Source organism: Motacilla alba, chromosome 3 (assembly GCF_015832195.1).
Source record: "Motacilla alba alba isolate MOTALB_02 chromosome 3, Motacilla_alba_V1.0_pri, whole genome shotgun sequence".
Taxonomy (NCBI): domain Eukaryota; kingdom Metazoa; phylum Chordata; class Aves; order Passeriformes; family Motacillidae; genus Motacilla; species Motacilla alba.
This window is the reverse complement of record NC_052018.1, coordinates 55,569,513-55,713,691: the sequence shown is the minus strand read 5'-3', so window position 1 is coordinate 55,713,691 and position 144,179 is coordinate 55,569,513. Positions and strand designations below refer to the sequence as shown.

Here is a 144,179-nt window from a genome sequence, read left to right as displayed (position 1 = left end):
CACTGATTCAACTTCCCAGCATTCTTGTGCAAATTGCTTAAATGGCACATGCTGTAGCCTCCCATGCAGGAGCTCAGAAAAGTACATTACTCCCCAGGAGCACTCAAGAACATGTAACCTCACCAGGAAAAGATTTAAACAAAGGGGTCTACACAGACATGATTCCACAGGATGGAAAAGGGAGGTGGGGAACACAATTAAATAGCAGTTTGGAAGGGACAAATTCTCCATAGGAGAGGAGATCAGCACCTCCTGAGGCAGTGTTCCCATGGCTGGCTGGTGATGTCATCATCACAGCCTCTTCTTGTCCCTGTTGGTGTCCCAGACAGAGGCAGTGTTAGGTGGCCATGGCCAGGAAAGGAAACCTCACTCAGCTTCTCGGGACTACCCAGCAGCCTGCATGAAAAATGGGGCCATGCCCTGCCCAAACAGCTCTGAGGTGGCCCAGGTGTCGCTTCTTATCACCAGTGCTCAGCATTTGGGTGTGTTTGGATGCTCAGCCACGTTGACTGTCTCTTGACAGCTTCCCTAAGTGTGCTTTGGCTCCCTGTGAGGAATGGGTGACCCTGAGCACTCGCAGACAATCTTCACATCATAAAAGGAAGGTCATCCCTGATCAGTTCCTTTTTCCTTTTTTCCACAATTTTTCATTTCTTCCAGGTCTTACAGTTTGGATCTTGTACTTCAGTCCCAAAAGCTGCACTTTCTGCCTAGAGGCACCATCCATCCCATGCATGGGTGAAGCAGATGGTGGACACAGATGGTAATTTTGCCCCATTATTTAGCAGCTGTAAAAGGAAAAATTACCTCAGCCGATTCCCTGGACACAAATGTCCCCAGCTTACCCATGCAGTTCCTTTTATTTACTAAAGATATTGGCAAAGAGCCGCTTACCCATCCAGCAAGTCTCCATCCATCTGGAGGTCTGGGCTGTCTGTACACCTAGTGTCGACAGCAAGTGTCTCAGTCTTTCAAGATTTCGAGCCATTAAGGACTCCAAAGATGCAGAAACTACTTTCAGGGCAGGCTCACTTGTGTCTGTCCAAGAACAGCACAAATGAGGTGTGGATCCGATCAGCTACATGCATTCCTGTAGTGGTGGTGTCATATGTAAACAGCTTTCCCAAATCTACTCACTGACTGCAGACTTCTGTCATGTTTGTGGAGGAGGCCGGAGAACGTGAACAAATGTCCAGCAGCAGTGCCTTGTGGAACAGGATAACTGAGACACCAGCCCACTTGGATCCCTGTGCAGAAAGCCTTTGTTGTCAAGAGCCAACATCTCTCATTTTGCTTCAGACTCAAATTTAATATGCAGACATTCAACTCAGAAGAAACCTTTTAACAGCAGCTGGCTGTTTTAATTATAGAAAGAGTATAAACAATAAATTTCTAATATTAGATACATTTCTCACAGTCCTTGTTTCTGAAAATAATGTCTTAGGACCATATCCAAGCCCCACTGAATCAGTGGAAAGTGTCCCACTGACCTCATTGTGATTGGATCAGGGCCTTAGTTGCTTAAAATAAAATTTTACAAGGTACAGGCTAATCCTATTTCACATATTTTTAGTTAAATGGCTGAAAGAGTTTTTTTCTCTCCATCAAGTTCCATAGAAAACCAAGACACAGCCACAATCTTGGCAGCAAATATTCTATAAGGAATTCAAACACAAATAAGGCGTGGGGTTGAAATTGTGTTACACTTGGGCTTCAAAATGGTGAGTTCAGAGAACAGGTCCTGGGAGCAGCTGTGAGGGCTCAGGTCACTGGAAAGGGGTGGCTCTCCTTCCCCTGGAAAAGCAGCAGTAAGCCAAGCACAGAGCTGCAGGCTGTGCTCCAGAGTGCTTACCAAATTCCACCAATATTTCATTTGTTTAATTTTTCATATGTAGCCAGGCTCTAGGCAGCTGTAAGGAGCTAGAGCTACCAAAACACTGCGTGACAAGCTGTGCCTGTGGTATGTCCACCCACACCGAGCCTAGAAAGCAGTAAAGCACTCCCAAGAACATCTCATTTTGTGACTTTCCAGCCCATAAAGATTCAGATAAGCTTTAGATAAGTAAATGGGGGTGGCAGGAGGAAGTTATCCAAACAAAAGTATCAACCTACTCCTTTTATTCTATCCCCATCCACTGGTGTAAACTGAAAAGGAAACATCTTGGAAAAAGCAGTGAGGTTGCTAGGAGCAAGCAGAGTCAGTCACATGCAAGCACAGGTTATCCCTCCTGAGCCCAGAGGAAATCCCCATCTTCATCACTGCAGCAGCAGCCAGGCCAGCAGTCAGAGACCCCCTGCACTAATATCTACAGCATGGCAAAAGGTGTCATTTTCAGAAGGTGTAAAAACCATAAGGGAAAGAGAAGAGAAAGCAAACCACATGAAAAAGAAAATCATGAAAGTGAAAAAATACAGGGGACACAAATGGAAAGTTAATGTTCCCAACACACCCAGTTACTGTCACAATATTTCTGGTTTGCCTTGGTTTGGTTTAGTTTTAACTCTGTGAGCTCATGCTGCCTCTTGTGAAGTTTAAGGACTCTGTTCCTGGCTGTATGAAAACTCTGTACCACGCTCCTGACAATGCTGGTCAGCCCTGCACACTCAAAGGCAGAGTAAAAGCTGGGCAACAGTGGTACCATGCCCCAAAGCAGACCTGCCCCAGTCAATGCCATCTTTAGAAGGCCTGGTACGACCCTCCAAAGTGCACAGCTTTTAATGGTATCTGGATGTGGAGTTCAGATAAAATGCATGCAGCCTGGGTTGCAATTAAAGTGCACTCAAATCTGACACATTCAAAGAATATTTTGACACACTGGCATGCAGATATGAATGCCAGAGGTCAGATGAAAGAGAAGGGGCTAGAAAAACACCAGGAAGACAAAATGAATCCATGACAGCACCATCTAATTTCACCATCAGGAATAATGTATTTATTTTATGCCTGAGCCAAGATTTAAATTGCCAACAGCTTTGTCATTATACCCTTTCACCCCTGGCTCACTTTTGCCTACAGCATATCACAAGACACAACAATTCATTTTCTCCTGTCTCACTTCCTGTCAAACCCTCCTGCACGTTGTGTAGGGATTTCTTGCCCCATAACAGGATTAAAGAGCCAAGTGATCCAACAACGCAGGCTAATGCACACTCTGATGTTTTCAGCTTGTGTTAGCCCGATCTTGCCTTGGCTCCCTTGGCTTTCTGAACACATGTTCATATTTTAAAATCAATTTTAAGTTTAAAAAAGTATTCTTCCCTAAGCTGAAGAAGATCTGAATGGCTGATCCTAAACCAGGACCTGTTCAAAAGTAGGCAAGTCTGCCTGGGGAGCCCTCCAAGCACAGAATGCTCATGGGCTTTTTCTTATGCAGTATCTGCTTAAACCCTCTAGAGCCTAACAGAGGTGTAAAGAGCCCATCCTGACAGCTTGGTCCCCCAGGTTCTTTGAGGCAGCCCCTGCACCTCATCCTATTATCTGCCTCTCCTAAGTAATTTAGGAAAGGAGTCATATAAACAGCAGAAGGGCTAAAAAAATATCCTTTAAAATAAGATACACAAAGAACAGATTCTATTGTCATCAAAAAGAATATTAAGGGTGAATCCTGTAAGATCATACACTGATGTGGGGGTTGAAGACAGAACAGATTTTTAGATGAGCTTGCCTGGCAGCCCTGAGATTAGCTCCGTTGGTTAGGGCATGGTGGTAATAATGCCGAGGTTGTTGGCTCAACCCCCTGTATGAGCCCTTCACTCAGGAATTAGACCTAGGGATCCTTGTGGGTCCCTTCCAACTTAGAATATTCCACAATTTTTTGGTGATAATTCTGCTGAACCAAATGACCTCTCAAATGAATCCTGACTTTGTGTAGATCAAATGTTACTATTTCCAAGCTTGTTTGTGTGATTGGTATTGAACAGCTTGGCCAAAAAATTTAATAAGATTTATTCTTGGCACACATTCAAAGGTTTATTCAGTGATCATGAACTTGTGATTTCAGGAGAACAACTGGTCACTCCAGTTCCACTGTGCTGCCCCAGTTCTTGGATTAGGTACTTAACCATTCTTTTTTTCCATGAAATATTTTCATTTAGGTGACAAATATATGTTGCTTTGCAAAAGAAACTGATTTGCAACTCTTGTACAACTAACCTTCCAGAAGATTTGTGCAACTACAACTTACATTTTTGGAAAAAAGTGCACAGTAAGCAAATGAAGATGCTTGGAAATGCAGCCACGGGAAAAGGTTTTCAGATGTCGCTGAAATGTCTATAAATAAGTTTTCTCCCACTTATCCTAGTGGTTTAGCAATCCAGACTGCGGGTAACATTTTATGTCCATGCAAACTATACCATTTCCATTGGTTTCACAGGGGATCTGACACTGAAACCAATGCTTAATTTTGCATTTTTGTGTTTAGAATTTGCAGACAGGACAACAGACATCTATTTGTAGTTGTACTCTAGTCATTTTTAACAACAATGTGCAGAAAAGTTAAACTATCCATATTCATCAGCAAGAGGAAATGCCTCATAAACTCAAAATGCTACACTAAGGACCCTTTCAGTTTTATTTCTCTCTTTATTTCCTTAAAGAATGCTTTGTTTCTACTGCTGTCTTGTTACCATTCAACCCTGAGAAATACAACCTGCATGCTTTACCAGTCTGCCCACCCCTAGATACGGTTACAGCCAAATACTGCTTCCTCTTCCGTTTTCAAAGCAAACATCCTCTCACTGCTCCCCACTTGCTGCTCAGAAGACCCTACAAAAGAGGCCATGACACTTTGCAGATATTTGACAGCCAGCACAGCAGAGTAATTTTTTTTATTTTTCCAGAGGAGAATCTACAGAAGGCTGAAAAGTGCTTGTAACTGGCATACCTGGCAGGATAAGGCCCCCAGTCCCAAGGGCCACCCCTAGGGGAAGGGTCTCCTGGGATCATAGACGCCAGAGTTCTCTTGAGAACTCTTCTGACCGGCAATAAGAGAAGCAGTGGGCAGCAGGGAAGGACAGAGATTCCAAGGGTGCTTTGATGCTGCAGCTGGTAGCAGTTTCTGCTGGGAAGGGGTGAGACAGACAGGACTGATAGCCACCAGGCTGTGGATAGGCAGTCTGGGTCACCAGGGTTAGGCTCACAACTAACTAATGAGCTTCCTGCCCCTCTTAAAAATATCTTGGTTTTCTGCTGTTTACTTTCCATGACCACACAAGCTCCTAGTTCTGTGAAATAAGGACTTCACACCCTTTTGTCTAGCTCAGCAAGCAAGAACAGCAGCCAGTCCACTCGTAACGATCATCAAAACTATTCTCTTGGGTTTTATGCTTCTTGAGGTATTTCAGGTCTGCATATCACAACTGCCATCCATACCAAGATGCCATTTTCAGCCCAAGAACTGAGTTGCTCGTGTGTCCATTTAATTATCAGTCTTAGAAGTGCTTTGAAGTGTAAAGGCTAATTACAGAAACAGCAAACATCAAACCAAACTACATTCCTAGAGTCACAAGTTAAAACTAAAGGGTACCCAAAAGTCAGTGTTTGGCCAAAAAAGGCCAATGGAGTTTATAAAGGCCATACTTTTATTCATGGGTTGGGATTTCTACACTGTGAGGTCTTGCAGCTAAATTTTTATCATAAGGACTTCCTTCTCTGAGGTCCCATTCCAACGATACCTAAAAACATTGACTCTGAAGACAGGCAAGGGGCAAAGCTGCATAACTACTGGAATTTAAAAAGCAACAATACATGCTTGATCACATTACTTTTGACACAGTCTTGAGCTCCTGAGACTCCTTGTGCTCCTGAGACTTTGCTCTTGAAAAGACTATCCAAAAAACTTTTGTCTCAGAGTTCATAACTAAAATACATTTTTCTATCAGTGCTGCGTTTAGAGTTGGATGGCTTCTACTTGTTCAGGACATGTAAATCATTCACTTTGATTGCATCACTGATGTAAGTGTTAATCTGCTGCTTTCTAATTTGCCTCCAGGTTCTCCATAATCACCTCTCCAAATGACAGGAGGAACAAGAATGATAGGCACCTGACACTGTTGGAAACCCCAGCCCATATCAGATCACACAGGGCACATACCACTTAACAGTGTAAATACAGCCAGGGTCTCACAGCTTTAGAGAAGTAACTAAGTGCATGTGGTAGCTAGCAATAAATGTTAGCTCCCTTGTAAATAGCGCCTGTTATATTTAAAACTGAATATATACAGCATTTTTTTCTTCCTTTCAAACTAAGCAGAAGGCTTTTTTTAAAATTTAAATAGTTATTGCAATAATACTTAGAGCTAATGCTTTCTCTGATCTACCTCTAAAGAATCACAGAATGGTTTGGGTTGGAAAGGGCCTAAAAACCATCTAATTCCAACTTCCCTACCATGGGTAGGGACACCTTCCACTAGACCAGGTTGTTCAAAGCCCTCCAGCCTGGCCTTGAACACCTCCAGTAACGTGGAACCACTGCTTCTTTGGGCAACCTGTTCCAATTACTCACCACCCACATAGGGAAGAGAACAGAGCAACTAAAAAAGAATTTAAAATGAGAATTTTTTCAGGGGACTACCTATAAAGTCTTTGACAGACTAGATGATGCCTATTTTAATGAGACTTAGCACTGCATTTTCAAAATCTGTCCACATTAGTATTAATAAAATGCATGCCCATAAGGAGGACTCCTTTGCTGGCCCACTCTGATATGAGGAAGCAGTGTCCAGGTTAAACACCAGCAGATGATATACCTACAGAAATGATCCACAGATCCATAAAACCTATAAGCCCTGAGTTTCCTTCCTGGGAATTGGTGGAAATTGATGCACAGTGTATGTATATTATGTCCTCTATAGGGACACAACAGAGTGTTCACACCCCACCCCTGAGTGAGGAAATTTACAGCAAATTATATAGGATATCAGCAATAGACCTTCCACTGAAAAATTCACACAATTATCACCTACAGTGGTGTCGTGTGTCCAGCTCTGGGCTCCCAAGTACAAGAAAGACACAAATGTACTGCAGTAAGGCCAGTGAAGAGCAGGTGGGATGGTCCAGGCTGGAGCCCCTGGAGTGAGAGGAAGATCAGGGAGCTGGGCTAGTTCAGCCTGGAAATGGGGCATTTACTGCTGCAGCCACCTAATGGGAGGGGGTAGAGAGGACAAAGCCACGCTATCCCCAGAGCTGTTGCTCATCAGTAAGGCAGGGGACAAACATCACGAGTCATAATATGAAAAAAATTCTGATTAGATATTAGGAAAATACTTTTGCCATGAGGGTGATTAAACACTGAAACAGAGGCCCATAGAAAATATGGGATTTTTGATCCTGGAGATACCAAAGTTTGGCTGGATAAAATTCTGAGCAAGACAAACTAAGTTAGCCTTGCTTTGAGACGGGGATCTGAACTAGATCTCTAGAGGTCCCTTCCAACATAAATTATTCAGAGATTCAATGAGAATGTGTCTAAGTTATATCAGCAGATCTGTGCCTTCTCTATTAATTGTCAGGAATTTTAACTGTTACATGAGAATTTGGAATTAACTGGATATATAATCGGCACAGGAAATTAGATTTTCCCCTTTAAATTAAATTGTCATGGTAGGGAGGAAAATAAGCAGGAATTGATAGTGCTCTGTAGTGTATTGTAAAAAAGCAACTGCTATTGTTGCTTTTTCATTTCTGGGTAGAACTTTACCTTCCCAAGAGCAACAAAAAAAGTATTTTGAAGCAATGTAAAACCAGACAGGTAAGTCCTTTTTATTTTCCTTTTATGCCTCATAGCTCTGCCTTCTTCTATGCGTTATTTGGTTTTGGATCATACGGACCTAAGAGCTGTTGTCACTGCTCCACTCCCACAAGCTGCTGTATCTTCTTGTTGTCTTTTCCTTCACTGCCCTGGTTTTTGTATCTCCCTTTCCCACTCTTTTGCAAATTACAGTAGCTGCCTTCAGCTGTACCTCATCCACAGATAGCAGAAGAGCCAGAGGGTAATCTGACTTCTTTCATGTCCAGGGAATTAAACTCATTTTCTATAAGAGTTGCTGGAAATAATGGCAGTCACTGTTTAAGAGATCATCACCAGGACCTGTCCAAAACCAAAGCATTACCCCAGGAGGGGCCTGGGACTTGGACTCAAACTTGGGCTCAGACTTGAAGCCAGATCATATTTGGGAACCAGGAGTTCCCCTATTTTGCAGCGAAATGGCTTTTTGGGAGGCAGAAGAGCATTTGTGACAGTCAAACACTTGGGATCCAGTAGAAAGAGTCCTACAAACTCTCTGCAAGAAAACTGTTGCCATTTGTTTTCTTTACCCTCCTCAAAGCAGGGCTTGCATGCATTCCTTGTTAACATGCTGGATTGCCGCATCAGTTCCTTCTCCCCACAGAAAAAGCCCATGGATGTTAGCAGCTAAACCCCTGCATTAGCATGGCGACAGAGCAAGCAACCAACACAGCAAGCGTGTTTGACCTCTGAGAGAAACCTCTCCTGCAGGCAAGGATGAAATTAACGAAACGTCAGTGTTTAATACCTAGCAGGTGTAAATGGGGTAATTCTGAACCTCAGTGTGATAAATATGTCCTCAGATTATTCTCTATATGCTTTTGAACTTCAGTGCTGCTATGGCTCTTAGAAAACTACATTAAGCTCAATGCATAATTCAAAGTACTTAGGTATGTACTAGAATTAAAAGTTTGGGTTTTTTTAATGAAACTGGTAACTGCAGCATCACATTTAGACTGAAAAGGCATCTCTACTTTTTAAAGTACAGAAATCAACAAACAATATAACAAAAATAGGAAAATTCAACTGTTAGGAATGCTTGCGTTACCTCTTAGATCACAGTGAAATCACTTTCTATGGATATGATCCATAGAAATCTAACTAAGACATGGTTCACATACATGTAATTCTAACTAAGACAAGGTTCACATATATGTGATTCTAACTAAGACAAGGTTCACATATATGTGATTCCACCTGTGTGTATAGGCACGTACAGAATACACCTATGCAGCTTCACTTTTTTGAACTATCTGTATTTAAGTGAAACAGAGATAAAGTTTACAGGTCTTAAGGGACTCACTCATTAAACTTAATCAATGAGCTAATCTGAGATTTACTTTTGAAATTTCAAATAAATAATTCATAAAAAGGGAAAGATTCTGAGCACTAAATGGCTATGATTTGTGTGCAACTTCTATGAAAGATAAATTTAGATCAGCTTTCATTGCAGTGTATTTTGCAGCAGTTGCAACAGACCTCAGGTAAGGGTGAAAGCCAAGATCCTTCACAGACCTTTGCACTTAAACAGGTATTTATAATTTGGTGGTATGTACAGGAATAAGGATTTTTTTTTAATTGGAATTTTTATAATTTCCCACTACAAAATTTGGATTAATTGGGGGGGGGGGGGGGGGGGGAAGACTCATTTTTGGCTACTGTAAAGCAGTGTAGTAAATAAGTGATGGAAAGCTTTGGCTCCTCATCTGAGATACTAAATTAATATCGGCAGTTCCCAAGCTATTGTAATGCAGATTAAACATGTTAGCTAGAGCTGTCAGTGCCTGACATGCTGATAGGAATGCTGCCTTTCCTTGGAATTACAAGAGAGGAGTAGGAAAGTTGTAGGAGTTGCATCACCTCAGCTAGATGATACAGGACACTCCTCAAATGCACTGTCATGTGGAATTGAATATGCAGGGCCTAAATTCAAAAAGCTTTCAAAGAAAACTCAGAGTGGCAAATAAATCTGGAACAAAAGTTAATTTTCAAAAGGAAAAATTCACCTCAAGAAAACAGAGTAAGTGAAGGATCCTTGCTTTTACAAAACTCATGCATGTGTGTGGTTCCTGTGGTTATGGTATAGGAGGCTGTTGAATTATCAAACCAGTAATTTTGCCATTAGTTTTTCAGTTTTCTTCTTGCATGCATATTCTGTGGTCAAATCCATTAGTAAGTTAGAGTGATAAACACCTGGAGTCTATCAAAAACAAAGAGAGTCTTATTCTATATGTACAACCAGCCTGGTGAACATAACGAGCAAGGACTAACTGCATAATATAGAATTCAAACAGGAATATGTTTTTTATGATGTGCCAGCATAAGGGAGATCAAAGACTAAAGCCAAATAAATAGCAACTGGGTACCAACAAAGGAAACATATTTAGAACTTAAAGTAATCAGAAACAAACCCAGTGTATGCCAACACCCTCTGAATTCAAAAATAACATTTTCCTCATTTTCATTAAAGGTTTGAAGCCTGGCAGATTTTATTTTGGTTTTCAATCTACTGTTTTTACGACTGGAAGGGAACTTTCATTTCTCTCAGACAAAGGAATATGAAGAATCATCTCCCCACCCCATCATCTACTTCCATAGGGTGTTTTTTGGGAGTTACCCCACCACCACCTCCCTGCTGCAGTCTGATTGGATTTTCCTTGGATGCTTTGTGGAATTTGCCAGCTTACATTAAGCATTTATCGAGCTCGGCTCCTTATCTGGATCATTGCTGGGCAAACTGCAACAATCTGTCTGGCACCTGGGGATTGACAGAGCAAATTTTTCCAGGTGTTAAAAACAGACACCCAGAATTACAGGCCAACACTATTTTGTGAGACAGTTTCATCTAAAGGGAGAAGCCCAAATGACTAATTTCCAGTGTCCTGTTTAGTACCTGCTATGTATCTACATAAACAGCTCTAAATTACTACTAGTATTAAAAAAGCCACTTGCAGGGTGGGGAGAATTGTTGAGGGATTGGAAGAAGGAGCAGGGAAAAGATACAAGGGTGGCAGTGAATCGACAGGCTGAGCCTGAGGGCAAACAGCTACATCTGTGCTTGATTTGTCAGGGATTTACATTAGTGAAACTTTAACTCTTCAGATGATAAGTAAGATTACACTTACAGAACAAGTTTACGCAAATAAAGCTTAGTCTATGGAGTGTGTGGGTCCAGACACAGTGGATTTGGCAGGTTTCACTGAGCCTGGTGGCTGGCTTTAATAAGTGCATTTACATAAAGAATTAGGACATCTGGAAAAGTAGCATGGTAGTTTACTGAGATATAAATAACGTTAATTGAGAGGTCACAGTATGCAAAACACTCCATACATGTAAATGAAAATCATGGAAAACGACGGGGCAGAGGCTTGCATCTTGCTCTTAGTTACATCAAGCTAAGCATTATGTACTAGCTCATTCATGCCTTTCTTAGTCCTGATTTTAGTTCCCATCACAGAACCCCATTTCATGATCAATACGACCAAAACCAGTGCCTTTCTCTTTAAAATCCAAAACCAAAATCAGTGGTTCACATAAACTAGCATCAGGAGATACCTAGAATTCAAAGGACCTGTAGGAAGTTACTTAAAAACTAAATAAGAAGTGTGCTAGATAACTCATTTTCACCCCAAAGCCCAAAAACATGCTCCCATAGCAACAAAAACCAGCTCTTTTGAGCAACAGAACACTGAGAAGTCTCTTTACACCTTATTCCCACTTGCTTGAGAAGTTCTGTGATACATACTAGAATTTTGGCTTTGCAAACTAGCATACTTGTGAACTGGTGAGAATGAGATAACAAGTTGTTTGCAAGAGCTATACTGTACCTCTGCATTAATTTATAGCTTGGTAGGCAATTTTAACTCATTTTCATTACTCTTAAAAGTATACAATTGTTGTTCCCCAGCTTATCCAACAGTTCAGCAGAGCACAGGCAGACCTTTTGCAAAATACTGTGGTGTCCATATGTTTATATTTCAAGCTCATTCCAATAAATATTTTTTTAGAACAATTGAAATGTTGCTTACACAGAGCTAAAAATGGTTTGCTTTGGCGTTTTTTCCTTTCTCCAGGTTTTTAATAAGCTTTGCTTTTTTTTCCAAGCTATTGACTACATGCAAACAAAATATTTGTCCCCATGCCTGCCCATTGAGACATTGCACTGCGCACACACCGCACTGAGGTGTACAGGGGAACAATGGTAAACTTGTCTGCAGTAATGTACTGCTCTTCTGGTCAGGCAAAAGCCCTCTGTGAAGAGACTTGGCCTGAAACCTGTTTAGAATTGCTGCAAAATACACTGAATAAATATACATTCACAAAGCAAATTATGTCTATTCTCTGACCTCAAAATGATCAGTTTTGCTCCTGTGCAATCCAATTATATCATTGCTATATTTAGATGGAGTGGGAAGCTGGTTGAAATATGGGGCAGGAGCAGCTGGGCTTGTGTAGTCAGAGGGAATGTTACTGCTGTATGCATTGACCTTATCCAAACAATTCAATACATAAAATGAAAAGCCAAGACATATAACCATGAGGTATGAACATATCAGCAGCCATGTTCAAAAGGGATTAGGTTATGGAAGGGCCAGTTCAGCTGTGTGCTGCTGCTGGCATCTGTTAAGAGCACGGGAAAACACTCCTCATGTTTTGGTCAGTGAGCCAGATGTATCACTTCATTCATCCTTGCAGTTGGATGCTGATAACATCTGAAAGCAAACAAAGGTGATGATTTGGAGTGGCTGCTAGTAGGCACGCAGTTCTCTTTCCACTTATCATGCTCTGCTTTGGTTGGATGTTTCCCAGCAGACAAGATTATAACTTGCCTTAGAAAAGTGGTCGTGTTCACTAAGAATTACAAATTGTGGTCACAGTCCAAATGTAGATGAGGCTACAACACCCCAAGAAATACAGCCTAGCGTGGTTCTGTTTGTAGACTTCTCACCTGACAAAACACATGCCTAAGTAATTTCTTTTCCTCCAGGTTTATGATAGACAAATGCCAGCAGCCTTCAGCAATTTGATTCTCTGTGTCTGGACTAGCGAGCTCCAGCCCATCACTGGCACAGTCTGAGGAGCTTCTGGCCTCCTCTGCTCCTCTTTGGCATTCAAGCCATGGCCCACTCCTGAGTCAGCTAGCTTTCCAAACTCAGAGTTCAATTCCATGATTTTTGAGAAACATTATAAAAAATTATCTGCAATTTACTGCAAACCACTCCATCAAATTCCAATTATTGTCAACCTATTAAATCTATTTTTAGTCCTTACTGCAGAATATTTATGTCCAAAGGAATTATTTAAATATACTGCACACTAACTGTGCAGTAGGTTACAGGGAAAGTTGCCCAAGAACAGCAGCAGATGTGGGCTAGAGAGGTTTTGTTGCATAGGGCAGAGTATCTCACACCACTGTGAGTAATTTTGGTTAGGGCTGCCTGCTGTACAAACTTTCTCTTTTTCACATCTCAGGATGTTTGTTGCTGAGGACACTTGGTGAAAAGAGTCCCATTTCCCTTGAAGTGATGATACAGCATTTTCCTAACACAGTATAAAATGTACAGAAAAGCAGCTTATTATTCCCTGTCTCTGACCAAGTTAATTGGATATTAGCATTAGAATCATGTTAAGTAATCTCTGTCAAATCCTATTAACTCCCTTGCTCTCTTCCAGAGTATCTGCTGAATGATACAAAGCTTGCAGAAAAAGCTAATCCCTATATACCTTATGAGTGTAGCCAAAGTATTTTGTTTGTCAAAGTAAAAGAGACCTTCAGGCTTCCCATCATCCACACCACAGGGAGAGCTTACCATTATCCCACGGCAGCCTCAGCAGTAACCAAGAACAGCAAAATGGAGAAACTAACCTGTGCTGCAACCATAATTTTCCCAATTGCTCATAACCTGGGTTAAGAATTTAAATGCAAAGAATATACTGAAATCCAAAGCTATAGTTCCCACAGCAGCTATAACTCAGTCACGGTATTTGGACATACATTGTGGGGTATAGACATAGCAATGCAAAACACTAAAGCTACCTCTGGTTATGGTTGGCTGGGGGAACCATAACTCTGCGTTTCCTGACTTTTGTGTTAAGATCTCAACCATAAATATTGCTTTAATGTAGCTTTGTGCAGTGGGTTTACATTGGCATTGGGAGATGCTCATAAGGAAACAGCAGAGAGTTAGTGTGATATGCTTATTAAATGAGTAATGCCTTTAGAATAATTGCTGGGGTGAAATCATGGTCTCAGTGAAGTCAAGAGACACAGGGTTTTAGCTCAAAAACATCTTATTCAGGGAAGAAAGCAGCAAATAAGTGTCCAAGTGGTTTTGATCTTTATTAAAAAGGAAAGAATTTCAGACCAGTTCCTTTTCTCCAAATCAGGGTTCTAGAGGAATAATCAGTTTATTCTAAAGCGTGATATGAATCTCAAATAGCAAATGGTTGGGGGGCACATAGTCTACACAGAAAAAAAATAGAGGTTATTTGTTTTGTTTTGTTTTCCTTTGCTGTTTTCCACATTAAATACCCCAAAGTGGCTATTTTTTTCATAATTATTTGTCAGCTAAAAGAATGTCTTACTTATTATGACATTTTGCAGTTTATCAGTTAATGACAGTAGAGTTAATGACCTCAGAGATTATCCAGCAATTGAGAAAGGGTCATCACTGAAAAAATTTCAGCAGAAAAGTTTCAGCTAATCTATGTAATTCAGTCGCTAGTTTTTGAGTGCTTATTTTGAAGGAGAGTGTGCAATACTATTATTTTGCCTGCTAGGATGCTAGAGAATATTTTTTCCTAGAGGATTGGTTTTTAGCTTATCATTGTTTACTTGAACAAACCAGCCTATTTCATTATGGGAAAAAAAAACAATAGAGAGAGAGATGGGCTAGTCACAAGAGGAAAAAAAAAAATTGTATCTTTTACTGTGTGACCAACCAGAGGAATTCTCCTTTTGTGCCAAACTGCCTTGTGTTTTCAGCTGGGAAAGACATTCCACAAACCAATAGCAGATGGTGGAGCTGAAAATAGGTGCTTTACATGTTTGATTCAGAGCCAGCATTTTGTTGTCTAGTTGTTTCACATTTTTGCTCTGTGTTATGTTGTGCAATCACATGTGACACACTGAAATCAGCCTTACTACCCCAGTGTTTCCTGAAACGGGATTCTTGATGCCATGGGCAAGAACTTAGTATGTTTACTGTTCTTGGAAAGGCTTCCTTCATTGGAAGACACCCTTTGAGGAAAATTTCAGCCAACTTATCCTTATGGGAAGGGCCAGTGGTGCCACTAGAAGAAATCTCTGCTCAAAGACTCTCTGGGGAAGAAATCCAGATTCCTTGGCAAAGGCAAGTGTAGAGAGGGAGTCTGTGGAGAGAAAGAAAGGGTGGTCTCTGCAAAGTGGTTTTGAGCCATGTAAATACAGTGCCACCAGCTTGCCTTGCAAAATAATATTTTCCAGCTCCCTGCCAAAAAATATCATGCGACAGCGCAGTATTTTAGCTGCATGAGTTGAGTTTTCTCTCTCTTTGCTGAAGCAAGGCTCTTAGATTGCTCTGCCATGAGCACGAAATGGTGTGTGTTGGTGAAGACTGAAGTCTGATAATTGAGTGACAAAATCTCAGAGTTAGTGCATAATAACCCTATTTAAAGATGAAGGGGTTTATTCATTAATTTTAAATCTATCCCTTTCCGTGCCGGCCAGGCAATAACTCGATTACAACTCCTCATCTGAGGGAAGAAAAGGAAGTGGGGGGAAAAGGGCAGAAGACAAAGATCACTGCATGTCAATCTCTGGTAACATTTTTCCATGGTGCTGCAGTTGCCTCTTTCTAGACTTTTTAGAATGTTCCCTGCATGGGAGAAAAAGCCCAACAAAACAAAACCACAATAGAGCTAAAAACAGGAAAACAGGCCTCAAAAACTTCCAGATAGAAGCTAAAAATTGCAGGTCATTAGCTTCATTACATTTTCCAATTTAGGCCTGCTGGACTTGTCTCTACCTAGGAACCTCTTTCCTCGGTGATGTTTTATTGAAGCATGATCTCTCCATATTCTGCTTTCCAAACTTTCTGCAGTCAGTGGGTGCCATTCCCATAATTCCACATTTAATGGCTCTCCCAACACACATTAAATATACCCCCCCTTTATTGTTGAAATCTGTGTTATAAATGTAAAAGTATGAAGTTGAGACTATAACACAAGTCAGGATAACAAGCCTGACCACAGTGCTTCAAACGTCTTCCATGAGTTACTTTTGTAAGTACACTTTTACCCTCTAAGGTAAAAGTCAGTGGGAAAAATATCCATCAGTTCCAATATTGTCAAGTGTTGGGACAACATGACACAAGAAAGTTCTTGTATTCAGTGCTTTAGATTCAGTAATCAGTGACACTACTAGCTCAGTCCTCATACAACTCCTGCTTCATTTTTCCTAGCTGCTTAATACAACTAGTTAGAGGAGTAGCTGGCTGGCATATCCCCTTTGTGCCACATTTACATTAATAAATGTAAATATTTTGTTGTGATTAATATTTTCAGTGAAAATATTGACAAAAATTTCAGGGAAGTATGGCAACTCAAAGCAGCTGTGGAGGTTCCCCCAAAATAGTCAGTAGAAGCACATATGTACTGGTAGACATGCTTAAAAGAATAAACAAAACATATTTCATAGATTTTGCTTTGAAGAATAAATATATTCATGGCCATTTTACTCCTAAAATAGGGAAAATTATGTCTGCTGCAATGCAATATAATATTCTCTAGAAACAAAGACCTGCTATGTTTTCTTAAATGCATATTAAAATAACAAAGAAGTCTAACAAACAAGATATGGTGATTTAAATTTCCCAGCTCAAATTTTTTGCATATGTATCTTTAGTAGATGCTTTGGCTAATTAAAGAAATAGAACCAAATGAACCTTAACATAAACCCTTAAGAATATCACAATTGCAAAAGTTGACAGGAAAGGAACCTTGTTTAAAACACTGCAGTCTTCTTTGACATAGGCATTTTTAAAGAGGTTTTTTCTTTGCATTTGACACAGCTTTATGTTTATAATTTGCTACGCAGTTTTAATTCTGCGTTTTGTCGTACTTAAGGTCTGGGTATGGGTTTTGTTTTATTTTTAAAGTACTCTGCTTATTTATTGATCTCTGGTAGAATGTTGGAAAAAAATTTTAAAAAATATTAGGGAAGTTTTAAAGACTTGTTTAAAATATTTGTCATATTTTTAGCTTAGCAAATTACACACATCTTGCACAAATGTTAAACAAAACACATAAATTACCTATGACACAAAAACATAAATCCTTCTATATAGTTCCAAATGGATTTTCCTTGAGATTTGCATCCAAAGTGCCAATCAGCTTCAGAGGACATTAGGAGGGGAAACTTAGGGCACCATCATTCCTTCCTGCTACTGGTTTCTGCCTGACATGCCATTAATGGAGAGGCAGGACCAGCTCAGTCCCTCCAGGTAGCTCATCCTCCACTCCTGGAAAGGAGCTCAAAGTCCGTGTGTGAGAGGGGCCTTTTCTGGCACTCTTCTTCTAAGAGCTCTTTAGGCCTGGTCTGTTGGGCTCCAAAGACCTTAAAATCAAGAACCAAGATATGCAAAATTGTTGAATATGTTGAAAGCTAGGCCTTCCATGGCCATGTGAAAGCAGACCTTTCTCACAGCATGAATCTTCCTGCAGTAGTTTCACTTTAATGGGAGTGCATTTAGCCATTACAGTTTAGTCCTTTTCTAACCTTTTGCATTGACATACTAATAATATGTCCAATACCTGTAGCTCCCATGGAACAAAGAACTGATACAGGTCTGTGGAAACTACTGGAATCAATAGAGCTGCTTCAGACCTGGACAGGTTTATGTGGAAAAGAAATCTTGCCTGTACTTTATACAAGGAATCTTTGTTGCTGAAAACTGTGACATAATTGCAGGTTTGTTTGGTTTTTCAGCTTTCTTATTGGGGCAAGTGCAACATCCTGACCTTTCTCATTCTTTCTTTTGGAGGCTTTGTGCGTGATAGAGAAGTATTTGGCGGAGGTCTGCTTTCTTTCTTCTTATCTTTTTAAGATCAGTGATCTTTCTTAGGGTACTTTTGGATGCTGACGCAAATGTGATTTGGAAATGCAACTTTTTTTTCTTTTTTAAGGATATTTACAAGTTCAATCACAGACAGGTTTTTATTTAAGAGGATAATTATCAAATGCTGAGCTGGAATGGCAAATACATTATTTATTATTCTACAAAAAAAGAGAATTTTTGTTCTATAAAAATGCAGCGTAAAACCCCATGCTGCTTCAAACAAAACAAAACATGCACCTGATGAAGGAAAAAAATACAGTTAACATATTGTCAAGAGTAGTATTTTTACCTCAGCACAGAGCTAATAGTGTTCACAAACCTGCCTTCTCTCCTGTTTGCTCCAGTAGTAAAAAATGGGAGATTTCAATAATATCCCAGAGGTCATCCAAAATTTGAAGGCCAAACCATTGGTGTAAAGGAAAATGAATGATACCATTGTTTTGGAGATGTGGCGGTTGAGCTATGGTTCATGATACAGTTCAGCTACACTGCACCTGCAAAAAAAACTTTCAAATCATTTATTTTTATTTCTCTGCCATGCACAAGTTCGTAAATTCACAAGCTAGAGTTTGAGGAAGATGTGAAAAGGATTCAGACTGTTTCCTATAGTGTACAAATCAGAACCAAAAATTTTAATCCTTGCAAAATCTGAGGGAATGGTTCAATAGGCTTCAACAGCACTCTAAGACAGGTGGTACCAACACTCCAAAAATGTAGCTCATTTTGAGCACAGTTTCTGGTGGCTGCAATCAAGATCCCAGGTATGCACAAAAGCCCTTTTCAATGGACAACATAGAAGGCTTGGCTTCTATGCAAGCAACATCACTGCTTTGGTCTGAGTTGGGATCTCAGCTCAGGCTTATCCTGACTACTTGGTAGGTGGCCTTGTGCAAAGCTCATGCACCTGAACAGCAACAGGTATAGTACAAAGCAAAGCAAGAATTGTTTCTTTTGTTCAAAATCACAAAAGAAAAATGTTAACAGTGCTAATCCGTGCCTAGAATTTTAAAATATTGTAGAAACTGTCATTTCAAAGCACCCTCAGGTTCCAGTCAGTGCTCAGTATCAGTGGGGAATATCAGTCCAATATCAGTCCAATATCAGAACAGTCCAAGATAACCACTGGCAAAAAAAAGGCTCTCAAAATCAGGACACTCAGAGAGAATAACTAGATCTATACCTTCTGTTGCCTCCAGAAGAGTTTCAAAGCAAAAAGGATCGAAGACAGAGCAACAGGCAAGCTCAAGGGATGCCCCATCTTCCCCACCATAGGTATGGTGGATATTCCACCAGAAGGATGGAAGCAAGCTCCAGCAGGCAGTGCCAATGGTGAGAATACCAGCAAATATGTTGCTGTGACACAAAAATTCTAATGTTTATTTCTAGTATTTGAGCTATCTCTTCAAAGAAACTTTCATACTCTCTGGTGTGAAAGTGAAATTAAATTCTGGTGGAGAGAATCTAAACCCAGGAGGAAGCATGGGGGGAATGTCAATTCAGACCTGAGGAGACAGTGATGAAGAAATTTTACAAGCAACCCAACATAAAGATTCTCTTCATTGTTTTAAGGAGATTGCAGGGAAGTCAGAACGAGCTGAGCCAAATGCAATTCCCAAATTTCTTGAATTTCACCTGCTGCTATTAATAACATCCAGGATAGAAAAAAAAATGTCTTGTAACTCATTAGGTACTTGTTTTCACCCTATTATCTTCCTCCAGTATATGTGTTACTATATTTCATTATTTTCACACCGACATTTGTATTTTCATTTGCCTCCTTCACAGAGTACACCAAGAAACAGATATATTTCTCTAAAATGTAAGGATATGAGAATGCAAAAGCATTGATTCAGACTAATACCTACCTTTCCACTCATATGCTAAAGGAGGGAACTGAACATCATGTTCTCCTTGTGCTCCCTGCAAGATCACATCGTCCTAACACAATGTCAAAGTCTGGAAATTTCATGTAATCAAACATTTGTAATGTAACAGTTTCCTTTTACAGCAACACAAAAAACCTAGTGAAAGAGCAAAACACAGCTATGATGAGGTCTTTTTCAGCATTTAAACTGGTGTTCATGACTCTTGGGAAAGAAGGAAAACTTTGCTTGTGACATTTTGGAAAGGTGGTAATTTTAAATCAACTCTGCTAGTTTTGTCTAAAAGCTGGCATGGATTTACTCAGATAACTTCATCCAAGTTGTTTTTTGGCCAAGGAGATCTTAAAGTTAAAAACCAGATAATCTAGTAAAACAAAATAAAAGGCCTAATTAGTGATGGTAGCTCTGGCCTCCAAAGAAAATAATGTGATGGATTTGGAACACAGATGAGAGCAATAGCTCCACAGAAGTGTTATTCCAGCCACAGAAGGTCTTAAATACACCTTTTAAAATGTATAATATAATGCCAGATGGTTGAGCCACATCTGATATTTTCAGGGCATTCAGTATGCGATCAAAGTTAAGCAATTACTGAAAGAGAATAAAATTGCTAAGAACCTGCCATTATAGTTAATGTGTGCACTGAAAAATTGGTTCTTGATCTTGTTCAGTAAAACTCTTGGTGGGTGGCATTTCTGTGAAATAGGTGTTAACTGGATTAGCTCAGTTTCAGGTCATGTTTTTCAACTGAAAATGTAGTTCTTTCTAGTACTTTAAAAAAATAAAATTAATATAAAGCAATAGTTTGTCTAACTAATAGCCAGACTTCTGTATTCTCTGGTTATAGTCAAAATTACATTCAGCCCCTAATCTAAATCTGGGTAGTTTCACTCCTGAACATGACTAATTCCTGCCTGGACCACTCTGCAGGATCTGACAAACTAGAAGATCTCAGAGCATACCTCAAGTTAGTCCCTGCACAGCACAGATAACCTGGTGCACAGATAACCTCACCTCTCATCACTTCTGGTTAAAAAGTGTGTGGTATGAGAAAGTTGTTTTAGCTCTGTTTCTACCAGGCTCTACATTATCCAGGCTTATGGTCCTTCCTGTCTGCCCTCCTCGAGCTGCAGTTGACATTTTCATTGCACGAAGTAATTCACTGGCCATAATAAAAAGGGACCATCAGAGCCCTAGCTTCAAGGTCAGGTGTTGGGACAAACAGGAAAGGGGAGACCTCTAGTGACTTGATCTGACTGATGATCACCATCACTAGTGGTGTAATTGTTGCATTACAAACACAACAGCTTCAATGGGAGCAATTAAAAGAGATTCCAATCAAAATGCCATTGAGGTTTAGAATTTGGAGAATTTGACAAGGAGAAGGGAAATTCATGTTTACACGTACTCCTCTGCCAACTGAGGGCTAGAATGGAGGGGATTCTCCTTGCCTTTGCTGTCATTACATCCCAGTGACCAGCTGATACCTTCAAGCCAGGAGAGGAGGCAGATATATGATCCACACACAGCAGAGGGGACAAAAGCCCTTGAAAGGCAAGTCTCTTCAGAAAGACCACATTTCACTCATTCTCTCCTGGTGGAGCCCCAGCCCCACACACTGTGCAGTGAGGCTGCTCTCACTACACACAATCACTTCATTTTGCCAGATCCAGCAGGTTTATCTACTGATAAACAGTTCTCCTTCTTTTCATGACCTTCTGCAAGCAGGAGAGTGAACCAAGAGCACCATGCTGCAGCTCCTTCAGCCACACTCCTGACAGCTCTGGGTCTTGGTCCATGCAGCTGTGTGCTACCTTCTCTGCCCACCCTGACATACCATTCTACAGTCCAGTGGTCCAAGGATGCAGGACGGTCTGCATCTAGATAATTTGCAGATTTCCCTCAAGATTTTTCTTCCTTGGGGCATTGCGACATGTTTAATGAAGTCTGCAAACTCGCCAGCTTCCCAAGACTCTATATTTAGGAACTCGTGATATGACAAGCTTCTTAACAACACTATTTACTTTTCCTGAGACATAGCAAGGGAAGGTTATGTTTCTCTCCCTGCAGAAACAAGTAGCATGATGGGTGAAACTTCAGGAAATACTATACCGGCTGGTTGCTTAAGTTTTAATGTAAAACTTCCTTGCATCTGAGCTGGACCTGACTTTTTCAGCAACCTGAATTCCTGTAAGGATATTTTAATTTTTATCCTTTGATGCAATAAGGCTTTGAAATATTTCAACTCTGTTGTTTTGCTAGTAGGAAACCATCAATCAAATTCACACAGCTCCTTTTGATATCACACAAGATGTAAGAAGGGAGCCCTTACTCCCACTGGTGGCATTTCCTCCAACAGAATGAAAAAATCCAAACCAATTCAACTAGCTTGTCAGGCACAGAGGTAAATGTGCACACAAAAAGAAGAGGACACATACCAAGATGAGGAGAAAAGCATCCTCAAGGATGATACCAGAAATCCACTACTCCTCCTTCTGCCCCCAGCAAGAGCATGGTGCTGCCTTGGGGTGCTGGGATCTGCCTTGGTGGCCCTTCCCTCAGCAGCTTAAATTTAGGACAAAGTGATGTTTTCTTCAAACTGAGAGAAACAACTCTCTTTCCTTCAGAAAAGAAAAATGAAACCCAGCAGTGTTTGGGGATTTCCTGAGCTGGAACCAATCAATCTTCAGCATCCAGTCCCAGAAATGGCAATAAACAGCCACAGCATCTGAACCACAACTCTTCAGGGAAGTCCAGGAGTAATGTAGAGCTGCTGCCTGCTTACCAGACTGGGAATCTCCACCAGTACCAAGGAAATTAGCAATTCTCTGCCAGTCACCTCTGCTACAGGACTTCAAGCATTTGAGTATCACCTTTACCGTGCTACTGAGCTGCAGTATGACTAACATAATTTTCCAACAGTATTTTAAGCTCTATCAAAGTAGTAGCCCTAAAGGAATAAAACCCAACCAACCAACAAACCTCACAAAGTTTGTCACATTTCTCAAACCTAAACAAAAACATATTCTTCAGATTATTTTATTTTACACCTCTGGATCAACCTTAAAATCAGAAGGCACTGAGAGATGGTTTCTCTTACATTATTTTGGGAGTGAAGAAATATACCCCAACCAAACTTTTAGATAGATAGATAGATAAGATAGGAATTGCAGAGATAGATCCTAACACTTTTCAATGCACTGTAATGAATCACCAGCCAAGCCAGTTTAGTCATGCAACAATACTTGGTTTCTCTCCTCTGCAGCACCTCATGTCAAGAAAAGATTATAGCAACAGCAATTTGTTTCAGATTTACTCTGTCAGATCAGCTGCTGATAGCTTCAGACCACCCTAATCTGGGAGAGAAAATGAAGCTCTCTGTTGACAGAAGAGCCACTGGTGATTTTCTTGAGGCACTTCATTGTTTATGTAAAACCATTAAGGAGGCTGGGGTGATATGAGTTCAAACTCTTTTTCAAAAACAAAACCGAAACAACTTTAGATTTATGATTCTGTCTCAGTTCTCCTCATGAGATACGATATTCTTCTTAACTCAGATTAAACACCAGTTGGGACTACTACAAAATATTTGGTTTCCTCTCATAGAATACTAAACAGTGGCTTAGCTTAGGGAGCTGTAAATAAATGAACTGCATTTTGAAACAAACTCTAGAGTTTACATCATCTTACCTATAAATTGTAAATTAGGTGCAATGGAAGTTACAGTAGATCTTTATATGCTACTTAGAGGTAAGGCTTTCAAAGACATCTAAGGAATTTAAATATCCAGTTTCAATTAATTTGAGTAGAAAACTATACTCAGCTCCCTCAGGTAGTTTCAAAAACTTCATCTTAAAAGACCATGTTGTAAACTCTAAACCTATTAGATCTTTGGAGAGATTCCCACTGAGTTTGGGAGAGTTAGATCATGCTCTTCTTGCCTTTCCAGAACATGGTTCTCCTCCTTGGGCAGGCATCAGGGTCTGCAGCACTGTGACAGGGCCCCAAATGCCTCCCTTCAATCCCCTAATTGGTCACTGGAACTTTTTCTTCCTGGAAAGTGAATGAAACAGGTCACTGTAGTGCACAAGCAAACTTAGAGAGACTCCAGCACCTACCTAAAGGGTCTGTAAATTTCCCGATTTCCTGGATTGATGAAGCCAGCAGATGCTGCAGTCTCTTCACATACCTAGAGAGTGCAAAACAGGAGATTTTGCCAGATATCTTCAATTCTGGAAGACAGACTCAGGAGAGGGTATTGCATTATTTTATACTGAGGTCAACAAGACTGCCAAACTGCTTACATCAATGGCAAAACTCCCATTGTCTGCCATGATGCTGGATTGTCCTGAGCCAGCATATCTGAGTGCTGTGGGGAGCTGCAAACCCCCAGGCACCAAAGGCACCCTCGGGGCTGGGACCAACCATAAACTCTGACCAGCACAGGGAAGGCACCTCCTCACCCCTGAGCTGTGCTGACATACTGTAGATGTGCCAGCTCAGGACCTTCACTCCAGGAGCAAGCCCTGGCTGAGAAGTGTGTCCAATACCTACAGCCTCATTTGAGGGAACTTGTTAATTCTCCCTCTTTGCAGGAATGGGCTCTTTTCACACAGTATTCATTGGAAGCAGAAGTTAAACTCAAGCTTCATTCATACATGAGATTTAGGTTCACTTTTTCTCCATAGGAACAATGCTATTTGAGAGGTCAGATGGCATAATGCTGAATATTGCAAAAATGAGAAAATAACCACAGGTAGTTTTAAACCAAACACAAAATTATATTAGTTGCACTTGAATTGAAAGCCAAATTTTTGATTAGGGCTCCATTTATTGGCAATTCTGGGAAAAGGTTTCAGTATAATCCCCAGTTAATGAAACCTTTGCTAGTGAATATCCTTTGTCAACACTACATTTAATGTGAGAAGTGCTTATACCTGCTAGATCATCAAAACCTGAAAAGCTAATAGACTCAACTGGAATGTAAAAAACAGGGAGGATTTTCATAAAACTTTAATAAAGGGGTTTGGCCTAGAGTGGTGTAGGGTGATTCCTTTAAAAACAACTCTACTATTATTATTCTCCAGTTTCCAAAAACTTTTTTGCTATGAAAATTGACAGACAGCTATGCTAAATATATATATATATATATATATATATATATATATATTCATATATACATAGTAAAGTATTTCTTGGAAATGTTGCACAAGTAAAACAAAAAAAAAAAATCAGTTGTAAAATCCCTAGAAACCTAGCCAAGCTGGGCCTGCACTTTAGATCCTTTTGGTCTAGTTCATCACTTACAGAGTCACACAGATGCCAAGATCCAAATAAACTGGTCCAAGAGAAAGGCAATCTTGACCACTGCTAGGGACCACATCTAGGGGAGTTGCTGGTTTAGTTCACTGAAGTGCTGGACTCACCTGCTGCAGGTTTCTTTCAGTTTCAGGATACACAGTGACTGACAGGAGCATGACAGAGAGTTGATCTAATCTGCTCTGCATCCAGCATACCCACTCTGTTCTGCTGCAGGGGCAGTTGGGATTTACCTGGGTGGGGGTATCTGTGTCAGAGGCATTTTAGAAAAACTATCTTTCATGTAAGATCATGTGGGATGGTGTTTTCCTACATATTTTTAAGAGATTCCTGAGAACAAAGGTGAAGTTGTTGGTCCTTTTATGTCATTCAGAAATGTTTAGGGGCTATCTCTTGCTGGTAGTGTTATTTATGGTTTAGGAAAGGTGTTTCCATTTTGAGAAATTTGACAACTGCTACGTAGTTCTTCTTCCCACAACTTGAAAAACTGCAATTTTGTAGTCAGCCCCAACACTGCTTTGTTTCCTCTAGTCTGACGAAATTATTCTTGCACCACAGTGTAAGTGCTGCTGCTTATCCACCTGAAATTTAGGTACTCCCTTTTCCTACAATGAGTCTTGACATGAAGCCACAAGGACCAGGGATCCAAGAGTGAGAGAGACTTTTAAAGAATTTTTCCCACTGCATGTAGCATGTGCTGAGACAGGACTTTGGAAATTCACTTAATGCTTCCATGAACACAAGTAATGTGTGAACGTGCCTGTGGCTGTGTACTTCCCTATGAAACCTTAGAACTAGGATTAAAGTGACTTTCAGGTCAAGCTGGATGATTGCACTAAAAGAGAAGCGCTTTATTTTTCCTTTAAAATTTTAAACTCTTCATTTCAACCATGTTGACTTTGTGTTCACAGAAACAGGAATGCTCATGGAAACAGTATTAAAAATATTTTTAGATACTCAGGAAAAGCAAATTTTGAAGCCCTACAAAAAATATTTGCAGTGGAAATCTCATTCCTCTCATTCAGTCAGGAAACAGAAATACACTATATGCATTGCAAAGCCATTACATCTGTTTGAAGTGTGCCAAGAACTACCCATAAATTAACTACAGACATAGAATACTGTAAATAAGTTTGATGACAAACTAATCAAAATGTTCTCAATGGCAACTCAAATTAAAAAAAAAAAAAAGTGAAAACACTTGTTAGAAAACAAGGTATCACAGACTGCATCTCTAACTTGACTGCCCAGTTAGTAGAACAACCGTGTTACTTTCTGTCAAGCCTATCCCTTGAAAAGCTGACTGGTAAGAACAATTTTTGCATTATGTTTCTTCCCTTTTGCTTGCCACATTCCTACTTGACTTTCTCATGATGATGCTGCCTGAGTGGTATCTATGGGACTGCACAGTGAAAATCCTAGGAAAACAAGGTAAGTGCCCTTCACCAAGACATATCCTGGGTACACTCCTACACCAGCACACAGATTTTTTTTTCCCAATTTCTTGCAAAAACCCCCTCTCATATTTATGTTTGAAGTCCCCATTTTTAAAAACACCTATGGCCATGTGTAATTTTTTTCTTTGAAATGTGCCTTAATGTGGTGCAGACCTGTGACTGACATTAAGCATGCTGTAAGCTTGCTTTTCCATAGAAATTCTTTCCTGAATTTGAGCTTAAGCACCCAGTTACCAGACAGAAAAACAAATTCATAACCTCTTCTGCTCCTAGTTTATTAAAGTTATATTCATCACCATGCCATATTGTTTAATACTGTACAGCTAATCATATCCTAAAAAACCCATATTTGATTGGTATCAAATGTTAGGAGTGTAGAAGCCAAGGGCATGACATCTGCAGTTGGGATTTGACATGAGCATAACATCACCCTTGTCTTCATTCTTTCAGCAATGGGTAGAAGAAATGTGAGCAAAACAATGGATTTCAGTGACAGAAGATGTGCTCATCAATCTTCATATGCATTCCTTGAAATATGGATTCATCCAAACCCACACCAAAGCCTGCTAAATGTCAGTGAATTAGAGGTTTGAATTCCTCTCCAGAGGCATCACTTTCTTGGTTGGTGAGTAGAAGGAACCATTGCATCAGCTAACAGACCTAAAAAGGAAAATCAGTATCTATCTAAATTGTTCTGGAATCCCAAAGTGCAAAATTTTTCTTTCTTTCCCATGTAAGAAAATTTTTCTGTGAAGCAATAGCATTATTTAAAAGTTTTTCTACAGCCCTAAAGTTCAGCAATAGCGTAAACCTCAATTTTAAGTTGTGTTCTGGTGAATAAATTGGTTACCGAACTAAAATCCAGAAGTTGTCTTAAAATGAGTTTGCATTTCACAAATAGGGTTGATCAATCATAAAAAAATAGTTTTCACAAGTAAGGAATGCTGTAAGAAAATTTGTGAGGAAAAGATTTGACCATAAAACCTGGAAGTGCTTCTTATAAATAATTTATTTTAGTATAAGAAAAAGGCTCAAGACACTGTTATGCAACCAAGGATGACAACAACAAGGCTGCAAATGCATTTTTGACTCCATAGCAAAGAGGAAAAACACAGAAATAGAGTCACAAGTAACAAGTCCAAGACAGAGATAAGGAATACTATGAAGTGCAGAAAAGGGATAAAGCCAAAGATGTTCACTTGATTTGGCTAGCAGAAAAAAAAATAAAATCATAATAACCACAATGCAGAACTAAATGACAGAGCTTAGAATATACAAAAAAAAAAAAGTCCTAAAAAAGCAAAATAAATAATTTTCTTCTGTATTTTAAAAAGATGTTATTCTTTCCAAAGCAATTTTAAGTCTGAACACAACTCTGAGGGGCCCTTGGAGACACAGCATGAGAGCTCAGGCTGATTTTATAGCAAAAGGGGTGAATATGGGGGTGAAGTATAACATGGCAATTGAAAAAGCAAATGAGAGTGTGAAGCCACCAAGGCAGGAGGTACAAGGGAACGGGGAGCAGAAGACAGTCCCAAACTGTGACCATGTCTCACCAGGACAAGAGGCTAGTGTGGGCTTATGCGTGTGGGCTAGCTTGTGCTCATGTGCCCTCAGCACTGGAAATGTTTAAGACATTTTAAAAATTAAGAAATATAATAGTCACGAGTATAACATAAATAAATTTAAATATAACAGACTCCTCCTGCTTCCAGCCAACACAAACTATGAAAAGAGAAACTCGAGGACAGTCTGCCTGTGGAAAAAAAGACTATAAACACTTAGACAAAATGGAAGGTAAGGGATCTTTCCATTCTGGGGAGTATCTTGACGCTTAACCCCTTACACCAGGAAAAGCTTTTTGCTATTGTTTCAAAGCAATCATTCTTTGGACCCTTGTTCAGAAGCCCATCACAGATGACCAAGTGAAGGAAAGCATCCCCTCAGACAACCCAGAAAACTCCTGCTCAACGCTTGACCCAGGAAGGGCCTTTCCTAAGCCCTCAGCTTTCAAGCCCTGAGAGCTGACCAGTATTCCTCCTGCTCTTGAGATAATCCCTCCATTAGTGCCTGTCTCACCATTTTGTGCTCCATCTGCAAAGTCTCCACAGACGTTGGTTTACGCTGGCATCGCACCGGTGCTTCAGGAGCACCACCTGTGACCATGCTCTCCAGATACTGTCTTAAGATTGGAAAGTAAACTCTGCAGGTGTAGCATTGTTATCACCGCATTTAGCCAAGGAACATAAAGAACAAAATCAGTACAACTCGACTATTTCAGAGGAAAACATAATTTATAAGCATTTAAAAGATCTGCCATGCCTGCAAAAGAAAGAAATTACATAAAAGATACACAACATTATACCAGTGGATCAGAAAGTGAAACACTGAGAGTTAAAATTGGAGAAAAAATACACCTCAAGAGGCTGAGATATTACTGTAAAAATTATTTTCTATGGAAATAATATTGCCTTAACAAACAATTTTGTACTGTCAAAAAAAAAAAAAAAAAAAAAAAGGTGATGCAGAATTTTCCTCCTCAGGACTTCTTAAGTGTAAACAGCTACATCTTTTTCCTTTTACATATAACATGCTATGAACCTCACCCTCCTTTGAATGTACTAATTATTCAGAAATACTGTTTAAAGAGTCCAGATATATTTTCAGCATTAAAGTTGCCATGTTAATCGCTCACATTGATTACGAAAAAAGAAATTTCTTTGTCTCTACTTCTATTTGAGGTAAATATTTTGCATTTAGGTAAAAAAAACAAATAATATTTATTCTTTAATAAGAAATAATTATTCTTGGTTACCTAAACAGTCCACCAGATGTTTTACCGTTATATCCAGGAAACTTGTGAAAATCACTAACATTTACATTCATTCTCTTAAGGCATAATTTGGCCCAAGGAAAGGAGCAAAAGACCTGTCTTTTCTTAGGACATCATTCAGACCTACATTTATTTTAAGTTCTATTTTCTATAAACATGATCATTTTCATCACAGAGAAGTTAAAAGAAAACATCTCAATAACTGCAGTCACAACAGATCACAGAAAACAGGGCGCAGGAAAATACATTGAATCATGTATTTTCTGACTTGAATACTGACTTTTGATTCCTCAGAATTACATTTGCATGGTGCACACCTCAAAGCAGTTAAGTCATTATTAAGCTCTTTTTAAAATCTAGTTTCGATGTTTAGTGTGAAAAAATTCACCATTAGACTAGATAGCATTAAGCTTGCCTGTAAGCACAGGACTAGCACAGGGCATAAATCCTTTACAGGCTCTGAAACACTCTGAAAGGGCTACACATCTGCACTGCAAGCTGTGTACCACAGAATTTTGTTGTATCTGAGTATTTTTAAATTTGCTGACTTATTTAAAAGAAAACAACAAAAAAACCACAACAAAAACCCCTAAAGCCCCACAAACAACAACCCTTTATTACTGAGAAAAAAATGAAAGCTTTTACTAGTAAATACCTTCTTGCAGTGCTCAAGTCCTTGAGTTCAAGTCCAACAACCTGAACTAACACTCAAAGCAAAGAATGTTCTTGCAAATGCCCAAAGAAGAGTTTTGTGTCTGGCTGAAAAGAACCTATTTATTAGAGTGAAACCTTAGCCAGATTTGTTTTCTTCTCCAGCAAGGACAAGAAAAAAATAATTCTGGCATTCATTTTTCCCAGTGTATAAAAGTGTGTAAATAAGTTCTCATCTCTTTATTTTGGAGAAGTACAAATACAAATAAGAATACAAGCACTTCTTAGGTGAGTTTCCCATTTATGTTCAGAACTGTATAGAAACCTGTCCAGGTTCATGCCAGAACAGGAGTAATTTTATGCAGTAGGCAGGAGGGGACATGGCTGGGACTCAGAAGTTATTCTTTACTACTTCATGTCATTTTTTGGGGGTGGAAGAAGAGCTCTCTTCCAAGCTGGCATAGCATGGTGGAGGGAGCAGCCAAGTATTGTCAGGGGTTTCCTGTGTGAATCATTCTTCTCCTTCTTGTACCCTCTGTCAGTAGTTTTGTTGCTGTTACAGTTCATTTTCTTATCTCATCGTTGTTTCCAGTAAATTGTTCTTATCTCAGCCAGTGATCTTCAGGTTTTGTACCTCCAATTCTTCTCTCCATCCTGCTGCAGGGGAAGGAGGGGGCACATGGTTTGGGGACAATTAGTAGGAGCATGAAACTGGAAGTACCATTCCCAAACCACAACATGGCTCCATTCTGTTTCGTGCAGCTATTACAATATTACAATATTGAATCAGGTCACTGTTCACTCATTGTCAGTCCAGAAAGACCATGAAGTACTGCTCAGTTCTTCTAAAATCAAACTATTTGGCCTGGTAAAATTAAAATCAAAAAGAAACACAAACAAACCCTGGAAAATATCTTTGTGAAACTTTCAGGATTTCAAGGAGACATCACAACAAAATTATTTTCTTTCTATTGCAGATTTTTTGACAAGAAAAAACTGGAGAGCTTCTAATCTAGAAGTACATTTTCAACAAAAATGACTTCACATTACAAAAATAAATCTATTAAAATATTGATCAAAAATATATTAATAATTGCTACATAAAACTTCATCTCTGTGAAGTAGGGATTTTCAAAAGAAAATAACTTGCATTTGAAATTTTTTTTACCTAGCTGAAATAGAAGGAAAAAATGAAGACATGCTGCACCACAGCTGCTTGCTTATTAGGAGCCAGCCTCCCTGCCACTTTGGTTCCATCAGGTAGTACCTGAATTCCTTAAGTAATCCCACAGATTCCAATAGGAAACCTCAAGGAGTAAGGTACAACTCTTCTGATTAACAGTGGCAGAATCTGACCTTAAGGTCATTTTAATAAGCATACTGGTGACTTGCCATTTCCTAAGTATCCCTTTTCATAATACATTCCATAAAAATAAGCTCTAGAAAGATATGGTTTCTCCTGCTCCAATATTCCAGACATTTAGAAACCCTGAAGAGAACAAAACACTGCCTGCTTGTCGCAGACACGTAAGTGATAATGTCATAACATGGATCAGGTACCCACAATGAAGGAAGGACACCCACAAGGAGTTAAAGTCCCTGTCCCACAAGTTAAAGACCCACAAGTCCCAAACACAACCATTCCCCTTCAGTATCTTTATAGGTGTGTCTAAGCACAGATGTTGAAGTGTGAAGTTGCTCCTCTTTGACCAGAGTCATGAGCAAGTTTATATTCTGAGATAAAGAGAGATAAAAATATCAAGCTATTCCTTAAGTACCAATTTCAAGTTCTGCCATATCAACAAGAAGTATCTTCCAAAGTGTAGAAATATCTTATGCAAATTGAATTTGTTGACAGTATTTAAAAAGTAGAAAATAAAAATGTGATTTTTTTCTCCCTCTGCATTATCATCGTTACTGTCTTTGTACAATAAGAAAATAGCACGTGGCTTATGCATAGACCTGTCTAGCATAGAAAAAAATGGAAAAGATACAAACCAACCAATGCTGTCACAGAAAAAATGCTTCAGGTCTTGAGTGCAAACTGCAATATCCTATAGAGATTAATATAAGCATGCCAGGTTTATGGTTATTCATTATTACACTTCTGGGAAAATAGAACAATATATCTTGATAGTTTTAAATACATATTAGATCCTCTGAGTCTCTTCTGATTATTTAGCCCATATTTCTGTCACTGTATTTCAAAATTACCTTAGAGGGAGCATTCTGAATTTGTGAAGTTAGGGGGAAAAAATGGCAAAAATAACTTTCTTAGCCTTTAAAAGGTTACTTAAATGCTGACTGAAGCAGTCTCTCATCAGGAGACCAGGCAGAAAAGGGAAAGCAGGAGCAGGAGACAGCTAGCAATAACTTTGAACTGACCCTCAAGCCTCAGCTACCAAATGATGCTCTCAGGATCTCAGAGATTGTATTTCCCATAATGGGAAATAAAAGTCCATTGTATTCTCCTCAAATGAACAATTTGCTTTGGTCACAAGACTCAGAAGCTCAGTATTTCTAGCAAACACAGGTACTTACAAAGTCTTCTTTTGAAGTCTGTTCTTATTTTGGCCTTGGGAGGGCAAGAGCAACTTGGCCTACCCCATTTAAAGTGTAAACAGATCTCTCAGCAGGTAGAGAGGAAAGTGAAAATTAATTACCCAGCTTTTCTTTTGTCTTACAAAGTTGGTGGGGAGGAGGAAATGTCTTGAGAAACAAAACTCCACTTGCATAAGATCCTTTAGGAATATACCTGAATAAGAAAAGATGCCAGATTAATTCAGAGATGTAGTCTGCACATAAACACTGAGCAGAATTAGAGAGCAATTCATGTTAACTGAGATAATTTTTAATGCATTTCAGAGGAGCATGTCATGGCCTGGCTTAAAACATGGAACAAGCATTATCCCGGTAGGCATGGAAACCACTGCTGAGGAGGTCAGAGTTTCAGTAGAAAGCGTGTGAGGAGGGAAATGAGTGTATAAGATGAATTTTGCAATGAGAAATAGAGTATTAGGTAGAACAGAGATTGATGCTTCAGAGGATGATGAGGAATCCCCCACCTGCGCAGGTGGTTTCCCAGCACATTCCCCTCTTGCACTGTTTGGGCACAATGGGGTCACCCAGGGTAGCCCAGAGTTGGTCCCTTCTACAGACCCTGTTCCAGTCACTGGTGAAACCCCTTGGGCACCTCTGAAAACCTGAGCCTGGGCTGTCTGCAGATTCACCTGTGGAGAAAAGAGAGGTACAGCCTGGTAACAGCAGCAGTGAAAAGCTAAACATTTCTTACCTATTGCCTTCTTTTTGAACTCACTCCAGCTAAATGACCTTCCCTGGCTCTTGAGGAAGATTTATATGGATAGCTAAAAAACTGATGATTATTTTGTTTACCACACACAGCAGCTCTCATTGCAGGGTTATAACCAGCATCTCTTGACTCCAGTTCTCTGGGGATTTTTGCTGCTTTTACAGCCCTGGAGCTCTCCTCTTTCAGAAGGCAGGACTCCCAAGAACTGCGTGTTTTATTCACAACATCAACTTTGATAAAGCAGTCCACCATCAATTTCCTCCTGCATGTAAGCAAGCTCATTGACCACAACAGCTTTATTTCTATAATTCAGAAATTCTACTGAAAAAAACCAAAATACCAACCTAACCCAAAACCTATATTAAGTAGAAGGTCACACTTTGAACTCAGCACTCAGCTGGTTTTACGTAGGTGTGTCCAAGGTCAAACTGTGACCCCAATATTACCACGAGCACAACAAAACCTTGAGGTGGGACCTGCCAGTAACAAGAGGGCTGAGAAGAATAGAACTCACTGAGAGATCTGCTGAAAATCTCCCTGCAGCATACGCAGCATCCTTGGTAGCTCCTACAGGCAACAATGTGTTCAGCTGTCCATCAACAAACACTCCAGTTTTCTGAACTCTTGGTGTGCTAGCCACCAAAAAAAAAAAAGAAGAGGAAGAAGAGGAAAAGAAATAGGAACAAGGAAAAGAAGAAAGAAGGGGAAGCAGAAGAAGAAAGAAAAGAAAGAAGAAAGAAGAAAAGAAAGAAGAAAGAAGAAAGAAGAAAGAAGAAAGAAGAAAGAAGAAAGAAGAAAGAAGAAAGAAGAAAGAAGAAAGAAGAAAGAAGAAAGAAGAAAGAAGAAAGAAGAAAGAAGAAAGAAGGGGAGAGAAGGGGGAAAAAGAAGGAAAAGAAGGAAAACAAGGCTGGGTTTAAATTTCTTAGCATTTCAGCCTGGAAATTGCACAGAGGCTAATGAATCAGCCCAGGTTCCCCTCCATCCTCAGCTATATCTGCATCCAGCATTCCTCTCTATGTTTACAGTTGGGAAGAAATTGAATTAACTACATAGTATTATTTTAGCATAAACGAACAGGAAGACTGCACCAAAATTGATGACCCAGTGCGTGTTGCCCCTCCCTGACTGTACTGTATATGCAGAGCTTTCTAGACTCAAATTTATTGGTTTGTCAGAAACTTTAGTTATTTTCATCAAGTTGAGTTTTACATTAAACATTCCTCAACTTAATTGGAACCATGCGGACACATTTGGGCAGCATCCATATTCCTGCTCAAATAAAAGGGGTACTTTGTTACAAATTCAGCATACTTTGCTGTTAAATTATATTTTTCTAGCAATTACAATTAAATATGAAGTTCACACTTAATAGTAGACCTTGTAATCGTGTGGGAGTAGTTCTCCTTCTGTGAACATCATGCGTGGGTGGGAGAAGGGAGAGCCCTGTAGCCTAATTTTAATAATGAAATAAACAGTTGTGCTGGTGAGTAATTCAGGGATTTTAAGACAGAGCATTGGCAGGATTGAAATAGTTTAAGGAGCTTATTTAACCCTCTCACCTGCTACTTCTTGCTCACTCAGGAATCTCCACCAACCAATTTCAGACAGAGAGGAACAGCACCGAGAGGTATGGGAAGGAGCCAGGGGGTAATGTCATGCCTGGTTTTTCTTGCTTTTAGTCTCCTTGTGAAAGTTGTTGAGAATAGCAAAATGAAGTTTGCACAAAGATTTTAAGGTTCTCTTTTTTCAACCAATTGGTTTCTGAATTTAATGACAACAATTTTGTAAAAATGCTCTGCTTTTCTGGCATTTGTCTTGAAAAAGAGGTAATGTTGTTCAGAAAATTGAGACATTTTAAATTTCGTTTGTGGTTTTATATTTTCATGCTTGTTCCTGTAAAAAGCAGGGTCTTTCTACTATAAAAACAGAGTGTGAAATATTCCAACAATTACATATTATGGTGGTATTTCTACTATCTTGAAACATGTTACTACTGACATCTCATGGAATTACAGAATACAAACAACAGTGAAAAATACAAAACATAAATCTTGCAGGAAAACTTTCTCATTTCTAATTTTTTTTTCTGAAAACAAAGCTTTGAATTTGGATTGGTAAATGAGGAAAACATGAAAGATAGAGGGGTCTAGGCCTGAGAAGACACTGGGAGGAAATCTGCTTTCCTAAAACAAAGAAAACCCAAGATTAACCTAAAGAAAATATGTCTGCCCAGCTTAATCTAATTTCCTAGTCTTCGCCCTTAAAATTTCTTGCTGTCTTGAAAATTAACTTCATTTCCACCCTGTCCATTTATAGGCAACTGGAGCTTGTCCTTCATGCAGTTGATGCTGCCCAGCTACTGTCACCCATCAGTGACAACCCAAGGCATTCCCTGCTTTCTCTCTGCTAAGCTAGGTTCAATATGTTTGAAAGAAATCTCCATGTATGCCCAGCTCAGAAGAAAAGTAAATTATGAGACTGATGCTCTGTCAACAGTTCAGACAAGCTGCCCAGCCAATGATGGCAGCACCTTGCATTTGTTGACATATATTTGTGGCCAGTTGGGGATGTGCATTTTCCTAGTTTTGGCTGGGATAGAGTTAAAATTAAAAGTGTTTAAAATTAAAAATTAATTTTTTTTTAGATTTAATTTTTTGTAGCTGGTACAGTGATGTGTTATGGATTTAGCATGAGAATAATGTTGATAACACACTCATATTTTTATTTGTTTCTAAGTACTGTTTCTACTAAGTCAAGGACTTTCCAGCTTCCTATGCTCTGCCAGTAAGAATGCTGGAGGGGCACAAGAGGTGGCACAAGAGGTGGCACAAGAGGTGACACAAGACAGGACAGCTAACCCCAACTGTCCAAAAGGGTGTCCCATACCATATGGCATCATGCTTGGAGGAAAGCTGGGCAGGGGCTGCTGCTCAGGGACTGGCTGGGCATCGATAGGCGAGTGGTAAGAAACTGCACTGTGCACTTGCTTTGTATATTTTTTTATTATTGTTATTATTTTCTTCCTTTTTTCTCTTATTAAACTGTCTTTATCTCAACCCACAAGTTTTCTCACTTCTACTCTCCCCCATTCTTCTGGTGGGGGACTGAGTGAGCAGCTGAGTGATGTCTAGTTGTCATCTGGGTTTAAACCACAACATGCATATGTCACATGGGCCATGGGGACAGGATTTATGTCCCCAGACATGTCTTCCACACTGAGCATGCTGCAGAAATCTGCACCAAGCATCTGCTAGCTGAGGCACGGAATTTAAAGGAGTGTTTTCCTTCTTCCTCTTGCACATGTATCCTGTTTGTTCCCACCATTGTTGTTCCTGCATAAAGCATAACTAGAGAAGCCAGCTCCAGGCAGGCATATCTCGGTTCCCTAGGATGAGGGAATTAAATAACTAAGAGCTACTGAAAGCACTATCCTACAGTGCTATCATCCTATTTCTGATATAGCAGCAGATAATTAAACTTACAGGAGCACACTGTTCTGACAGAGCCTGCCTTCTCCAGAGCCCTGGAGTGACCTGCTGAACTCTCCCGGTCAGCCCCAGAGCTGCCGTCCCTCTTGGTGGACTGGACATCCACAGAATTGACATCTCTCTGGAGAGTCCTAGGGCATAGAAAACCACTCCCCCCATTCAACCTTTTCTGCTTTCACCCCTCCTCTTGCCCATGCAGCCATTATAGTGGTAAATACCAGAGAGTCCATCTACTTCAACAATAGATGAGTGCTGCTTGAAGCACTGAGGATCTCTTCAAACACTTTGAGGGTTCCCAAGATAGCTCCAAGCAAGAAAACACTTTTACTTGGTACAATTAACTTCATATTGGTCTCATGGCACTGCTTTTCACTGCAATTTCATTTTAAGCTGGGAAATTTTTATGTTTAAACTGAGACTTTTCTACAAAAATGACAAACATGATTGCACAAACCACACATTGAACTTTGGAATCCATACTGTTTGACTAGTTTTGAAATTTTACAAAATAATGATCCTTACAACATCCAAGGGCTGTCTCCACTCTGTTACAAAGTCCCAGTGGATTCCAGATGACTTCCACGGCCAGCACCTCGTGGTTTATTTCTCAAAGATTCCCATTGCCATGCTCCAGCTCATGCTTTCTCTGAGGGTGGCCAGATTTCATCACACATGGACAGCACAAGGAAAGTTCACATGAAAAGACAAAACCAGAAATATTCTACTGAGCCTAAGTCACAGCATTTCTTTCAGGACTTGAACCTAACTCCCCGTGCAAATATGCCTGAAAAGGCATTGCATGGAAAATGAGACTGCATTGCAGCAAAAGATGCCTTCTGCTCTTTAAACAATCCCTCTTCAACAACACTTATTCTCATCTGTGCATTTTTAATAGAAGCATAATTTTTGTCATATGTTGTAATGAATAGCATACAGCTAAATGGTGCGTATAAGACTGTAATTCCATCTGGGAGTTTGTTGACATTGATAAACCGCTTGGGTTTTGCTTTTGTGATTCATGCCATTACAGCAGCTCAACAGGATTACAATCCTGTTAGGTATAGCTGGTTATAGGCATTATACCATATGATAATGATTGTATGTTTCATTAAAGAAAATTTAAAATTCAATTGAAAATTCTCATCAATGGTCTGATAATATGGTATTAAAAATTTATATTTATGTTATTACCTGAATTGCTGGTCTAGTCATTTTTTAAAGATTCCTCCTTTCAGGCAATGAAAATACTTTAGTTGGATTTAATTATATCTGCTGTGGGACCAAAGCATTTCGCTTGCAATTTTGTGGCATCACTACTTTTATAGGATATGAAAGCCAGAACATTGCATTGCCCATGAAGAAAAGTGAATCAGACAAGTCTAGTAATTTCATAGTCTAAACCTAGTCAAACAGATACAAATAGGGAAAACTGCAGGCTTACTTTTTTGTCTGTAATTCCCAGTCACTAGCAGTGGCAGTACTAAGGATGGTTTAAAAACCCTGTGAAAAGTAACATTTTCCCTCAATTCTATTGTAATGGATAGATCAGCCAGTCCAGGTATGCATTTCCTGAAAATGAAGCTTATGTTAAGACACATTTCCCTTTTGTCCTCAAGTAAATGCATTAAAACCTGTGTAAAAAAGAGCTTTCATTCTTCTGCACTTCACTCCCAGTTTGTCTGGATCACCATGGGTTTTAAAAATTTCAGTCATGCAGCCCGTTTCTAGCATGGCTTCACTCTGCTAATTGGCATTTAGTTCACAATGAAATAACTGCACTTAATGACTTCAGCAAAGCCCAGATGTTCTAGGCTGGATGGAAGGGAAGTATTTCTGATATGAACTCTTCCACTCGTACAAACCACCGGAATGGCCAACACCGCCTGATAGATGACTGGAGGCACTGTCACATCTGATGTCCTGCTGCTTCTGTCCATTGTTCTCTGTGGAAAGGTTATTATCTGTAATACCCCTTGCACTTGATTCTCAGATTTCAGTTTTTGCACCAAGCACCACCAGCAGGAAAACCTCAGGGATGGGTCAGAGTAGCCCGCAGGCACAGGGCACACAGGACAGAAAGCAGCTGCATTTATTGGACTAGATGAACTTTAAAAGTCCCTTCCAAAACAAACTATTCTATAATTCCTCGCCTTCCTACTGCTGGCTTTATAGAGCTGCTGCTCACTCAGCACCCACACATCAGTCTCAGGTGCCTTACTGCTGCTCCCAGACATCCACTCTGTTCACACACAGGAACTCTTGAACACTGCAAGAGAGTGGATACACACACACCATCTCCAGTCAGCAAAATTAGGGAAAGAAACTAGGGGATAAAACTGCCCAAAGAGTCAGTGGAAATTATTCTGAATAATGACGCTGAAGCCTGCACACTGGATCACTCTCTGGAGGCTCTGCAGGGGATGAGAAGCTTCCAAGCAGAGGAAGTATTTACAAAGCATCTGCACTAAAGGCCAAGCTACCATTTAATGTGTTAGGAGATATTGAGGTACATTTTTCTGTTTATTCCCATTTCATGCAGTTTCAGACTCCACTACAGACTAGGAAAACTGAAGTTTCGCTTTCAACATAATGGCACTTCCACCCTGTGGCTAGAACCTTCTCCATAGTACAAAATCTTTGCAGACATAGCTTCCACAACAAAATCTGCAGAGATGTGGTGGATACTGGCAAGAGATGTTTGCTAGCAGTGCTTAAACCAGCTCCCCACGTGACAGAAGTTAAACCTCTCAACAGAGCTTTTTGCTTCTCTAAGAACATAGACCAGAACAGCTGGTTTAACTAGTGGCATGTTCCCTTTCATCTCTTCTGATACTCTTAGCTGACAAGGCTGTATATGCAAAATGTTTGAATGCAAACAAACCTACTACTTCTGGGGAAGCCCACAATGGCCAGCAAAAGGTTCCAGCAGTGATGGGGGAGTGGAGGGGGCTGAAGCAATAGAGCCATGACATGTGGTAAAGCATGTCTTCTCCTGGATTCTGGGCAACACCCAACAGCAACACACAAATCTCTGGGGTGGGATTTAGGGTTGCAGGTTGCTCGTACAGAAGTTCTCTGGAGATAAGGTGGAAGGAAACAGAAAGCAACCACCAATGAGTCTAGTTTTGCAGTGATTTAAGATGCCAAAATCCTTTCACTCAACATGTGCACTAAATTCTCATTAGTCTTAAAATACAACAATGATCAGAAAATATTAGTATACGGTTCCTTCCCACCAGGCTCTGTCTTTCTCATCTAGACATATCTCCACATTTGGCCAAACAATACAGATTTTTCCTCTGTTAACAGTCTACAATTACAACAATTCCTGTGAAGGCAAGATAGAAAGGGAGGAAGGCTTGAAGGGCCAGTCTCCATCCCCTCTTGCACATCATTAACAACACTGTCAGTGAAATAATGAAGTCATCCTCATTCTAAATGCAACAGAGAAAAAACAAAATGTGATTCAAGGTGATCAGTAAATGACACCATCATATTTTTTTAAATAATATTTAAAGTAGGCAAATTTGATCTGAAACCATTGAAAGAAAAATTTAGGAGACCACGAGGCCATTTTTACAGTACCCCTTTTGTAAATGTAAAGGCACTTTGCCGTAGGATAGGATAGGATAGGATAGGATAGGATAGGATAGGATAGGATAGGATAGGATAGGATAGGATAGGATAGGATAGGATGGAGTTAATTTTTCTCCTCAGTAGCTGGAAGGGTGCTGTGTCTTGGATTCAGGATGAGAACAATGCTGGTAACACACTGATGTTTGAGTTGTTGCTGTGCAGTGCTCACTCCAAGTCAGGGAGCAGCTGGGGGTCAGCTGGAGTTAAACCACGACACACATTAATGGAAGTTACACTACATACACATGTAAAAGAGGGAAAATTAGTGTATGTAAGTTATTATACTGTTTTCTGATGAGTACTGAAAAATTCCTGGAAAAACACTTGATAACTATTAAATGGCTTATAATACTTTCAGCTGAGTGATTTCCTGCTCTAGAGGGAAACAAGGCCCTGCAGTTAATTTCACTGGGTTTGGAGAAAAGGACATAGAGAAGATTTTTGATATTTGTTTTTGAAGCTTAGTTTTATCCTAGGATGAGGAACCCTAAGCATTTTTACAATAGCTGAACCAGGAATGTGCCAGACATTATTGGTTGCAACACTGTGGGTAATGCAGCTACTAATAATTTCTTTACCTCAGGAGTCACAAGTTAAATAATCCAGAAAAAATTATTCAGGGTGCAGAAAGCTAAGACTGAGTAACTCAGATTCTAGGGCAGGCATAGTACATCTTTCAGAATTTTAGGCAACTTGCAGCTGGAGCTGTCAAGAAAAACTAGAAAGTGGTATCCTATGAAAGGGGTACAGCCATTTAGCAACCCCCTTTAGCTCCTTCCTCCTTCTGTCCTTCATGGTCAGAACTTCATCGTCCCCATACTGTGCTGATCTTGGCACTGATCTGGAGGGAAAAGAGTTTAGAGCTTATCTGTTTCACCTTTTGTAGAGTCACTTTGTTTCCGACATTTTGTGCAAGCAAAATTTTGCATCTTTCTTAGGGTAAGACACATTTGTGGTTTTGCCCATATTATATGCTGCTATGGCTAGATACAATGCCAAGTCTCAGCAGCTGGTTTGTACAAGGGATGGGTATGTGATTCTGATTCCTTATTATGAAGGAGGGAAGAAATAGGTGTCTCTATGTTTTTCAGAGTCATTTCGAGGGAAGGAAACACCTTAACAATAACTTTTCAAAATATACTATTCTGAATAGACATGCTGTGGAGAAGATGGTGAGGATTTTCTCTTGTGTTAGATGCTTCTACTCCAAATAATTTTATTTCTAGGACTTCATGATCTCCAGACCTGATTTAACAGTGTCCACATCACCTTCCACTGAAGCCAGTAAGAACAAAGGGCCCATGTGTATTTTTGCTAATTCTTCCTTTAAAAGTGGGGGTAACCACAGTGTGTTCACATTTAGTGACATTTAATCAACTGACTTTCAGCATTACCAACTGGCCATGTGGATTTGCAGTCTCATGGACTGCAATTTGAGCTTTGGGATATATTCAGCTTGCACACTGATAGCAGAACTGCAGCTTTGGACAGTTTTTAGGAGGCTGTGCTCAGGGTAAAGCAGCCATTTGGTATTGTATACACACTATTTTTAAGCACTGACCTTGCCTTTGATTTTCTTCCAATGCCTTCCCCCACAGCTCACTAACCAAGCACAACCCACTTCTTTCTATGTGGCGATTCCTGAGGTTTTGTTGTTGGTTTGTTGAGGTTTTTGGAGTTTTTTTTTGAAGGGAGATTCTCTCTATTCTTACCAAATTTGGGGAACAGATAAATACTAGTGGCTGCTAGTCCGATTCCAGCAGACAAAACCATGGAGCAATGAAACAAAAGGTTGTTCAACTCAGGCTATTCCTGTAAAATATTAAGTCAGGCCTACTTAACTGGGGTTCTCTGACTTAGCACTGGCCAGAGGTGTCTTTGTTCACAGTACCATGAGGGTCCATGCACCAGAGGTATGCAGGCACCTGGACAAGTCTTCAAAAGCTCCCCTTGCAGTTCTGGAGGAATTGCATTTCACTCATCATTTACCTATCTGCTTCAAGATGAGATAAATTGACCCCATTTGTGTTTTCCATTGGCCATAAGGAGACTCAGGGGTGCTTACTGCACCTTGCAGATACATAGGTTTGGTAAACCAGTCTTGAAGTCATAAACAGAGACACCACGGGAGAGATGAGGCACCTTACCAGAAGAAACTCAATAGCCTTCCTGGTATTCTGTCCCATGGACTGCTTCTGCATTTTACTTTAGAGAGTTATTGAAAAAAAAAATGCAAACAAAGACTCAAGAAATTACTTGGACATAAAGGACCAAACTTCTTTCTCCCCATTCCCAGCCCAGGATTGCATACACTAAACCACAGATCTCCGTGCCAGCCCTCCTTCTTGCTTCAAGATTTCAACATTTACCCGGCACAGGTCCAGCTGCAGCAGGACTGGGGAGGCACAACCTACGCAGATGGATAGAAAAGGCCGGATTAGTTCAGAAGATAAAGCAGTTAAAATCGCTATTACAGAAACTTTCTAACACAGGAAAAAAAATAATAGAATTAATATTTATTTGCTGGAATAAAAATATACCGAATTAAAGTATTATACTACACATTTTAAAGTACTTAAGGATTTCATATTTTTAAGCACAAGGGAGTGTGAAACTCTGACATTATTATTATTAAAGTCAAGAAAGAAATGGGTAGAGATAACATGAATATTTGCAAGTACATTACATTCTTGTGCAAGGGAAATGTGTATGCACATCTGCACATACATGTGTGCAAAAACATGCAGTGGGGGAGTTAGGAAAGGAAACAATTTAATTTTTCTAGACTCACCAGAAAAAATAAAAATAGAGTATGGTGTATTTTTCCTAAAAAAATCAAATTAAAAGCTGTAAAATAACAATAGAGGAATTTTTTCTTTGCATCAGCACAGACTTCTAAAGGCTAACTATAGACTATAGTTTATAACACAATGAATTTGTAAATGTTTTCATGAGTAAAACAAAAAAAAATATCTTACTTAATTGGAAAAGAAATTAAATTACTAAAAGCAAATATTAAAAAATAAAAAGCTAAAAGCAAATATTAATTGCTTGATGCAAATGGCAGCATGGTCATGACTTTATGCATACATCAAATTAGCTCATATTTAAAGATTTAAGGATTTGTTTGTGTTTCTCATAGTCTTCCTGATTGCCTTAATGTTACTCTACCATATTCTTCTAAATATGGGAAGTTTACTTGGAAATGTTTATTTATTTTTTTCAGTTCACCACAATTCCTTGAGATAATTGTTTTAACATTGCCTTTATGGGTGGGCTGTTTCAAGGTCAATATGGCACATCAAAATTTTCTTGAGAGAACCTGTTGAATTTCTTTTTGACTTTTCTCCCAGGGCCCAAAACTTTAAAAATTATGTTCTTTTCTTCCCTGAGGTAAGAAATAAGAGCAATGAAAGCTACTGGCCTTCTATGCAATCCAGTCAAAACTTCTTCAAAGCATTTTCTTTCTGTGTTCTTTGTTTTATAAGTTTTCTTTTAGCTACCCAAATAATTTTTCAAAAAGTTTCAGCACAAAGTTTCACTAGTGACTGCTCAACAACTATCACTGAGTGGACTTCAGGTTTTCCAGGCCTTTCAGATGGTGAAAGAAACTGCCTTCAGATCCAGGAACCATTGCAGCCAGAAAAAACTGTCTCCTTGGAGATGGAGGCTGTGAGAGACCACAGGGCTTCCTACAAGGATCAGGGAGACACTGCTTGGATAAACTTTTGTAGGTCTGAAGAAAATTTATTCATAATCCATTTATAAATTAGCTCATCATCTACATAAAGTTGTTTAAGGAAACCAGAGTTGGAACACACTGACACTCTGCCAAACCCAAACACTGCAGTAGTCACATCACAACCATAAATCTCTTTTTTGGCACACCATATGACTATCAAAGTACAGGATGATGGCAAAGTTGTTCGAAGGTCAATTTATCAAATATTCTGATTAAATTAAACTTCTGCTCTATTATTAGCAGTGTATGTTGACTTTGTGTACAAAGTTTGGATCCATGATACATAGATCTAACACAACATGGTCTCAGCCCTAAAGCTATGTAGAAGAAACAAATCACAGAAATAAAAAGCCACACTATCCTCGCTCTTTGGGGCTGGTGATTTGAGGGACTGATTTGCTCTACACTTCATAGCAGTCCCTGGCAAAGCTGGGAAATGATTCAAGACCTGTGTCCTAGACATAAAACCATGCTTGCTCTCCTGACATAGAAAGAAACGGGAACATGCCAGAGATGCAAAGCAAATGCCAAGTTGTAGAATGGGCCCCTGAAGTATTTTTCTCCCTGGAGAGAGATTAAAGCCTTGCAGTACTTATAAACACCTGCCTAATGATGACAGAATTGAATTTATTGCTTCTTGCAGCAAAAATGCCTCAGAAATAAGATACTAGATGCCCCATTGAGATCATCCAAAACAGCATGTGTTGTAGTTATCACAAACTTCAGGTGATAGCCCGAAACATCTGCAGCACATGTACAATTTGGTGAACACCAACGTGCAGCTTGTAGAAACTCTGCCTGGGACCCTCCAGAGACTGTAAAGTAGCTGAGACATGATAAGACTTGAAAGAACACCTCACTTCATGATCCTCCATCACTATCCCTGCACAGCAGCTCCAGTGGAAGCACTGCCAAATGCCTAAGCTGTGCACCTTCTCCTTCAGCTTATCACACTCTTAGGTTAGTGAAAACACATTTCTGAGGCTGGGATAATAAGTTGGAACAGTGATCTTAATAGAGAACTGCTGCACCTTTTCCTTTGGGAATCAACTGTCCTCCAAAAGCACTTATGCCACTAAGTATTTCTATAAGACTGGGCTTCAAAAATGTTAATCAAATGCAACATTTTAAACAAATCTTTCTAATCCCTCTTGACACATCTACAAGGTCAAAAACCAAAGCTGTGCCATGACCAGCATCCATAAGAACAAGTAATATCACACCTATACAAAAAAACTTTCCATCTCTACCATGTGTAAGATTGGTATGAGCAAAGGCAATGTCCATTAAACTAAATTTGACAGCAATGTTTAAGGTGAGGAACTATAATTTATATATTGCCTGTAACACGGTCAAATTCCTGGTAGAAATGGCAAAGCAATCTAAACCACAGCCACCTGATATTGTTTGATTTCTTTTCTCTTATTAAAAATAAAAAAGTTTTCATGACTTTTTATTGATCGAAGATGTAATCAAAATGGTCCCTTTTGACTGGAGAGATTTAATCATGCAGGTTGAGGAGGAACCCTGTTTGCAGGTCATAAATTAGGTGAAAAAGATCCATGTTTATTTATTTTCATTTCTTCTCCTCTGGACAAAAATCCCTATTTTATTATCTGGAACAACTGGCAAATATTTTAAAATATGGTCCTTACAAATTTAGCTTCATTCCTCAGATGTCAGGCCAACAACAGCTAAAAGAAAAAAACCAAATAAATTCTTGCCCCGTTCACCCTTTCACCACCTTCACAATTCTGTTCCTCTCAGGAAAACTTAAGAGAACTGGTGAACATTGCAGTGTGCCAGAGAAGTCAGTGCACATAGGCTATTTTAGATCAAAGGGAGAAATGCCTTCTGAAGTGCCAAGAGCTTCCTTGCTATTATACCAAATAAAAGTGCCAGTTCATCTTTTCTGATGGATTAAATATTATGGAGAGAGAATGTGTCTAATAAGGGCAGATCTGGGTGACTAAAGACATTATGGGCTGGACAAATACAGCTTTCAACTCCTTTTGGAAATAACCCATCCTGGTGCACAGAGGTGACATGCACAGAGGAGGGCAATGGAGAGCACATGCCAGCTTCAGCCCTGGATCAACTTCAGCCAGTAGAAGATAGGTAGATCCAAGAGCGATGCAATTCCCAGGATGACATTGTCACAGAAGGTGCATCCACTGCAAAATCAGAGCAAGCTCAGAAAGAAAGAAGCTCAAGGACATTTTAATACAATTTCCCACAAGTAAAGATAGAAAGATAACTGGGTAGGTATATTCCTGGCTCTCATATTTTCAACTCAAATGTTAACAAAAAAAGGTTTTTTACTTCTTTCAATTCTGAGCCACCCTCAGTCTGCTAGACTTCACCTTTGAGCTGTCTACTAATCAACCAGATTCCTAATAAGTCTTGCTTCCTGACTTCCAAAGGGTTGTAGCAGCTACCTTCTGTTGACTTGCTTTCGCTGCAAGTACTGATTTCTTTTGTACCTTCTTAAGTCTGTGGCCTTGAAACAAGAGGCTTTAGGCAGCAATTTGAGCTCTTTTAGTACTCCAAGGGCATGCCCATCTGATCTTTCTCTATCAGAAATGCCCCATGTGGTGAGACCAATGTCCATCACCCAGGCTTCTGTCTCCCACAGTGGCTGTTACAGAGGTGGCTTAAGGAGAGAACATGAAAAAAGCCACTATCTGAAATCTAATCCTCATGCTCCTCCTGCATCCTGCTGTTAGATTTCAGGTGTTAGAGGGAATATCACTGCCTTCCCAATAGGATCTGGTTTGCACCTTTTATCCATTAATTTGTCTAATCTACTTTGAAACTCTTGATGCGTTCTGACTTCACACTTTCTTGCAGCAGCCAGTTTTAGGAGTTTATTATAGGCTTTGAAGAAAGGCACTTTTAAAAACCTGTTTTAAATTACATCCATCAGTTTCAATACATGTTCTCCGATCCAGTACTGTAGGATTTGGTAAACAGCTTTAGCACTCATCTTCTGCACTGTCTTCTTGATGCTGTAAATCAGCTTCATCCCTTTTCAGCTTTCTCTCCAAACTGAAGCAAAACCATAGAACTGCTATTACTTTTTTTTTGCAGCAAATTTAGATGCCTTTTTTTTTTTTTTTGAGAAAAAATATGCCCTTCCTGAGATGCAGAGATCAATTGTAGGTGATACTCAAGGTGTGGAGGCACAAAGATTTTCTACATTGGCAAAATGTACTCTTTGGTCTTGTTCTCGGTACCATTCCTGACATGGGCAATTTTAGCTGCAGGTACACACTGAGACAATGTTGACAGAGAGCTGCTAACTCAGCATGGCTCGGACTGTTCTAAAGCAGAATTGTTTTGGAGATGCTTAAATTAACTCCAAACAAGAGGCTACATCACACAGCCAGACAGGATAAAGCCATGCAGAGGTGCTTGCTTAAGCCCTGGAAGATTTACAGCTACACAAGGGCAGTGTGCAAACTCCTCCTAGATTTGGTAGCAGCTAGTCCCTCTAGGACGCCTACAATCACAGCACAGCAGGTAAAGCAAGTAGGCCAACAGCCCTCCTAAGCATGTGAAATGCCTTCAGAACAGTACCTCTCTTTTTGGGAGCCTTCTCCTGTCTCCCCAAGCTCTGTATCCAATGTGAACAAAATCTGCACTCCATGTACAACAGAGTTAATAATTACAAGAAAAAAAATCACAGACTAGCAAATTCTCCACAATTTAAGACTTGTTTTCAGTCACCAAGAAACTTTGCCAGTATCCCATCTGAAGGGCAAGGCATAGCTGTTATGTGATAGTGGAGGATGGAAAGTATGAACAACTTCCTCTTCACTCAGGGCTGCATGTCTCCTCCCTCCCTATGTATGCCACTGATGCACCTCAGAAAATATTTATGAGTTCTCATTCAAATACTTCAGCTGATAAATTTAATATCGTATTCCCTGGGGTAAGCAAAAAATAAAATATTGCATTGGCCTTCGCACATGTGGATATTATATTACTTTACAATGAAACCCAGCAAGCTGCACATTACAGTTTTTACCACAATCTCCTTGGTAGGAATGTTTCAAATACATTGCATATGTGTGAATACAATATAAGCATACTGAAACGCTTTGAACACTGTAATACATCAGACACTTGAGTCAGGGAGGGAAAAGGAAAAAAAAAACCTTCACCTATCTTGGCTCTTATCTCAAGTCTGTGCTGCTCCTTTATGTGTTTGACAATGGTGTTCTTTGGTCTGATGGATGGCGCTACTTACAACGTATGAAGTGAACTTCCAAACAACTGGATCCTTGACCACATCCCCCAAGCTTGTTCAAGCTTGTAAGCTTGCTCATCGAGATTCTCTGTGAAGGGAAGCAGACGAGAGTGCTTGCCCTGTGTGCTACAGCTCCCACAAAAACGGATTAAAGGTGTCGCAGCCGTACAACAAAGTCCGTGGGTTTAACAAACACATTTCTACACACCGTAAAAGCCCCAACACCTGACGTGCTGGGCTTTTACAAGGCTGCAACGCTGGAAAGTAGGCATAGAAGCCGAGAATATTCAAAGGCATTAAAGAGTCACATTCCACATTGGCTTCCTGCGCGGCGAGCCCGCCGGGATCACCGCGGCCGGCACCTGCTCCCGCCGGCCGGGGCTCGGCTGCCACCTCCCGCCTCGCCGGGGAGGCGCCGCCGGGCCCCGGCGATGTGCCCGACACCCGCACGCCAGCCAGCCCCGGCACCGGCACCACGGGGCTCGGGGCGCCCGGCCTCCCAAACGGGACTGCTTCCCCATTCCACACTTCGGGAAATTGCGACGCATAAGCTACAAGCACCCGTCCACGCAGACCTCCCAGTCTGACTCTTCTAAACCCTGTTTTTCAGGAATAAAGCACGCTTGGTAGCTTTCTGCGCTTAAAACAAAATGTGTGAGCATTATTGATTCCTAAAGAACAAAGCTCTAGCAAGTTGGTGCATCCAAGGAATGAAAACACACGGTCAATGAACATTTCCAAGTGGCTTACCAACCCCCACATAGGAGCTTGGTGGCACGAATATCCATCACCATTTTTAGGCATAAAAACCACGGTCTTCATTTGGGTGTGTTGGGGCTGGTTTTGAGCAGGGGGGTTGGTTGTTTGGTGGTATTTTTGGTTTTGTTGTTTGGTTTATATTTATACACTGCAGATTTCATCCCAGTAGAACCTTGGATCAGTCTTAGAGTCTGCTTTTCCTTCAAATTTTCCTTCAAATTTTCTTAGAGTCTGCTGGTTTTCCTTCAAATTTCCTGACACAACTCTAGGAAATATAGCACGTGATTTCATGTTTAAATAACACATACATGTCGGTGATGGAAAGAGACAGGGAGACTGACTCGGTGATCAGAATCTGATTTTATTGTGGGATACAAACGCTTATATACTATTTTAGGGAGACTAGTAATGTGTACTACAATGATTAGGTTAAAATCACATACACAAACTTATGCATATAACAATATCTCTTGCTTGCAGAGTTTAATGGGATTTTCTTTTTCCGGCAAACCCATTTGATTTAATCTTCTTGCAATCTAGGCCTAATTTTCAAAGTTCCATTTGCTTTTGCCAAGGCATCCTATTTATCAAATCTCTTATGTTAACCAGGTCCAAAGTCCATCATCTGTCTTGTGTCCTCCAACATTCCAACACACACATGCCAACAGACTATAACAGGATGGCACACACAGCCTTTCTTTCCCACCTAATACTATCTTGAGCCTTGTAATCTACCTTTAAAATGGCACACACATGTGGTCTGCACGCATGCATCCTTGCTCTTCCACTCTTCTGTCACTTGACAGTTGGCCTCCCTATACTTTGCCACTCATTTTATGGATTTTTATTGGTAAGAGATCAAGGGCGAGAGAGAGAGGGTCACCTCGAGGCTCATGGCCACATTGTCTCTGTCTCATTGACTTAGTGTCTTGCACTTGTTGCTCTGCCTCTACCTGCTACTAGCCTTGTTGACCAGTCTGCCTCTTCTTAATATAAGAAAAATCACTCAAAATACATGTCCAAACAGTAGCTTTAGGGGTGTTTTCACACAATTACAAGTAGAAGAGGCACATATATTTCCAATAACTTTCATCTGAAAAGGACATGAATATGGTCTTGAGGGTTAGATAGAAGGATGATGCTGTTCACAATGATTAAAAAAGGATCCGAGACATACTGGTTTTAACTGAAAGTATAAAAGATGTCGTGCTGAAAAACAAATTGTAGATAAACATGAGGGAAGAGTCAGAACCAGCTGAGATTTTTATTTGGAGGGATGGAAGTCAGCCTCTGCAGAAACAGGATTTGAATTTTCATGTTTTTTTCAAGTACAGTAGCTTGCTAAGTTCTGTGCTTGTAAAGGTACTTCTTGTACACATGCTGACAAACACTCTATTTTGCTGCTCTGAAAACAGCAAAGCTGAAGGGTCTTACTTGAATTTTGTCCATTCAAATAAATGGATGAAAAGGAATATATATACCATAGCTCTATTGACATATGAACACTTTTATATATATGGATATCTAAGGGTGTTTCATTTTTTTTGTGGAGGGGTTCTACAAAACATGACCCCAATTCCTTAAACACATAGTCTTAAAACTAGAAATCTTTTGGTTTTTTCACCATTTGCCTTCCTAAACCTGTCCTAAGCATCTGTATTATGTTATCCAACACACTGGCTGCTAATAATACAATCAATACAAAAGGTTACTTAGGGGTCATGGATTTTTTTTTTCTGTCCTCAAAATACAAAGCTTATTTTAACAGGGATCTGACTGCTTTCACTGCAGAAAATGTCTTAGAACCACTTGGGTGAGAAAGAAAAATAAAGCATACTGGAAGTACGATTTTTTTTTTTTTAATTTGGAAACAGATGTAATAAACATTTTTCTGCACATCCACATAAAATATATTTTTTAAGTTTCAAAACTTGATCATAAATTTTACGGGGCAAGAACCTGGTATGGCAGGAACTGACATAAATGCCTATTTCATCCCTTTTGGAAAATAGGATCTGTCTGCTTACACTTTAGTATATTTCAGAATATCAGCATACTAACTCTACTGTTCTGCTTCAAAGTGTAAAACTTACCTTACACCTTAGTCAGACTAAAGCAAAGATGAACAGATTCCTGACACTGATTGAGCTATAGGACAAGCTAGGCTGAATTGTACCTAAACATTTTCTCCCTTGTAGATACATTTTTATATAACTTTGTTGTGTGCCTATTAATCTTTCAGCAGTAGGAAATATTAGGTATTAATATAAGAAATTTTTTAAACAAACCCATCAGGTACAATCCAAACTGTGTTTGTAAATTTTTTTAAAAGCATACTTGTTACTTAAGGAATCCCCATTTCATGTAATACTGTGTTGCTCAGAGGTCTCAGTGAAAGTATTTAAAATACTTTTACTTACAAACTATAAAAAAATCCCCCCCTAATTTTTTTTTTTTTTTTTAACTGGAGAGGAGGGGAAAAGCTCCTTAAGAGAAAATGATTTTCAGATTAGCTTTCATTAGTTCATATAATATAATATGAATTGGACACTTACAGAATGAAAAGGAGGAAGCATAGTAACAAATGGCTGGAAGTTCAGATACTTGCATAGTGATTTACTTCTGTCAAAGATTGTATCATAATTTAGAGTAGATCAGGTACATGAAGCAGTTGATGCACACTTAGGTGTTCTTGTGGTGGATTTACTTATAAAAATAATGTCAGCGCACCAAGAAATTATGAATGCATGTAGGATCTTTACATACAACACATATTAACCACTCCATCTACTCAATTTATTAAAGAGACTCTCAAAACAAACATTTGTTTGTCAACCAATGGCTGAAAAATTTTGTGTATTTACCTTAATGTCTAAAACCACTGAAAAAATAATTTGTCATTACTTCTGCTTTCCTTAAGGCTGAAAAATACAAACCACGTCAGTGTTCACCTAACGTCTGCTATCTGGTTCAATGGTCTTGATGCCTAAGATTTTTTAGCTGTTTATATTTTTCATTAATTTGTATCTTTGTAGATTGCTAATGCATGGCTGTAGCTCCTAGTAATTTTCCTGTCCTCCTTCCCTACATTTAGGAACAATAAGCTAACATCCTAAATACATTCTTAAAATGTTGTTCGGTCTTATTCCAAGGAGAGAATCAACTACAAGGATGTTCTGTTATACAATCAGAATCTGGACTAGAGACAACAATTGGGGCAAAGAAGCTCTGGGCTGCATCCAGTGGGACAGTACCCTGGAAATTATTACCTAACCAACCAACCTTTTAATTGGACAATATGTGATAGGTATACTAGTCCATTAACCTTATAAAAATTGTAGAATTATTGTGCTATGTTCAGTTTTTGCCATATCATGCGCCTTAAAGATTTCAAGTAAAGGTTTGCTTTTATGTTACCACTCTAACATTGTTAGGGAAGATCTGTTCTATTTTCCAGGCAACAATCTAACACAAATTACAAATCTTACTAAGGCTTCACATCCTAAACATATAATCTCAAAGAGATCTTCAAGGCTGACAGATGTATGTTCAGAATTCCTTTACATCCTTGAATGAGAGACCTTTGTAAAGCATTCAGGAAAGAGAGCAGGTTTCAGGGACCTGCTGGCACCAGATTCAGGAACACAGACACCTGAGGAACACTGGCTTGCAGCTTTTTTAAAACGAACAAGGAGCAAAATCAGACAGGGAGAGGCAATTCTTAACCAGAAATCTTATTAAACGGAAAATATTGGGGCCTGTGCCTAATTTTTAAAAGGAAATTTTGTGACTTATTAAATATATACTTTTTCTATATTTGGAATTAGCTCCCACTCTTCATTAAGTACTTAATGCATTAAACAAGACAGGAACATCTCTTCTCTTGGCAAAGCAGGCAAAGTAAACAATGCTCTCCAAATTAATGGCTGAAGCCCACAAAAGTGCTTGTGCAGCAGATTTGCTGCTGACAAGCCCTGATGCCCCAACACTCGTGCTACTGCAAAGCACACCAGCACATTGCAACGGGACCCTGCTGTGAGCAAGCTCTCCTAAATCAAAATTACCTTCAAGTGAGCTCTCAGGCTCACATATCAGAAGCACACACACCCCCTTTTAACCAGAAGTAGCAGAGTAGCTGCGCCACTATCCCAGACTCCAAGGGGCTGAAACAGGGAAATATGCACTGTCATGGGAAACAGGGGAGGTCAGGTATAACCAATTCTCCTACAGGAGCTGCAGTCATGCCCATGACTCCATCAAAGCAGCAACTGTGCAAATGTGGTGCTGCTTGCTGCTGCTGTGCAGATACTGGAGCTTTTGTGACCTACAGCAAAACAGACAGGAAACAGTAGTGGTCCAGATGACACACAGGTGGTTCTAAAAACAAATTAGCTTAACTGGTTTCAAGACTTTTGTTATCATATAGGATGTTCTCCAGTGCTCTCTGGGAGTCTGTTCTTGACACCTTCACAATGACTTACCAGAATTTCTTCAAAGGACTTCATTAGCTTTTTACCTCATGTTGAAGCATATTTTAGGCTTGTTAACACCTACCCTTCCATACAAAACCACCCAAGCCCCCTATTTCAGTTCAGAAAAAAAATAATTCTGATGCTTTTGCCAACCAAAAGCCACAAAACATACATCATTGAGCAAACCATTCTGTGTTATTCCATTTTCAAAAGGAAAACACGAAAGTGACATTAAATATGATAAGGTCAGTCCTGGAACCCTAACTCTGAAGCCTTTATCTTCCATTCCCATGTTTAGTGCTGTCTAAGCACATCCATTCTGGAGATCAGCAATATACCCCTTTGGGCAGGGGGGCTGCAGCCTCAAGTAGAATCTCAAAACCTACTCCTCCAAAATCTTATCTGAAATTCTGCAGGACACAGAAAAATTAGTACATCTTCAATAGTTAAACTAAAAATACCCTTTGTCAAGAAGGCATGAAGATATTGCCGCACTGTAGTCTAGAAAGCAGAGGCCTCAGAGAAGCCTTTTCTAAGGGATGCATTATGAAGGAGAAATCGTTTCTTTGCCTCAGTCAATTTAGAAAAAATAAAATAAACCTTTACTAAATATCAAGGTGAATCAAAAGCCTCAGGAAATTTCTGAAAATAAACCAAACCCTAGGGATAATTTTGGGTAAAAAGCATGAAGCAAACCTAATCAGTTCTCCGATGCTTACTCTGCATAAGCGCCAAGGTCACTTCCTGTAATGTTTCATTTCCTGGAAGAGTCCTAATTTGAAACCTAAGCATTTTGATAAGAAACTTTAGATTTCAACCTAAATCATTCTTTCAAAAAACATTTAGGAAGTGTTGATTCTATTCCAATGAAAAAAAGTTGGCATGAAAAGATGCCCTAGTATTAACATTCATTGCTATGTAAAATGGTATGGCAACACTAAAAAAATGTAACATTCCTGAATATTTACTGAGGTATCATTCCACTGCAGCAGAAGAATCACTGCTTAACAAACTTGCCTGTAAACAGCTCCCCTTACTTGAATCCCTTCACAGCATTTAAGAGGAAATGCAATAATCCAGCTACTGCTAATGTTGCCATTACACTAGTATAAATCAAGCACAAAAACCATTTTGATGTTATTTTTCTCACACCAAGTTAAAACATGTTAAATGAGTATTTCATAAACCCAAATAGTTTGTGTGAGCTGGACTCTTCTCAACTTGGTTGCGGGCTTAGCACATATGAATTAAATAATGGAGTAACTTATGTTGGAAAACATCATGGAGTCCAACTGCAAACCAAACACTGCCAAGCCCACCACTAAACCACATTTTTCAGTGTCACATCGACAGGTCTTTTAACTGCCTCCAGGACTGCTGATTCCACCACTTCCCTGGCATTTTCCAATGCTTAACTGTATTTTTTAATACCTCGCCAGGCCATTTTCTCTTAACCTGTAACTTGCTAGTTCAGAGGAGACCCTCACCTTATTACAACCTTTCAGATGGCTGTAGAGTGGCATGGTCTTCCCCCAAGCCTCCTCCAGGCTAAATAACCCGCTTCCCAGCTGGCTCCAGGCCCTTCACAAGATTTGCCATCCTCCTTTGGACAAACTGAAGTACCTTAAGGTCTGTTTTCTGAGAACATCCATTAGTTCAGCAAAAGGATACAGACCTCACATATTTGAGCAGATGGCTTTTTAGAGTACACCTGAAAATGTTACTATAGAAACCTTTAACAACCCAAGTCACCCAAATCTCGCTACTACAAGTAGTAGACAGGGCCAAAACTGAAGAGACCCTTTTAAGAGCCTAAAAAAAGAGCTGCAAGAAAAGTGCATCTGAGCCCAGCTGGAGAAAATGCCTGCCTTTACTCTCACACTTAGGACTAGGGGAATCAAGAGGGGCTACAAACCGTAAGAAAAATTTAAGCTGAAGAGCCTGAAAACAGATAAACATTCCCATCTCCTCAGCCACAGGGGCTCAGACCCAAATATTCACATTCATATCTTACACATCAGCATAATCAGCGATTGCTTATGACGCACTCCATTTAAGAGCTACTCAGCAGAAAATTTAAGACACATAAAACAACTTGCAGGAGGGTAACAAATCAGTCTGAATCCCTTACTTCCAAAAAACCGACAAAACCACAAGTTCTGTAAATCAGTTTACTACTACAGAAACCAAAACACTGGGCAAGTTAGAATTTAACACTGCCTAATCTGAGCAAGTGAAAATTCAACTACTTGGCTACCCTACCTAACGAGAACTACAGAATCAGATCTACAAGCGGCATGACCAAACTCGTTAGGTGTTATCACCCACAATTTGAGGCAAAGGAACAAGTAAAACACATATTGTGTCCATTAACTTCCCTGGATAATTTAAGAAAGCATTTATAGAAATCCTGCAACATCTCAGAAGAATTGGGAAACAGTTAAGGCTGTTATTCTTACTTGTCTCAGCAGAAGGTCCCAGGTTTTTATCACTGAGGCAGCAATACTTTAGCTAAGTAATTGAGAAACCTAGAAATACAGACCAAAGCACTACCAAGCAAGGATAGTTTTAAACTGTCTGCATTATTGCAACTTGAATCTGTGCCACGTTCTAGCTGGTAACTTCTGGGGTAGGAACAGAAAACAGAATTACCCAAAACCAGGAATGGTGGCTTGGATCCTCCATGATCTTTCTAGCAAACAGACACAGTTAAAATACTCATAAACCACACCAACATTTGCAAAGTTTTTTGCATCTTCCATGCTACCCTTTGCAACTCAAAAGAACTGTTCCACAGACATCAAATCATTAATCACACATACACTAGACTGGTTCAAAATTTATTTGTCATTCATTTCTTGCACTTGAAGTACTCTTCGATGACATCTTTGGCCTGAGATTCCTTGCCATAGTCCTGTAACACAAAATAACCCATTATTAACATAAACACAGACCCATCCTAAATTTCACAAACTGTTTTTCATAAGAACAAATGGGATTCTGATACTTTTTCACAAGAAATTCCCACAATTTCACACAAGTTAAATCAATTTGTCAGTTTCCCCCTGCTCTTTAATAAGACTATTCTAATAAAGTACAGTTCTATTTCATTCAAATGAATGAATGAAACTTGACATTAACATGCATTGACAGGAATGCAAACAGTATCTTTTCTGCTTAAAGAAAATAAAGTAAAGCATGTGAAAAAGTAGCATAATTATAAAAATGCATGCAGAAGGCACTAGTCTTCATTGCGAAGATGTAGCCATCTCTTGGGACCTCAGAGACCACAAAGTCTTCAAGGCTCGTACTGTGGCTTTACTTTGCCAGTTCTGTTGTGAATTAAGCTCCACAAAACATTTTCAAGTTGAGTGGATACACTGAACTGGCTTTTCTGTCTAAAGCAAAGCTTCCTATCTTCTAGGCAGGCCTTTTCTTCTAATGATTACTGGCAGGTAGGCATAGATACTTCGAGGACACAACCATTAACTCTCAAAATGTACATGAGTAAATAAACATGACAAGGGACTATGATACAGGAAAGGAGCTTCTGTTCACTATCAACAAAAAAAAAAAATAGGAGCTGTAATTAACAGTTCCTGATCTAAAGCAACCTTTGGTTTACTACTTATTTTCAGAAGTCAAGAAATAGAACATAATTAGCAATCTTACTTTGACAACCACACAACTGCAGCCCACCACTTTGCGAGGTTTTCCTTCTCTGTCGATCTTGCAGAGACCCACCCATTCGCCCAGCTTCTTGTTGTCATCAACCTGTGCAGAGCACCACATCACATCAGAAATTCCCATTTCTGGCACAGCTGGCTCAGCCCAGAAGCTGCTGTACTGTCAGAAGCATTGGGTAACGGATGGCTGCTTTCCTCACAGGCATCAGTAGAGGGAGCCAAAGTATCATCATCGTACAGCTTGAGCCTCCCTGGAGTCACAGGAATGCTCCTCCCGCCCTCCACTCCCAGCAGTAATTTTATTTATTATACAGGACATCAAAATTCACTTAAACTGTGCAAAATAACCAATCCACATCCTTTGCCTTTTACACCCACAGGTTTTGTACCGTGGAAAAATGGCAATCACATAGAATCAGAACAATCTGCTGCTAAGGGAAGATCGGCTTAGGCAAGCCATACAAAGAATTACAGTAGTGTTCTGAAGGTTCAGCTCTCTACACTCTGAAACAAGCGGCCTAACTGTTCCGAACTTTTGTCTCAAGTTCACTCACCTTTATTAAGTTGATCTGATGTTCTGCACAGAGTGCTTCAACTAATTTTACATATGTGGGTTCATCACAGTTTGAAGCCAGAACACAGAGATGGGCTTGGCGTCTAAAAAAAATGAGAACTGACAGATGTTACTTCAGGTACTGATTGAAATTTCTTGATAATCAAAACCAAAAATAATTGCATTCAGCACATGCATTTCTAGAGAACCACTTCCTAAGTTTTAACTTTTGATTATGAGACACCATAAGCTTTTGAAATACTAAATATACTTTTGATGTGATTTGTCACTTTTAATGTTTTTATATATACATTACAGGCTATTCTATAGCTGGTTTGGAAGCTTCTAAAAATATCACTAAAATTCTCAGCCACTGGAAAAAGGTCTGATGACTGGATAAACACCAGGTTCCCTATGGAACTGTCATTGATGCAAAGCAACCAAGTTACAAGTCACTTTTTCTTATTTACCACAGATTACAGCAATTTAACATTAGAATTTTAATTACTAAAAGCTTGAATTTCCACACCAAGGTGTTTTTAAGTTCTTCAGAACAATCTTTTCTACTTACGTTCAGAGAAGCTGTAATGACAGGGCCCCAATTCTAATTAGGATCTTTGTATACTGTGGTACAGTGTTAAGATACCAAAGGGACACCTGACAACAGAGAGAGCTGAGTAGGTCTTCTATGCTTAACCTAATGAAATGTGACCTCTGCAAACAAAGTCAGTTTTCCCTAAAAAGACCTTCTTTATCAGGAGTGTCAACAGAATGCCAGGAACATTTCCAAACAAGAACCATTGCACACAAATGTGTAGAAACCTCACACACACAATCTTAACACACAGCTTGTAAACCTGTAGCTGCACTCAGAAGAACCCACACCAACCAGCTGTCAGCCACCTGAGGTTATTTCTCTGCCCATGTTTAGTGCCTTGTCCCAGAGGTTTCTGCATACAGGTTTGTCAGACAGCAGTTATCACTCACAGGACGAGTGAAGGGGTATCCGACTAACTGAGAAGTCATCACCCAAACACTGTAGCTTTACATTTGAGCAGATTTTTCTTGCAAGGCAAGTATGGATTTGCATATTAACACACACACAGGTGTGTATGTATACCTGTATATAAAGATATACTTTGCCCTAGAAAAGACCAAAACTGATTACCCAATGACTGGCACAAAAGTTTAACGTTGTTTCGATATTGCACCTTGACAATTTACTGTTGCAATATACAAAAGACAGCAAAAAAGTAGAAAGCTATGAATTTAAGGCTTTTTCATAAAAGCTAAATTAACTCTTCCAGGGAAGTCTGAAATACATATTAATCTAATTAAATTCACATAAAGTTTTGAGAATACTTTACTACTTCTTAAAATAAGGTTCTTGAAACCTAGATTTTCATAGCCACATACAGCAAGCACCATTCATTCCATTTTCTTCACAAAAGCCATACACCCACATGAACACTCAGTTGCACTGGGGCCACAAAATGACAGAACCTCATATACCAGATGCTGCTGTTCCTCAGCAATCAAGTTTAGCTTCTGTATTTTAAGACGCCACTTTAAGGCCCCAAATCAGAAATTAGAAAAGAAAAAAATTACTGGCAGAAAGCTATAATCTTGCGCAAGTTTCAAACTGAACTACTGAACAAAATGGCCACTGCAGGTGCTCAGGACACCTCATCACAAGGTCTCACGCAGTTTTGCTATTCACAGCAGAGAAACTGGTCACACCACACTTACTTGTCCAAGGCTTTGGCTGCTTCACGGATACCGCGAGCAAGGCCATCGTGGATAAGTGCGGTCTTCAGCACTTCTTGCAGAGCGGTGTTAACATCCATTACACCTCCAGCAGTAATGCTAAAGAGAAGACACACAATGTTCTGATCGTGCCAACAACTTTCAACTAAAAGCAAAAGCTTCCCGTTCACCTGCAAGCATCCGGCCATTAAAAAAGTACAGAAAAAAAGCAAGTTAAAGCACTATGCCAAAAGAAAATCAGACGAAGGATGAACTTGAAGGAAGCTAAGGCATTAAATCCTCCTGGCGAGCCATCGGGCCATGCTGCCCCCACGCTCCTTTAGGAAGGAGAGGACGCCATGCGCACAGCGGCCCTGCCAGGCGGACCCCGGCTCATCTCCCGGCCTGCAGGAAGCACGCAGCAGCACCGCGCCGGGGCCTGCACTCGCGGCACGGCCAGAGCTCCCGAGCCTGACGCGCAACGGAGCGACCCGGCCCCTCCGCCCGCCGCCCCCGACGGCCCCGGCCCTGCTCACCCTTCCTCGGCCATGGCGCTCTCGGTGGGTGCGGTCCCCGCCTGGGTTCCTACTGCAAATACAGACACAGGCCGCCCCGGTGAGCGGCGCCGGCCGCCCCGGGGCCCCCGCCCGGCCCGCTCCCGCCGCGATGCCCCGAGGGCCGGGGGGATCCCGCCCGGCCGGGCCCCGGCGCCATCGCGGACACTCACCCGGCACCGCCGCGCGCCGCTGCACAGAGAGGGGGCGCGCCCGCCGCCGCGCGCTCTTATAGCGCCACAGGACCCCGGCCTGCGTGCGCGCGCGCGCGCGCCGGGGCTGCCCGCCGCGGTGCCTGATAGTCGGCCTGCCCGCCTGGTGCCCGCGGGAGAGGGAGATTTGTGCGGGTTTGGAACCCAGAGCTGGGAAGTGGTTCGAAACAGAAATTAAAGGGTGAAACTGAGTAGCTGTAAGCATAACTGCAAAGTGGCTTTGTCAAACAAATACTCTTTGGGAGATACCTCTGCTGTTACCAATGGCTGACCCCAGCAGAGGCCCGTCCTCAATGAGGATTAAATAAAGCCTCACAAGAAACTCGGTTTGCTATTTTCCAGGGAAAGAACGATGCAAATTAAGTCTCTGAAGGAAAACTATCACCCGAGAGGTTCCATAAAAAGGAACATTGTTCTTTTAATGGAAAAACAACTTTCAAGTGCCTTAAGTACCCATTGGATTTGGAGGAGCAGCCTCTGGGGGGAACACCCAGTGTGACAGCTGGGCAGGAGCCACCCAGGGGTGGATCACCAGCCAGGGTCACCTGGGCTGCTTCCCTCGGCCAGGACGCGCACCCGGTGCTGCCAAAGGGATCTGGCCTCACTGGCACCTTCCCTCCGTTGCTGGCAGCCAAGAAATGGGGAACACGGAGAGCTGAGCTGAGCTGTAGATTGGAAGGCTCGTAAGTGCGACTGCTCACCCCTGTTCCTGTCACACTTGCACAGGTGATTCAGCTGATGGCGAGTGCAGCACGGTCACCACACTGCAACGTGTTCCTTGCTTGGGTGCTGTCAGTCTGACACGGGGCTTTGTCCATCCCAGCTGCTTCAGCTGGGTGACTTGACTGTTGGGTACTCTTCGTGTCACCATCTTTGTAAAAAGTACATAGTGACAAAATGTAAGAGAAATAGGTAACAAATATTGATAGCCATGGTTTGTGGCTAGTGCAATCAAACACATTTGTCACCAGCGTTGTCAGTCATATTTTCCACAATATTTGTCTTCCTGGCGTTGCCAAGCAGCAGGATGTAGGCTAAATACAGGTAGGGAAGGGACACTGTGCACAAAGCGACTCCCTGGAGCTGGTCAGGGCAGAGGAGGACAGAGGGGAAAAGTAGAACCTGCTCGGCTGTCTCGGAGCCGCCCCACATGCCCCCAGCTCAGCCTGCACAGCTTTTCAGAGCCTGCCCAGGGGAAAGGCCTGGCTGGGGGCTGCAGCACTTGCAGGCTCCAGCTGTGAGACACAGCTCATGTAAACTCTGAGGCAGTCACATACATTTACACTACAGAGGTCCAGAAAGGGCAGAAGCCAACCTCTGAGCGAGTCATGGAGAGAGAAGCACAGTATGGGGGCTGTGCTCTCCCTGCAAGCTGAGCCACCAAAGACAAAGTGGTAGGAATGACCCTGCCCACTGCTAACACGGGCAGCCTCTGAGATGCATTTGGCACCTCCAATGCTGCCATTTATTGCTTGAAACTCTGAACTGCAACTCCTGTTGCAATACTCCAGTGTGTTGCAACCACTGCAGTCCAAACATAGATATTCTAATTTAGCAGATCCTGTGAGACATGTGGTCCTGACTTCTTCCCTCCTTCCTCCACAAGAAGTGGGAACATGTAATTTCCTTTGCACAGCTCAATAAGCAAACACAAATAATACTGCCCGCTTTTTCCCCATTTCTTCAGGGGAGAATGTTTTTCCCTATATCCACCCATCACTTAATCATCTTGTGCCCTTGAAAAGCCTCAAAGGCACATAATCTATAGGGTAGTTTTTGTACTGAGTGGAACAATATACCATTATCTCCACTAAAGGTCTTGAAAGGATAAGAAGTTTATGTGCAGCCTACGACACATCAGTATCTCCAGGAAGTGCTATATACATTCAGCCCAGGAGATGGAAGTATGCACATCTGAAAGCTTTGTATTACAGCAAAAATGATAATAACAGTCAAAGTATAGCCTAGTATTCTAGTAGCCAACCACTAAAAAGCAGTTTTCCTAGAACAGTTGCGAGAAAACAAAGCTGTGCTGAGATAAAAATTGTTAATATGCGTGGAGAGGAAGTTTTCATTGGCACTGAACTCTGTGTGGAAATGTTGGTATAGTCTAGTAAGAGTCTGTTGTTTTTGTCTAATAACTAATGGAAGCGTGTGATCCTGTTGGAAATTCTGCTTCATTGCACAGTGTGAGATCAGCATTCAGGCAGGTGTTCTGCATGCTGTTGGTACTACTCCACCTGCTCCACCTTTCTGTCCACATTCCTAGAAGCAGTAGCTAGTTTCTTAAGCTCTGCATTTTCCCTTGGAGTTATGTTCATTGGAGTTGTTTCCTTTGGAGTTATGTTCATTGAGCACCCTGCAGTTCAAATGCTGGCATACAGCCATGGGGAATGACATGTTTAAACCAAGGATTGCAGTCCTGTGCTAAAAGTACTTCCAGTGCACTTGAGGCTGGGTGAGTGGTGTAATGCAAGTGCTAGAAAATGAGGAGCTGCCAGATGCAGGGTTCTAAAGGGCTGAGGTGGTGTCAGTGCAGATGCTGACCTGCAGCTTCACTGAGCAGCCAGCCGCAGCAGAGGAACTGGATCCTCTCGAAATTTGATTATATTACTAACAGCATAACATGCTACCTATAAACTTGGATTTGGGGAGAGGAAGATGAGCTGCTGTCACATGGCATTCAAGAATTTTGATTCTCTCCAGCCTGCTGTTCTGAGTGGTCCATTTGGACTCACCATCTTGCTGCATATATTTAAAAACCCTTTGGTTATAGCTATTACCCTTTGTGCTTGCCATTCAGTTCCTTGACTCTGCCTGGCTGTCCTCCTTTCCAGGCTGGCAGCCTTCCTTTCTTTTTTTCACTCTGATCAAAATGGAAACTGAAGATGGGGACTTTCTCAGAAGAGCAGTACTGCAGTGAGACTATAATGGTTCACTCTTGTCTCAGCCATCCTTTTCCTGCTCCTTTTCCCCATTATCTCTCCTTGTCTCTTGCTCTGGTAACATTTATCTTCCCCTTGTATTCACCCTGGCAACCACAACCCATGTCTTCTTCAAAATATCAGACTTCAGGGATGGTTTAAGTGCTATATTGTAAACTGGAGACTCAGGACCTGAGTAATGAGCAGTTTAGACAGTGGCACAGTGTGGTGAGGCATCCATGTAGGCAGATGAAAGTATCAGGTATTGCAAACTCCCGAGAGAGGTCCATGACACTGTTAAACTCTGAACAATAAGTTCTGAATTTCAGTTCTGAATAATCCTTGCAAAAGCTTACTTTCATCTCCTATCTGTCTCTAGAAATACAAAACACGGGTATGTGCAATAAATAAATGTCATAGGATAGAATTATCTCATTTTCCTTGCAAAACAGAAATTATTTCTCAGTCCTCTGGAAAATCAAGCTGGAAACCTTCTTGTTTTATATCCACAGAAGTTCTGCTTACCAGCCCTGAGGGAGAGATGTGTGTTTCTCCAGATGTAGAAAAGAACAGCCACCCACAAGCAAGAGATGTCTGTGTCAAGTTTAAAGTGCTTGGAGAAATTATGGAGAGGTCATTCTGGAGTTTCAGAGAGAGGACAAGCTATGGTATTTCAATACCAATTTGAAATTAACTAAGGCCTTGATTCATGATAACTGAACAAAACAGTTTGCTGGTTTCTGTTGCCTTCTACAGATTTTGCATGAGATGCTAAAAGGATGTGGTTATCATGTGGTCACATTAGAGTAATTTTAAACTATTTCCCAATAGCATTGTGCAGCTGCTGACAAAAAAAAATATTAATATCATGTAAATATGCACTAAGGATTTTCTTGGTTGCAATGCAAGTCTTTCTAAGATCTCTACAACTATACAGAACAATAATAAGGAATATGTGTTTGCTGAACATTTTATAATGCCCCAAATATCCATGAAGGAAACTACTCTTAATGCAATTCTCCTTCATATGTTTTTACCTTTTAGACATAAGACATGAATTTGATGCTGTGTCTAGTATTTATAGAGAACTAATGCTCTAAACCTTGACTTCCACATCCGATTTGGGATCTGAAAGAAAAAATACGTGTTATTAAAGTTGTTGCAGATGTGACATAAGCAAGAAAGGTTTGTATGCTTTGAATATATATTTTTTTTATTAGTCTTGATAAACTATTGTAATAGGCTGGTAACAGGTCCTGGTTCAAAGGTTAACAAGAATTTGTAGCTCTGCTGGTTTTGGCGGGGGTAGTGTTGTTTGTCGTCACAGTAGCTAGTATGGGGCTGTGTTTTGGATTTGTGCTGTAAACAGTGTTGATAACGCTGGGATGTTTTAGTTTCTGCTGAGCAGTGCTTGCACAGAGCCAAGGCCTTTTCTGCTTCTCAGCCCACTGCAAAAGTGAGGAAGCTGGGGATGCACTAGATGCTGGGAGGGGATTCAGCCAGGACAGCTGACCCCAGCTGACCACAGGAATATCCCATACTGTATGATGCTATGCTCACCATATGCAGAGCTGGGGAAAGAAGAAGAAAGTGGGGCACATTTGGAGTGATGGCATTTGTCTTCCCAAGTGGTGGTTACATGTGGTGGAGCCCTGCTTTCCTCGAGATTGCTGAACACCTGCCTGCCCATGGGAATTGGTGAAGAAATTCCTTGTTTTGCTTTGCTTGCATGCATGGCTCTTCCTTCACCAGTTAAACTGTCTTTATCTCAACACATAGGTTTTCTAACTTTCGCTCTTCTGATTCTTTGCCTGCTCCCACTGGGAGGGAGTGAATCAGAGGATGTAGGGCTGAGTTGCTGACTGGTGTTAAATCACAATGATAGCTTACTAAGAATATGTGAAGAATTAACCAACATTTTCTATTAACAAGTTTCTTTTGGCAATAATGAGCAGTGCATAAGCAAGGACCTTTGTAGCCATGTTTCACTATTGGAGTCTTGTATCCCTGCTACTTCTCACACTTCAGCCTTCTGTGCACACTGACTTTGTGGAAATCTGACTCTATAGGCTTTGTTGGGTTACTCATATGTAATTAGTAATGAAAGGATGATTGGGATTTGAAAACAGTTGGAAGCTGTGGAGTTAAGAGCTGACTCGAAAGAGCAAGAAGTTGGAGTAAGAATTGTTTGATCTCCTGAAGATAATTGACTGCATTTCCAGCCACCAAAAAAAATGCTTTATTCTCTTGCCACAGTTTTATTCTTTCTCTATAAGCTTCTCTTATTCACTCTACTTGTGTGTCATATTTTGGATATATCATGCTTTTGTTATTATCCTTTTGCGAACTCATGATAACTTGCAAGTGCTCTTCCTCTTTTTCTTTTTTTTTTTTTTGTTTGTTTTTTGGTTTTTTGGGGGGTTTTTTTGTGGGGTTTTTTTTGTTGTTGTGGAGGGGGGTAAGGCTGCTGAAGAGACAATATCTATGGAAAGGATTTACGGTTGTGTCTTTTACTGGAAGCAGATAGGGAAAGTTCAAGGTATTCTTAGGGACTTTTCAACAGCCATAATACATGCCACACAAAATATATTCTCAAACTAGGCTCCAGCAAAGGAACATGTTGCTGGTTTTCTTTGTGGCTGCTAAATAGCTTCTAAGTTTTCTAATCTTGTGGTAAGAAAGTAGTTCTGCTTTTTCCTGTCATGTGGAGTGTGAGATTCTAAAGTTAGGTACATGGCAACATTTGTTCTGAAATGTCCTTTCTAAGCATCTTAATATAGTAACTGGTGACTAGATGGAATACTGATAGCTTAGTTAAAATAATTCTTTTAAGGTGTGATTACTGGTTTTCCTCTCCAAGCAACAGGTAAACAACAACTGTCTCACTATGTTTGGAAGTTATCCTCAGCTCTCACCCCATGTCCTTCCTCACTTTCCCGCCCTGTGGATAGGACCTTTTGCCAATGCAGTGATTATACCACCTCTTCCTCATCTCCAGCTTGAATTTACTCCTGGCCAGTTTACAGCTATTATTCTTGCAGCAACACTGCCGTTAAGCCCTTGTGTAATGAATCCTGCAACTTGCCGGAGGCTCTGTAATAATCGGCGATCTTGCTCGGTCTACCAATCTTAGCACTGTATCGTGCATGCCCTGGGCCAGGTGTGCGGCGTAGCCCGGCTGCCGGCAGCTTGCCGTGGGACCGTGGCAAGCCCGGCGCTCTGCGGGCCCGTGCGGGCAGTCCCGGCGGCCGCTCCGCAGGCCGGGCATGCTCAGTGCCGGCGGCCGGGCTGGCGCTGCTCCCGGTGCTCGCGGAGCCCGCGGGCGCTGCCACACGTGCGGCGGGAGGCGCCGCTGCAGCCCCATGGGCAGCCGGGCGGCGGGCGGCACGGGCGGCGAGCTGCCCCCAGGTGGGAGGCGGGCAGTCCCCGCGTTCCTCCGCCGGCACGGCACGGCACGGCACGGCACGGCCCGGGCCGGGGTAGCGGCTCCCTCGCGGGCTGCGGCCGGGCCGGGCCGGGCCGGGCCGGGAGCGGGAGCGCAGGGAGCGGGCCGGGTCTCTCGCCGGGGCCGGGCCGGCGGCGCGGCGGGGAGCTCCGGCTGCAGCCCAGCGCCTCCGGGGCGGGCTGAGGGGCGGCTGCCGGCACCTGCGCCGCGGCCAGGTCTGCGCTCCTGCACGGGGTAAAAGGCAGCACGGCTCCGTTCTCAGAGCCGGGAGGGTACTAGTTTAGTGTGGATTGTAATTTTCCAACCTCGTTTGTAAATCGTTCCCCTCTGTCAGCTTATAATACTTTGTTATAATTTTTATTTGGTATTTTTAGATGATGGCGTGTCAGAAGCAGTTGGTGAGGAATCAAGACGGCTTACCAGAGAACAGCTTTTTACAATAGTTGCAGCAGCTTCTATAAATTTCAGTTCAATGATGTGCTACTCAATTCTGGGACCCTTTTTCCCTTCAGAGGTAAACACACAACTTAACTACTCTCTACATTGCTTTTTTGCATGTTGAAATTTTAGAAATATCTTGACCTCTATGGGACATTTATGCCTGGCTGTAAGCTCCGAGTTAAGACTTTTCAGTTGTGGGAATTCAGTGATAGCATGATGTTGGTGTAGCTGCCGTGCATAAAATGGTGACCTGGATCTTGTCCATGGATTAATCTTCCCTATGACTGCAGAGGAGACAGCGAACTAATGAGATGAGATACAAGTCAAAGTGGATCTTGGAGAAGTGAAATAATTTTTTGCTCAATGTTGCATAGTAGTTTTGTAGAGCTGAGATTAAACTCTGCCAATGTCCTGACTTGCATTTCTGTGCCCTAGCTTCTCAATGACTTTATAGCTTCCTCTGTTAACTCATTCTGGGCCATCATTAACTGTGCTAACTTCCTGACCTAGGAAGGGGGAAAAAAAATAAAATCTCTGCTTATGTTGAATGCATACAACAAAGAAAAAGATGGTCATGGTGCCTTTGCAGCAGAAGTCCATTTCTCTAATGACCAAATTGTTACCAAGTATTTACAAAGAAATATTCTTTTTCTCTAAATATTCCTGTGTACTGCTTGTGCCCAAGGGAGTATATTTGGCCAGCTAAATAAGTAAAAATTTGTCTGGTGCTTGTTACGGGGGGGCATGTCGCAGTGAAGATAACAGATATCTCCTTCTACTGCCCACTCATTGTGCAAGGGATCAAAGTTTTGTAGCTAGTGCCCTTGCACACCTATTGAGGCCACCTTTATATATCTGGCTGCCTGTTCAACAAATAACACACTTTCATTCACTGACAAATTAACATTGCTTTTCCCTTGATGACATATTAGAAGTGCAACATGTCTTTTAATTGTGTTGTTACCTTAGGAGCCCCTACTGCCTTTGAGAAAAGAAATTGCTTTCTAACTGCATTAATAGACATTAAAAAGATTTAAATATGCAAGGCATGAATGTTGTTCACCTGAAGAATTTGACTGAGTCTTTACATGCTTGTGATCTTTTTTGCAGGCAGAAAAAAAAGGTGCCAGTAACACAATTGTTGGCCTGATTTTTGGATGTTTTGCTTTGTTCAATTTCTTGACTTCTTTAATATTGGGAAATTATGTAAGTATAATTGAAGCTGTAACTTTTTTCTGTGGTGACACAGGTTGGTACATGAAGGCAGTTCTGCAAGCCTGAGAAAAGAGATGTCTTTTCAGTAGTGCTACTGCAGTTTTCTGTCTGCAGTAACTGGAGTCTGACCAGTCAGTCTAATGTGATCTAAGTCCTGTCAGTACTCTTCTGTTGTTTCTGAGAATAGCGTTGGGCCACAGACATGTAACTGTTTTGCTTCTCTGTTTAACTGTTCTGTTTGCTTTAGAGTAATCTGATGATCAATTCTGCCTTCTATGACCTCCTTTCTTCTACCCCCCCTTTTATTTGTGGCAATTACTTATATATTCAGTTTGCCTTTGGCGACATTAAGGTGTTTTGTTTTTGTCTTGTTTCTTTCTTTAGTTAGCTGCACCTCTTCTTCTTTTCTGGTATGTTGTCTTTTTTTTTTTTTTTTTTTTTTAACATTTGCTCCTGTTATGACTTTCTGCTGCTTAACTCAGTTTCCCCTTCAACTTCATTCTATATTAATATGAGAGAAATTTTTCCAGTTCTCGTAACTTGAGCTTTCCCACAGATTCAGGATTTTTCTCATGTTGAAGAAATCACAAATAAGTTATAGAAATGTTTGTTTGTTTATGTGTTGCAGCACTGCTGTCTATGCATTATTTGCTAGGGCTGCTCAGGATCATTCCCTAAGCTGGGGCTGCTGCAGAGCAGCAGTTCAAAATCATCTCTGTCTTTGACTGGGCAGCCTCTTTGTTGACCCTGTGGTGAGTGCTTTCCTCTGGTGCTAAGATGGCTCATAAAGTGTCACATAAGTGCCATTACTAAGCCCAAGTCTTGGTGCCTTTAGTTGTATTCAGCTATGGCACAAGCCTCACCAAGTACTTTACAGGCAAGAGAGTCAATGTGCCATCCTCACTGCAGACAGCTGAAGTGAGCATCAATAGACCTGGACAGTGCAGCAATCAGAGATCCTGCGGGTTTTGGTGAAACTCAGCAAAATATGGGCTTTAGTAATAATGGCTGAAAGGCAGGGACTTTGTTCAGGCCTGGACAAAAAAAGGGCCTGAAATGCCTACTGTCCTGAGGGGAAGTTGCAGCATGGAATTAGAGGCTCAGCTGTACTTTGCTGCGGGATCGAGTTTGCTTTATGCCATGCCTCCTGTCATCCTTCACTCTGGTGGGAGAGTCTGAAATGAAAAAAGGTGGGGTCCTTCCCTGGTGATGAATGGGGGAGGCCTGAAAGTACCATTCTTCCCATGCCAAAGCTTTGTGCTGTTAAGGGTTGTCATAAATTTGCTTCAAAATCAGCTTGCGTTGACTCTCACTAGCCACATACGTGATGGGTATTGCTGGCCTTGCCTCAGTCAGTGATAGTGCTGGAGGGGAGGTTTGGAAACAAACTTTCTGCTTGTGTATAATGAGGAATGCTGCCGTAACCTGCTGCTCTGCAGAATCTGCAGCATGCTGCTGTGAAATAGTTAACTGGAGCATTGTCTTACCTTTCTAAAACTGGGTTAAGTCCCTTAACCGTTCAGAGTATTTTTAGGTTCATTATTGAATGAAGGCACACCAGCAGAAGCAGTGTTTCCCAATCTTTTAGTTACAAGTGCTATAAAGTTCCCATAATTTTTTGATTTCTTAACAGTAACTTACATTGAAAATTTTTGGTCTTTCCTTGAAATACTAACATGTAAAAATGGTATTTAATTTACAGCTTTCACAAATTGGAGCAAAATTCATGTTTGTGTCAGGGATGTTTGTTTCAGGATGTGTGACCATTCTGTTTGGGTAAGTAATTTCTGTTGCTCAGTTTTGTTGCATTTGTCTTCTGATCATTTTCATCCATATGAAAAGATGGACACAAAATTAGAAACGCTCGGGCATCTTTTGTGTGTTGGTTAGGTAATCTAAGTTCTTGCATCTTTAATTTTTATTACCTCTTGTAAAGCAGAATGAACACTTCTTCCTTTCACTAGGTTTCAGAGTCTGTTTACTACTTTGAAATTAGAGGATTTAAATAGTAGTTCATGGACAGCGAGAGAATTTAAATAGTAGTTCATGGACAGCAAGAAGCCTGTCAAAGGTGCAGCAAGAAGAAAACTATTTCTGCATAATATTTTAATTATTCTTTCCTTAAAAATATTTGGCTTAAATGGGAAGCTTCGCCTGTCAGGTGGAGATGCTAAGTCACTAATTTTAGCAAAATAAATGTTTTATTAGCAATGAAGGAATCTCTTATTAGTTAATTCTAACATATTGCATCAGGTGCTTGGAAAAACTATGGAATGCAACAAAGGTGGCATTGGAGTTTTTCACAGATTACGGTTTTCACGCTCTATTCACTGCCAAGTAAAGGGGGAAAGGAGAAAGCTTCCAGAAATAGTTTGGTAGAATAATTTCACTGATGTGGTTCAAAGATAAGTGGTAATAGAAAGCATTGAGTGTCTCGTAACTGTGTCTTTTAATGAGCAAGAAATTATGCTCTAGGACCTTTAGTAGATGGCTTCTTCCATCCTGAGAGAGATCCAGTTTACTCTTGGGATTTTTCTTTTCCAGAATGCTCGACAAGGTGCCAAGTGGACCAATGTTCATTGGTTTCTGCTTTTTAGTAAGAACAATGGATGCAATAAGCTTTGCAGCAGCAATTACAGCATCGTTCTCAATCCTTGCAAAGGCATTTCCCACTAATATAGCTACTGTCCTGGTAAGTTCAGAAAGCAGTGTTACAGCTGACTTCCAGCAATATGACCAATTGCCAGTGGGCAGCCTAAAATCAGGAGAAAATTTGTTGTCTCGTTTGCAGGCTTATTTGAAATCATCATGTAATGTTTTGTTTGTAATCCAGAATCACCATCCTAGAACAAGTTTAAACCTTAGCATAACTCTGGTTAGATATAAATTAAGCAGTATATATTAGTTGCTTGTGCTTTGAAGATAGCTGACCATTAGTGGCAGTAGTTATCTCTTCAGTGAAAATCAAGAAAAAATACTAGTGCAATAAAATACTAGTACAGTTTTTAGTGACTACTTCTACCTGGATAGTAAGGATCCATGTGAATTTATTAAAAATGGTTAAATTAATTCAAATTGTGTTGATTTAAATGACTGAAAGATGCAAAACTGAAACAACTTTGGCTTAATTTTTCTAATCTGTTGATAAAAGTTATGTATGAAAAGATGAGAGCTAGAATTCCTTGAAATCTGGAGGGCAGTATTTCTGGTCATCAACAATTCATTTCAAACAGAGATATTGTCCTTTTTTAGTTGGGTTTTTAAGGTGTTAAAGAAAAGTTCTGTGTTTAATAAAATACTGCTTTCTCTGTCTATTCTTCAATACATTCTGATTTTCAGTTCAGATATATTCTGTCAGAAATAACTGGGTTAAATAATAATGAGTGATCAAATGTTGATATCTTATTTAAGAACATTAAATAAAATTAGAAAATTTTCTGATTTTCTGCTTTTATTGATATTTTTTGTTTAATTACTTTTATAAATACATATCTACAGGAGTGTGTCTTTATAACTGGAAAGAAACCTACTAAGTTGTGTCAGCAGTGATTAGCTGACCTTTTCATTGGAGCAATTTATATATTGTAATCATGTTTTGGATTTATTCAGTCAATAAGGTTAAGGTTTCCTGTTTGCAATTTTTAAAATATAATTTAAATAGGTAAGTAAATTAATGTTGACTTAAAGGGACTTAGTTACCCATTTTATAATCAGAATTAAAAAGAAAAGAGTTTCTGTTATGGCAGTACAGTAATCATGGATGCATGGGTGAAAATGATATGTGGTGGTGAAGGTCATCTCAAGACCAGAATCAGAAATGCTAAACAGCTGTGGCTTGGTACCTACCTTTGTTTAAAATCTAGAAAGGGTGCTGTAAAAAGACAGATGACTTCTAAATGTTTGTCTTTTTACCATATTGTGTGCTCTAGTGTCTTGCTCTGTGTGAGAATAAAACCTCTTCATATTTATTCATGTAGATTTAGTGTCTTTAAATGGGCATGATGGAGAGTTTTTGTTACTGTGAGCTCTGAGGCAGGAGGCAGAAGAAAGAGCTGATTGTTTGAGCAAGGTGCATCCTAGGGTAAAACTGAAGCCTGAAAGAGTGGATGAGACTTTTTTAGCCTTGCTCTCCATTGTCCTTATTGATTGTGCTAGATGCTGGAAAGCACCTTTCGTCTCCTTACCGTTTTGGTACAAGTTTTCAGCCTTCTTTTTACTTGTTGGGTACCCTAGAGGGTATATGGGGAAGTTATTAAATATAGCCACATGAGCCTTGTGGGAGTGGGAAGTTGAGCATCTGTCAGTGTGATCCCTCTGTGGAGGGAGGAGGTGTGGACTTCAGAACATAAGCAATCTCACTTCTCTTACAGTATCATGTTTATCTTATCCTCTGATCTGTACTACTGCAGTGTCTTAGCTTCCCCCCATGCCCTCCCAACTTCATTAATTTAGAAGGGCTAAATGATGTACAGCCACAAATTATGTAAATTATTTGAACCAAAGTCTCAAAAATCAAATGTTTTTTATGGCTCGTGAGCAAGCATCATCTGGATGCAGTGATGTTAATGGCCATGCCTAGTTATTTTCTTTGCTAGGAAAGAAAAAGGTTGCAACCCTCGACTGACCTAGGATAAAGAGTTTGGCTTTTGCTGACTCTGTTTTCAGGACATTTGATACTCTGACTGGTATCAGTAAAATTAAAGATGAGGATAATTACCTGGAGTATCTTTCTGGGTTCTGGAAGTTATCAAAACTTTTATCTGTAAGCAGTTATTACCACCAGCTCTTCCTGGTGGTGTAAGCATTGATTAATCAAGTGTTGAGGCAGATGTTGACAATGGTGACTATGACGTTGTAGCACAAGATATATCTGTATTACTGTCCTTTTACAAATCAATATCTTATAAAACATATCAGATTATTAAATTATATCCAAAACAATCTGAGTTGTCCCCATTGCAGTTTCATTATTTTTTCCTACCCCTAGGGAGTGAGTCCAAACTGTTGTTTATGCAGAGAAAGCTTTAACTTGGCATATGTACTTGATCCCATGAGATGATGACCCATATGAGTACGTTTGTTTAGATCCTTTCCCTCAAGCTGGAGTGTAATGGCAGGTGGGAGAGCTGATCCCTTCAGCCTGAGCTGTCCTGTGGATGCTTTCTGCTACTAGAGCATTTGTCTTGCCTCGAGACTGAGTTCTGTTAGGTGACAGCAGAGTTGTGAATGCTGTACAGGAGTCAGTACAGGTGGTTCTCTGTAGAGAAGCAAAAGAGGTCATGGCTGTCACACACATAACTGTGGAATTCCTTTTGTTATCCCACCCTGTGAAGGTCACTACTAGCTCCTGTCCTGGCAATGCAGTGTCTTGTTTTTCACTACCCTGGATATGTTGTACTGCTCCTCAGACACACGGCTTGCTTTGTAGTGTTGCATTGTATTTTCTCAACATACTGACTTAATTTCTGCTTGCTTCTTTATGCTTTAGGGCAGTCTTGAAATTTTTTCAGGACTTGGACTGGTGTTGGGCCCACCTTTGGGTGGCTTTTTGTATCAATCGTTTGGTTACGAGGTCCCTTTCATCGCGCTGGGATGCATAGTTTTGGCTTTGGTGCCTGTGAATATGTGCATATTGCCAAGATATGGTAAGCATCCTTCCACCCGCTTCCTTCATTCAACTTAACTTCTCATGTACTTGAATGTCTTTAAAAAAGTGTCAGCTTCTAGAGTCTGATCCAAGTCAGAGGGCAAAACTCCAGTTGAATTAGCTTGTCACCTTGATCAGGGTCATGTTTAATGCTAACCTAAATTCATGAGATGGCCTGGAATTAACTCCTCATGCTCATTTCTGCAAACAGTAGGAACTTTGTATGGAAGTGAGCTGAGATATATTTTTGTTTTCTTTTGTCTTAGATTTAGGGCTTGTAAAGGATTAGTTGTGTCTACTTCCTATAGGTTTGTCATTGCAGCTAGTTGAAGAAAAGCTGGAGACAGATTTTGCCTAAAACAGGAGAACTCAATATGTTTGAGGAGTTAACAGTGGAGGGGAAAACTAATTATAGGAAGAAAAAAAAAAGTGTTTATTTGTACTGAACAGTGCAGGATCTGATTAACATGAAAGAATGTTAAAGTTAATAAAGGAGGGATTTAATGAAGTGCTGGAGGTCATATAAATTTATTAAATTTTAGATGATCCTGCTTGGACAGAAAACTAACTTAAAGATAAGTTTTCATGCAAGACTATAATTGTAAGGTTACAGTTCTGTTACTCTTTTCTAGAGAAAAAAAAAAGTTAGTAACTTTGAAATGCTCCTTTACTTTTTTTTTCATCCTTTAATATGAAAACCACGGTGAATAACTTCAAGTATATTGGCTTTTAGAAGAAACTTAAAATGATTAAACATGTGTTGCTGCTGCTGACTTTCCCCCCTGACCTCCCCAAGCTCTGAAATTGTCATGATATCACTGCCAGTTTGGAAGTATGTTACATAAATGTTAGCTCTGAGCCCGTGGATGAGAATGCTTGAACTTTCAGTTCTTTGTATTCTTTGAGACCACATTCAGGTATTCTAGGAGAAACACCATAAGGAAGAGGGCCTGACTTAAAATTCCCACATAACCATGACATTTGAAATAAGTTTCCTGGAGTACAAATTGAACACGCTGCAGTTCAGTTAGTTGTTTAAAAACTTGGATAGATCTCAATTGATAAATAGTAATCTTACTCTCAAAGCATGTTTCCTTTATTGGATATGAATTGTTCATATATGTATTCATGTATCAAGCTGAGACATATCCACGAGAATTTCATTGTATAGCTGCTAGCAGAGAAGCAAATACTTTTTTCACATAATTGGAGTAGTACATGTTTTAGTTCTTTTCAAGTTGGGGATTTGCAGTGTTGGAATCTAAATTGTATGCTTTTCTTCTTCCCCTATTGAATTTTAATTTTTACTATAAAAATAGTGTAGCATGTAATAATCAACTATTGACTTTCATCTGTTGTGCAACAGGAGTAAGAAGACTAAAAAAAGGGAAATACTATTTATTTTCTAAAGCAAGAAGATCAATCATGAGCTTATGCTGCTGAAAATAATGCCGTTTCCCCCCCTCTTCTATTGAAACAGATTCGACTCCTAGGAAGGAATCATTTTGGAAGCTCATTCTTCTGCCAAAAGTCCTAATACTCTGTCTCACTATATTTTCTCTAAGTGCATGCTTGGGTTTTTTTGATCCCACAATATCTCTATTTGTCTTAAAGAAGGTAAGTCCTGCTAACATGCAATGAAGTCTTGACTCAATAAATAGTAACTGGTTATAAATGTAAATATCCTTAACAAAATTGAACTTCATCCAATTAACAATGCTTTAGTTAACTGTTAGTTGCATGAATTTCAAATAACTTGATTTCCACAGTACTGATAAGTCAATATCTATTGCACCATCTCTTTCTGCTGGGTCTTGATAACTTTGAGAATGAAGAAGTGTAAGGCCTTTTAGAATGGGCTTTCCCCACTTAAATGTCTTTCAGCTGCAAAGTACCATCTCTAAATAGGGCATAGAAACTACTTTTGTAAAAAAGGGAATTTTCCTTCCTGAAATCAAATTCTTGAAAGCTATTGCAGTCACTGACATGACTCTGTAAGAGGGTTACATCTCTTGATGTGAACCCCTTTAAGATTCTGTTCCTAGGTAAAATTAAGCAATGGTCTTTGAGGGCTTTATTTATGAATTGTTTTTCCAAGGGGTAATGTATCACAGATGGCTGTGCTACTTTTTGTCTGCCTAGTCTGTACTTTAAGCACTTGTCCAGGATGAACTTCTTTCATCAGTGGAGATGTGAATGTACATCTTCCATCTCCCAGGAGGGATCTGAAATTATCCCACTGTAGAGTCTGTGTGCTTCTTCAGCTCTTCTGCTTTCCCTCTGCTCTGTGCTGACAGATACTTGCTGTCAAAGGGCTGTGGCCCTCTTGGCAGGTATTCTAACCACTAAATTAGAGTTATTATCACATATTTGCATATGACAAGGAAATAGTGAATATTTATGTAGTATATACCATATGAAACATCTTGGAATACCTTCTAATTCTTAGTTAATGCACTTATTTGAGAAACTCAGGTGCTTTTGATTCATTGCACATTTTGTTTCAATGCAGAAATCTGTGTCTGTATTAGGAAAATGTGGGCCTCAGAGTGTCAGCAAAAAACCTCTTATTCCTTCTCATAAAAATCATCCTATGGTTGAAAAGTTGGAGTTGAGTTTTATGGCACTACTTATTTTTAAGATGTCCTGATTAACAATGGATGAATACAGTACTTATTTTTTTCTAATGCAAATAAAAGTAATGATTGGAGAGGTAGAGACTAAATCCATTGAAATTTCAGTATCTGAAGTGTCTGTTTCAAGTATGTCAGATTGTAATGTTAGAATCCAGTGTGCTGGTGTAGGGGACATAGCATAATGTTTCCTCCTGACATTATTTAGGCTTTATTATGAGTACAGTTGTGTCAGGTGTCTCCACCACTCCATGCTTAAAAAGTGTTGGTGAAAGCAATGAAACTGAAACTCTGTGGATGATTTCAAATACGTGAAAAGCCCCTCTGTAAGGTATCAGTAAAATACTTCAAAATGCACATTTCAGTATTTTCACTTAATATATAATTCTTGGATTGTCCTTAATGAACGTAGCATATATGGTTTATCTTGGTTTTTGTTTTATTTATCTTCCTTTCCATAGTTCAAACTCCCAGCTGGTTATGTGGGCTTGGTGTTCCTTGGTTTGGCACTCTCGTACTCCCTGTCTTCTCCTCTCCTTGGACTCGTGAGCGACAAACTGCCGGTGAGTCCTACCCTGCTGTGTGTGCAGGGTGACTAAAGCACTCCGTGCATTTGCTTAGAGGTGGGGAACAGTGGATGAAACAAAGGATCTAGGCCTGGTCTTGTAAAGGGATCTGCCTTTCAAGACCTTGCACATGCACCCATTACTGCTACGTGGGAGGTCTCTTTTGCAAGATCCAGGGTAATTTAAGATTGTCCAAGTCAGTAAAGGAAATTGGACAAGCAGCTGAAGTGTGCTGAGCTTTTCTAGTGGACTAAGCACAATCTTTTTTCAAAGTAATATGGAAGAGAGAGTATGAAAAGATGTCCCAGTTATCTATGCTTTTAACCACATCTAATTTTATTAGTTTTTGAGAAGAGGAGTAAATATGTTGTGGTTAGCTGTATTGACTTTATTTCTTAAAAAGTATAATATTCAAATTAGATCAGCACAGTGGGCTGTCTATTCTTTAGCCTGGTCCTTTAGCTCTTCACAGCACCATAGAAAGAGACTTTGACAGTGGTACACCTAAAACTGACTGTTTGACAGCCAGTGCTAATTGACCAAGGAAACCTACACTTTGAATACTATGCCTGAAGGACAGTGACAATTTTCTGATACTTTTTTCCTGACACAAACTAGTAATGCCCTTTGTACATGAGAATTACATTGAATCATAGAATGGCCTGGGTTGGAAGGAACTTAAAGATCATCATAAAATGATACAGGGTGTTTCTTACATTAAAGAAGACTAAGACCTAAAATACTTTGCTAACTGAGAAGGATCAGTATCCTGAAGTCTCTGTACTAAGCCACTCCTGCCAGTGATTGCATCTGGAGTGAGGAAACAAGAATTCGTTGTTTTTTGATGTACATGACAGATTCCAAATTTTAAATTGCATAGCTTTTCCCTTTCTTACACAGTACATCCGGAAGTGGCTGCTGATATTTGGAGACTTAATGACAGCAGTGTGCCTTTTCATGCTAGGACCTGCTCCTGTACTGCACATTGAAAGGTACTGCCTCTACCTGAGCCTGTCCCATTATGCGATGTTTTCAACCCTAGTCATGTATGTCCGTAAGTCTGCAATTAGCAGCTCTGACCATGAAACAGATCTGGTTTTTAACTTCTACCTTTGAGCATGAAACATGGTTGTTTTTTGATGTGTAGCATGAGAATGTGAATGTAAAGCTGCGAAAGCATCTGAAAATGGAGATTTTACAGCTTCATAAAATAGATCCTTTTCTTTTGCTTTTTAGTGTTACTGTGTTCATGTTAATGTGTATGGTAGGAAGAATATTGCTTTTTATTTTCCTTCCCTCACAGTTTTGTGGCATTTCCCGTTCAGCAAAACAAAGTTCTCGTTTTGTCTTATTTTCCAAATTTTTCTGTTTCGTCAGTGTTTTTAAACTATGGGGTTTATTTGCATGGCTGTGCAGCAGTACTGATTTTACTTCTCTCTGTATATAGCCTGCTGAGATAAGTGACAGATTATAGCTTTGTTTTCACTAGTAAAGACAATGACTGTTGCATCTGAATGCTGTAATGTCATATTTCTCAAGTTAATTCACAGCAAAACACTCTGCTACATTAACAAAACAACTACACAATCCTTTTGTCCTAGGTTAGATACTGTAGATACCAATAGATACCAATACTGTTAAAGTAACGGGCTTGTTAATGCATAGAACTCCTGCTAGGTTGCTAATTTTCAAATATCATAGATTTGTAACTGGTGCAGTTTCAAATTTAGATCATAGATTTGAGCTGGGGAGAAAAATAAAAGTCTTTGAAATTCTTTAGCTCAGTCTATTTGGTTGTAATATATTAGGCTACAAAATTTTAACTTCAAAATCCTTCACTTCTGCAACAAACCAAGTCTAGTGCTTGCGCACAGGCATTGCTCAGTTAACCTCATCTGTCTAACTCTTCCCTATGTGCACGTCATTAAATAAACTGCATTTGACAAGAAAATACATAATTTGAGCATGAGTTTTTCATATTCTTTTACAAAGTTTTTATTCTAAAGCATAGAACTGGATTTTTCAAGTATTAGTATTGGCTTCAAGACACATAGTTTGCTGATCAGTCAGGAAGAGCTGATACAACAGCCTTCAGTCAAATGGAGTCCTTACTGAAAAGTCTTCAGCTAACTTCTCATAAATGCCTCTCTTTCAGTCAGCTATGGATGTTTGTGCTAGTGTTGGTTTTGATTGGCTTTTCCCTTGGCATGAGTGCTATCCCAGTGTTTCCAGAGATCCTGCAATGTGCATAGTAAGTAACTCAGTCCAACCCTTCTTTCATGTCACTGACACTAGGACTCTGCAACTGTTTTTCAGGGGTGAATATGAAGTGTGGCTTTTTTGCCCCTTTTTGAGGCAAAGGCAGACAGTAACACTTTAATGTTTCCACTACTCTGTTGTCTTAGTTTTTTCTGACTGAGTACCCCAGTCATTATCCTTCCAGTATAACTTTGTAAATGTGTACCTCAGTAATGACCTAGGAGGGTCTTGATTTACTCTTATTAGTATGTTCCTTTTAGAACAAGGTCTTTGCTTCTAAAAAGCCACCTGTCACAGTTTCACACTTGCCATATGAAACTTGGGGAGTTGGTGTGATAGTGTGATCTTAACTTGGGAGAAAACAAAGATGAGGAATGGCACTGCAATCCTTCAGGGCGACAGTAAAGAAGAAAGTACTGAGTAAACAGAAATTCCACTCTACGCTTTTGCTTGTTAACTATTTATGTGGTGTGCAAATTAAAAGGAGGGGAAAAAGTCTATAGGGAGTCTACTTGTACCTCAGTCTACAGACTGAGACACAGTATGTATTCTACTACCCCAACTGGTCTGTCTCTCTGCAGTGAGAATGGATTTGAAGAAGGTCTGAGTCTTCTGGGACTGGTGTCTGGGCTCTTCAATGCCATGTGGTCCCTTGGGTAAGTGTACCCCTTTTTTGTAAGCTATGAGAGTTCAGCTGTTCCACACTACTGCCACATGGAAACCTAGCTGTCACTGTGTTGACCTTGGTTCAAAAGTTCCTTGCTTGACAGGTGCCTGGTAGGCATGTTAAAGCTTTTTACCCAACAAAAGGTAAAACTTCTGTTTTGACAATGCTCTGAACTTGTCTTTCTTGAAACATATTGCTCTGCATATCAAAAAACTGCAGTGATTAAAGTGGATGTTTGCTTGCACTTGTGTGGTCATTTTTCCTTTCACTAAAATATCTCATGCTCAATACAGAGAGATGTGGACCTTAATATTTTACAAAGTCCAACCAGGTGGAGTGAGCTAGATGTCTGCTCCTGACTTATTCTGTTTTCCTTTTTCCATTTTCCTCATTTCCTCCTTTTGTCTGGGATAGCTTAAGGTAGAATCTTCTTTTTAAGCCACAGACATTTTTTAAAATTTATGCTTGTATTGCTTAGCAGGGTGTGTCTGTAACTGTGTATAGTCGGGTTCGTCATCCCAGAAATAAGTGAAAGATGCTACTGGTTGAGTGACCCTTCAGAGCTGTCACACAGTGGGAAGTGACAGAGTGCCCCTATTGGCAGTCACTTAACAGGATATTTTTATCTGTCCTTGTTGTCCTCTGTGGCTGCAGGTATGTTTCAGTGGCACAAATTTGCACCATTTTTTCCCCCCAAGATTTAGCTGTCTAGCAGTCCTGTTTATTTGGTATAGGGTTTAGTACAGAGACAGGTAGTATAAAGTTAGCAAACCCCAGGTTTATGCTGCTATCAAGCTTGCTTTTATAATGTAACTTGCTTCCAGGAAGTCTTTCTAGTTTTACACAGTTTTGTCCCTTTCTGTCATGAGAGGCCACATAATGTAAGACCTTTTTAAAGAGACAGCAACTGCATAACTTTTATAATCTGCATTTTTAGACAGGCATAAAGGTGCAGGGCAGTTAAACACAGCTGAACCTTGCAGTGACCGTGTCTGCGATGTTGTGCCACCCCACCTGCTTATATTCATCAGGCCTTTGTCTTGAAGTTTAGAAACTTTTTATTTTGAGCAGTGCAACTTTCAATTTCTCTTATGATAGAATTGATCAGCAGAAATGTTTTCTTAGCGCATGTTCCTTAATTGTGTCTCTCTACTGAAAAAGACTGCATTCAGCTTTCCAATGTGGATCCTGTTTCCAGATGAAGAGGTAGTTAGATTTACTGGGGCCTTGGCAAACAACAATTTCATACTTATTGTGGATTTTACGAAAGTTGGGTCTGTGGAAGAAAATCTCTTTGTTGTCAAAGGTGAGAGTCTATGAAGGAAGGCCACAAAACCCAATAAAACAGTTCTCTGAGAATATGGTATGTTATCTTTTATGTTTGGGATGCCAATACCTGATTTTGATTTGATGCAGGGCATTTGTAGGCCCAATTCTGGGAGGATTTCTAAATGAAGAACTGGGTTTTGAATGGGCTGCAGCCATCCAAGGAGGATGGCCACTGTTAAGTGTAAGTAATTACACATTTTTTTAGTATCTGTTGCAGTTATGAGCTATTACATAAATTTGTTGTAATTACTAAAATTGTAACTGGCTGTTTCCTCCAAGGGTCTTGCAACTGGAATATTTTATATCATTGAGGCAACAAGGAAAAGGTATGCTGAGATATTTTTTCTTTATTTTGCTTTCAATCTTATAAAGCAAACCTTTGAAATCTGTGCTTGCATTTTTTCCTCACTACCAACCTAATAATGAATGATAAGATGACCAGTAAAAACATTGCTTAAATAATTTGTCTGTATGGTTTCCTAAATCCCTACTCACCTAAACAGACAGCTAAACCAGGCAATGTCTATTCTATACAAGCAGCAAGACCGTGGCATTAATGAGCAAACCCTACTGATGGTTCCTCCATCAGGAGGGTGGCTGTGAGCTGGAATTGTTTGGATGGTCACATGCAGAGAGCAGTGGTCAAGGTCTCAATGTCCAGACACAGACTAGTGGTGTCCCTCAGGGGTCTGCCTTGGGATTAGTACTGTTTAGTATCCTTACCAACAACTAAAAAAAGGTAGATTCAGACTAGATAAGAGGAAAAAAAATTTGCAGTGAGGTAGTGAAACACTGGACCAGGTTGCCCAGAGAGGTAGGGGATGCATCATCCATGGAAACATTCAGGCCCAGGGTGGACATGGCTCTGAGCAACCTGGTCTAGTTTAAGATGTTGCTACCCATGGCAGGGTATGTGGACTAGCTGACCTTTAAACATCCCTTTCAATCTGAACCATTGTATGATCATGGGAATGAAGAGTTCATGGTTCTGTGCAGTAGTAGGGAACCAAACGCAGTGATCCATGTAGTTCTTTGCATGTAATGTTCTTCTTTGCATATTATGTTGATATCACATAGAAGTATCTAGAGAATATATAATCTGTGTTATCTCTCTGTTCTTTTCCTTATGCGAACAGTTCCAGTTCCAGCCTGCAAAATCCTCCTGGTGATAATGAAGACAGGACTCATCTAATGGGCAATGAAACATAGCCAAACATACTTTCTATTCTCTGTTTGCTGTTGTGGTTTAACCTAGTATTGAGGTGACTGGCCTTAACAGTGCTTCATTATTCTGGAGCTGGGACGTGATCCCTTAGTGAACAACCAGTTGTGGTTTAATTGTAGAGGCATTACTTTTTTTTGAAACACTAAACACTGACTGCCTTTCTTTTGGAAGTTCTCCTAAATGATGAGTAACACTCAGCTGTCAGCCTATTTAATTGTGTTCCATGTACAGTGCACCACTGTATATGAAAAGATGTCTGGTTTCCATGCTTTTGTGTGCTGTGAATTATTATTGGGTAAAGCTACTATTTTGCTACCATGATTTTCTGTACTTTTTTAAAGGAAGTTCATTATCTTGTAAAAACAGAATTTGAAATTATAAAGGACTAAGCACAATATTGTTTTCAATAAAATGACTTTTCCCCTAAGTTTTGTACACTTTCTTAGACAACAAGAGTTTAAAATACTTATTGTCTACCAGCACTTGTGTTATCTTGAGAGTGCCTGAAAATGAGATGCAAAAATAATTAAAATCTGCCATATCTACACAATAAAAACTGATCTTCAGTCCTGAAGGAGGGAGACTTGGCATCTGGTGTATACATTTATATACATACACAAAAGATAAATGCATGTTTGTATTATATATGAAGACTTAGCTTGGTGATTTGGAGATTTATTTTGCTAATAAATGCTAGCTGGAATATTTGTTCTATAAGGACTCTGGGGCTACTGCAGGAAAAAACCCCACCATTTCCTCACCTCTTCCCAATGCTCAGCTAAAGCTATTCAGGGGGAACTGAGACAAGGACACTCCTGACAAACTCACACTAGACTTCTTGACCTTGATTGTGGCAAAAGTTTTTTAATTTATCATTGAGCCCATAACTGGCTTCTAGAAGGGCTTCTCAGTGGTGGCTTTTTTACCATAAATAAGAAAAATGATCTGTCTTAGCAACTTCCAGTCAGTTTCTTCTGTGAATAGTTCCTGGATTTTACATAAGAACTACTTCTTTGCTAGAGTTCTTTTGGACTAGAAAGAACAACTGCTGTGGTAGCCAAATGAGCTGTGAAACTTTGCAGGGTTCCCCATGGAACATCTTGTTAATAGCTTCCTTTCCATTTTGTATCAGACATTAGACTTTACTGAAACCAGGAATGCACACCTCAACTTACTAGGAAATGTTGACCATGCCAGTGCTGCTGATGAGCCAGTTGAGAAGGAGCTGAGAGGAGTTAGATGCAACATATTTTCTAATATTTTATTTTCTCCATTTTTTTTCTTTTCCATGAGCACTGCAACCTTTTTGTGACAGAGAAACCATTTAATTACCCCAGCAATCCAGGATTTGTGACTTTCAATACATCCTTTGGCTACTTTGGCATTTTCACTTGTGCAGACATACTCTACCATGACCCAGCTGTGGTCTTGGCAAGCAGATTCCAGCTTGACACCATTCTGTTCCTAACTGCTTGCATGAACACCCTTGCACTGTTGTCAACCGTACAGTTTCACTCAATGTGGGCCTTGGGAATGGGGGTCAACTTCCTTTCAGCAAATACAACTCCACTTTAGGTATGACAGGTGATATGACAATGCTCTAATTGATCCTCGTTCTCATGAGCAACATTTGTATCTGTGTAGTGCAGCTGACCTGAGCAGAAATTCCCATCAGCTTTAAGCATGCATACTCATGTCAGCAGGACTAGGACATGAGAACTTGTAAGGTTCTTGATATAAAGGAAATAAAAATGTGCCAAGTAAGAACTTGGAAATTCTTAAGTTGACTACAACGCCTCTAGTCTTTGTTAAATAATCAGTCCTGGGAGTTATTAATGAGTATTATTCTTCATCTTCTGACCCTGGTGTTTTATTGGTGTTTTGGTCATGTAAAGACCCAAACTTCATTTTCTCCACTAGATGGAACCCTAACTCTGAGAAATGTTCTTGTGAGTTCTCCAAATAGTACTTCTGGGCAGGAGACTTTGAGTGTCACATTTTCTTTGTAGGCTTTGTTTTCACTGTATATTTTTGCTGAGCAGATGCTAGAAGTCAAGCACCAATTTTTTTTGTGCATGTGTTTGCAGAATTGAGAGAAACGTACTACTAAAATGTAGCTCTAAACTTTGCCATCCAAATAAAAGAACATGTGAGCCATTCCTTTAGTTCTCAGTTGATGACCCTATGTCATACAACTCATATACTTTATGAATAGGTTTTACTCTGGGCTTTAAAGATGTCTCTGCCATCCCTTTATGTAAAGCATTTGCATAAAGATGTGAATTTTGGTAATATCTTTTCCTTACAGAACTTTTTGACTGGACAGTGTTACCACCCAGAGCCGGGACTGTGCCAGCAGGTGTTGGGAAAGGGGAGGAAACAGCTGGAGCAAGTGGGACACGCAGGCACTGTGAGGATGTGGGCCCTGCAGACTGCACTTCTTAGGCAAGTGGACTGGATTCCTTTGTGTTTCCCAGCTAAGATTTCTATGTCTGCCTAACTCTGTTGTTTGTTCTGCAGGTTTACCTTGAAGTACAAACGTTGTTTATACTTAATCTGACCTACCTAATTTTAAAAATACAGACTTGTAGGATGCAAAAGACTTTGGTGGTTTTTAACAAGGGAATGTCTTAAAAAATAAGTTTGTATTCTGTGAAAGTATCAACCTGAAACCCTCTACAATTAATGCAGTAGAAGTAACGGGAAACATTCTACTGTTCGGGGAGGAAAAGCACTGTATCTTTAAAAGTCTACCTGCGCGCTAGGAAAAGCCGTCCTGTTACGGCACAAGGAACATCAACTACGTGCTGTTGGCAGAAGAGAGCGCCTTCTGACCTCCTGACTCCCGCTCACGTGTGCTCAGTGCTCGGCAGTGATTGCGTGGCTGCCGAGTGACCTTGCACACAGCCTCCTCCAGGCAAGCTTAACCCTTGGAGTGCGCAGCACGCTTCCCCACGCTCTCCTCTCGCTAAGCTCAAGAAAAGCAGCCGGAGCGCAGACTGACGACAGACTCCCTCTACAGCTAAGCTGATTTAGCACCAAATTGCATCCTGCCTCGCAAAGTAAATCCTCAGGTAGCCGCCACCACCAGGCGGTGGCAGCCATGGGGACAGCTGCAGTACAGGGGTGGGAAGAGTGGATTGGGAGGAGAGAGGTGTGGAAAGTAGGCGGACCTGTAGAGAAGTTTCCCCTTCCATTGTGCACGGGCAAGGAGAGCCCGGATCACTGCACTTCCCTTCACTTTATTCGGTGGGTTGGTTTGTTTACCGGTGGGTTTGTTTGTTTACCGGGTGTCAGTTCCTTGCTCCTGGGCGGGCTCCCAGCTCCGCAGGAAATAGGGAGCGGTGCCTGCTGGTAGCGAGGCAAACAGGGATAACTGCACTGCACCTTGTGCCGGCAGCGGGACTGGAATTCTGCGGGGCTTTCCCGTAGCACTGCACTTGGGAATATTTCTGCTCAGCCCTGGCAGGGCAGTCACCTTTCTGGCTCATGTCCTCGCTATTGCTAAACAAGGGAGCATTTGCTACTTCCTCCTTCACACTGATGTCTGCTTGTCCTTAATGGGACTCAGCCTATATTTCGTTTGGTAAACAAGTGAGGAGAAGAGGGAGGAAGGCTTCCAAGCTACATTAGTTCAAGTATCACCGAGATCTCCACTGCAGCCTTTAAAAGGCTTGTGTTTAAGGCTACTGAATGAGCATGCTGGATCTGGGAATGTGTGTAGAGAAGTACTTAGAGATGAACATCACCAGATAAAAATCAAAGTTCCTAATGATTGAAACCTTCAGCACTACTCTGTTAGAGAGCTCTGTGGCAGCTGTATTCATCTGCAGGTCTGTATTTTCTGAACCAGCTCTACAATGACAGTCTGCTGTAGCTGAAAGCAGACAGCCTATTCTGATTCCCACTGCTCAGGTAGCCTTTTTCAAATGAGAATACTGCGAATACTAGAAAGGCAAAGAGTGGAAAATGTCATAGCAACAAATGGATTTGAAATCAGTTGAAGATTAAAGTGAAGGCCTTGCAATGCACATCTGGTTCCTGTGTACAGAAAGGTGTGCAGAGGAGCAGGCATGCAACTGCACCTGGTGAACTCGCCTGCTCTTTTGCTTCAGGCTAGCGAGAGACAGGCAATGAGTTTCTTACATGCCTTATTTCAGAGGAAAAATTCTATCCATATTAATATTTTCTGGTGGAAGGCTGTTGGAAAGTGATGCCCAACTAAACGGAGGTGACTGAGAGAGACACCGGGATAAACTCAAGGGACAGTTCTGTTGCTGGCCTGTTGGGTGCATGACATCTAAGTACAGTGAGATGTTAATGCAGTTTCTGTGGTCTAGAGAAACTCAGAAGCAAGCTGCACATACTGAGACATAGCACAGGAAGTGAGAAATATGAAGGTACTAGAATGAAGAAGCTTTTATTACCCTGAGTTTTGCCAATCAAAATTCACAAAAGACTAACTCCACTAGTGGTAATATCCACCTGGGTATCAGCTGAGCCCACACAGATATAAAAAGTCTTGCTGTAATCAGTGATAGAGAAGAGTGTAACAACAAAATTTGGACTGTTCTTTCTAGATATGATTTTAATGACTTATTTTTTTACTAGTCCCATTAGTCTTGGCATTGCCCAGCATTTTTGGTTTGTTCAGTTGTGACATCCTTACTGTGCACTGCAATACTTTCCTATATCTCACACTTGGTTCCATGGTAATGCTTTAACACACCTGCAGTTCATTCCTCCCTCTTTCAAAGTAAACTTTGTCCCCATTCTCTCTTCTGTGCATGTTCCTTTTGCACTGTTTGTCCAGTGGAGCTGGGAGGCTGCAGCTCTAGGAGCTGGGTGGCTGCAGCCATGCTCCCTTCCCAGGCTCTCCTGCCTGCTGTGGTGTTTGCACTCACAGCCCTTCAGGCCCTTGCCTCCGACACCTTCCTGGCAGCCGTCTACGAGCACGCCGTCACCCTGCCACATCCCACCGAGGAGCCCGTTCCTCCCAGCGAGGCTTTGGCCCTGATGAACAAAAACATGGATGTCTTGGAAGGGGCCATCAGGGAAGCTGCCCGGCAGGTACGAGGGCTACCGTGAGGGTTGTCCATCAGTGTTTTCTGCTCCTGCTGACCCTCCTGCTTGTCTGTTGATGGGTGCCCTTTAAACGGAGCCTGTTGTGACAGGGTGCCCACATCATTGTGACCCCTGAAGATGGCATCTATGGCTGGCGATTCACAAGAGAATCCATCTACCCCTACCTGGAGGATATCCCTGATCCGGTGGTGAATTGGATTCCCTGCACAGACCCCTCAAGGTGATTCCTTCTGCAGGGGTTTTGGTGATTTCAACCTTTTATCTCATGGACTTCTGAGCAGCTCATATTAAATTACTAAGGACTGCTATTTCTTTACTCTAACATAAGTTTTAATTAAAATTTAGTATGAAGGTAGTTAAATATATACCATGTCCATGACTAATTGATGAGGGTAACATTAAGTTTTTTGGGGTTTTTTTTTTGATTAGACACTTTAAGGAGAAATTCAAACAACATACAGAAACATTTGGGTTACTAAAAGTTGAGAAAATCTCTTTTTTTGATGCCAGAATATCTTGCTTCTTGTTCTGCTTTTAATTTTTCACACTATTTTGAATAGAACTGACTGTAAATTATTAACAGTAGTATTTCTTTGATTTTTTGGTTTGTTTATCTTTTAAAAGTGACATGTTGCAACAAAAGCACACAAATCACTTTTGTGGACAGCCAAGAAGTAGTCTCTGAGCAGATAATTAGAGGTGATGAAGTCAGTAATTAAAGTCCAAACTTCTAAATGATAAAAACCCAGGAACTTTTAATCTTGGTTTTCCATAGTTAAGGTAAGATAAAGTCTGAATTTCTGAGTCTCTGTGCTGTAGAACATGATCTGTCATTCAAGCAGCATGTTTCAGCAGTGACAAACTAAGCTATAGCTGAGGACTGGACTTTAGACTCCTACAGCATGCAATACGTGTTCAGCTATGGAATTACAGCCCTGGTCTGCCCTTTTCACCATGGCTTTCTGCCCCTCCTTGATGAGGAGCAGTTTATTTTATCTGTGGGGATATAATAACTCTGTTCTTCCATGAAGAAGATTCATAGTTGCACAGGATGTGCAACTTTTTGCTGAGATATAAGTAGCTAAAGTATACAGTCTTTCATTGAAGCTGGAGTGTGGGGGGCAGTGTATCTAAGCAGGTCTTTATTCTAGTGCATCACAAAAGTTTAGCAGAGGTGATCTGAGTGCCTCCTCACTGTTCCAAATCAGGGGTTTCACTAGCAGCTTTTGGGAATATAACACTTGCCATCAGTGTCTGGCATGCCTTATTCCTGGTGCTGTATGTGTATCTTGCATGGAAGTCCTCCTTGTGTGGCCCACGCACACCTTGCAAAGCTGTAGGCATTGCCACACTACAAAGGGGAATGGCTGCTCTCTTTACAGCCTAGTATGGATGCTTCAGAGGTGCTGCCAGTTTCTGGCACATGGAGACTGTCATATCTTGAAATTAATAGCCCACTGCTCTTCATGCCATGGTTACAGGTCTAAGTGCTCCTGTCTGTGGGAGGAAATTAATTCTGAATTGCCTTGACCATATCATCTGCATTATCCCACAGCTCAACCCTGCTTAGCGTGCTTAGGGCCCAGAGCTGCAGCCTTCAGGTGTCAGTATGCCTAATGCTTAAATATTTGCTTGTGTGACACCAAGCTAGTGTCTTCCTCTGCCCAGAGATTGCTCTCCTGCCCTTTCCCAGCCCAAGGATGATCTGTTTACTGCAGAGCATGTTCCAGGTGCTGAAGGGGACTGGAAGGCATGTGCCTGCAGAGGCCAGTGGGAGGTCTCCAGGGCCTACCCCAAGGTGCAGGAAGCAATCTGAGGAAGCACTGCAGCAACTCTGTGTATCTGCCTACCCTGCCATGGCTTCAGGGTTGGAGATGCCACTGGTGTGACCTCAAGTACTGTGGAAATGGACACCACTGACAGCACAGGTTTTGTTAATTTTATTTTTCTCCTTCCCTAAATACATTAGATTTGGTCCAGCACCAGTGCAGGAACGACTCAGCTGCATGGCCAGAAATAACTCCATCTATGTGGTTGCAAATATTGGGGACAAGAAGCCGTGTGACTCCAGCGATCCCAGCTGCCCCAGCGACGGTCGCTACCACTACAATACGGATGTCGTCTTTGACACGCAGGGGAAACTGGTGGCTCGGTACCATAAGGTAAAGTGGTCTTGGAGAGACAGAAATTAATTTTCCCCTACTTCCAAAATGTCTAGGTTTGGGAAGAGAATTAGATGCCAGTCATTGTCCACTGGCATTTAATTTTGTTTTTCTTTATAATTTAAAAGATTATCTCTCTTGCTATGAAACATCAATGCCAAATTTGCATTTGCTGTCATGTTTCTCAAAACAGACTGGAATGAAAAATGACCATTTTGGTGCAATTTAGTGGCATATGGTTTTGGTTGACTTCCTCAGTTCATTAGCTCACTACTACTGTAAACTCTGCTGCTTGAGCAGCTTCAGTTTTCAGTGCCAGCTTTTCACCAGACTACCAATTCATGTTCCAGGATTTCTATGTTCATGTCCATTTCATTGTGGATGAGCAGCCTGACTTCAGAGAGGCAGGACCTTTTTTCCTGATGCTGTTTGGCACAGTTTTTGCACAATGGGAATTATTTGGACATAGCAAAGCAAGTGAAAATGCCAGATGGGTGTAAAAAGAGATAAGGATATTGGGTCATTTGCACCAAATGGAAGTTCCTCTTTCAGTATTATGTGCCTACCTGCAAGTTCCATCAAAGCTGTTTATGAATCATGTGCCAGATATCATGCCAGTGTGGGTAGAGTGAAGTCAGCTTATTTAATGCACTTTGGCCCCAATATTTCATCTGGTTGTGTCATGGTTCAGCGCTGGCGCAAGGCCAGTGCCCCCATGAAAACATACTCTCCCCGGTATCTGCTGTGAGCTGTGATTAGAAACAGAGCAAAGCAGGACTCAACTTGGGAATAAAGGAGAAAAAACTTTATTAACTTACAACTATAATAAAATGAACACACAGAATTCAAAATGAAAACCTTCTAAACCATTTCTCCTCCCCCCACTCAAATTTCTAAACCAGTACAATGAGACAGCTTTGGACTTCCAATCAGAGTACCACTCCTCAGATATTCAATTCTCAGTCCATCACCCCCCTTCAGGTAATCAACTCTCATTTCATCAAGGAGAGAGGAGTCCCTCTTGTACCATATCATGACCTCTTCTTTCCATGTCCAGTGTTCTCACCACTGTACATGGACCAGAACTGCTTTTAGGGTTCCTTTTCTTAAGGATACTTTGGTCAGTTCTAAAAAGTGACAGTTCTCTCCAGTTTCGGGACACTAGTCCCCCCCAGTTTCACCCCCTGGGGCCGAGGGGTGTGGGAGAACAGAGATCTTCCTCTCCATTTCTGTTCACACCACTCCTTCACTGCCCTCTCTTGGCTCCAAGCCATCGCCTCCCCCTAAATGCAGTCTCTGCGTCACAGGAAAAAAAGTGGGTCTGTCCATGGCTATGCAAGAAAAGAGTCCAGCCATAGGCCATTCCATCATCTCCTCCCACCTAGGATTCTTCTCAGGGTCTTCCAACATCCTTCGCTTGCTCAAACCTTCGACACACTTGCCCATTTCCCTCAATTTCATTTCCTCCTCTCTTCCCTTTCAGATCCAGGAGGATCAGTATTTGTAAGGTTTTCATCATCCAAGAAAAGGGTTAAAAGCTAGGGCTCTGTCTGCCCAGAACTCCCACAGCCGGCCACTGGCTACATCTTCTCACCACATCGCCCCCTTCTCCTTCTCCTTCGGCTGTGCTGCCAGCACAGGATATCAGATTTCAAGGTGGCCAAAGCACAGGCACAGTCTCTCTCCTAAGAAAGGGGGGGGACAGCTGCCCGATGCCTCTCACTGTTCTTCCACCCTTCCATCCTGCAAGGGCCTGCACCCCTCTTCCCTGCCCAAGGCTCTGGCCTACCTCCCTCAGGCCTCGTGGCTTTCCCTCACCCAGCCCACAGCTGGGCAGGGGAGGTCTGTCCTCTCCACCCGGAACCAAGAGAGAGTTCCCCTGGAAATCCTCTGCTTTTAACCCCTGTGTTCTCAGAGGCGTATCCATATCCTCAGTGGCTACACTAGGTGCCAATATTCACATTTAAGCACCTGTTGGTTTGATCACTGCCTCTCAAAAACTCACTTCCTTCTCAAACCATGACAGGTTGTTTAGAGACAATGCTAAGATATCTATTTGTGAGCAAACTGGGTGAGTGAAAACACTGATGATGCAAATCTGTTCCCAGCCTGCTATGGCCCAGGTGCTAAATTACAAGCTAAGTAAGCTTGAACTTCTTTTCTGGCATATTCTCCATATTTACTTTCAGACCACCTGGACATTTATAAAGGACTCTTAATAAATATGTATGTGAAGGAAGAAGGAGAATGTTGGAAAGCTGAGAATGTCACAAACTTCAGTTTTTCTGTTGGCTGAGATCATCTGCCTTTCCCCCATCAGCACAGCCTTTGTTTTCTACTCAGTATCCCAAATAATGTCCTGTGCTTCATGCTGGTGCTCTGTACTTCAGTGCTTCTGGGCATCTCCACACCAAAGTCACCAATTTTGTCTCTTGGCACCAGATCCCCCATACTTCTCTTACATTACTATTTCTCTTCCAGTTGCATTTGGGGCACCAGAAATATAAACTAGGGGGTGGAGTGGAGAGATTATTCTTGTGCAGATGACACCAACAGACCTGAAGGCAGCTGGCTGCTTTCCTAGCTAGATGCCAGGGCAATATGTAATATGTGTTCCATATTTTGGGTACGATGATCATATAATTTTAGCCTGATTTCCCACCTGTGAGGGCTTCCAACACAGGTCAAAAATATTCTCTAGTCATTCTGAACAGCTTTAGGGAATGACTCCAAGACACATGGTTAGTAAGTGCCTCTAACTGATTTCTCTGTTTTCCTTCCCCTACAGTATAATCTCTTTCTAGGAGAAAATCAGTTTAATTATCCAAAAGAGCCAGAAGCTGTCACCTTTGAGACTCCTTTTGGGAAGTTTGGCATTTTCACTTGCTTTGACATCCTTTTCTATGAGCCTGCCGTTGTCCTGGTGAGCAAGATGCAGGTGGACACCGTGCTCTTCCCAACAGCTTGGATGAATGTCCTGCCTTTTCTGACTGCAATTGAGTTTCACTCTGCCTGGGCTATGGGCATGGGTGTCAATGTCTTAGCTGCCAATACTCACAACACCAGCATGGCAATGACAGGTAACTTAATTTTCACTCTGTGCAAGAATCTTTATAACCACGAATCTCTTATTCCCCATTCTACAAAGTGATTTTGCAGAGGAATATAATGTATTTCTCTGGAAGGTGAAGAGTCTAGTCACCAGATTTTAAAGCTGATGGATCCTCTTCCTATTGATTTCATAAAAGACACAACAAAATTTGTAGTGTTTTCTTTGCCCTAGCTTCTTAGGATTATCTTTTCTTTTAATTGCTCTAAATAAGTAGTAGGTTGCTGCCTTTATACGTGAATAGAAATTTTTTTGGTTTCTCAGGCTCTTTTCCTCTCCACTTCTAAATCTATGATAGAATGCCAAACTAAATATAATAGTAAATATACTCATAATCCAAATATGTGGCTACATTTATTCTGCCAAATGAGATATTTATTTTTATAGTTGTATTCAACACTGGTTACAGAAAACCATTAAAAACATATGTTCTGCTAAGAACTCCACACCTCCATTTTACAATGTAGCGTTGATTTTTTTTTCTAGAGCTCAGCTTATGGAATAGTATATTTCAGTTACACCAGTATCTTCACTGAGCTGTGCAACCACAGTATTGTTTTGGGACTTTTCATTTGAAATGCCTGACAGGCTTTTGCAGTGATGGGTGTGACAGACTTTTGATTTCCCTCTGTTGCTTGGTGCTGGTCAGATGTGAATCCCCCATGAGGGGAGGAGTTTGCAGCCATTGTAAAGGGGGCTGGACAATTGCTGTCTCCTTCTGTTCATGGACAGGCCTGTGACACTTGCCTGTGTTGTGTTTTGGATTGTCTCAATCAGTAGCTGGTCCTTTCACATAAATCAGCTGAGAAAAAAGGAATTATCAGCTCTATTGCACGCAGGGGAAAAGAGAACTGAGGAGGCCATAAATAAAATCATAACATAAAAAACCAAACATCCTCTGCCTTTAGCCACAGTGAGCAGACCTTATCTAAGGGAATAAATGCTATTCTTTGCCAAAGCATGAGTCCTGTGTACTGAATTGCTAATGGTCACCTTTGATGAGACTAAAATTACTGTAATCTGTGTAGAATAGTGGATAAGCTATCAGTAGAGACAATTAGATGGACAACATGATTTTTTAAATTCTTTTTGGACTGACTATTGTGCTGTCCTCAGGAAGTGGCATTTATGCACCAGCTGGAGCCAGAACATACTCCTACAACATGAAAACTGAAGATGGTCACCTCCTTGTTGCTGAACTAGATGCACACCCTCGTCTTTCTCCTGCCTCCCCACCTGCTGTCAGCTGGAACTCATATGCTTTGAGTGTTGAAAGATTCTCACAGAATGGTCATGAATTCACAGGAATCATCTTTGAAGACCCCTTTACTTTCACGGAGCTCACTAAGCCCGGGGGGAATCTCACTGTCTGCCAAAAAGAACTCTGCTGTCACTTGAGCTACAAGATGGCAGAGAAAAGAGATGATGAAGTTTATGTGCTGGGTGCTTTTGATGGCCTTCATGTTTTTGAAGGACAGTACTATCTGCAGGTAATTCTTTGGAGGAGGTTATTTACTTTAGGAAGCTTATTTACAGGGAGAAACCTTCAGCTCTGTGGTGGAAAAAGAGAAGACAATGACTCTCTTCTATGCTGGAGTCCTAGTGCACCTTTTGGTAGTAATAGAGAGAAGTTGCTAAAACTTCCAAGCCTATTTGCCTTCAAATCCAACAAATGCAGTAGAGAGGTCTTTAAACCTCTTCTAAATGCCCAGAGTGCACTCATTATTTTGGGGGTGTGCAATATTGGCTAAATTTAGGTTCTTTTCTGTGAATATCTGCAGTAAGTGTTCTGAATCTCCTCTGTATCACAGAATCACAGAACAGTTAGTATTGAAAGGGACATCTGAAGATCACATAGTCCAATCCCCTTGCCAAGGCAAGGTCACCTAGAGCAGAATACACAGAAATACATCTGGGTAGCTTTTGAGTGTCTCCAGAGAGGGAGTATCCAAGACCTCCCTGGGCAGCCTGTTCTGATGCTCTGCCCCCCTAAATGTAAAAAAGTTCTTCCTCATGTTGAGGTGAAACTTCTTGCGTTTTTTATGCCATTGCTCTTCATCCTGTTGCTGGGCACACTGAAAAGAGCCTGGCACCATCTTCTTGGCACACACCTTTGAGATATTTCTATGTATTGATGAGACCCCTCTCAGTCTTCTCTAGGCTTAACAGGCCTAGCACCCACAGTCTCTCCTCTTAAGAGAGAAGCTCCTCATTCCTAATCATCTTTGTGGGCTCAGCTAAACACTCTCCAGTAGCTCCTTTTCTTTCTTGTGCTGGAAAGAAAGAGGAGCCTGGGCACAGTACTCCAGATGTGGTCTCACTGTATTTTCATCAAAGAGCTGCTGTTAAAAATCTGTTGATCATAGTTTATGAGATGCTCTGATAAGTTAGGGTCGCAGAGATGTTATTTTTTGGTCATTATCCAAATTATAGCAATGAAGCTTACTTAAATGGCTTATGACTTTTAGTGGAAATATCTTCCCTTCCTCTGTTTTAATCAAATATTTGGAAAGCCAGTGAGTTACATCCTGGTTGAATTTGCTTAAAGCCATATTTGAAAACATAATTTGCCTTCATAATTAAGTTATTGTGCCAGCAGATTATACTTTTTTTAGTTACTTCTGTCTGTCAGCATCACCATTTTGTACCAGCTGGTACAGACTCCAGGATATGAGGGGAGGTGTTACCCAGCAAACAGCTCATCTAATACTAGGAAGGTAACTTGAATGAATTCAGTTCTTGGTGAGCTTGGTTGTAAAATTTATTTCAGTGGTTGTGGAAGTTGCCAGATAGTCTCTGCCAGAATTGAAAGTTCTAGAGAATACAGAAATTTCTACTCTTTTTCCCTCGATATTATTTTCATTTCCTCAGAACATATTCCTTATTTCTCTGCTTATTTGCATTTCAGCACAATACCATATTTGCTGATGAATAATACTTCTGATTTTTTGCAAATATGCTTCTATCCCCCAATATCAGACGTGTAGAAATAATCCATCACCTATCAGGAAAAATAGAAAATATCCTTCAAATCATTCCTGAATCAGTGGAGTACTAACCCTATTTCATATTTCCTCATGAAGCCCATAAACATTGATCAGCTGGATAATTAACTCTCGTGACAAAAGGGAAACAACATTATGATTCCTGCTTTACTTTATGTGCTGCAACTACTAACACAAAACTGTAACAAAAGATGCTAACTTCATCTCCTTGGCCTATATTAACCAGGATTTGGACAGGGAACATCAAATTCAGACTTCCCATGGACTACCAGGCCATCTAAGTACCATTAGCAACATGTACAGTTAGTAGTAAGAGGACCCAGATGTGCACTTGTACAATGTACCTATGTGTAAGACTTTGTTTCATTTGCCTAAAATTTCCATTCACAAACTCATCTTACTAAGACCTGTAGGAAAAAAACCTTCAAATAAGACAACTGACGATTGAAAGAATTAGTGGAAGGGACAGGATTGGGCTTCAGAGATGAAATACGGTGTTTTGGCTGCACTTATGTCAAAAACAATTTATTTATAAAATTATTAGACTAAGGTAACGCATGTCTGGAATACACCCAATCAGATCAAGGGGTAAAAAAATAAGCTATGACTGAAAAGGAGTTGCCCAAGAATTATGAAAAAGATCCTGTGACTATCACCTGCTCTGACACACATTGGCTTTGATGACTCAAGGCACCAGTGTTACCACCTTGCTAAATACATTATTGTCTCCTCCTCCCCACAGATCTGCACTCTGCTCAAGTGCCCCAGCACAAACCTGAGCACATGTGGGCAGCCCGTGGAGACGGCTCAGACCAAGTTTGAGATGTTCTCCCTCAGCGGCACGTTTGGCACCAGCTACGTCTTCCCAGAAGTGTTGTACAGCGGAGTGCAGCTGGCCCCCGGGGAGTTCGAGGTAAGGGACAGCTTTGTGATTTGTCAGACATCAGTGGTCAAAAAGCCGCCACAAGAGCAACTTAGTTGTTACCAGAGCCTTGAGTTCAAGGCAGCTTTATTTCTGCCTGATTTTCCTGGCTCTATTCATACAGTCAGTCCACCTTGCCAATTCTCTTCTGCCCTGTTCCCCCAAATCCTCTAGAACAAGATCTCCCTCAAGACAGAAATGTAGTTTTCTTCAGGCTTCCTGCTAGCCCCAATTGAGATTGGAGCTCTTTTGACTAGATCAACATCACTGAATATATGATTTTGTGTTTGCCATAGTACTGCTTTGATGCTGCTCCTGCTTATTTTACTTTTCCATAACCAGGTGCTAGCTGACGGACGTCTGATAAATCGGAATACTTCATCAAAGCCAGTTTTGAGTGTAACACTCTTTGGGAGATGGTATGAAAAGGACCGTCCATCCACGGATCAAGCCTCAGCATGATTTCACTGCAGATCCTTCAAGCTTTCATCTGCTTATTTCTGTAATGCTAAATAATCACAAATAATGGTAATTAATAGTAATATTCAGAATTAAAATGGCATTCTATTCCCCAACTTGCCTTATCTAATGGCATAGTTACTGCACTTTGATTTATTGACTTGATGTTACAGCAAAAATCAATACTCTGCTGGACTGTTGTGTATGTATTTTTATATGATAGATTTGGTTGGCATAGGCTTGGCCTGTGAACAATTGAAACACTGGAAACACTTGAAAATAAATTCCTCTGACTTTAGTGGTGTAGGATTCAGTGGGTTGTACCGCAATAAAACACAGTTTTTAATTATTTGAAATTTTAGTTTGAGTATTAGCAGGCATTTCCACAACACTGTTCCCACCCCACCTCTGAACAGCTACTTTTGTAAACAAGAACCTTTGAAAAGTCTAACTTCCTTTGAAAAGGAAAACAAGTCTTGAAAATATGTTCCTTCAAAAAACAGTTATTTGGCTCAGCACACTGCAGTGTGTTATCATATCATGGCCTAACTCACAGTTGGAGGAGTCTACTTTAATCTTGCTGGCCACATTTTTATGATGGGGAAGATCTCCCTAGCACAGAAGTGTTGATAATTGATTGTGTCAAAAATGCTCAAAACAAGCAATTTCTCAGGAGCACGTCAGTCCTTTGTGTTTCCCACCTAAGATTTCTGTTGTTTGTTCTGCAGGTTTGAAGTAACGTTGTTTATACCAAATCTGTCCAAATAGGGAGCGGTGCCTGCTGGCACCGAGGCAAACAGGGATAACTGCACTGCACCTTGTGCCGGCAGCGGGACTGGAATTCTGCGGGGCTATCCCCTAGCACTGCACTTGGGAATATTTCTGCTCAGCCCTGGCAGGGCAGTCACCTTGCTGGCTCATGTCCTCGCTGTTGCTAAACAGAGGAGCATTTGCTACTTCCTCCTTCACATTGATGTCTGATTGTGCTTAATGGGACTCAGCCTATATTTCGTTTGGTAAACAAGTGAGGAGAAGAGGGAGGAAGGCTTCCAAGCTACATTAGTTCAAGTATCACCGAGATCTCCACTGCAGCCTTTAAAAGGCTTGTGTTTAAGGCTACTGAATGAGCATGCTGGATCTGGGAATGTGTGTAGAGAAGTACTTAGAGATGAACATCACCAGATAAAAATCAAAGTTCCTAATGATTGAAACCCTCAGCACTACTCTGTTAGAGAGCTCTGTGGCAGCTGCATTCATCTGCAGGTCTGTATTTTCTGAACCAGCTCTACAGTGACAGTCTGCTGTAGCTGAAAGCAGACGGCCTATTCTGATTCCCACTGCTCAGGTAGCCTTTTTCAAACGAGAATACTGCAAATACTAGAAAGGCAAAGAATGGAAAATGTCATAGCAACAAATGGATTTGAAATCAGTTGAAGATTAAAAGTGAAGGCCTCGCAATGCACAGCTGGTTCCTGTGTACAGAAAGGTGTGCAGAGGAGCAGGCATGCAACTGCACCTGGTGAACTCGCCTGCTCTTTTGCTTCAGGCTAGCGAGAGACAGGCAATGAGTTTCTTACATGCCTTATTTCAGAGGAAAAATTCTATCCATATTAATATTTTCTGGTGGAAGGCTGTTGGAAAGTGATGCCCAGCTAAACGGAGGTGACTGGGAGAGACACCGGGATAAACTCAAGGGACAGTTCTGTTGCTGGCCTGTTGGGTGCATGACATCTAAGTACAGTGAGATGTTAATGCAGTTTCTGTGGTCTAGAGAAACTCAGAAGCAAGCTGCACATACTGAGACATAGCACAGGAAGTGAGAAATATGAAGATACTAGAATAAAGAAGTTTTTAAGACGCCTGGAACTTTGTCCTGCTAAGTCCTCTGCAGGACTGCAATGGAATAAACTGTCTCAAAGCAGCCACAGTGAAACTGCTTATAGTGATTAATCAGACCTGTTAAAAAAATTTTAATGAAATCACTACTTTCAGTGAGTGATATGGTGTGGTCTACCTTCTATTTTGTTACAATTTTCTGAGCTCTTTGTGTGTTCATATGGGTACTCCTCTAAGAAACTCCTTGTTTCACATTTTTCATTCATGTCCTGAATGATGGATGCTTGATAAGTAAGAAAAAAACCAACTAAATTAGTCATTACTGTGATGCTTTTTGGGTGGTTGTATAAAAGGGATCATCTGAAACAAGACCTACAACCAACATGCCTCCCCATGTTATTTCCATAATTAAAGCTCTACAATGTTATTCTTGTGCCCAGATGGGATACAGCATCATCTACAACAACCATCCCAATTATTTTTCTCATTTCCAGTTGCAAAAACTCATCAATGTGTTTTGTTTAGCAATAATGTGGAAATATTGTGGTTTTACTGCCATTTATTGAGAAGAATCTATTTCTATGTCAAGATTACTAATATTTTATTGGTTCAATACAGCAGTTGTTTTTCTCTGTTTGTTGGGTTTTTATTTTTCTAATCCTCAGAAAGCCTGAATTGTAGTCCAGACTACACATTCTTATTAAAACAGCATTGCATATTTTTTCATTGCAGATTATTATGGGACCAGTAAATAAAGCAGTGAAAGATGTGATTTCTGGCAGGTCTATACACATGCTCAATATTTCTTGTCTCTGGAATATGGCTTGTGCTGACTTAATGCCAGTCTGCTCCTTTACCACAATTAGACCTTTTTTTCCCCCTATTTGTGTTGCTTTGGTTGTATATCCTTTACATTATATACATTTATATTGGTGCCTATCATGTAGGAAAGGGCAACGGAGTGCATCATGGAAGCTGAACAAGGACTCCAGTCAAAAAGCTCCTCCTGAAACAAAACGTGCCACCACTTTTTGGTCAGAACATGATTTGAATCATTATTTGTATGAAACCTCTGTTGAAATAAAACTTGGAATTGAAACCTCAAATTATTCTGGTTGTCAGTTCTGAAAAACAGCTTGATGACACCTCCTGACTACACTGGATGCTATTCAGTGGCAGAATTTTTACTGTAACCAGTAAACAAGTCACTGAGTGACCTGGTATCTCATAGCAGCTCCTCCCTCCCATCTTCTCTGTTTCTTTCTGGTCATGTAACACCAATGAATGTGAAATAAGCTTTTCCCTTTGCTCCTTCTTGCTAATGGTGGGTGGTGCTGCCCTGTAGATGAATTTTCTGTAGGAATTTGGGGATTTATAGTTCTGTTTCAGACCATCTAGTCCCAGTGAGATGGCACTGTTCACATTTTTGCTTTTTCTTCTCCCCAATGACCTGTGTTTTGTTGATGCTGCTGGACCTTACAGACCTTCTTTCAGCACAACAGTCTATAAAGATGTGCATGTTCTGTGGCTGTGTCCTTAAGAATGGTCAGAGACCTCTGTTTATGTAATTTCTCCTTCCTTTTCCCCACATTGCTCCCATTGCTGGTCTCACCATAGAAGCATAGAATCTTCAGGGTTGGAAGAGACCTTTGAGATATCCAGTCCAGCTGTAAACTTGGCATTGCCACTGTAACCCCTAAACCACTAAAACATCTTGCAGTGCCATATCCAGACCCCTCTTAAACATCTCTGGGGCTCAACCACTTCCCTGCACAACTTATTCCAATGCCTGACCACCTGTACAGTGAAAAAAAAATTTCTAATATCTAATCTGAATCTTCTCTGTCCCAGTTTAAGGCCATTACCTCTAGTCCTCTCATTGCAGGCACAGCAGGAGACACTGGCCCTCACCTCACTGCAAACTCCTCTTAGAGAGTTGTAGAGAGTGATGAGGTCTCTAGTGAGCTTCCTCTTCTCCAGACTAAACAAATCCAGCTCCCTCAGCTGTTCCTCATAATGCATGTTTTCTAGACCTTTCAGGAGCCTTGTTGCCCTTCTCTGGACAGGCTCCAGCACCTCAATGCCCTTGTTAAAGTGAGAATTCCAGAAAGAAACACAGCACTCAAGGTGCAGCTTCCCCAGTGCTAAGTACAGTGGATGATCACTTCCCTTGTCCTGCTGGCCACACTGCTCTTGATACAGGCCCAGATGCCATTGACCTTCTTGGCCATCTGGGCAAACTACTGGCTCAAACTGAGCCAGCTGTCAGCCAGCACTCCCAAGTCCATTTCTGCCAAACAGCTCTTGAGCCACTCCTCCCCCAGCCTGTAGCACTTCCTGGAGCTGCTGTGACCCAAGTGTAGGACCTGGCACCTTACCTTCTTGAACCTCCTGCAATTGTCCTTAGTCCACTGGTCGAGTCTGTCCAGCGCTCTCTATAGACCCTTCCTGCCCTCACACAGATTAACACTTCCACCCAAATTAGTGTCATCTAGCCATTGTTTTACCCATGAAAGATTTTTACCATGATGCTCTCAAGGTTCTCATTTCCATGTTCTGGATCTGGTGAGACACTGGGAGGGCAAATATTCTCCAAACTCCAGCACTGATTACCACTGCTGTGCGCCGTGTGACCTTTTTTGTTTCCAAATGTAAATAGATGCTCACATGTGACATAACAGTGACATGTCTCACATAATGACATGTTTATCAAAAGCCCCAGATAATGTGCTCTGACTCATGGAAGCTCAACATTATTGCTGCTAAAGCCGCACTGTCTTAAAACATTGTTCACTGTTTGAGTCAGTTACTGTGTGACCACAGACTGATCTCAGTCGAGCAAGGGTTTACCCACTTCTCTTCCCATGGGTACAAACTCAGTGTAGACACTGTACTTGTCCCCAGGGAATCAGGTGGGTGATACCACAACTGTCTCCCAAAGAAAGGATCTGGATTTAAGGGAAGTTATGACACCTGGGAAGGTCTCATCTTGCAGAAAGGATTCAGCAGGAGTGTGTGGCCAGTCTCAAAGCTGAAAGGTGGCTTCTTCAGGTTTGTTCACTGCTGATACCAGCCCTCTGGATAATGGAATGTGTGTATGGGTGGAGTAGGATCCCAACCCTGAATGTGGTGAGTATCTTGAATCCAGGATTTTGTTCAAGCCATTGTGGTTTGGTTAAGGTTTGTTGAGTATTTTCCTACAAAAGACTGGCAGAAACCATAATGACACTGAATTCTTTTTGCTGGAGAGATTGCATAACACTTATCATTGTGAAATGTGTTATTGTGAGAAGTGAGTCAAGCATACAGAAAGTAATCCTATGCAAGTCCACCCGTCACCCACATACCAACTCCCTCTGTATAAAAAACAAGCGTGTAACCACCAATAACAATAAACACTTCTTCGAGGGTAGTGCAGAAAAAAACCTTTCGTTACCTGACTGCTGAGTCAGAACCAAAGAAGGTAAGAAACTTGGGGGCCAGATACAAGTGATTTTTGTGCACATGCAGCTTTAGCTTCAAGATTTCTGTCGGAGTGATCTGTGGATATAAGAAAGCACATTGCAATAGGCAAAATCTTGAAATTGTGTGTCCTATTCACGATGGTCTTCCAGAGGTCCAGAGACCTTTAGGGACCAGAGATCTTTGGGGCTTCGTTATTGAGTGGTGAATGTGCTGATGGTTCTGCTCAGACAACCAGCCTTCCCCACAGCTCCCCCCTAGGATATGCAGCAGCCCCCAAAGTCCCTGCTACTCCTGTGCTGTGCTGAGTTGGGGTGGCACAGGTATTACCCATGCTGGGGCCTACCTCTCCCAGCACCTCATGCCTTTGAGTTTGGGCAGGAATGTGTCCATGCTGGTCTCTGCTGAGATTTTCCAAAGTTTTCCGTCTGGGACTCAGGCTTGCCTTAAACTGTTACTACAGCAATACTATGCCTGATTTTTTTTGTGTATCTGGTAAGTAAAGTGTTTTTTCAGCTGCAGCACAGTGGTGGCTTCTCAGTGATTTCCCCGCTGTTGCTGTGAGGCAGAATTGCTCAATGCTGGCAGCTCTCTTGCCTTTGATGCTGAGTCTTTCCGGACAGGGTGATTACATGGGTGTCATCTTTTAGCCACTCTGGGGAATTCTCAGCTTTTGTGCAAGACTTCCTCTTTTTAAAGCCCACTGCCTTTGCCTGCCTGCCACCTCCTCTTGGGTGAATTCCAGGCTCCAGACATGGGGCTTCCTAAAACTTGTGCCTGTGCTGTGCTTTTGGTGCTGTCTGCTCTGGAGGCCTGTGCTCTGAACACAGATGTTGCAGCCGTCTGTGAGCACGATGACATTTTAGAATCATAGAGTTGATGAAGTGTTGGCTTCTCCTGAAGAGGCCTTGGTGCTGGTGGAGAAGAATCATTCTTTTGGGTGGCACGATGTAGTGAAGAGGAAGATTTTGCAAGGAGAAAGAAGGGTTTTTTAAAAAATTTCTTCTAAATGGTAAATGACAAGTCAGGTTATGTTCCTTCACCTTCACAAAAGTACCACAGGTTAACTAAGGTTTTTCTAGGGATCATCTAAAACTATAGTAGCAATATTCTATTTCCAAAATACTATGTTAAACATTTATTTCCATGAGAAAAAATGGTGCTTTCCATGAATAATTTCAAGCTGCTTATTGTACAAAAATTTCCTTTTGAAAGGGCCATAGTAAAGAAGAAATTGTGTTGTCAAATTCTTTCTCACAAAACAAGCCAGTCTGTTAGCTCTAGGCAGAGAGGTCAGCACAATTCAAGGGGTAGTTTGTACTGCAGTGTGAGCCCAGTGGGGAGGACACTCTCAAGGCACCTACTTGAACTGCAATAAGCCATTGGACAAAAGCAGGAGGTATGGCAGGACCATGTCTCATAAACATTGCTGAATTATCTGCACTCTGGAGCAAGAGAGCTGTACCCCACACAGGTGGTCTGTCTTCAGCTGTGGTTGAAGTTTTCCCTGGTGGCAGCCATGTGCAGTAAGGTGATATGGAGTAGTGTATCCTAACCAGGGGAGTCTAGGCTTTCCCCAAGATGGGTTTAAAAGCGTGGAGAGGGATGTGCAAATGAAATGTGCAAGTGCTCCATCCAATGAACCCCTTGTAGGTTAACATGGCTTCTGACAAGCTTTCTTAGCCTTTTGTTCTACTTTTATTTAAAACCTTTCCTACTGGAAACAAGATCAAATTCCTAGGAAAGTTTTTTAGACTTTTTGGCAAAAATCTTCTTAGATTAGTCAACAGAAAGCAATTGCCAAAGCAAACATATTAGTCTTTACTCCTCCTCTTTCTCTCTAGTTTATATTCCCCATACCGATCCAGGAGCTGGGAGGCTGCAGCCATGCTCCCTTCCCAGGCTCTCCTGCCTGCTGTGGTGTTTGCACTCACAGCCCTTCAGGCCCTTGCCTCCGACACCTTCCTGGCAGCCGTCTACGAGCACGCCGTCACCCTGCCACATCCCACCGAGGAGCCCGTTCCTCCCAGCGAGGCTTTGGCCCTGATGAACAAAAACATGGATGTCTTGGAAGGGGCCATCAGGGAAGCTGCCCGGCAGGTACGAGGGCTACCGTGAGGGTTGTCCATCAGTGTTTTCTGCTCCTGCTGACCCTCCTGCTTGTCTGTTGATGGGTGCCCTTCAAACGGAGCCTGTTGTGACAGGGTGCCCACATCATTGTGACCCCTGAAGATGGCATCTATGGCTGGCGATTCACAAGAGAATCCATCTACCCCTACCTGGAGGATATCCCTGATCCGGTGGTGAATTGGATTCCCTGCACAGACCCCTCAAGGTGATTCCTTCTGCAGGGGTTTTGGTGATTTCAACCTTTTATCTCATGGACTTCTGAGCAGCTCACATTAAATTACTAAGAACTGCTAATTCTTTAATCTATAAAAATTCACAAATACTGTAGACATGAGATGCATCAAAGAGAATTAAGTGGTAATGGGAATATGTCCGGTAAAAGCATTGAGACAGTTTTACTTGCAAAAGGATAAAAATGAGGATGTTTTAGGCAAAATAATTATTTTAAAAACATGCACAACTTTATTGATTCAGATCATTTGTGAAAACCTTCTCTAAGTAGAAGCTATTTTATTATGTAGTTGCATAGATCAGACAAGCTGATTCAGTCCTCAGTTCAGGTGGCTGAGTGATTTCTAAACCAAATGGCATAAAATATTAATCTAGATCTGAAAGAAATATCTTTTGGAAATCCAGCCTCTTGCACATCTGCTGTGTTCCATCCAGAGGTGGTCCCAATGTGTGTCAGCTTGGGACAATGAAAAGACTGAGTTCATGTCTAAGCTAAGCTTTCATGTTCTCTTCTGAGGCCTTATGAAGCTAGATTTCAGAAGTCCTCAGCTCTGTAAATTCTGTGCCTACTTTTTAGTAAAGGCATATAGACAACAATTATTAAAAAAGGCTAAAATTTTCTTCTGAATCAGGGCTTAGAGCTGCTTGATAATTTGCTTTTTAAGCTATTTAAGATTTATGTCTCTGTATTGATTTATTCTCGTCTTTGCTTTGTGAAGCTCTTCACATCTTTGTATGCATGTTAGCTGGGAATTCTATCTACACAGAAAATAACATTTTAAAGGATACAGGAAAGAAGAACACAGAGAAGCCTTTTTTTAAGATAAAAGAGACTGGCAGTTTAAAATGATGCTATGAACAGAGAAGAAAATGAACAAAACTTTTGATTTGATCTTTTGCTTTTTCAGCATCTGAGGATGTGCAGTTAATGGAGTAGTAATTCTGAATGCATTACTTTCACATGGGGCACTTAAAATTCTAAAATACTTTTTTTTCCTTCACTAAAAATGCAATAGATTTGGTCCAGCACCAGTGCAGGAACGACTCAGCTGCATGGCCAGAAATAACTCCATCTATGTGGTTGCAAATATTGGGGACAAGAAGCCGTGTGACTCCAGCAATCCCAGCTGCCCCAGCGATGGTCGCTACCACTACAATACGGATGTCGTCTTTGACACGCAGGGGAAACTGGTGGCTCGGTACCATAAGGCAAGGAAATGCTTCAGCATCAACCTCTAATTTATGATCAATTAATTTTTCAGCTCTCTGGCACCGATTTCAGATGGTTTATACAGTAATTTTACATTATTATAAAGTGACAACCAGTCCAGGATGATTTGATGATCTTATGGCCAGAAGGAAAACTAAGTAATCGCTTGACCAGTCAGGCAAATTATTCCCAGGAGCACTGCAGCTGCAGAGTGCTTGCCAGCTGCCAAACACTTAAGGGCTACATTTATGACAGTAAATGGTAAGAAAAGAGTGACAGAATTTTCTATACTCAGTAAACATTAGCTTTTCCTTGATACATTCATAGCCAACCTAGACAGTGCTTTTGCAGGGGACATCTTGGCCCTTGGTCTTGGAGTATAGCTAATACTGGATGGGCTTTGCTGTCAGGAGGTAGGTGGGGCACAGACACCCCATTTTTTGGGGGCAAGGGTCAGCTGGATGGATACAAACCAGCTGGGCCAGCCAGCTCATTTACCTCCACTCCCAGTTCTGCATTAAAGCCTGTCTCAGATGCAAAAGCTGTTCATAATCTTGCCTTATTTTCAGTTTCTAATATGCCATTTTCTTCCCCTGCAGTACAATCTGTTTAGAGGTGAAACTCAGTTTAATTATCCAAAAGAGCCAGAAGCTGTCACCTTTGAGACTCCTTTTGGGAAGTTTGGCATTTTCACTTGCTTTGACATCCTTTTCTTTGAGCCTGCCGTGGTCCTGGTGAACAAGATGCAGGTGGACACCGTGCTCTTCCCAACAGCTTGGATGAATGTCCTGCCCTTTCTGACTGCAATCGAGTTTCACTCTGCCTGGGCTATGGGCATGGGTGTTAATTTACTTTCAGCAAATACTCACAACACCAGCATGGCAATGACTGGTGAGTTGCATTCTGGAACAGGGAAATTGTTCCCAGATTCAGAGGCAGGCAGAAATGTTTTAGACATAGTGAAGTCTCTGAAAAATAGTGTTTTAATTTGCTACTAAATGTAACAAACGACTTCAGGTAAAAGAATGTTGAATGTTCTGAAAAAGGTAAAAATAGAAAGCCCATGATATTAACTTTTGATAACAGGGAAATTTTATTTCAAAAATAGCACAAAGTTTCACTTAAATTTTCAGTCTCTCATCTAGAGGCAGCATTTTCTGTTTGAAATTCAATCAACAGCTAAATGGAGAAAAAAAATGTTTTAATCAAACCTAATAGTGTAAAATCAAAAGTAGAATGCCACTCGTATAGTGAATAAAACATTCTCTTTTTTCTTGTGGCTGCTGAAGACTTAGAGATATTATGTTTTGCTTTGCTCTGAAAATATATTTACTGCCTTATTATTTTCCTTATAACGGAGAAAAGGATGTAGCTGCCCTCTTCCCTGAATCAAAGTGAAAACCACAAAGGAACATTTTTGCCAGCCCTAAATAGACTGAGTTTTGGCCACAGCCCTGTGTGTCCTTCAGTGAAACATAACTACCCCCATCATCGCCTCCTTTGTCAAATATGCCACTCTGAGAGCTATGATTTATTTTTAAATGAACCTAAGTTTTTACACTAGGATAGGTATTTCAGCTTTTCAGTGCTTTAAAATTATTCCAAAACCTCTCAGTAACATATGGAGTGATAAGAGTATCACTGAAAAACAATGCCAGTGTGGTGTGGGGGGTGACTGGTGGCCCTGCCTAGCCATGCTGTGTTGTGCTGGCTAAGGGAGGGCTGGTGGTGTCCTTGGCAGGCAGTGGGCTGTTCACACCAGAAGGACCTGCTGCCTACCACTACGACAGTGCCACCGAGGAGGGACGTCTCCTGCTAGCAGAGTTGAGTGCACACCCCCGTCTTTCCCCCACCTACCCTCCCTCCACCAACTGGAGTTTGTATGCCACAAGCATCAAGAAATTCCCTGGAGAAAATGACACTTTCTCGGGAACTGTCCGGAGGGATGTGTTCACTTTCAGAGAACTCAGGCACAAGGATGGAAATTACACTGTCTGCCAAGGAGACCTTTGCTGTCATCTGATCTACCAGATGTCAAACAAGAGGAGACATGAAATTTATGTCCTGGGTGCATTTGATGGGCTTCATGGTTCTCTCATAAAATACCATTGGCAGGTAATTTCCTGTTTAAAGGTGAGTGTGGCCACATGCCAATCACCTAAAAACATTTGTCCATTACTGCATCCTGGGAACTTTGCTTGCTACCAAATCCAACTCGTGATCGCTGAAATCTTAGTGGTGTTTTGCCTTTCTGTCTCCTCCTCCCCACAGATCTGCACTCTGCTCAAGTGCCCCAGCACAAACCTGAGCACATGTGGGCAGCCCGTGGAGACGGCTCAGACCAAGTTTGAGATGTTCTCCCTCAGCGGCACGTTTGGCACCAGCTACGTCTTCCCAGAAGTGTTGTACAGCGGGGTGCAGCTGGCCCCCGGGGAGTTCGAGGTAATGGGACACCCTGGAGCTGTTTGTTGCAAGGTTTCTCACGCTGTGGGAACCTAGAAAATTGATCTAGCAGCAAAGTCCTATCCAAGAACTGCTTTCTTTGGTTCTGCTGACTGGAACCCAGGAGGACAGATTTAAACAGGGGGATTGAATCAATCCAGCAGATCTGCCTTCCCACTTCAGTAAATGAAGAAACCACATCTTTCAATGAGCTATTTTCTACAGGTTTTTCATGATGGTCATTTTAGGAGAACAATAAATAAAATACTTTAAGCAATTGTCCAAACAAGAAAAATTACTTAGAAGTATTGTGGTTTTTAGGGCAGCTAGGATGAGGGAGGAGACTGAGAAATCTTGACTCTATGCTTCAGAAGGCTGGTTTATTATATTATGATATATGTTATATTAAAAAACGACACTAAAGCTGTATTAAAAGAATAGAGAGAAAGATGCATCAGAAAGCGAGATAGGAATAGAATGGAATGAATAACAAAGGTTTGTGACTCCCAGAGAGTCTCAACTAGCTGCCCCCTTGATTGGTCACTAAGTAAAAACATCCAACATCGACCAATCAAGAAAGCACCTGTTGCATTCTACAGCAGCAGCTAGTAATTTGTTTACATCTGTTCCTGAGGCCCTCTCAGCTTCTCAGGAGAAGAAAATCCTGACAAAAGGATTTTCATAAAAATGTCGTGGTGACAAAGTATCATGTGTAAGAGCAGAGATTCTATGCAGTTAAGAATGTTAAAAGTGATTTTTGAGGGGTTTGTGTTTTTTTTTTTTTAATTTGGGAGTTCATATTTTATTTTTGCCAAAAGATGTTTTCATTCATAAATCTTAGATTAGATTTATGCAATAGGCTAGATGAAATCCTAATTGATTTGGAAGAAATATTTAACAGCTTACAAGAGAGAATGAAGACAGCGAGAAAGACCTGAAAAATTTTAGGGGAAGCAAAGGTAATTTTTTTAACAAAGTAGGAAATTATAAAAGCGTTGTTCACCCTTCATACTTGTTTTTGAATGAGACTTCTGTAAAAATAGGCACATCAAAGAATTTATTGCTATGCTAAAAATATGATTGTGGTCCAATTTTAAAACAATAGGCTGTATTTTCTTAACAAATACATGCTTACCTTTTGTCACAGGGGCAAAAAAAGTTGTTGCAGGTGTTCACAGTTGGTGAACAGTGATTTCAAATTGATATATAAAAAAGGAACTAAGAAAAGCTACATATTGCCAATAGCTTGAAATTCTCTATTTCCATCTGAAAATTGTTCTGGGGTCTACAAATCAAAAAATGTTTGAAGTATGTCCTAGATGTGCATATAACCTTTGTTGCCTTTATGAATTACTAAAGAGAATCTAACAAATTAGTCATTCTCACTCTAATAAATTAGTCATTTTTATGAGGTGGAGAAAATGGTCTTTATTTCCAAACACGGAGGAAGGTTTAAGGATTTCTGGGTCCAAGGAAATGTGGGAAGGCTATAACGGGGAGGCTGTGGCAGACCCAGAGAGAATTCTGTTTTCTTTCACTATCATGACTGTTTTTAAAAGTGTTGCATCAAAATATTCAGCATCTAAGATCTATTCTTTCTGTATGATGCAGTACTGCTACTCTGTTAGTCGACTATTAGTGCCGTTCTTTCCCTTTTCCACCAGGTGCTCCGTGACGGGCGTTTGAAAAGCAAGCATGGCACGTCGAAACCGCTCATAACAGCGACACTTTTTGGAAGGCTTTATGAGAAGGACCAGCCACATCCTCTGCGAATTTCCCTGTAAAGTGTCTACTTAGGAGTTAGGAGTTACACTCACCAGAGACAGGAGGGGAGTTTCCTCCTGAGCCATAGCAGTTATCTTGTATGATTCTTCTTCTGCAATATTACACTTCTGCTCAGCACCTGTAGCAGCTAGGCTTATTTGGGGGAAAGTGATGTGTTCACCCTGCTGTGCATGCCTTTTTAACAGTGCTTGAACTTGTGCAATTATTTTTTAGTATGCATGATCTGTCACATGAACCTTTTAATCAGAATTCTTTTTCCCATTTTCCAGAATTCTATTTCTCAAAATACCATATAGATTGCTAGGATTGCAGTAGAAAGAAGACTGATACCAAAGTCTATGAAATGTGGTTTGTCATTTTATTGGAGAATAAATTCTCTCCAAGAAAGCCTTTCTGTCCCTTTTGCCTCCTCCTTTTTTTTGCAGACTGTATAATCATTAAGTCTCTGCATTTTTCAGCCTTACAGACTAATCAAGAGGGTCTCCTTAACACAAGCCTTGGCTCCATTCTGACCAAAGTACTGTACAATAAGGAGAAAAACTAGATTTGAAGTGATCTTAGGTGCAATCTCAGAGAGAGAAAGTGGTCCTCCACAACCCACCCAGGTGTTTTGTCTGGTTAAGGTTATAAAGCAAATCCAGTTCTGCAGTCCCTCTGATCTTCCACCTCTTGGTACACGGCAGATGGGTGCTGGGTTCAGTGCACTTTACATCCAACTTACCATATAAACACAGTACTCCAACACCTTCTCCTGGGTATATGAATAATTTCTTCAAAACTGTTAAGATATATGAAATAGGCAATCTTTTAGCACCTGAAACACATTTCACCCTTTAGCATGAGAAATGGGCCTTATTTTGGATTTCTAGCAATGATATATCAAACTTGGCAGCCCTGGGCCTCATTTCTGCATATCATGTTATTAAGCAAATGAGCTTTGTTTGCATCCAATATGCCTTGGATTGGTCTCTGCCTGCACACTTATCCCATAGCATTTTGCATCTACTGCCATTCTTGGAGCCTGCACCAAGGTTAGCACTGAGCTGTGCTAAATGTGGCATGTAAGAAACACTCTGTGACTTCCCACCCCACACACACCTATGTATGTTATCCAGAAATTGTTGAAATCACATGATTTCTGGTTTTCCCCTGTGCTGCAGATTCTCAGCATGCAACTTTAGGAGCTCTTTCTGGGAGTGTTTTTCATCCTGGAAATAAAACAGCTGAACTTGCACTCAAATAATAAATGCATAAATGTACCACTTGGGAGCAGTTGCTCAAAACAGACGGGGATTCTAAGTTGGGCTTGCTGGTTCCTTGTTCAGCACCTCCCAAGTGAACACAAAAATCTCTCACATATTGCTTGCTGGTATTTCTGAAGTTCTGGTTGCTTCCCAGGTACATGCAGAGCTGACAGTCTTGAGTTGTCAGAGCTGGACACAGGTAGAATACAATTAATATTGCTAGTTAATAACAAGATATCAGGAAAGGACTCTTGTATCTCATCCATTAGCAGTGCAGAAGTCCAGGATTCCTTTAAAATTATGCTAAAAGCAAATCTGAAGAATGGTTCACCTGCAGTTTTTGAGATGTACTGCACAACTTTTCTCTCTCTGAGAGGGTTCCAAGGGTGCCATGCAATGAACTGCTGAGAAGTTCATTAAACTCTTTCCTATTTCTGATGAGAAAGCAAGAATTTGGACAAGCAGAGGATGAAGTTGCATGGACTGTTGCAGCAGCCTCAGAAGACCTCCATCATTTCAATACACAAGAACCACAAACCCTGCTTTTGGGGAAGGATTCCCTGAAGGGGTTGCAAAAACCAACCAGATCATCACCTCAGTGAGTGATGGTCACAAGTGACTAGACAAAGTTCAGTTAACAAAATACAAGATTTTGTAATAAAAGGAAATTTCAAATGATGCAAATTACAGAAACATTCAGAATAGAGAAGCAGAGAGGTACTGAATGCCCGATGCAACAAATGGCATTTATCTTTAACAGCAGCAGTATTTACTGACTCTGGGACAGATATGCCAGAGTAGAAAAGTCAAATTAATTTATAAGTAATTCATGTCAATGACCCCACCCCAAAAGCTACTACAGATGGTATCTTAATGAGACCCATCCCTCTCTGAGCTGGAAAAGTGTGCTCTTCATATATCAATATTTCTTCCTTGCACCTTGATGCTGGCCAAAGCAAACAAGACCCACCTGTCCACAGTGTTTCTAACCACACGGAAAGAAAAACAAGTTCATAATAGATTTTATTGATGCAAGGCTTCAGATGAAGGTAGAAAGATACTCCTCCTAAACAAATATGATCCAAACCTTGCAGCTATCTTAAGTAAAACTAGTAACAATTTTGGGGAAACTTTGAGTAAAATCTAATGTACTTTATTTTACGTATTGAATTAAAGTAAGGAGGCCTTGGGAAAAAGCAGAGAAACAAAATCTTAATACCCTGGAGTTTTAAAGAGAGAAGGACTTTTCAGCCATGTCCTTACACATATATTTAAGTCATCATGATGTCAAGTTATGCATTAAATAATGTGGTACAGTGAAGTACAATCAGAGGTCGTGCAACTTTTAGACCAAGTAATTCAAAGCTAAAAATTTATGAACAACTCATATGATCATGGGTGGGTTACTGACAGTATGGGGCATCATTCCAGGGTACACTGAATCAGTGCAGTCACAGCGAGTGACAGACAGAATGACAATGACCTGAATTTGAACTGTAGAATTTCTTATTAACTAACAATTGAATTATAACCCCACTTTATCCAGATGGTCTTTGCAATGCCAATGTCCACCATCAGGGCAACAAAGCTGAAAAAGAGAAATAACTTGCGTAGGTCAATAAAGAGAGTGGGAGTTATTATATGGTTTACCACAGCTAATTCAGCAATGCTTCTCTTGTGATGGACTGTGAGATGTCATGGAGCCCCAACAGAGAAGTAATTATAGTACACCTTCCAAAAATTAACCTTTTAACGCTGTAGACAAACACCACCTCCCACTGAAGCCACAGATGAGCATGATAACATTGCCAAGTGTGGTCTATCTGTGAATCAGACACAGCTGATTGGTGAAAGAGAAACTTTGCATACTGACAACACTATGTTATTTTCTCTTTCAGCCTGGAAAAAAATAGTAGCTGTGAAAGTATTAAAATATTTATCATAACACTCATTACTATAAAGCTTTAAGGAAAGGAATCCATTTTCTGTTCAGATATTCTCATGGCAACAGGGAATTTCTACTACAAATATGTACAAATATAGGAAATGCATTGTAACTGCATGATTTTAACTTTGTCTATCCATCTTCATTTGCTGCTTCTAATGTTAAAGTTGATTGCTAACCTCCTACTGTGGGAGCTGTGATAGTGTCAGGATGCAAGATTAACAAGGAATATACAAAGCAGGGATAGATTTTAATGTCAAATATAGTCAATCTTTCAGAAATCCCCTTTCAGAAAAATGGGAGAATGAATATTTGCATACAGTTGGTCACCCACCTTATGTACTGCAAAACATAATAACATAAAACTAAAAAAAAATAATTTGAATATCTTTGAGATAGCCTTCAAGAGCAAGTGATGACTTTTGTAACAGCAATTTTGAACATATATTTCTAAATGAACATAGGAGTATGTGACATGTTTGAACGTACCGAAGTCAAATACATGGAAACATTAAGGTCAGTTTTTTATAAGATGTTTCTTTTTTTCTATTTGCAATTCACCTTGATGTGTTTTCCAGCCATCTGAGATTGATTTTTGTAAACTGAAAAAGGTCTATTCAGTTCTAGTTTTAGGGCTCTCTAAGGAAAACTCATTGTGGGGGAGAGAGGGGCAGTTTAGGCAAGACTTTCTTGTCAAACTTATGGATGAGTTTGGAAAAATCTAACCTTTATTCTGCAACACTTATGAAATTCTTGTACAAAATACAGTACTACCAGACAGTTTCCATTAAGTTGAGCAAAGAAAGTACACTGAACTCCAGGCCAATGCCATTGCCATGTTACTTACAGACTCTTTAGGATACACTCTCCCATGCCTTTTAGAGGCCTTTCTAAGTTTTCCATATAGCATTTATTTCTGTGCTGGCTTAGTGCCACTATATAATACCTAAAGCTCTCCTTTCTTTTCATTTTGTCTCCACTAGGAGCCAGAAATCTTGACTTAATGCTCTTTTCATTGAGGTCTGATAAAGTAAAATGGGGGCAGTGAATTTGCTATACTACCACTAAAATCAGTGGTGGTTACATTCAGTTTGCATCTACTGATTGTGCATCTGCAGAAACAGAGCTGTTCTACATTTAGCTTTGAACTCAAACTGTCATAATCTGTGGTTTTTTCCAATTCCTTCTGCATGGAGGGTCTCACACAGCTTGACTGGGTTTGGTTGTGGTTGGAAGTCATCAACTCTGCCTCAAAGAGTTCAGAGATAGTGACTGATATAGCTCCCATCCTGACAAAAGTTAGGTGCACTGATCCTGTGACATTCTCAGTACCTTAGTGTATCACCCAGCTGACAAACTATACAAAAATTGATCCAAAAAATGTACAAACCTTTATTTTCTTCCCATCCCCTTCTTGTTAAGTGGTTGTCTTCTCCAATTTTCTCAGAAATGTTCTTATGCCAAGTTGGCTGCAATAACTACCATAAACAAATGGTGAAATCACATTGTAATTCATTCATGGGAACATTTTTTTTTATATAGGAATTATTCTTGTCTAAAAAGAAATCAAATATATCTGACACTGATTTATAGGAGGGAAGAGCAAACTGTAAAAACATGGCCATTAATAAATAATGAGGTACTTCCTGGTAGCTAGGGTGAAAGACAGAAAGCTTTTGGCAGGTGTGAGTAAAAAAATATGTGTGGTCTTTTCATAACTATTGTCAATTAGCTGTACCTTAAGAGTATCAGATGGTTGTATGTATGAGGATTGTGTATATATAAAAGCTCAAGTTTAATCAATCATCATTACCTAGCAATAGCCTTAAACATTTATTTTGTTGAAGAGTTTATGAGACTATCTTTAGTATTACACTAGACCTCTTAGTTGTTTATTCATGTTAACATTAACCTCTGTTTGCAGGAATTCTTCCAAGCTCAGCATTAGACTAATCAAAACCAGAAACCTCTTGCACTTGAGGGTTGTGTAACACTTAATGTAACCACTCCTGTATTTTGCCAAGGGAGTCTTACAATGGCAGTTGTTTTCTGCTGAGCCTTTTCTTATAGATCGTTGTTCCTTCTGTCACCAAGGATGTGACCTGTATTCCTCCCTGATTTGCCAAGGCTCATCATTAGATCTTCATGGCTTACAAACATTTGCAAGTAGAAGGGAGAATTGCAGATAAGAACAAAATGGACTACAGAGGGTAAAAAAGAGAGGGAGGAGAAGAGAGAGATGCTTTCTCTTCACCAGTCCTCACCTGCATGAACAAAAATGTATGCAAGATGGTAGAAGAATGTTTAAACAGCTGAACCTCCTGTTGCCATCTGTTCCCTCCAAGTGTCTTGTGTACTGGCAGGAGCTAGCTAATCAGTTAGAACTCAATAGCAACTCATAAATCAAGTTCAAATCGACTTCAGTACACCTTTACCTCTTCTTCAGTGACCTGGTATTCAACTGATATACAGCACCTACTGACAAGATAAACAAAGCTTTTCTGGTGAAAAAAATGGGCTGCCCAGGCATGTCTTCCTGAGCGGAGGGTCATCAAGAAAAGGTACAGCCTCTGGCATTGGTAATTTCTGCACTAGTTGTGTTGCTGTTTCTGCAGAGTCATGATACCACTGATGTTCATGCACAGCATCACTGCTTCCTACAGCAAGAAATGGATGCAGAAGCAAAAGATGGCCCTGGCAGGTTGCGCCCTTAAAAATGGCCCAGAGTGCATGAGCACTGGCATCTGCAGCCTGTTGGGCTTGCAAATGGACTACTAGAAACAGTCAGATGCAATATTTCTGGGAAAATAGCATGTGTCTACTGTAGTCAAATCCAGCATTTGTGAAAGGAACAGAGAACAGTCCATGAGAAGGCAAGCTAGAGGAAAAAATTTATTGACATATAAGTCTTTATTAGCAATTTTAGCTCTCAGTGGCTTCCAGTAGAGTAATCACACTTCCAGACCAGAATGTAACATTTCAAGCCTTTAATTTCACCATCAGTTGTCCTTGTTCAGCCTTACATCCTTTGTGCCCCCTTGCCAGTGCCATACTTTCCTAAGTCCCAAGCTTATCCCAACCCCAAATATCCAGGGGAGAAGTTGCAGCCTGAGTCCCACAGGTCCTGCTACAGGCTCAGAGAAACCTCTGGGGAGCAGGAGCTGAAATGTGTGGCTCTCCACCAATGCAGCCCACCTACTGACACACACAAACTGACCCAAAGTGGGTCAGTTCTTTTCTCTGGGGTTACTTTTTTCATGGAAGGATGTTTTTCTTGGGTTCCACATCAATACTAAAACTATTGTTTGAAGATGGGAGATGCTTGTCATTGAGCTGCAGGTATAGTTCTCTGATATGACGAAAGTATATAAATAGGAAAGCAACAGCTCTTAAGTCCATCCTAAAAAGCATGTCATATAAACACCTGAGTGTCGTAATATGACATGAAAAGATGACATGGACACTGCTGCTCTTCAGGTGAACAAAAAAGAGGGACCTTTATTTTTTAACTCCAACATTTATAGTTTTCTAAAAGTGACAGTGGATTGGAGGGTGACAGTGTCACCTCTCCAATGACACTGGACAGACCAAGAGTCCATCAATTCTCTCCTCCTCCATGAATGAATGCAAAACATAAGTTATTTACAGAATTGTGTGTGAGAAAGTTTGTTACAAGAATGCAAACACCAGAAGGCTTAGCAAAGTCTTAGAAAATCAGGGTGACACCTGAGCATCATAAATAAGCAGCAAGCAAAATTTTTCATTAGAAGGAAACAATACCTTTTAATCAGTCCTGTTGTCAGACACTGTCAAAGTATTGTGCTTAGAGCTTTTGGGAAATATCCACTCTGGGACAGGCAAATCAAATTTTGAAAGATCACCGAAAGTGTTAAGTTTGTCAATATTACACAAAACTGAAAGAAGTAAGTGAAATATTGGTCAATCTTACAAACAGTTCAGTGCTATTAGCTCCATCTAATCTGTGTTCCTTGACCACAATAAACATTTCCTTCACTTTGCATGCTTCTTTTCATGAAAGAAGACCGGCTTTAGCTTAGTTCAAATTGATTCATCTTTGCATATTCTAGTGGCACGAGCCACTGTTACATGATTATCTTTTCTGTATATTTAAGATTTACGTCATCCTGTTGATGAGATTTTCCCAGCAGGCTGTGAACCAGTCAGACCAAGCGAGCAGCCACTTAGTTGGGAGAATCGGTGTGGGATGAGTCACTTCCAGGCTGTATCTGCAGCCCGCGCCGGTGGTGATGAGGAAGTGACTCCTGTGCCGGATCATCTCCGAGTCATGCAGTCCGGAATATGGTGAGCTGCTGATTTGCTAGTCTGGGATGTAATTTTCTTTCAAAGATGAATCTCCTATGGTTAGCACTGAAGATAATGGTTGTTATTCTGCACAGTTCTTTCTGTAGTGAACAGCACTAGCACCAACAGCAGTAAGTATGATTTAAAGTATGGTTTAAAAAGCCATTCATTCCCAATGGCTGCAAGAAAAACATAGCTGGGGGCAAAGCTCTTTTCACACACAGCTATGAATTCAGAGTAAGGCTCTGTCCTTTCTGTGAAGTTATTAGAGGGCCATAAGGATGCAGAATGGGATTGTACCTTTTCACTGTTTGGTGCCTCCCTCCTCTGTGTTTGCCTTCTTTTTGGAGATGGTGTTCAGAGGCCAGCAAATACCAACAAAGCAGTTACAGTCAGTAGCTGCAGTTCGTTCCTGTTGGATTCATGGGTGCAGAGAAGCATTGGCAAGGCACAAGGGACCTGCCCTGCTGTGCCTCTGCTCTGTGCAGCAGCTGCAAGGGTTCACTTGCCCTGCTGGAGTGAGAGGCAAGGGGCTGCTTCTGCCCTTGGGGGCCCTGAGAGAAGCTTTTGCTGCAGAGTGAAGGCAATGGACCACGTTATGGCATTACTTACTGAGACTACCAAATATGTAGAATCCCTCACCCTGTGCAGAGACAGTTTCTTGGCTTTGGATGGATGTGTTTTGCTTTGCTATTAAAACATTATTTTCTTGGAATCTCTTACTCCTCTGTGCATTTCAGAGATTTGCATTTGTATTGGAGTTTGGATTTATTGTCCTTAGCCTAAGCTAAGGACTTGCAGAAAGAGCACAAACATTGCATTACTCTGTATAAACAACTGGCTTTACTTGGCAAGGAAAAATGATGTTTTCTACTGAAAACTAGGAATAGAAACCGTGGGAAAAGGTTTACAGCTCAATCATCTCATCTATCATCCAAATTCCTCTGGTACAAATCTGAGCTAATTTCAGACTGTCTTCAGTGGAACTGCACCAGGTTTGCAGAAGAAGCATTCAGATTAGTAGTTGCAAGATCTTCTTGTTTAACCCCTATAAAGAAATAATTATTTTGTACTAATAGCTTATTGGGAGTTTGGGGCCCCTGGATTTCAAGCATATGAAGATTTTTTTTAACACTGTGCTCTTTTTTTTTTTCCTGAGAAATGCATACAAGGTGAGTGGATTTATTCATTTTCAAAACTCCTCTTCAGCCACAGGGTCACCTTACAGCCTCCCTGGTTCCCCTAAGAGAGAAAGAGTTTTTAAAATGAACTGTGTGAAAATGAGAAACTTTCGGCTGATTGACTAACAGTACCCACAGAAATGCAAGCTAAATGAATCACAGTAGAAACCAGTGCTTTCCTGACATTTTTTTTTCCTCAGTAACAGTTCTCATTCTCAAGTCCTTTTCCACTTCCAGTGTCCCTTCCACAGTTTTGTGTAAGAAGGACAAGATAACTTTTCAACACATTTTTCAAATAGTTTTTACGTCTGAAAAAAGTGCTATTTCCATTCCCTTCTGTGTTGTTTTCAATTTTAATTACTTTATGTTTTAAAGACAAACAAACAAGGAGAGTAGATGATCCACAGTATTCTAGACATTGTGATATCTCTCTTTTTTGGTTTTCCAAAACTCTGAAAACTACTATTCTAGAAATAACTATTTAAAAAAAAAAAAAAAAACAAAACAACACAGCAACAATTTTGTAGAAGAGTTTTTACTTTGAATTTTAATGTATAACTGCTTTACTACACTACAGATTCAAAAGACTGCTAAACACTGACAATTTGTAAGTGCTTTGAGTTCTCACAAAAACAGAATTTGGCATGTTTCTCTTTGATATTTTCAGGAGCAAGTCTGAGAATATTTTTGTGACATAAATATTTGGAATATTTTTTCCACATCAGCATTAAGGCACAAGAGAACGCCTGTTTGAAGTATCTGCACCGACAGAGCGAAAGCTTGTTACCACAGTGTTCCTTCTCACTCTAAATTAGCTGACAATTTGTCCTGCTTAATTAATTAATTATCTTGATATATCAAAACCTCCTGCTTTACGTTCATTTCAGCCAACAGACCATTAAATATCACCGTTCCCATGCTCACAGCTCCCCCTACATCTGTGGAAGCAGGAGATGGAGGGAAGGGCTCCCTGACCAGACACACAGCCTGGGCACAGGAGGAGGCAAAGCAAAACCCACCCTCCGTGGCTGGCTGCTGCCTGCCCCTCTGCAGCAGGGCACACCTGCTCTGGGCAGGGGAAGGCTCCCCAGCCCCAGGGGTTCCCCAAAGGTAGGGAGGCTGCTGCCAGGGAGCTGCCCCTGGAACAAGCACTTGAAGCAGAGCTGCCATTCCAGAAAATGCCCTTGAGTTTTGGCCCTGTGTTACCCAAGGGACAGAGCGTGGAGCATGGGGGGAGAGCCCTGGCTGCATGCATGGATGGCCTGGGAGTAAGTGCCCACAATGAGCTGGCTGCCAGAGTTCTTTATATCAACGAGTTGTACAGAGTAATGTAACATGGGTTTGTTCCCCTAAATTTTACCTTCCTATAAAATGCACATGTCGACACAGTAGTTACCAAGGCCTAAACCTTCACTCCTCAAGGAGAAGTGCCTGGCTCCAAGGAAGCACACAGCATCTCAGAAGGGTCAAGGCCTCTTTCACAGACCAGTATTTGTGACCTAATATGTCTTTTTCACTTTTCCCCAGCTCTGAAGAACTGGACCTGACTCCTCTCCCAAACATATCCTCTCAACACTCTCCAGTGATTTCTCTCTCAGCCTGATTGTTGTTTCTGCACTTTTTTAGTTGTCAAACTCTCTTTTTATAGCAAAGAGAACCTTCTAGTGCAAAACCTCAGTCTGTATATGAGAGCAGCCTCAAAAAAAAAAACAACCAAAAAACCAAAAAACTGAGTTGTATGCACCCATTTTGATTTTTGTGCACATAACATAATAAAATAGCTAACCCAGGTCATCAGAAGAATTTGCAAGAAGTAGTATCTTAACCCACCTTGTTGCATATGCCCTCGAGGCACCCAGCTTAACTGGACATTAGCTAATGATCATCACAATAACACTTTTTTACATTCAGCAGTGTCACTGTTTTAAAAGGCTGCATGGTCCTTTGTGGAGCAAAAAATTGATGCTCCTCATCCGTGACTCTGGAACAGCCAATAGAAGGTGTTTACTTAGAACACATTTTCAATAGTTGTATCTTGCAAATAGCTGTTAGCTGGTGAGCTAACAGATAGATAGATTAAACCTGTTTGCTCAGTAATCATACCTAGGCTGGTAGATACACAAAGTGTCACTCTGTCTACATTATACCTTTCCAAGGAAATCTTACATGCTGCTGTAACCAACCTATACTTATGTATTTTGCTATATTTTAAAAGCTTACAGGAGGTAGACTACATGGTGTCTTTTGTTCTTTGCTTAGATAACATTGGGCCGTTCACAATATGACTGTAACATTTAATCAAACAAGTAAACGTACTTCAAATCAATTCAATTTACCTATAAATAAGGCCCATTAAACCAGTATGAGAGCTACAGCCACAATTTTGTTCTCTATGTGGGTGACAAAATAAGCAGTTTGAGCTACTATTCACATCAACAGCTGCTACTGAGTCAAAAGGCCCAGAATGCTGTTCATCACACCAGCACGCCCCAGTAACACACAGGGGTTTCTGGAGGCTCCTCCAGCTGTGGATTAAAAGCCTGTTCTCTCAAAATTTGTGTTACCCAGAACTGTAATGGTGGTGAAGAGGATCAGCTGCCTTCTGAGATGGTCTTTAAAAGGAAGAAGTGCCACTCAACCAGCAGAAAACAAATGAGTGTCAAGAGCAGACTTCTACCCAGCATGAAGTGACAAAGGTAAGAGAAGAGATTTTTAAGAGTATGCTTTCTCCTATTTCCATTTTATTACATTTTAACCTTTGTGCCTGTATAAGGAAGGAGAGCATTCTGCTTTCTTCTTGAGAACTTCTTCAGAGTCCAGCTCACTTGAACAGTTTGCTGCATATGTTTTGATTTATTTAGTTTCCATGTAATGCAAAGCCACCCACTTGATCTCAGTTTTCTCCATCCTTTGGCTGGAGTTTCTACTTCCTTTTATTAAAAAAAATCCCTGTTGTTTTTTTGTTTGTTTGTTTGTTTGTTTTTTTTGTTTTTTGTTTTTTGTTTTTTGTTTTTTGTTTAAGAAAACCTGTTTTCAGGGCAGATCATATTTCTTTAGGCTAAACAGTTTATCTATCAGAAAACAGAGAGACGTTATTAATCTTTTAAATCTTAAGGAAAACTAGAGATAGCGTGCTAATTCTTTTTGATTGGCTTCATAGACTGTTTTACCACAATCCTTTAATATATTTATACTTTTATACAGAACAAATGAAGTTCACAACCTATGTGACACATTTACAATGATACCCAGTAGATGCAGTTAAATTAGTGTTTAATTGTTTCTACTGTGAAAACTGAAAATTTGAGTTAATAAATATTCATCTGGCCTTGGGTGTAAATGTGCTGAAAGAAGGAATGACAGGCAGGAAAAGAAACATGAAGAGACTGACAAAAATGGAAGGAAAAGGTATATGAAGTGATAATTAAAATTAGGTGAAAGAAAGCAGAGATGGTGTTAAATATTAATAGGCAGAAAAAGGCACCCCAAACAGTAAATAAAGCACCCCAAACAGTACATAAATATACTCATACTCCATATGTTCCCCACTCCTGAGAGTGACTTTGAGTAAATCTTGTCCCTGGCACTTGGGTGCCATTGCCTGACCCTACTTACAAAATCCCTCTGTATAACACACGCTGTTTGCTAGTTGTAGCTGTCAAGGTTTCGCTAGCTGTAGTTTTTTGTCTATGCTCATTTAGTTTCCAGTGCCATGGTGTGCTTGTAATTACATTTGGTTTAGATTGGGAAAGAAATTATTTTTTAAATTGCGTTCTATCCAGAATAACCAGAGGCAACTAAATCCCAAAGCAAGTGGGTTAAATCAGTACTGGCTGAATTGCCATGTCAGTATTTTTTTGACAACCATTTTATACCATAACGATAGTGCTACTGAACAACATATGCTAATGATCTCTATTTTTCACAATAACACCATCTTTCTGTTATTTAAAAGAAAGATTTTTCAAAAATAAATATTGCTTGCAAAGTGCTTAAGTACTTTCATTAAAAGTTTTCATGAAAAGAGCGACTTGCAAAAGGGACATGCCTGCACAAGAGGACAGCAGTGTTTGTGTCCTTGGATGCAAACTACACCTATATTCTGAAAATGCTTCTCTCCATGTTTGTGCCTTAGTTAAAAAACAGATTTAATATAATCAATACTCATAGTAATGCTAAACTCCTAGCACTGAAAAAACTAGAGCTCAAAAGAAAAAAAAATTTGCTTGTACAGCAGATAATGTTTTAGATTAGTCAGATTCTTCCATTTTGTTTTGTCAGCAAAAGGGCAGAAAAGTTTTTTTTTTTCTTTTCTGAGATCTTATCCTTGCATCTCTATTTACAGCTAGAGCTTGCAAGGATTTTCCAGTAAAACTTGATCTGTCCAGTCATCACTATCAGGGCAGGGCTGGAGGAGAGGGTCACGCATGGACTCCTCAGCTTCTGTTTTAGACTTGTAAGTTTTAGACTTCTGTATCCAAAAAGAAGTTGAGGGAGCTTCAGAATTTAAAATTACTGATTTTCAAGAGCAAAGTGGAGATACAGTACTCCAGCTAATATTGATGAAGAAGACTATGACTGAAAACAGAAACAGGAAATATTGAAAGGGGCTTTTCATCTGCCCACTGGACAAGGCATTGGCCAGTGCAGGCTTCTCAGAGTCACTGCTGTCCTGGTGTGAGGACAACCCATCATGCAGTTTATTTTATCAAAGGAGATTCCCATTTCCAGGAAAGTCAGATGATAAAAGTGTCATTCTGCTAAATGTAATTACAAAATACTTTCATCCTTCATAAATAATGGAATATGAATTTCCTACACAGCCAGCCAAATGAAGGTGTTTACAATGCCCTTTTATTTTCCTCTCTGCAGCTCTTCCCATATAGAAAGTGGAAAAACAGTCATAAACATACCTCAGAATTAGGAAAAACAGTACCTGTGCTACATAGCTGCGTGGATTTGAGACCCCAGTAAGGATGCAATTGTGCTGTGAATCCGTAAATACCTCTTGCATAAGGAGCAACTGGTCAAACAGCATCCGTATTTCCATGTACATCTTCATGGTTTGCATGATTCTGGCCACAGTGGTTGGAAATCTGACAGTTATCATCTCAATATCACATTTCAAGCAGCTCCACACGCCTACAAATTTCCTGATACTTTCAATGGCTACAGTAGACTTCCTGCTGGGATTCTTCGTCATGCCTTGCAGCATGGTGCGCTCTGTTGAGCACTGCTGGTATTTTGGGGAGTTCTTCTGCAAGATCCACTCAAGCACGGACATTATGCTGAGCACAGCTTCTATCTTCCATCTTTCCTTCATATCCATCGACCGTTACTATGCTGTGTGTGACCCTTTAAGATACAAATCAAAGATCAATACTTTTGTCATCGTGGTCATGGTGTGTATAAGCTGGATGGTCCCCGCTGCTTTTGCCTTTGGGATGATCTTTCTAGACCTAAACTTGAGAGGGGCAGAAAAGATTTATAATCATGTCCACTGTGCAGGAGGATGCTTTCTCATTTTTAGTGAAACTTCAGGTATTGTGGCCTCCATAGTGTCTTTTTACATCCCTGGATTTATTATGCTGTACATCTATAGGAAAATATACTCTGTAGCCAAGAAGCAGGCAAGATCCATCAATGCAATTAGCAGAAAAAAAATGCAATTTGAAATGAAACACCACATTTCATTCTGCAGAGAAAGGAAAGCTGCTAAGACTTTAGGCATCATAATGGGAGTGTTTCTCATCTGCTGGACTCCATTCTTTTTCTTTACAGTTACCAATCCATTTATGAATTACGTGATACCTCCTGTTCTCATTGATGCTTTGGTTTGGTTTGGCTATTTAAATTCTACACTTAACCCAATTGTTTATGCATTTTTTTACATGTGGTTTCGCAGGGCATTGAAGATTATTCTGTTAGGAAAAGTTTTTCAACAGGACTCTTCCAGGACTCATTTGTTCTCAGACTAATGTGCTTTAAATGGTTGGATTCATGGCTTTGAACTTCTTCCTGGAGGCTGAACTCCCAGATGTAAGAGCTTTGAAGGAAGGAAATTCCTTCCAAAATTTGTTTGCCTATTTACCAAATGTAGTTCAAGCAGATAAGCAACCATTGTGCTTTACGTATTCTTTCATTCCAGATTGGGTTTTGTATGTGGTGCTTTGATTATATCTATTTATTTGCAATGCACAGAAGACCAAGAGCTCCATTAAAATAAAAAACAAACCTATAGCAGTTTATATCCCTGATATTCATAATTAAAAAAAATATTCTGACACAACAGAATAATTTCTTGAACAAGGTATTTTTATATTACGATATTCGTGTTCATTTGTGTTCTCCTCTATAAAGAGCAGAGAAACCTTTTCCTTTGGATTTCTTGGCATCTTTGGCTAATAACCCAAAGCTCTCTAAGTTTTGTCTTTCCCCTTCCCCATATGTGTGCAGAGCTCAAAACAGGCCAATAACCAGCCATACCCACACACTCCATGGAGGGGAGGTGAGACAGAGAAAGGCTGTACTGCCCTTTCTGTTTCCATTTCAGCTAGTACTTGTCACTTAAGAGTTTGCCACTTAAAGGCTTTGCTGCTTAATGAGATCAAAGCGTATTTAACAAGATCAAAAACAAGAAAAAAATATGAAGTTTGAAGTGAAAAGCAGTTTCAAAAAAGCTGCATTGCACCCAAGAATGCCAGAAAATTATGTCTATCTAGTGAATGTTTCAATATAAAACATTATCTGCTACATTGCATCTCAGAGAACTTTTTTTTTTTAGCTTAAACATGTTGTTATTTTGTCTCATGGCAATGCTGCAAGAGCTTTCGAGGAAAGCATATAGAGAATTGTGAAGAAATCCTGTGGTTGAACTCAGCTGAATCATGAAGGAACAGCATTGGGAGTGGGCAGGAAATTATCAGTATCTGAGAAGAGACCATGGAGAGAAATTGATGACTCTGTACTAAAGTAACAGCTATACTCAGCAGTATATCCTCCATTTGTGGTCCTTGTAAAAGTGCATCATATCTGTATCTTGTCTTTGTTTTGTGTACTTTATGGAGTACTGAAGCACTCTATGATGAAAAGATTAAAAGTTGAATGATGATACATTTCAGCAGGGCAAAGTATCAGGATCTGAAATTGTGTATATTACTGTCTCATTGCCATCTTGCAAAGTTTGCCCTCCTAAAAATGACATAAAAAGGAACAATGAAACGTACACTACATCAGCACTTCTACTATGGATCCTTGCTAATGACAATATGACTAATACTTAATCTTACAAAAATAAAGCAAGATTTTTTTTTTTAATTTCTTTCTGATAAATAATGGGTAATTATTTTCTTCCTTCATCTCCAGTGAGTCTGGCCCTGCTGTAGTTAACATTCTCACCCTCACAGTGTTACTTTCTGAAATAAAATGTGTGGTCACTTGGACACTTTGATCTCTCTTGAAGTAACAATTTCAGAAGTACTGCCAGGTGATACCTCCTTTTGTCTGGTCATAATTTAGATTTAAGAAAAGATAGATCCTCTGTGACAAATGCTATCTAAGGCATTTTAAAGTATATTTAGTAAGATCAGCACAAGTTAATGTAGTCCCTTCAGGAAGTTAAGGAAGCTGTTCCTTTCCCTTTTTTCCTTATAATAAACTAATTCTTATGAACCCATAGAAACCAGAGCCACATTCCTGAAGTGAGAAAAATTGCTGATAAAGACAGTCTGATAGGTAGAGCAAAAGCCATGCATGCAAGTAAAGCAAATTTAGGGATTTATCACTAAGCAGATCTTCAGCCATTTCGAGGAAAGCAGGGCTCCACGTTGTGTAATGTTTATTTGGGAAAAAAAATGCTGCAACTCTCAACGCTCCAGTTTCTCCTTCTTCTCCCAAGGATTTTATTGCTGAGCACATCATATGGTGTGGAGTATCTTTCCGGTCAGCTGCGTTGAGATGTCCCCTCCCAAACTGTTGTGTTCTCTCAGGTTCCCTGCAGTCAGGATGACCCCAAGCAAGCCCGATGGTCGAAGAAAGAGTCAGAATTCTTTGACTGTAGTTCTCAAGGTTGTTTATTGCTTCTGATCTAAAACATTTTTTCTCCAACCGGTCGAGGTCTGATCTGCAGGTCAGCCAGAGGCAGACTGCCTCCTGGGCTGGTGTTATCTTTTATACTAAAAACTACGTGTACTATATTTACAATTCTGTTCCAATACCTATCACCTATGTTAGACAGTGACTTTCTATTCTAAACCAATCTATGAATGCCAACATCACCCAGAACATGGAGGTTAGGAAGAAGAAAGAAGGACAGGGCACACCCAAATTCCTCCATCTTGGAGCCCCTGACCCCCATGTACAAAATCCCAAAATTTTTCTTTTCCCCCTGTGATTGCTACTACTATGTTACTTAAACTTTTGTGACTTGTGATTCTTCATACAAGGTTGGTAATTTGTCCCATGGGCTGAGATTGAATTCCCAAGTGTCTTTGGCCTTCTGCCAGGGCTCATCAGCCCCCTGCCAGGGGCCCAAACCATCCAGGGCGCCCAGAGGGGTGTCCTGGGTTCCGACAGTGCACCTCCAGGCTACTAAAAGAGAAGGCCTTAATACTGTGTACGCACTGCTCAGTCTTTGCTTAAATGGGATTGTGTGTGTGTGTTATCAACACTGCTTTCATCACAAATCCAAAACACAACACCACACAAACTACTAAAAATAAAATTAACCCCTTTCCCAGCCAAAACCAGTAGAGAGGGCATCAAAACATTGTGGCTGGATAAAACCACTCTAATCTATTTAGTGTAAGGGGAAATAGCAAAAGAAATTTACAGTTTACAGATTAAAAACTCTCTGGGCAATCCAGTCTAGCCAAGGTGTCACCAATATTTGTTCTCTGCAGAAGAAGGTGTTTCCACATACAGATTGCTGATATGCTTCACCTACCCCTAGAAGGCTGTCTTTGTTATTAATAAACTAAAATATATGCCAGTTTTGTGCATGGCCCAACTCAGAAAATTTCAGAAATACCTTTTTCTTCTGGTGTCCTATTACCTAAAGGTGGCACTGTCCCAAAGAGCCTCCTTGCCTTCTATTTACAGAGAGCCTTGTCTGGCACAGTGACTGTAATGAAGTCCCAGGTTACTTTCTCTCATTAGCTCTAATCACAGACTGCGTAAGGCTATTTCCCAGTGTGAGGGTGATGTGAAAATAAGATGTGTTAATGAGGCCACAGGGACTCTATTTGAACCCAAGACATGAATAAATTAGGAAAGCATAAGAAAAATGGCCAATGCTGTTGTCCAATCAGATTGAGTTAGGTCTGGTGGAGTAGAATATACCTTACTGCAATCTCAAAGAATCGTAATGCAAATGAAGTGCAAAGGGTATTGTCAAATTCCCTATCAACACATTTAATTAGTGACCATGTTAAACACTTTCCAGATGGCTACCTTTTGCAAAACAAATTATTCCCCTGTGGGTGATTTCAAATATTTTCACTTCCTGAAAACTTGTGCAAAGCAATTATTCCAGAAAGGCTCTGTTTCACCAGTAAACTTACAACTGTTCCTTTTGTCACCAGTGAGGACCATTTGCAATGTCACCTTCTTTCCACGCTTTGTACAAAACTGACAGCAACTTTCAGAGTCCTGAACTGCTTCCTGTATCCTGCCTAGTGCCTCATGTTTTGATGTAGCACCTCATGCATGGTGATGCCTCCTGTGTCAAAATCTCATGGTCCCTCAGATACCAGAGACAGAAAGATGGGAAAGGAGGATGGAAAGAGAGGGGAAGTACCAACTGTCCAAACAGGACCCTTCTGGAAATGTCAGAAAGGAAAGAGTAACTCCAAAACGGAGTGTTTTAAATAAAAAAATAGATAAAAAAATACATTAGTGTAGTCTTCAAAGAGAAAAATGAGTTGTCAAAATGTGTAAATACTGCAAAGTGTATGGCTTTTCTTAAATCATTAACTCATCTAGGCAGTGCACACCGTGCACTCTCTGTCCTCTACAAGGCATTAATATCCATTCAACAAGGGAGAAAATACTGGATGCAGTCAAACATTTAGACATGGTGTTCTATGAAATTCTTCTGTTTCTGCAGATTTTCTGATCATCTTCATTATCTATGGTGCTATATCCACACATTGCACTTGAAGACAATTCAGAAAAAGACTGTGTCTGCCTGTAAGCACTTTTTGACTAATCTGTTTTCATTAGACAAAGACTAAAGTTTTAACTTCTATGATAAAGTGACTGGCCTGGTAGACAAAGGAAGAGCCGTTGTTATTATCTACCTTGTCTTCCGGAGGGCTTTCAACACTGTCTCATAAGATTTGCACGAAGAAAATAATGAAGTATGGGCTGGATGAGAGGACAGTGAAGTGGATTGGAAAGCAGCCAGGCCCAGAGGGTGCTGATCATTGGCATGAAGTCTAGTTGAAGGCCAGCAACTAGTGATCTACCCTAAGGGTTAGTGCTAGGTCCAGTCCTCTTCAACATCTTCTTTAATGATCTGGATGATGGGGCAGAATGTACCCTTTCAACATCAACAATTCTGTGATTCTATGAAATTCAATTCCCATAATATTTACTGAGTCTTGCACAATGTTGTGTGGTTTTGCGTAACCAGGTACATTTAATTTCCTACTTTGTAGGCTTTTTAATAAGATCTTTTCAACTTCATGCTGCTACTTCAAATCCAACTAGCTGCATGGGTAATTGAAAATGTTTCTGTGAAATGGTTATGCAACAGCCTTTGTAAAACAAATTAATTTCTTAAGAGACTGGATCCACAGGTAATTTAGACAGTGGGAACTTCCACAGCCTGTTCCTAGATGTCTTATTTTCCATAGGTATAGGAAAAGTCAATTTCCTTAAACACTGGGTGTCCTAGCATACAGACTAAAAGCTATCTGTCAGTTAGAGAAAGAACACTGAACAGAGAGTGCATCCCATATCCTTTGGACTTCCTCAGTTACCAACAGGAGAAAACAATTCTTTGAGAAAACTTTGCCCCTTGAAACTATTCACCAGTGTATTCATTAATAACTACTGAAGCTGGACCACAGTCTATTATTATAGGACATAAACCTCAACCTGTCTCCACACCCTTTTAGTCAGTGGGATTATAATGATAGAAAACAGGTGTATATGTAGGGAAAGGAAAGAATATTGCTTATCATACCAATTTTATGACTGATTTCCATCAGATGCATTCGTTGCTGGTACTTTGTGATGCACAGGAGGTGATTTTAGCAGCATAAATAATTTGGTAAGTGGTATTTGGCTACTGGTTTGTGACTCTTAAGATGAGCATCTGGGTCAGTAGCTCATTAACTGAAACCTTCAAGAAAGCTGAGATATACCAGCTCACATAACATTTCTCCCATAGGAAAAATACTGATATTCTAAGAGATGTATAAGTTGTATATAATATTTATATACTGAAGTGACCTGAGAGGTTTCTTTGCCTATGCATGTTTTTCTTCTATTGCTTTAAACTTACTATTATTATGATATATAAAAAATACAAGAACCATATTTTACAAAATGCTCCAGATACAAAATAAAATGTCTATTATCAAATAATTTAGTCAATTTAAGAAGCAAATAAGTTTTCAATTTAAGTCTTTCAACTTTCAACTACTTTGTTTTAAATATTATTTGCAATTAGTTTTAAAAGAGAAGAATAATTTGTTGTAGTTGGTCCCTATTTAAAAAAGAGAAAATTTGACTCTGAATTATTGCACTTCATTTAGTTATGGAGTTCATGCTCTTGACTTACTTTACCTTGTATTCTCATGTTAGGATTTGCAATATTTTGGAAACTTGTGAAAATTAAATTTGCTGATGGGACTGCACTTCTGACCGAAAAGTCTCAGAAAGGATTGACTATGCTTTCTCCAAATATCTCAAAGGATTTGACTGATCGCTCTGAGTTTGGAAACAGATCCTGTCCTGAGAACTTTAGATCAGCAGGGATATGAGGGGTAGTGTATTTATTCATAACAGCAGTCTTCATTCTCACTGTCTTTGGGAATCTGGCCATCTGGCCACTTTCCATCTCCTATTTCAAGCAGCTCCATTCTCCAACCAATTTCCTCATCTTGTCCATGGCTGTAACAGATTTTCTGCTGGGCTTTGCCATTATGCCCTACAACATGGTGACATCTGTAGAGAACTGCTGGGTTTTGGGAGTATTTTCTGCAAGGTTCATTACAGTTTTGACTTGATGCTCAGTTTAGCTTCCATTTTCCATCTTTGTTCCATTGCCGTGGATTGGTTTTATGCAATCTGCCACCCTCTGCATTATTCCAGCACCATGACTGTCACAGCCGTAAAACAAATCGTGGCTGTGTGCTGGTCAGTGCCCACTGCTTTTGCTTTTGGTGTGGTTTTCTCAGAAGCTTATGCTTCTGGAATTGAGGGCTATGAAATGCTGATTAAGTGCTTGGGCTGGTGCCTGATTGTATTCAACTAACTGTGGGGGACTTTTTTATTTACAGTCAGTTTATTTGCTCCTGCTTGCATTATGATAGGCATTTATGTTAAAATTTTTACTGTCGCCCAAAGGCACACATTAGAGTTGAGTCAGGCACACAGGCTCTCAAAAAATACTAAGAAACATGAGCTTTCTAAGAATAAAGATAGGAGAGCTGCTAAGACTTTGAGTATTGTTATGCTGGGTTTCTTAATATGTTGGTTTCCTTGTTTTGTTGCAATCTTAATTGATCCATTTTAAATTTTTTCCAGTCCTTTGCCTCTGTTTGATTCTCTAAACTGACTTGGATATCTAAATTCTTTCTGCAATCCATTAATAAAAGGTTTTTTCTATCCATGATTTTGGAAAAAATTTAAGTATATCTTAAAATGCAAAATATTTAATCCATGTTTTTGTACAATAAAAATTTTATCTGAAGATCAGTCACAGTAGTAGATTCTACAAGTGAGACTATCTCTAGAAACGAAGAAGAAAAAGTGGATTGCTGAATATTCATGTTTCAGAGTGCAATATGAATTTTATGAGTCAGTCCTGTAGAATTCTTTTTAATTTCAGAAATCATTTACATACAGTCCATAAACTCAGTATTTCACTTAGTCTTGTATTTATGCAGCTACTCTTTCTTTGGGTTCACTCTTAATAACCCTAAATTGGATGTATCCCAGGCTCAATTTGCAAAGGGACATTAGCAGATGTACAGTCTCCTGCGATCCCCAAGCAAACAGAATGGGAGTGTAATTTTGTCTTGAAGTCGATCTTTACCCCTGAAAACAATAGAATCAGGATTTCACCCTTTATCTTCTGTGTGGTTTGTACTTGGGAAGGAGTACTCAGGAACCGAAGCATGGCTCCCACTCAGCTCTGTGCTTGTGTGGTCTTTGTTTAGATGTCAGGCTCCAGATGTTATAAAATATGCTTGCTGACAGCTCACCGCACCTTCACACTGAACTGGAACCTCTGACTTAAGTCCTTGCCATGCTGACCTCCCTCTGAAATCAGAAAGAGGCACTGTCAGCATTCACATCAGTTACATGTTTAAAATAAGCTTAACTGAGTTGTCTTTACTGAATGCAGGCATTGCAGTGTTTTTATTCTGAATTGTACCCCTGACTTACCTTTTGCACTATGCCTACAGTGTACACTACCCTTATTAAAGAGTGACTACCAAAAAGCTATCCATGTTTATCCACTTGTTGGCCTATGGCATCTGCACTAGCATGCCATGCCAGTGATGGCTGCTTGTTTTGTTTGCTGAAAATTTTTAAAGGATCTGTGATAATGTGAGCTCTTGCTATTTTGGATCTGGAGAATTCAAGTTTCACATCAACCCTACCACACTTAAGACAGCAAGGATCTGGAAGGTCACAGACTTGTCTGAAGTGTTGTGTAAGGCTCTCACCTTTCCAAATAGAAACATAAACCCTACAGTCATTAATTTGACACAAGTTCTCTCTTTGTGCACAGTTGTCACTAGCTGAACAGCCAGACCAGGGAACAGAGCAGAGCTGGATGCAATAAAGTCTTTAAGGCAGCTGCAAGGTGGATAATGTGTCATCCCGTACCATTGCTCCATGCATGCCTAGGGAGACCCCTGGATTAAACACAAGGGCAGCCAGAGCAGTGCTTGGGGAGAGCAAGAAAACTGAGCAGCAGGTTGATTGCAGCCAGAGACTCAGTTCTGGAAAGCTGGATCTCCAACCCAGCCTAGCCCTGACTTTCAGAGCCTGTGCTGTTGCCTCAGGTGCTTCTAAACTTGTTTTAATCTGGTTTTGCTCCTGCAGTGCATTCCTGGGGGCCAGCTCTCTGGGGAAGCAGAGGGCAACCTTTGCATACAACACCTTTCACACACTTTAGTGGCTGGGGTGACACCTGAGATGTCAACAGGAGCTTTCTGGTTCTCCTTTTGGGGCTAAGCCATGTAAGATACACAGTGTTTCGGGATGATACATAGGGCCTGTAGGGTGTCAGCAATGGCAGGGAAAGGTGAACTCTCTGCAACAGAGATGGTGTTGCAGCCAGCTGTGCCAGATATTGTCTGCATACAGCTCAACCTGACTTCTTCAGAGAAATTTGCTGCCCGATTTGTCTTTGTGTTAAAAGTAGTCCATGATGGGTTTTTATTGAAAGCTAACAAATTATGTATGGTCCCTAATATCCTCCCAGCAGTGAGACCATGAGTCAAATGATGGAGCACAAGAAATTATAACCCTAGTCTCAGAGACAACTACAGGTCCTTTTTAAGTGTCTTCACAATGTTTGCTGTCAGCAGTATTTTCCACAATAGTCAACTATTTTGCAGAATTTAAGTCCCTTCTGCATGTGCTACATAAATGTTGTGTTAGTTGAATGTGCTACATAAATGTTAGGTGTCCAAGTCTCTAAAGAAACATTATGTATTTCTGAAAGCTCTTGTAAGTATTAAATGTCTAGCTGCTGACATACAATGCAATTGGAGACATTTAAGTAATGATAAAATTACTTCATTAACACACAGCATAAATAATTTAGAGTCAACCCTGTACATTACATTTCCTACAGTGACAACTTTTGTCCTAGACAGCACATCTTCAGGGAATAATATTGACCTGTCTGTGAAGTTTCAGTGTCATGTCCTGCTATGTGTTCAATGTATGCCCTTGGATGTTAAATAAGTATCTACTTAGCTAGTTTTGCTAAACAACTTGCAACCTGTCAGTAGGTCTTTAGTAATTCTTCTGGCCAAGGGCTCTTACAGATCTGTCAGATGGTGTAATTTGGCTCTTGAGTGACTTTGTGGCATGCCATGCTGTTCTCCCTGCTGTTAAGCTTGATGCTGGTGCTAAACTTGCTGCTAAAAAATACCCCACTGCTTGGCACAAAACCTAGTGCATCAAAATAAAAGGGATTTTTTTTTCCCTGTGGACCACACCTGCTGGTACACAGGGAAACAAAAGTGTCTGTGTCTTTTGGGTTTGTTTTTTTTTTTGTTTTGGTGGGGTTTTTTGAGGGGGTTGGGGTTTTTCCCCCCAAAAACATTATCATGCATTAATCTATTTTTCCACACTACACAGTGGACTGTTTTAGCATGAATTCTGGTCTATATCAAATACAGACAGTGTTCTTGTTCCTCAGGGAATCAGCCCGAATAGTTAGGATGTCTTGATTCCAGCAAGAGTTGACATTGCCATGAGAGGAAGGACAATTCTGGTTTCAGGAAGACGTTCAAGCTTCCACATCCAGGCAAGGGCCTCAGTCTAGGAGCACTTCCATGGTCCTTTTCTTTTCTTGTGTCAAATTTGAACATACAGGACAGCTAGATGTGATTAAGAGTATCCCACCCAGGAAATCTGTCCTCAGCCTCCCTGTTGCAATGCCTCAAACAGCAAAATTCAGAGTTCTCTTCAGAGACAGTGATTTTTATTCAGAAAAGTGCTATATTTTTACCCTCAAATGATTTGCAGATCAGGAACTCTCAGGTATTTCTGCAGTGCCTGCTTGTGGTTCGAATAGTTAAACTCTATTTTATTCTTTTAATCCTTTCCATTACAGCCTACACATTGAGGAAGGATTTCCTACCCTCTTGTGGAGTCCGCAGGCAAAAACAGCTTTAACAAAAAGTGTCATTGCAAAAACACCATTAAAAAACTTCAAGAAATAGATTGGTTTCATTTTTGCAAGCTCTGTGTTGATCTTTTAGCATAAAGTTTCAAAATTAATTCTTCAAGATTTAAATTAAAAATTTTGGTTTACAGCCATTAATTTTTCTACTCAAAACTAAAATATGCCAAAGAAGTCAGATAAGTTCAGGTAAATTAGTGATTAATAGCATCCATTTTTCAGCTACAATGCTTTTTAACAAAAAAACCCTACAACATTTTAATCAGCTTTAGTGAAAATTAGGTAAATGAAAGTAACTGTTCCAAGAAATTCTTGACAAAAGGCCATATACAGCTATAACAGTAATATATTACTGTAATTTATCTGTTGTTCTGTTTACAGAACCTAATCAAATTATCTTCTGGATCAATTGTGTGTCAGCCTTAATGGCTGCAGCAGCAACAGTGCTGAAGCATTACAGCAAGCACTGGCATTAGCAAGGATGTGCAGTTTCTCAAAAGACAGCCATGAGTCTTTTTAGCTGTATATAAACCAAGAACTTTCTGGTTTTTCTTGTAAGACAGGAAGAATGTTTTCTCTTTTATTTTTAATTACCCATTTTATTTTTAATTACCCATTTCCACCAAAATGCAGGATGGAGAAAAAAGACTCAAAGAAGGGGTTGTGTACTAAAGGACATCTTTTTTCCCTAGAACACTTTCCCCAACAAATCTTTTTCTTCAATGTGTAAGTATTTTTTTAATCTGTTTTTTTTTCCTCAGGACTGACTGTGTTGCAATACTTTGTTGAATACCTCAAATCATGACTTCATACAGGCTCTGGAGCTCACAGCTGGTGTAGTATTGGTCTGACTTTGTTAAGATTTCAGGCCTAGAAATGCAAAGCACAGGCTTTTCCCTGTGCTATGTGCATGTACAGGTGTGGAGCCATCCTGTCCAAAATGGTGGGAAATATGTCTGTGAGTGCTTCCATCCATCATCTCTAGAAATGCACTCTCCCAGCAAGAGAGTGAATTCTGGTCTGCTCCATGGCCAAAACTGAATTTCCCCAGTGTCATGCTGTGGCCCCCAGCACAGCCAGCTCCATGAAATCATGCCAGTACTTTGGGGCTCCCTCCTACAAACCATGCACATCTTGTGATGCAGTTGTATGTAGCACCTCACCTTCCTCTTGGATTTCTCTATCTTGACTCTAATTATACCATCTTTCACCTGTTTCCTTAGATCACCAGAACCACCATCCCTTTGAAATAAGTAATTTTCTTAGATAGCTTTTCAATTTTATTCTTGTTCACCTTTAGCTTAGTTTTCTCAGGGTTAAATACTAGCTGGCTTGTACAATTTTGGTTTGGCTTTTTTGCTGTTGTTGTTGGTTCATTGGTGTTTTGGGGTTTTTTGGGGTTTTTGTTTGTTTGTTTTTGTTGCGCTTGACTACTTTTCTCCAATAGTTGATATGTTTGCTAACTTCTCAGCACCTAAGACTTGTGCAGTGACACCTTCTGGATGGATTATTTCAGCTCTGCCTGCAGGTCAGATTACTATTTTCAGTGTACTCTACTGCCTTCCTGTCCTATTCTTTATAAATTAGTTAGCAACTCCTGGGATTCCTTTCAAAAAACTTTGCAAATATTTATATAGGTTCCTTTATCTTTTCAGTATTTGCATTTACTGTCACATATAGTAACCTATGAGTGGACTTAGATCCAGCAAGATAATACAATAACCTAAGAAATGTTGTGCCAGATTCTGGGAAATGACCCAGCACACTGAAACATGCACAGGATACATTATCCAGATTCTCTGCTGTGTGTACATTGTCACAAGTCACATGGCCAAGACATTGGAGAACCATTGTATCCACGAGTCAGTGGAAGCACTCATGCTTAAATCACAGGAGGTAGTTATTTAGATATCATTGTCTGAAAATTAGCACCCTAGTTACACCAATCTTTCCAAATGAGCTAGGGGAGGAGAACAGAGCTAAAACTTTTTCCAACTGAAAACACTCCCATCATTTTTACCTACTCACAGGACTGCAGACATGGTAGACCAATCTCAGCCTGATTTAATAAAAGTAATTTTTCATCCTGTAGCTGAAAAATATTTTAAATGTGTGTCGATTTATGGTATGATGGCCTACTTTTGGAAAAACTGCCTGCCTTTCCATGTGCTACACTGCACTCCTTGTGAAAATAAGTTATCATTTAGGAAGGTGGGTACATTCCCTCAGGGAAATTAGAGGTTAGATTTTTTCAAAAAGGGAATAAATGAAATATAAATAAAAACCCTATATTATTTGTCAAAGATTGCATGGGCAAAGCTTCAGCTATGTCTCCCCAGTGGTTACTGCACTGCACCCCTTTCCCACAGACAGGACACCACAGTGATGGCTGGGGGCTGCTGTGCAGCTATTTTAGTCTGTGAGTACAGATGGAAGACGACACTTTGGTGATGCAAAATATTCTGGTGCATCTGGCTTTTCTAATTTTATGGGCTGATAATTTTTATTTTTTTTTGTCAGCCCATAACAATAGTGATAGTGATTTTTATTTCTCGCTGTGACAATTTAGCAGAAATCAGTATCTCATTCAAGCAACATGACCAGCAATGCAACATGCACACTCAGAAAGGAAGAAAATGTGTTTCTGCAGAGTTTGAAAATTATGTTTCAAGTCTATGGAGCATCCCTGGACCAGAACATCACCTCTAATCCTGCAGATTCACCACTGGACAAGCAAGGAAGGAATTACAGGCAATTCTATTGGCCATTTCTGCTTCTTTTGGTGGAAATTGCAGGTAGCGAGTGGTATCTGCACAGCCTGGGACTGGCAGTCTGGCTGCAGGCCAGGGCTGTGCTGGTGCCTGGAACCAGCAGAATATGGGGGATGTGGAGGTCTGCTTCAACCTGCCTTGATCTCTCCTACCCCTTGCCCAGGCCTGTTAAGCCATCTCAACCCTTTTTCTACCACTAAAATATTGCTCAGTGTGAAAAGGCAGCTTTGGATGGGCCATATCCAGGTGGTTGAAGGCCATTTGGTGCTTTCCACAGGCTGGACTACTTGGTAGCTTGTATTTCAGTATACGAATTCTTCATTTATTTTGCTCTGCCAGTGCTGTGAAGCACTTCATCTTACCTTCCCCTCTCTCTTCCTTGTCTATCAGCTTAAAATAGCCCAAGTTTCTAATTTTTCTTCTGAAATGTGAATTAACAAGTCCTGGTAACACCTTGCTTGTTTTGGTTAGATTATTCCCAGATGACTTGTGTTTACTCACTGCAAACAACAGCAAAGGGAATTGGAAGCTCTGGAGAAGGGCTGTATTGGTTGTACCTGCAGAACCCTTGTGCAGTTTAGGGATTACTTTCAACACCTGTTATTAATTAATTGTTCTGCAGGGAACTATTGACCCAAAGACTGTCACATTCAACTATTCAACTCTTTTCTATTTGTATTTTGACATTTTCTGTCAATATTTTACAATTCCTCTACTTCATCAACAATCACTAAAAACTGTACTTTGGGATCTCAATGAAAAAAAGTTTGAACAGAAAAAACTTATGAAATGGAATATTTCGAATATAATGAACTATTGGTATTTTTCACTTTATTATGAGATTAATACCTGCAAATTTGTCATAAATGAAAAAAGAAACAAAGGATAGCAAGATCAATAAATTGAAAGAAAGTACATTTTTTTTTTGTATTAGGACAATCCTAGAGTGAAGTAAATATACATTGTTAATGTCAAAGATAAGAGACAAAATATCTTCTTTTTATTGACTTCTGAACTTTCTGAAAATTATCCTTTTTTAAATAGTTCTCTACAGCTGACTGATTTGGACAAAGATGCTACAGTTGGAGAAGACAGTGATTTCTTTTCTCTCCATATGCACCTCTAAAATGGTTTAAGTTGCTTACAGAGATACTGCTTCTAAAGCTGATCATATAGGTGTGTCCTACATGAGCAGCTGAATAGATAGAAAACAGATCAATATAACTAAAAGCAGGAAAACATAAAAGCAAAAGATACATAGAAATAGGATGAAGCAGGTGGAGGAATTTATTGCAAGTCCTTTAGACTAGAATTTTCCAGCTACAAAGCTTAAGGTCAAATCTTTACATTTGTACAAGAGCTATGAAATTACACACCATGTCCTATGGAGACCCCCTGTCTGGGAGATTGTCGGAACCCAGGATTCTCCTCTGGGTGCCCTGGATGGCCAGAGCTGCTGGCAGGGGGCTCTGAGACCCTGGCATGCAGCCAAAGACACACGTGGGGTTTTGATCTTAGCCCGTGGAGCAAGTTACTAACTCTGTATGAAGAATTACAAGCCACACACACACAAGTTAGATAGCATAGTAGAGATAATCACGAAGTAAAAGGAAGGATTTTTGAGTGCTGTACAGGGGGGTTTTAAGCCTTGTACGCAGGGGTCCAAGTTTTGTACATGGGGGTAAGGAGTTCTAAGATGGAGGGACTTGGGTGTGCCCTGTCCTCTTTCTTTCTCCTTCCTAACCTCCATGTCTTTGGTGATGTTGGCACTTACAGATTGGTTTAGAGTAGAAAGTCACCATTCAATATAGATAGTAGGTATTGGGGAAAAAGCATAAACATGTAGTACGTAATATATGATATAAAAGATAGCACCAGCCCCCTGGGAGAGAGAGTGCCTTTGTCTGAGCTGCTGAACGGGCCACAGCAGTTCAGGGAGAAGAATCTTGTAGATAACCAACAATAAACAACCTTGAGAACAGACAACAGAAGACTACTGAGTCTTTCTTCGAAGGCACGGGTTGGAGGAGGGACTTTTCCATCTTTCGGGGTCATCCCAATCCAGGGGTGAAACCCCACAGGAGATGGGGTGCGCTGCACCTAGCAGGATCTTAAAAGGAACTGAGAGAGTATTTACTCTACACACATTCCCACCACTGCACTAATGATAAAACACTCAACCAACTTCTTCAGAGGTGGTCACTACTTTCTACTAAAGGAGAGCAAAAGCCAGCACTACAGGCTGTAATACACATGATGGAAAATTTGAGATATGAGTGTTCCAGCTCTGTGTAGGTCATTTTAGTAAGCCCATAGCTTTCTCAAACTGTTGTATTCTATTTAAAGATCCCAGATTGGCTCTTTTGGTAGCTGTAAGGAAGACATTTCACAGCAAAGGGGCACTGATGATGGCCCTTTTAGAAAATCAATAATCCTCTGAAATTGTCTTCTTCTATTTTAAGGAACTGAGATTCAGATGTTACTTGGAGGTATTTAGATCTTAGAGGTTATGTGCAGCAATTTCAATAAAAAAAGACATTGGCTATGCATGACTTCACTGCAGATTGAACCATATCAGATAGCTCACTCATCCTATTTTTTGGGTTTTCCTGTTGATTGCTGGGCTGCATAGCACATTCAACAAAAGTTCAGTTTGAGACTGTACTGAGCAATTTTGTCTGAAGAAGGAAGAGAAAGAACAGTATGATGGGCATTTTAAAATTTTGTGATAGCATTCTTAACATTGTAAGTTAATATGTGATAAAAATCTCTGCTTGTTCCAAATTAGAAAGATGTGAATTGTCATTATTTGACTCTTCTCTTAATTGTGTACTGGTCTCTTTTTCCATGATAAGATGAGAAGAGAGGGGGAAAAGTCCAAACACTAGAAGAAAAAAAACAGCTGTAGGAAGCTTGCAGCTAACAGCAAGAGACCAGCAGATGCCTGACAGCCTGTTGAAAAGTGGTAAGATTTTCACAACATGCAGCAGGCAATTGAATCAGGCCCTACATATGTAAGAACTAGAAAAAGGAATGGCACAGTAGACATTCCATGGGACATCAGTGCAACACAGTGATTGTTGTAGCTGCTACATATTTTAATATGTGCAATAAAATAAATGGTAAAACTATTTTCCCTCTGTTTTATCTCATCATTATTTTTTCTGAATGTCAAGAACAGTTTCCTTTCCTAGTACAAGTTAGTTACAACTTTGAGATAATGTAATCTCCTTCTGACATGTGTTTATTTAAAATCCTTTTTGGTTTTGTCCATAAGGTTAAGACTCTGGTCAGATAAAAAATATTGGTATTTAAAACATCTGAAATTAGAGCAAATATCTGGAGGAAAGAGACAAGAAAGAGGGCCTACGTGATATTTTTGAGATTTCCTGAATTGAGAGTAATCATAAAATTTTGGTGGTTTTAAACTGTGACTTACAGGAGGCCTTGTGCTTGGAGTTGGAGTGTAATTCAACCTTACTTCATTCTCCCAGTGTCTGATGTCCCCCCATTTTGCCAGATTAATATTAATTGTTTCTTGGAACAGAAGCCAAAGCTGCTTCTACTGTTCCTCTGTCTATTCATGCCATAGCAGAAGATAAAAACCTGTCCCATACTGCCCGTAGTTGCAGATTTTCTATAATAAGGTTACCAAACCCACAGGATCAGGCTGAAGAGTGAAGAGCAGAATAGAATTCTTATAAAAGTTCTGGTGCCAAATTGCCACAGAAATACACAGGAAAGCTGTGGTACACACTGGAAGACCTAGACTGTGGCATTAATTTTGAGACCAAGACTCTTAAATTTATAAGTAGATGTTTATAGTTCTATTAAGTGTCTAAAGTCCTGATTATAGCTACAGTTGGAATGGCTGTTTAAGCTGCAGTTCTTGTGGTCAGTGGCTATTCAGAAAATATGAATAATTTTCCAAATGTCACATAAGGTGTAATAGGGAACCTGAGATGCCTACACAGTAGCTGAGAGCCAGGTGAGCATCTGGGCATCTAAAATGGCACAAGATGCTTCTCTGTGGGGCATCAGGCTTAAGCAAATCACATAACAGAAGTTTTGACATTTAGCTGTGCAGAAATCTGCAAGCCTCAAACTGAGTCATGTCCTAGGGGCAACTTAACAACATTGACACCTTTAATAACTTACATGGACATCTTTTGCTCTGAACTTACTGCAGCCAAGGCTATAGAGAAAGGAAACATTAATGAAGTTGCTAATTTGTTTTTGAGATATTTTCTACCCGTCCTCAACAGATTACAGAGGGTATATGCCATGAATGCAGTCAATTAGTCACCTGTTTTTTTGGGAGTTTTTTTGAGTCCCTTTGCATAATCTGCTTTTATAGTTTTCTTCTGTGGAAGTGGACGAGATTTAGTCCTTCAGTGGGTGACCACCACCTGTGCTACTATGTGAGAATTGTGCCATAATATCTTGTGATTGTTGCTAGATCTCCTTTTTGGCTAAACTGCAGGCTGGAATGATGGAGAAAGAGAAAAGCAGAACCCAGAGTACTGATGCATACAGTAGCAATGTCAGAGCAGGTAAGTGAGGAGGACATACTGCTAAAATTCTGGGACTAGCCAAGATTTCCTGATTTTCTGACTCTACATTTTGGAAATATCGTTAAACAACATTTTCCTTACCTTTATATCTCTGTCCCGTGTCCCCTTACCTTTGATATCTATTTGGTTTACCTAGACAAATTCTTTCAGGATTCCTTTGTGTAAGTTTCTTCTTTTATTTTGCATGGTTCCTGAAAGCAATTAAGGTAATTATGAATTGAAAATGAAGAGGAGGACAAAGATGATGATGAGCATTAATTTATGATTAATTCATTATTCATAAAATAATGAATATTGGTTGCTTAACAATGATCTCATTTTCTCATTAATATTAATTGGATTCTATCAGAGGTAGTTGCTGAACTTGCAGTCCATAGATTCTTTCATTTTTAATATTTTTTCTTCTGTAGAGTTGTATTTCTATATCTGAACAAAGCTGTTTCATTTTATGCCTTTTATAAATGTTAATTGTTTCAAAATGGTCTGAAGTTAGAGAAATTATGTATTTTCAGGTACTACTTAATTAAACATTGGGCTTTGAAATATTAATGTCAGCTCATTTCACTACTGCAGATGAAAGTATAACATGTCTTTGAAAATTAAACAGTTAGGCAAAGAAAGATTTAAAAATAAGTTGGTAGTGATTTTTTTCTTTTTTTTAAAGGAAACATTATCAATATTGGGAATAGAATTCTCTGTTTATTTAAAACATAAGCTACTATGTTAATTACTGTTGCTGGAGAGCAAGTGCCAGCCTAAATAACATGCAAATGGTCAATACTTTTCTCTTTTCTTTTTTTTTTTTTTAATAAAGAGGTTTTACAGGTCATTCTGCAGTATAATTAACCCATAAAACTGTTCAAGCTGGAAACCATCATCCATCATAATTATGTACAGGCTTGGGTATAATAGGAACTTAATCTCATTTCAGATTCTGGAGTGGATGTTTTGATTAAATTAACAAACAGAGATGACAACGATAATAACAGGAATTCTTGCTGATGGTGGAATGCATCAGTAATAACTATCTGGGAAGCTCTGCCTGACTCTTTGCCAAGCACTGAAAACATTACTCTCCCTATGTAAAGCTAGAGGTGCGCTAGTGAGATGTGACAGAGAATGAAATTGGCCCATACAGTAAATTACACACTACTTAGGCACTGCTCCTGCCTTGGAAAGAGGACACTCATCAGGAACATGAGGCCAGGGCTGGGCTGCTCCCCTTCATTTCATCATGCATTGTGCCAGCCCCAGGAGCTGCGTGGAAATGAGTGCCTCATTTCTGCGTCACTGGTGGCCCTGGAGCTTGTGCCACCCACGCTGCCGTGCCTGTGTCTGTTTATTAGGGGCCAGGGCAGGAGCAGGAGATGGGAGGCAGAAACACAGTCAGGAAGGTGGGTTCTTGTTAACCACATT

General features: G+C 40.4%; 4 protein-coding genes, 3 non-coding genes and 1 pseudogene across 13 annotated transcripts; 4 read left to right on the top strand and 4 right to left on the bottom strand.

Moving 5' to 3' along the window:
- Positions 1-56,502: 56,502 nt before the first annotated feature.
- RPS12 (ribosomal protein S12) lies at positions 56,503-60,503 on the bottom strand. Of its 2 annotated transcripts, XM_038133360.1 has the most exons (6): positions 60,396-60,503; positions 60,205-60,256; positions 59,672-59,788; positions 57,924-58,026; positions 57,356-57,457; positions 56,503-56,597 (listed from the first exon to the last, which is right to left on the bottom strand). In XM_038133360.1, exons 2-6 carry the CDS (start codon positions 60,216-60,218, stop codon positions 56,535-56,537), a joined length of 399 nt encoding a protein of 132 aa, XP_037989288.1. In that variant the 5' UTR covers positions 60,219-60,256; positions 60,396-60,503; the 3' UTR covers positions 56,503-56,534. The 2 variants fall into 2 exon arrangements, with proteins under 2 accessions (XP_037989288.1, XP_037989289.1); XM_038133361.1 differs by lacking the exon at positions 60,205-60,256 and having other exon boundaries at positions 60,396-60,419.
- On the bottom strand, positions 56,941-57,075 carry LOC119699977. The gene has a single exon (XR_005256624.1). It is a non-coding gene; the product is annotated as a small nucleolar RNA SNORA33 (small nucleolar RNA).
- LOC119699978 lies at positions 57,524-57,610 on the bottom strand. Its single transcript, XR_005256625.1, has one exon. It is a non-coding gene; the product is annotated as a small nucleolar RNA SNORD100 (small nucleolar RNA).
- Positions 58,883-58,957, bottom strand: LOC119699969. Its single transcript, XR_005256616.1, has one exon. It is a non-coding gene; the product is annotated as a small nucleolar RNA SNORD101 (small nucleolar RNA).
- Positions 60,504-65,008: 4,505 nt separating the features above from the next.
- Positions 65,009-83,053, top strand: SLC18B1 (solute carrier family 18 member B1). 2 transcript variants are annotated; one of them, XM_038132934.1, is made up of 14 exons: positions 65,009-65,056; positions 67,178-67,317; positions 68,355-68,450; positions 70,162-70,235; positions 71,004-71,151; positions 73,948-74,104; positions 75,587-75,723; positions 77,201-77,302; positions 78,206-78,297; positions 79,461-79,556; positions 80,146-80,220; positions 81,648-81,741; positions 81,840-81,886; positions 82,697-83,053. In XM_038132934.1, exons 1-14 carry the CDS (start codon positions 65,047-65,049, stop codon positions 82,767-82,769), a joined length of 1,341 nt encoding a protein of 446 aa, XP_037988862.1. In that variant the 5' UTR covers positions 65,009-65,046; the 3' UTR covers positions 82,770-83,053. The 2 variants fall into 2 exon arrangements, with proteins under 2 accessions (XP_037988862.1, XP_037988861.1); XM_038132933.1 differs by lacking the exon at positions 65,009-65,056 and adding an exon at positions 66,622-66,766.
- Positions 83,054-83,345: 292 nt separating this feature from the next.
- Positions 83,346-111,714, top strand: LOC119699435 (pantetheinase-like). 5 transcript variants are annotated; one of them, XM_038132929.1, is made up of 9 exons: positions 83,346-85,847; positions 87,599-87,633; positions 104,704-104,925; positions 105,030-105,160; positions 106,203-106,395; positions 106,996-107,287; positions 108,138-108,511; positions 108,668-108,838; positions 110,503-111,713. In XM_038132929.1, coding segments are annotated over exons 1-9 (1,539 nt in total). In that variant the 5' UTR covers positions 83,346-85,846; the 3' UTR covers positions 110,623-111,713. The 5 variants fall into 5 exon arrangements, with proteins under 5 accessions (XP_037988857.1, XP_037988856.1, XP_037988858.1 ...); XM_038132928.1 differs by lacking the exons at positions 104,704-104,925; positions 105,030-105,160; positions 106,203-106,395; ... (2 more) ...; positions 108,668-108,838; positions 110,503-111,713 and adding exons at positions 87,960-88,090; positions 89,840-90,032; positions 92,821-93,112; ... (1 more) ...; positions 96,889-97,059; positions 97,411-100,457 and having other exon boundaries at positions 85,579-85,847; positions 87,599-87,855; XM_038132930.1 differs by lacking the exons at positions 104,704-104,925; positions 105,030-105,160; positions 106,203-106,395; ... (2 more) ...; positions 108,668-108,838; positions 110,503-111,713 and adding exons at positions 87,960-88,090; positions 89,840-90,032; positions 92,821-93,112; ... (1 more) ...; positions 96,889-97,059; positions 97,411-100,457 and having other exon boundaries at positions 85,579-85,859; positions 87,599-87,855.
- A 5,711-nt stretch (positions 111,715-117,425) lies between these two features.
- On the top strand, positions 117,426-127,501 carry TAAR1 (trace amine associated receptor 1). Its single transcript, XM_038132001.1, has 3 exons — positions 117,426-118,135; positions 121,885-122,012; positions 124,189-127,501. The coding sequence occupies exon 3, from the start codon at positions 124,293-124,295 to the stop codon at positions 125,292-125,294; it is 1,002 nt and encodes a 333-aa protein (XP_037987929.1). The 5' UTR covers positions 117,426-118,135; positions 121,885-122,012; positions 124,189-124,292; the 3' UTR covers positions 125,295-127,501.
- Positions 127,502-131,059: 3,558 nt separating this feature from the next.
- LOC119699110 lies at positions 131,060-132,253 on the top strand (annotated as a pseudogene).
- Positions 132,254-144,179: the final 11,926 nt, after the last annotated feature.

What these genes read in the sequence shown, in the direction of transcription:
- RPS12 (XM_038133360.1), bottom strand. An exon ending in GCAGCCAAAGCCTTGGACAA is followed by an intron (nt 58,027 to 59,671) that starts GTAAGTGTGGTG and finishes CATTTTTTTTAG; the next exon opens with ACGCCAAGCCCATCTCTGTG. An exon ending in GCAGTTGTGTGGTTGTCAAA is followed by an intron (nt 56,598 to 57,355) that starts GTAAGATTGCTA and finishes TTTGTGTTACAG; the next exon opens with GACTATGGCAAGGAATCTCA.
- SLC18B1 (XM_038132933.1), top strand. Translation starts at nt 66,625, where the DNA reads ATGCTCAGTGCCGGCGGCCGGGCTGGCGCTGCTCCCGGTGCTCGCGGA. An exon ending in CCTGTACTGCACATTGAAAG is followed by an intron (nt 78,298 to 79,460) that starts GTACTGCCTCTA and finishes CCTCTCTTTCAG; the next exon opens with TCAGCTATGGATGTTTGTGC. An exon ending in AATGCCATGTGGTCCCTTGG is followed by an intron (nt 80,221 to 81,647) that starts GTAAGTGTACCC and finishes GATTTGATGCAG; the next exon opens with GGCATTTGTAGGCCCAATTC.
- LOC119699435 (XM_038132929.1), top strand. An exon ending in CCCTGCACAGACCCCTCAAG is followed by an intron (nt 105,161 to 106,202) that starts GTGATTCCTTCT and finishes AAAATGCAATAG; the next exon opens with ATTTGGTCCAGCACCAGTGC. An exon ending in CACCAGCATGGCAATGACTG is followed by an intron (nt 107,288 to 108,137) that starts GTGAGTTGCATT and finishes TGTCCTTGGCAG; the next exon opens with GCAGTGGGCTGTTCACACCA.
- TAAR1 (XM_038132001.1), top strand. Translation starts at nt 124,293, where the DNA reads ATGCAATTGTGCTGTGAATCCGTAAATACCTCTTGCATAAGGAGCAAC.